The sequence below is a fragment of the Nyctereutes procyonoides genome, unplaced genomic scaffold (assembly GCF_905146905.1).
Source record: "Nyctereutes procyonoides isolate TBG_1078 unplaced genomic scaffold, NYPRO_anot_genome, whole genome shotgun sequence".
Taxonomy (NCBI): domain Eukaryota; kingdom Metazoa; phylum Chordata; class Mammalia; order Carnivora; family Canidae; genus Nyctereutes; species Nyctereutes procyonoides.
This window is the reverse complement of record NW_026575046.1, coordinates 27,371,512-27,483,168: the sequence shown is the minus strand read 5'-3', so window position 1 is coordinate 27,483,168 and position 111,657 is coordinate 27,371,512. Positions and strand designations below refer to the sequence as shown.

The following is a 111,657-nucleotide window of genomic DNA, read 5'->3' as shown; positions in this document are numbered from 1 at the left end:
GCCTTGGGAACCACAGCCTGCACACCTGGTACCGGATGGAACAGAATAAAGCCTGAGCTCTTTCAAAGCCTCTTTCCCAAAGAACTGCTACTGTTTGATTTGTCTGGTGGTGCCCCCGGATACCCCAACCACAATACTTCCTTTATTTGACCTGACTTGAGAGCCCCCCTAAGACTAGAAACTTTTCCCCGGGATCATTTTTTGACAACATTTGAGGCTAAGTACAGCTATTTCACAGCTGCCCTGAGATGATGCGTGACAGTTCAGACAAATCATAAACAAAAGCTTAAAAGGACATGTTGAAGAACAAAGTATCCATAGGTGCACTGAAATGCCCCAATGTATTCCTGGAAACCTAGATGACCATGTGCATATGTGGGGCTGTGTGCATGCTCATGAGTGACACTTGGAGGCCCCAAGCTCTCACCTCTGGTTGACTCAGGCTCTTCCTACATAGGAAGTGAAGTAACCTTCAAGGCAGGGTTGTAAACTCAATGTCCATTGCATAGCCCAACATGCACACAGGGCTCCACGGCAAAGACTGCAAGATTTTATTAGTTTCCTGCATTTAAGAAAATCTCTGTCCGATCATTAGCCAATTATAAAGCTGAGTAGAGACTTCAGTGATAACACATAACAAAGAACATATATTTTACAGAATTAGGAAGAGTCACCGAATAAACAAGAACTATAATAGGCAGCAACAGATGGGGGGGGGGTGGATCTGATGTCCAGAGTAGTCACATTACATTATTTGAAACATCCAGGTTTCGGCAAAATTTCTAAGACATGCAGAGACAAGAAAGCCTGACCCATACACAGAAAAAGGAAAGAAAGAAAGAAAGAAAGAAAGAAAGAAAGAAAGAAAGAAAGATCAATTACAACTCTCCTTTTGAAAGAGGAAGAAAAGCTTGTTGCTCCCCAATTTCAATCTTTTGAGTGTCAACCAATTATCTCAGGAAGAGAAAGGGGAAGGTCTCTTCCCTGGAATGCAAGCAAGTGTTTGGCTCCTGGGGAGGCTCCCTATGAGTGAGAGCCTATGCCTTTAGATCTAATACCCTTTAATTTCCAAAATGTGTCTTTTAACTCAGGTTTTAGTTTCTTTTGCTTGGAAAGTCCTAAGAGTGCAGAAAAGGAAAATATTCCCTCTACCATATCACACTCAGGCCAAGATGAGGGTCACCAAAAGAATGCCTTACGGGACATAATAATTGGATGATCTTACTTCTTGGCTTGCCTCAACAATAACCGGTTATGCCCCTTTTAGCTCAATTAATTCTTGTCAATGATTTGTTAGTGCCTACTTTCACCAGCAAAATCGTCCCAGGGTGATGATTAGTTATGCCATCACCTGACCTAAAACCTCACTGGCGCCCTTTACACATGGAAGGATGAAGGAAGGCCAGAGGGAAGGGGATGGAGCCTGTGGGTCCTGACTAATTCGTCAGCTGAGTGAGTCACACATTCACAGACCCTGATGTTTCACTTTACACAGCCAGTATTTCAAACTTGACCCTGTACTTCCATGTCAATTAATAAAATGAGCTGCTCGTGAAATAACTGTGCCATTTTGAATGGAATAAGTCACAAAGTAGGGGAAGTCTAAAGTTCAGGAAATTATAGAAGGTAGATAAGCTTCAGCCAAAGACAATAACAAAGGAAATAGCACAAAATAGCATAGAAATGAACCCGCCCTGAATCACAGGTAAGAAGAAAAAAATAGCCCTTGGTCCATTTCAGAGATGTGAGACAGAGGGGAAAAAATGGTCCCAGAAGAGTTTGGCTTTTAGGGAATCCCAAGAGTCAGTGAGTTTTGACTCTGACCTGTATTTTTCCTCAGGAAACACTTTGATATTAATGATGCAGTGGAGGGATATTAGATTCTTTATATTATCTGAGCTAAGCTCCGGTGTTGTTGAATCCTGAGGGGCAAGCCTTCTGTTCGTCAGGAGTGGAATGATCTAAAGTTGAGGAGCTTATCCCAAAGCTTTCTTGTCCATGGATTTCCTTCATAGATGCCTAAAGGCTTATTGGGGCAACATCTCTGTGAGGCTCTTATTAATCTTCTTTGCCTCCTGGTTTCTCAAGCATTTTACCCAGACATCTACTGTAGATCGGTCATATTTAATCGTTTATATAGCATCTACCTCATGCACTTACAGAAACAGGGGCTGGATATTATTCACCATGGTAATATCTCAACATTTGGCCTCAAAATATGTCAAATACAGCTTGTTAAAATGAAACAAAAGTAGTAAAATGATCTTATGCCTCTGTTTCCAGACATTTGTGTGCCTTTGTGCCAGAATGGTGCATCTAAGCCTTTAATGTAGCAATGCCTGCCTCACACCTGCTTCCATTAGCAGTCCACCGCTAGGAGATAGTGGCTTAAATTTGCAAGCAAAGAAAGCCTGGAGACGAGACATAAAGAAAAGGAAGACCCAGCTGTTAACTCCTCTCTGTTTGACCTTAGACATTTCTTTAGACATCTGTTTTGGGATAACAAGATAGTGGAGAACTCTGAATCTAGCTATTAGATTCTTTACCCACACATACTCCTTTATCTTTTTATTCAATCACGCATGTGAAAAAAGTCCAGAAGTACTAGATGACATGCTGCCACAGAAAGCCATCCAATTTTGTCAATACCAAAAAGATGGAAAATGAGTCACAGAGTTGTTGCTTGGAGGTGAGCCACTCACTCAAGATGACTGGTGTTGGACTGTTGGGATAGCCCAAAATAAATTTACTTGGATTGTTTGTCACAATGAGGAGCCTTCCTGGCCAATGTATCCTGCATGAGATCTCCATTCTGTAGACAGCTTTTTCTGTATGTCAGTGAAAATAGTTGTCACTGCCTCTGGGATGACCTGATTCCAGCAGAAAGAGAGTTTCCTACTCTCTGTGTCCACATATCAATGCCAAAACAGCTCTAATTATCTCTGATCAATGGCCCTATTCCTTGACCAATTATGGTTTCTAAGGTGATGAAATGATGTGGTTTAGTGGTTACAAGTATGGATTCTCAAGCCAGACTGTCTGGATTCAAATTTAGGCTGTATCATTTTCTACCTGAAATACTTTAGACTGGTTACTTAACCTCCTTATGTCTCCATTTATTTGTATGTAAAATGGGAATAATCAACAATATATTCTGCATTACTGCGAGGAGCAAATGAGTTAATATGTAGAGTTAGAACAGTCCCTAGGAGAGCAAGCACTTACACATTAGTCCAACTGGGTCATCTATTACTGTGGCTAAAATGTGTCTATGCTAAGAGATGTTGTAATTGAAAGAAACACCAAAAGCAGAAATGTATTTGCAGTTTTCAAATTACTTTTAATGTCTATTTTCTCATCTGATTCTTGCCTCAGTCTTGCAAAGAGGTCATAGAGGACACAGACCACACAATTAGTAAACAGCAGTGATGAATCATGAACCCAGAATTTAGGAGCTTTCTAAGATACCCTAAGTGATATGGATACCACCAGAGAGGTGGTGAGTACAGGCGCAGGCTGGCCTGAGCAGCTTGATAATGCACTGGATAGTACAACACTTTGCAATCTGTGATTTGAAGTAGTTCTCAGGAAATTATTTACTGGATGCTGCAATGCAAGTAGCATTCTCTCTACTTCAGGGAGCTGACATGTAGAGGCACTCAGCACCATACTTCCTATCTGCTATGGTGCTCATTGGTTTGATGTTTGGGTGGCTATGGTGTTTGATCTTTGGGGATATTACTCAGTGTTTGTAAGTCTACATAAAGAGTCTCATTAACTCAGTAGCACAAACAGGTTGCAAATACAAAATTATCTGGGTTTACAATATAATCCCTAATTCAAATGAAACTGCCATCTCTTTTTTTATGAATCTGAATGTGCTGATTAATATCATTTCATTTACACATAGTATCAGGAGTCTTTTAGCAAGCCAATATAACCACAAGTTAGAGTCAAGAAGTTGGGCACCTGACACAAATTTGATTCTTTGTTTTTGTTTTGAGTATCAGATTGATTGTCCTTTAGGATACATGAAAACAAATAAACTTAAAATACCAAAAAAGGTTAATATGCTCAGAGAGGGCATTTATTTTGGGCATGAGGAATGGGGAAAGTTGCTTGTAGACAAGGTCTTAAAGCTGTATGACAACAGGAAGTGTGGCAGTCACTTCCTTCCCTGCTCACACGTGCTGCTCCATCCACCAAGAGATGGGGTCCATTTCCCCTCCATTTGAGTATGAGCCAATCTTGTGACTTATGTTGACCAGTAGAATGGGCTAAAGAATACTTAGTTGATTCTAGGCCTACCTTTAAAGATCTCAGCAACTTTCCTTTCCCTCAGGAAGCCAGAAGCCATGCTGTAAAGAAGTGGACTAGATTACCAAAGGAGGAGTGATTGTGGGGAAAGAAGCCACATGAAGGATCATGAAGGTATCATACATGGTCACATTGGTCACATGTCTTGCATGTGTAAGTAAAGTCTTATTGGGCTGTGTAGCCCAGTCTGGCTGCCACCTGGAGGCAGCTGAGTCAGTGACACCAGCCAATGCTTGTGGAGCAGCCAAACAAGTCCTAACTCAATATCTGACTCACAGAATTGTGAGAAAGAGTAAATAATTGTTTTAGCCAGTGTGTACTGAGATGGTTTCTTACAAGTCATGAGATCTTTCAGAAACGTGGAGTATCCCTCAGTAGCCCCTGAAGGGAACTCAACCTGGTCTATACTCTTGACATAAATTCCAGAATGATGATGAAAGGAAAGTTAATCAACACACAAAAATGTTTCAGGAGGATAGTAGTACTTTCAAAGATGAAGCCTTAGGAGTTACAGCCTCTGCCCATGTTTCTCTTCTGAAACAGTATCTTCTGATCACTGGATAATGGCATTTGCTGAGTCCACTGAAGTGAATCCAAAAAATCTTCATTCAATTCTATTTAAAAAGTACAGACTAGGTCTCTTCTTTGTACCAAATTCTCTCCTAGGAACTGGAGGCACAGTACTGGACATAGGGACAAGGCCTCTGCTCCAATGGAGCACAGATTCCAATAGAGGAGCCTGAGAAGAAATTACAAATATGGTGTTCTAGAAGGCACAAGGAGCAAAAAGTGGGAAGGTTTCTGTGAGGAAGTCCATTATAGGTTGGTACTGGATGAGGAGTAGAATCTGGCAAGGTGCAGGGGTGAAGGGAGGGAGGCGAAGGGGCAGGCGAGGGCCAGGCAGGGGCAGCAAGAGCAACAGAGACTGTCACCCAGCTGAGGAAGAGTGACACCCAGCTCTCCAGAGCAGAGGCTGTTGTCACACAGTCTTGCACAGGTTTGCTGCACCGTGTGGCCATTCCATGTCCTCCATGTTCTCATTCTCCTTCCAGAATCAAAGCCTATTCAGGAGCTGGAAATGATTGTGTGGGGATATCCTTTCTTTCTAGTTCAGTCCTTTTTCCCTTCCAGATGTAGGTCCTGTCCCAATTCTCTCAGCACCTCAGGTGACTTGGTTTGCCCATTTAGGCGGATCCGTGGGCTCTGTCCACAGTGACCCTATGAGCAGCTGGCTGTTTGGCCTGGTACTTACACTCCCATTGTTTCCCTCAGCTCAGTCTCCTCCTTGAATCAGCACAAGTGGATTCATTCTCATTCTCTCTCTTTCTCTCTGTCTCTCTCATTCCCTTTACACACACACACAAACACACACACACTGGCGACAGCAATATCTTTTCAAGAGAAGAGTTTGTGCTCTTCTTTTTCTTCATAAACCATTATGGTTCTCCTCTGGAAAGGTCATAGCTCTCTGGAATTTCTTTTCTCCCAGAGTCATCAAACATGAACTCGACCACTTACCCAAGATTATGAATCAACAGGTCACCTTTCTTATCTGAGATTCAGTTTCATCACTTATAAACCGGTAAAGAAAAAAAAAACCTGCCCCTCAGAGTTATGGTGAGGAATAAATGGATTCATACTCATGAAAATACTATTCAGATGTTATCTCATCACTCTTTCTGGGCAGGGAATCCAAAGTAGCCTGTGTCTGATGACAGCATGAATCATGTTGGAAAGGTTAAAATAACAACTATGAGGTAACACATCAGGCAGATGGAAGCTGATCTCTGTGAAAAGCAGCTTCAGCCTTAGGCAACAATTCTAGATTAGTTAGTGAACATCTAAATGCTAGGGGCACTGGACAGTATGCTTGCTGGGTGGTCAGAATAGCACTGTACAGACAGTGGGAATTTAATGAATATATTCTGCTTCTGTGGCTGTTGATGATGGTGGCAATGATGATGATCCTATCACAGATCATCACATGTATGGAGACTGTTGCACAGAATTGCTGCTGACAATTGCAAAGATTTCGCCATTTTCGTAACGATGCTCCCTGAGGTCTTCTCATGTCTAGATTCAATGATGAGTGGGCAATTGTTTTTCACTGGTCTGGCTCTACTCTTTCGCTTTCCAATCTATTGCCTGGCTGCAGAGCTAATCAGCAGATATTTGTAGTGGAGTCTTGCTGCTTGGCTGAACACTCGGCCTGACAGCTGGGTCTGGAGGACCACGGGCAATTAGTCACACAGCTTTCTTTCAATGAACCAATTTTCCAGGGACTCATGATGGGCTGATGTCTTCTGAAATAACCTTGTGGGTTTGGACAGAGGACAATGGGCCCACATTTTATGATTCAAGACACACGACCACCTTGATGGTAAAAAGTTCCAGGCAAATAACCAGAAGATTTTTAGGAAAAAGCTAGAGGAAACAGGATATCACTGCATCATCAAGTGATACAAACCTGTTGTCTTTTAAGTATCTCTGGTGACATTTAAAGCTCCTGGAGAAAGTACATTGAGTTTTCTCTGCTGCCAGGGCACCAGTTAGTAAGCTACTGCTATATTTCAATAAATTAACTCACGCTCTGGTGACAGTTCACATCTAGAGGTCAGTTTGATTTCTGCCTTATTTTAAAGTACCTCTTGTTTCTCTAGGGGGTACAGTAGGGCAGCAGTGATAATAAAATAATAATCCCTGGATCAGCCTCCACAAGCAAAGTCACCAGATCCTTAGTTGTGTCTGCTGCCACAGACCGAAAAATAATTCTCCTTTTTTTCCCCCTGGGCATCGATGATCTGACACATCATCAGTAATGGTTAATACCTCTCCCTCCTAACTCTTTCACCCTTATTGGGCTTTCCAGTCTCTGGGAGATGAAGCTGCTTTGTACCTTGCCAACAGGTGGTCTAGGAGTCAGTGGATAGGCTTATGTTCCAGCTCAGTGACGTGGCCTTGGGTGTGACCACGCACCCAGCCCCCTGTGCCAAGGTTGGTTCAAAGTCCCCTTCTTCTCTGTTTACATTCTTGCCCTTGGCTGTCTCACAGCTAAAGCTATTAGTCTGCATCAATAATTCAATAGGCATTCAACTAATATTTAGTGACTGCTCACCACATGCCGAGCATCATTCTTAGTGTTTGCCGAAACACACACACACACACACACACACACACACACACACAGCTTCTAGTGTCAGGAGAGGGATAAAAAACAATTAACAGTAATTTAGTAAGCAAAGAAAATATGCAGGATGTCAGAGGGTGATAAGCCCTGGGGAGAAAAAAAAAAACAGGGCAAGGAGAGTCAGTTTGGGGTAGGGTTACTGTCACTTGGAAGTGAAGGGTTGCAGGAGGCCTTACCCAGAAAATGACATTTGAGCAAAGTCCCCCAGCAGGCAGGGGAGTGAACCATCGGGATGAGGGATGAGCGGTATGAGCGGAAGGAGAGGCTCTCAGCAGGAGAAGCAGCCCGGACAGAGGCCCAGGCTGTGGGTGGGCCTGGCTGATTTATAGTGTAGGCCGGAGGCTGGTGCTGCTGGAGCTGGGTCAGAGGGAAGGGGGTGCTGGAAGACGAGGTCTGAGGGTGATGACAGGGCTTCTGCCCATCAGGTGGGGTGCCTCGGACTTTTACTCGGAGTGTGGAGGGAGGCCATGGCCAGGCTCTAGGCACAAACTGAATGACATTTTAGAAGGATGGTGCTGCCTACGGGTCGGGGGTGAGCTGGGGGTACAAAACCTGAAACAGCCAAACCAGTTCAGAAGCATCTCTCATAATCAGGACCAAAAGCACTGGTGGCCCAGACCAGTTAGTGTGGTATGAGAGGAAATGAAACGAAGTGAAATTCAGGATAGTTTTTAAGCAGCAGGATGGGCAAACACACATCTCCAGTTGGTTAGTCTCACCACCACCAGCCCCATGATTTTAACTCCATCTGGAATGTCATTGTAATGCTCCAAGTATGTCAGGCCCCAACCCCCTCCCACTCTAGCCACCTCTCCTCTGAATATTTTTTTTTCTGGACCTATATAGAATCACATGTAAGTCTTTCTTGCTTTCACATATACTAGTCGATAATTCTAGATTTTTTTCGGCATCACCATTCGAATCCACACTTCCTTTCCAGCCCTACTGCCATAATTATAGTTAGATTTCTCTATTTCCCTCTAGAAGATGGAGTGCCAGTGATGGGCAAGGCCCTGCTGGAAATGCAAGGAGGAGTTGGCTGCAATCCCAGCTCTCCAGGTGGCTGGCTAATAATGAGACGAGACCACAGTGAGATGGGAAGCCTCCAACTGGTCCCACAGCAGCACCCACAAGGCTTAGAGCCCAGCCCCCTGATCGGACCAGGGAGGGGAGGGCGCTTGCACCACCCACGAAGGCCGAGCTCTGGAGGAGGGCTGGAGCCACATCTCATCACTATTCCTCCCCAGCTCTGGCTCAGTGCTTGCTTGGGCTGCAGCTTCAAATCCCACAGCCATTTTCCCAGAAAGACAAGCCTCAATGTAGTGAAAGGATCATAATCTTTGAATCATATACTCACAACTTGCATCTCGGTGCTACCACCCATTCACTCCAGGCCTAAAGGAGTTGCTTAATTCACTCTAAGCAAGATTCCTGGAGTTTAAAGATAATAAATATATGGGGCAGCCCCGGTGGCTCAGCGGTTTAGCGCCACCTTCAGCCCAGGGAGTGAGCCTGGAGTCCAGGGATCGAGTCCAATGTCCGGCTCCCTGCATGGAGCCTGCTTCTCCCTCTGCCTGTGTCTCTGCCTCATTCTCTTTCTGTGTCTCTCATGAATGAATAAATAAAAATCTTTAAAAATAAATAAATAAACAAACAAACAAATAAATACATAATAAAGATAATAAATATGAAGTGGCCATGTTCATGGAGGCAGCATTTGATAAACAATAATGAATATTGGACGCCAGGTTTTCCCTTCTCCTGATTAACCTTTACAATACTATTAGATTCATTTTCCTAAAACACAACTCTTGGATTGTTATATTACTTGCAGGATAATTTACCTTCAAAGAAAAAGCCTCGAGGGTAGAGAATTTAATATGTGTGTGTTTTAATACTCATTATTGAGGTATAGTTGGTACACAAGGTTCTATTAGTCTCAAGTGTACAACATGGTGATTTGACAATTCTATTCAGTACCCAGTGTTCCCCAGGATAAGTACAGTCATCATCCATTACCATAGAACATTATTACAATATTATTGACTATATTCCCTATGCTTTGTGACTTATTTATGGTATGTGTGTGTGTGTATATATATATATACATATATATATATAATATATATATGACAGTGGAATTTTACTTAGCCATAAAAAAGGATGAGATTTTGCCATTTACAACAACACAGAGGCACCTAGAGGGCATCAGCTAAAGGAAATAAGTCAGCTGGAGAAAGACAAACACCACACAATTCACTTATATATGGAATCTAAAAAACGAAAATAGACTCATAAATACTGAGTGTGGGGGACTGGGCGAACTAGGTGGAGGAGATAAAGAAGAACTATGGTCCAGTATGTGTGTGCTTTTAAACTTGAATCCATATCTCTTCAAGTCTTTACCACCCTCAAGCCTTTTCACTAATAGAGCTCAACTTCTTTTCCTTTAAAGACAAGCAAATGGAAGGAAACCTTTTTTTATCTTCTTATTTCTCTTTAGATAATTCAGTAAATTTGAAAACATTAATTATGTGTCTGATATGTTCCTGGGCTGGGCAATAAGAATTATAAAGATAGGGTATTTGTTCCTTGTTTTGGGGGGTCTTATAGTCCAGCAGGGAAAGCTGGATTCATATATGAAATGATTAGAGCAACATAATGGCAGAAGAAAATTTAAGAAATGAAATGATCATTTGGAAAAACAAAGAAAGCACCATGGAAGGCACGGACGTTGCACTGAGTACCAAGGATTGACTAGATTGGGTAAGGTGGGAAGGCAGGGAAAGGAAATTCCAATTGGGATCGATGCTGCCCTATTCCTTTCTCTTTAACAGATATCTCTGTTCTGGTCTACTTCCCTATGGAGTGTCTCATTCTGAAGATTCTGCATGAACACTGATACACTTTCTTGAATTTGAAAATGCATTCTAGAGGCTTCATACACTCTCTCCCGCGGGAGCCCTCTACAGCAGCTAGTCTGGGAATCTTGGCCTTCTATCTAATTTTCCACTAGTCCCTGCTGAAATAGGACCTGCGACAGGCAGACAGTACCTGATAAGGAAGCCGAGGTCACATAGCAGCTTTTCTTCTTTCTGGGAGTCTTCAAACCCCCAAGTAAAGCAGTTTTCCCCCATGGAACCCAAACGGTTTCAGTTTCCACTTTAAAATCAGAAGGCTCCTATTATGCAATTTGTTCCCACTATTTTTCTCACTTGCCATTGGAATGTTGATCTTAGGCAACTGTCTCTTCTACAAAAATACACAGAGCATCTTTTAACACAGTATCCCTTTTTATTTCATTTGGCTGGGTAAAGGCAGCTTTGTAAAAGGGAATTTAGAACTTGTCAACTGGATCTTGGTTAATCCCACTTGAGTCTAAAGAGACTAGATTACTGTTTCCCTTCCGTTTCCTAGAAGTGAGACCTAAATTCAGTCTTATTTCATAGAACTCTTTGGATATAGATTGCATCCAAAGACAGCACTTTAAAGTAGCAGAAAGTTCTTTTCTTAAAACCTGATGGCGCCCTCAAGTGGCACATCCCATTTCAAGATCCCAAATCTAATGACAGCCCTTTCAGAAGCTTTGTTCCTTAGCAATCGGAGAGATTATTTTTCTATCAAAATTACTGGATAGGTCTATTAACTTTTAAGATGACTGCCCAAATGCTCCCTTATTAGTCGTTGATCCCTGGAGCACTTGAGATATTCCTTGCTACCTGCTGCCACGAGGACAAAACTTTCAGAGGCATACACAGATGCTGCAGAGCATGGTGAACAGTCTCCTGGGAAGGATGAATTTGCTCCTATAACTAAGAAATTCGTGCTCAGCTGATGTTTGAATAACATATTTTACCTTGAAAAAAATTAAGTGCTTTGAAACTAAGCATAGTGCAGAACTCTTCCTCCTACACATACAGTCTTAAGAAGCCACAGTGATTTATACTTTACAGGGTGGCAAATCATGCTTCATTCTTTGGTTTCCGCTGAAGTGTCAGTGGTCAAGTTACTGGTAGGATGAAAGAACCACTCTAGTCATTATTTTTGACGGCTAACTTTGAACATAAAATCTTTGAAGCATTCTAAGTAGACACTTTCAGAGCTTCCCACAGGTTGGCCAATCATCCACCAGACCTCTTCACAACCCCCAGCACAGTAGGAATGAGGCAGCTGATATGAGATACAGGAAGCCAGGGGCCATGGCTGGACAGTTCAATTTCTGTTGCCTGGGTGTTTTATCAGTCACTCGAATAAAAAAAATAGCCCTCTAGAGGCTGGGAAGTACTGTACCGCACCCCCCTCCATCCAACAGGCTGGGTGGTTTGATCAGAAGTCAGCAGAAACCTAGCTTGGCAAATGTGGACATGATCTATGGACTGGGAGAACAAACAGCTCCACTCAACATCAGCCAGAGAAGAACCTAGAATGAGTCTCAGGCTTACACTTGCCCAATAATTTTGGTGTTTTATACACTTCACGTAAGGACCAAAGCAATTATCCAGGGGCTTAAAAACTACAGAAATAAGAAAGAAAAGCTCTAATAAAGCCCCTTCATTGTTTTGAGAATGGATGATCAACTTCAATAAGGTGTCATAGAGATTTATGCTCAAGTAGGATGTTGTCCGTTGGTTTCATAGACACCAGAAGGAGATTGCTATTGTTGCTAAGCTCATTAATATTCCTAGGAGAGTAATGAAGATATCACTCTGCTGGTTTGGGGAGTACAAGCCCCCACACTGATTTGGTGTGTTTAGTTGGCACAAAAGAGAAAGAGGTCACTGGTTTTCATGCTCCTTTTTTTTTTTTGTAAAGATTTTATTTATTTATTCATGAGAGACACACACAGAAAGAAGCAAATACGTAGGCAGAGAGAGAAGCAGGCTCACTGTAAGGAGCCCAGGATCATACCCTGAGCCAAAGGCAGATACTCAACCACTGAGCCACCCAGGTATCCCTTCATGCTCCCTCTTCAGGAAAAGGAACTTTGTACCTTTCTCTTGCCCCACAAAACTATTTCCATAAATTTAACAGACTGGGGAATTGGAGGAGTTTCATCATGAGGAGAGAAGCCTCACGCTCCATGCTTTTACATAAATTCATGCGCATGGAGGAGACGACAGTACCTGTCAAGGATAGGACTCCCTTCCAGCTCTTCCACTGGCATTGAGCAGACAGTGGGGGAAAGATTGAGACCTGGAGACACCCATTGGATTTAGGCTCCTGAGATTCGCAATAGCCACTGGAGGGTGCTCATGGGACTTAGACTCACCATTAATCACTTCCCTGCAGCACCAGGACTGCAGGACTTCTAGCCATACAGGTGCAGCTCCAGATATAATAGGGTTTCTCAACATCTGCAGGCATCACCCAGTTAAACCCTAGATCCAGGGCTTCCAGACTATGATATAGGTGTTTATCCCACTTTCTGCCTCTGCACCTGCCTATGCTCTCTCTTCAGAGCCTTCTCCTCCAGCTCTGCCAAAAAGTACAGACTTGTAGGAGGTGAGGCATTTTGTCCATTAATTTACACTAAGATTTGTCCTTCATCTTGGAATGCTTCATTACATTGTTATACTGAGGAGTATGTGCATTTGAATTGAGAGAATTGCCTGAAAGAGGGAGCGGTTTAAATGAATCTCTAACAGTAGAATTCCAGGTACCATGGAATCTATAAAACGGGGATATTAATAGTACTTATCTTATAAAGTTATAGTGTGGATTAAATGAGTAAAGCACTTATAACAGCATCTGGCAAAAAGCAAACACTCTCAAAATACTAATTTTTGTTGTTATTATTACTAATTTTTTTTATCACTCCAAGAGACATGTTAGAAAGTGGTAGACTAGCTTACAGCCTGAACCAACTTCCCATTAAACTATTTTTGTCTCCACAATCTGACCTGCATGCCTTTTCTAGATACCCGGAATAGACTCACCCAGGAGCAGATCTCCATGTGAAAAATTAAGCCACCTTAAAATTGTCCCTCTGGAGTCACTTTTGAATATTCTAACTGGGAATCCAAAAATCATTGAATGAGTGAATAAATAAACTATAGAGAAAAGGGAAACAAAATTTTGAGAAGCACCTACCCTCTGCAAGTTGCCATGAGGCTATCTGAAATATTAGACCTATCTGTGTGCTTTATAGTAAAGATGTGGGCACTCAAATCATCAGGAAGCAGCAGAGCGAATGACAGTGGAGGAGCGGTTAAGGCGGACTGTGTGGCATGACAGGAGGAGGAGGTGACCCCCACACAGCAGTTTGCTGCAGAAGTCATGTGACTGGTTGGGGAAAGAATGCACTGAGCCTTTATTTTCGGGCCTTGGGGTGTGATTGTGTAACCAGGAAGCCGCGGCCCCTCAATCACAGAATCCCATACCCACCGCAGTGGGAGTTATGCATGTACCATTTGCGCAGCAGCATTTTTAGGATGTGAAACCCCAAACTCACACAAAGACCAAACAGCCTTTTCTGAACCTTCCAGTCATGCATAGAGCATTCATGTTCTCTATGGTTTCTGAGAACTGCTCCATGGAGGGTAAATGAACTAAATCACAAGTTTTGCTGAGCCAGAGAAATAGGAGCCTCATGAAAGTGCACGCTGTTGCCTAATGTTCTCTGTTCCTTCCTATTCAAGCAGAGAAGTGTGTTGAAGATCTGTGCGCCTGTGTGCATGTGAGAGAGTGAAAGAGAGAGAAAGAGACAAACAGACAAAGAGAGGAGGGGGAAAGGAGGGAGTTACAAGAGAGAGAAATAGAGAAACAGAAATTGACAGCTAGTTGCTGTCAAGGAAGGTGAGAGCTACCCATGAGTGAAGGCCTTAAGTGGCAGCACTAGAGTCAATGTCATATTGTCCTTAGATTAATTTACTTTAGAATAATTTGAACTATAACTTTTTTGTACAAGTTCACTATGAGCTTCATACGAGAGGTTATTAGTAGTTTTTGAAAATCACAGAGTTATTAATTATGCAGAATACTAAACAGAAATCTAAACCCCAGAAGTCGATTTCAGGGCACTTAAAGTATTCTTATTGAAATAAAACCTTTTTAAAAGAGCATGCTAATTAGCATAAGGGATGTCAGATAATTATGTGTTAAGTTTCATGGTGTGAGATAGAGTTTGATTTGGATTCTCTGTAAGACTCGCTGTCCTTGAGGGCAACTGGGGAGCTCAGTGGTTGAGTGTCTGCCTTTGGCTCAGATCATGATCCCGGGGTCCTGGGATTGAGGACCCTGGGCTCCCTGCAGGGAGTCTGCTTCTCCCTCTGCCTGTGTCTCTGCCTCTCTTTCTCTCTGTGTCTTTCATGAATAAATAAACTAAATCTTTTAAAAATTTTTTTAAAAAGATTCACTGTCCTTGAATGAACAGTGTTTAAAATTCTGCAAAGCCCAGGATTTTAATAATTGGTTTCCAGATCTAAATGAGTTTGCAGAGGGAGAAGAAAAGAGGAGGCAGGGCTGACCTCTGGGGCTTATATTCCTCCTCTCTCAGCCCAAGGAACCAGCAAAGGAGGCCATGAAGATGTAACTACGGAAGCAGCAGCCCAACCAGGAGCCTGTGCTGTACAGAAGCCAAGAAAGGTCAATGATTCAAGGAGGGAATCATCAACTTGAATGCCTCCAGAGGTAGGATATTATGAGAACAGAGACATGCCATTGTGTAATCACTGGTGACCATAATGTAAATAGATGTTGGGGAGCAGGGATGAGGAGGCCAGGTAAGAGTTGGCCAAAGAGTTTCCTTATACTGTTATAGGAAGGGAGGCATGTTCAGCTATAGAAACAGGATGAAATTTGGAGTCAGAAGACCAAATCCTAGGATCAAGGATCAATACTCATCGGCTGGATGCTTTTGAGCAAATACTGTTCCACATCTCAGCATCAATCTGCAACAATGATGCCTGCTCCACAGGGTTCTGGTTTTTGTTTTTAAATATTAATATCCTTTCTTTACAGCCTTGATCTCAGAAACTGAGCATAGCTTTCCTGCCCAACAAGGATTTTCCTATGTGGGAAAGAGGCAACTCCTCTACTTATAACAAGATTTAGTTACTCTCTTAGAATATCTCCCCAATTTGATCATGAGGACTTATCAAAATTCTGTGAAGACAGACATTGTGTTAATATTCTTAGTAACCTACTCATTCATTTATTTATTCACTCATTCAACACATAGTCATTAAAAACTCATTATGGCCCAAGAATGGTTATAGACACTGGAGTTGTTGCAATGCCCAAACCAAGTCCCTGCCGCATGGAGTTCACATTATAGCGTGGGAAGACAGACAATAAACAAAGACACATGTATATCAGGTGCAGAGATAGGTGTTATGGAGAAAAATAAAGCAGGTTAAGTGGGGTGAGGAGTTATTTTCCAAAGGTGACCAATTAAAGGATGTTTCAGCAGAGACCTGCAGGCAGTGAGGGACTAGCCATGAAGACACAGGAGTATCACAAGCAGAGGAAACGGGGAGTGTCAAGCCCCTGAGGAGGAGATGTACTTAGGGTAATTGTCTAGTGCAGAGTTGACTTTTCCTTATCACTCCACTCCAGACATATCTGGTGTCTTGTTCTTTAGAGCTTCAGGTTTCACAAACTGCTACTTAGGGAAAAGAAACAGAGCTTAGTAAAATGATAGGTTGCTAGAGTTTGACTAGGAAGCATTGTAATCTCTTTAAGAAGCCCACAATTGCCACTCCTTCCATGTGGCCTTTTGATGTTTGCTAATTTAGGGCTACCATATTTCCCATCCTCTGGCGATCCCTAGATTTCCCCTCCCTTGCCAATCTCAAGGTCCCTCTACCTCTGTCCGTGTTTCACAGAAATCCCACATTCCTCCTTTTGCATAAGGGCCACTCTCAGGTAGCGGTAGTTGGGGTCCGTCTTAGTTGTAAAACAAAGTTTTAACTTTGATGTGTTAAGGACCTGGGCTGCCGTATTTGCTGAACTTCTAGGCACTTCCCTCCTTCCTCCTTTCAGCAGTGAAATCTTCATGTAAATTCTAAGGCCATCTTCTTTTCCATAGAGGAGTAAACAAGAGGGAAGGGTGGAAGGTTGGAGGTGAACACAGGTTATATGGGCCCTGCAGGCCTTTGTAAATCCCTAAAATCATAAACTTTTCTGGTCTCCTTACTTGTATGTAGGTCACAGAAGCAGCATTGATGGATGTCATTGTCCTCATGCTACTCACTTGTTAGAACTTTAAGATCTAATGAATACCTAGCCTTCTACTTCAACTTTTCTACCTAGGAAAGTGCCAACATTGGGTCAATATTACACTTCACCTCCTCTGTATCTGATGCAGGAGTTTGCACTAAGGAGAAAAGAATACAGGCTGATGAAAGATCAGTCTTTCACTCTCTCTCTCTTAAATATATAGGCACCATATAGTTTACTGATCCAACTGGGACTCTATATTGATAAAATGGTTACTATAAATAATTAAACTGTGAAAATAGACATATACCAGGACTGTCTTGGACATACCAGGAGTAACATCAATGTACAGACAAGCAATTTTATATTACCAAAGTGATATAGGAAAGTTGAAGGGCATCCATTGTAGAAAGGCTCCACCTTTGCTGTTTTCCTGTTGGGCCCTGTTTACTCATTTTCTATATTTTACCTTGCATCTAGACAAAAACCACTATGTTTCCACTCAAGGGAGGAAGCAAGAAAGTTAATCATTCTCTGAGTTTCTCCTAAACCCCAAACATCTGATAACATCCAAGAAGAGTTAAGTTCCAAATATATTTCAGGACATTAGCTTCAAATAAACTCCAGTTAACATTGGCATCAGTGACCCCCACCTTCGAAGATTTATAAAATAACACCTATTGTTCACCTGTCACTCTGATACCCGACCCTCCATTCCTGAAGGAACACGTACCCTGGACCCCCTTCCAGTATAAACCTCTAGCCCCAAGTGATGAAGAGACTCATTCTGCTCTCCTTTCTCAGTCTCCCAGGTACTCCATCTGCTATTCTCTGTCACTCAAGTGATGCAGTATACTCTGTTTTCACTTTTTCTGGCTCGAGTTTGATTTCTATCCCGCATGAACCCAGGGAGCTTCTTAGCTGGTCCTGTGGGAGCCCTCTCTGGGTCCTTAGCCAATGCCTGCCTGCATTGAAAGAAAAGGGAATGAGGATCAAACCAAGGATAATTCTAAGCCCTTCTAGCCCATACTTAGCAGACACCTTTCATCCTATCTCATAGAAAAAATTGAGGCTACCAAGATCAATTCTCCTGCTCTGACCTAGACACTTGCCATATGCCTAAATTCATCTTCCCTTCCTCTCTTTTTGTTCAGGACCAATCTGTACTTGTACTCATTTCCTCCTGCCTCTTCCAGGGCTCACCTCTAGTGTCCTCTCTCCTGGGATCTTCCATCTTTTCTTTTCGATTTCTCCCCACCTAAGAGCAAGCTCAAGTTCTAAAAAGGCCTTTCCTGATATTATGTTCCCCTCATTCCTACTCTTCGGTCGGAACACTTAGAGCGTGATCCATACATGATGTCCCTTCTTTGTGTTCCATCCACTCAGGGCACTATAATTTCTGTCTCCCACTGAGTTATTAGAACTACGCTCATCAAAATTAGCTTTATCCAAGTGGCCAAAACCACTGAATGGTTTTCATCTTTATCTTACTTGAATTTTTTAATTTTTTGATGTCTTTAGCACAGTTGAGCATTTGTAATAAACATTCTTTGCTTCTTCAATCCCCTATGCAACTAGAACCTCACCCCACCCCCTTGGCATCTTTCTCAAACTATTCCTATGTGGTGTCCTCCAGAGTCACTGTCACCAGTACTTATGAACTAATATCAGAGGAAGATATAAAATACTTGGCCATTTCTACTTCCTGCAGGTGGCACCAGAGACATAGGATCACAGGCAGGTGGGAGGAGAAGGGGCTGTGCAAAAGTTGGTATCACTCTTCTTCATTGCTGCCTTGAAAATAGTGCTCTGGATCTGGAGTGGAGGAGCCACGTGGCCGAGGGGTCTCCTTAGGGCAAGTTTATCTTTCAAGGCTCACCAGTTGTGGGTGGAGGTAGGATTGAGTCACATGTATAGCTTGCATAAGGGGGAGGCCAAATGTAGCAGTAAATAGCCTTTGGAAAGCAGAGTTCAACAATTTAAAAATCTATTTTCTTCTTCTAAGATAGCCAAAAATGGTTACTCGTGGTTTCTTATGTTTCTTTAACTAGGGTTACCAGAACACCGCTTTGCATTAGAAATGCAAGTTCGGCAGAAATGTGTCTTCCCTAATGAGGCCTGGTGCCTATTGGTATTGTGTCTGAGTCCCTGGGGCTGTTCAGTGGGGGGTGGTGGCACTCTCTGATTTTCCAGTCGCTGAGAAGTCCACAGGCCTCCTGTGGACATATAAAGTGGCCATAAACTACCCTGGAGCTTTGGGACTCAGCAACAGGGCTTCCACATGGGGCCTGACTCTACACAGGCCCTGTGGGTGGGTTTGTGGGGAGAGCTTCCCACTTAGAGCTGGCTGTGTGGACCCATTGTCACTTGGTGGGTAACTTTACATCAAAGCCTGTGGCCTGATGGAGCCTTGATTCTGAATGAAGCTAAGCAGAAAATGGTGTAGTTGGAAGCAGAGGATTTACCACTTGTGGGAATGTTACAAGAATTCCATTGTGGCTACAGACAAGAGTCAGCTTTGTGTGTTCTGAAAGGCCTCTGTAAAAGTCCATTTGTTCAAGGCAACATGGGATGTCAGAGCTGGCAGGGACCTCAGAGACCAGCTAACCCAACCTTCTTGTTCTTTTTAATATAGGTTTCAAAATGCAGACTGTGGCAGGACCCTCATAATTGCATCCAGTCGCGTGACTTCAAAAATTTTTTACATCCCTTCGATGTTAAGCTATTTGTTACTGACAGTCAAACAAACAATGCCAGCCAGGTAAAACATGGAGATTTCTGAAGCTAAATTCTTTATACTGACTGCTTCCAGGACATCTCTCATTTCTTTATTAACCCATGGCCAGCTGACTTCTGTCCTCACTCTCTATAAAAACAGTTTTCAAGGCCTTTGGGTGCCCCTTCCTCTTGGGTTCTTATGCCATCTCCACTGACCCAAGCTTCAGAGTCTACCTCAATAACTAAAAAGGGCCTCTGCTCACCTCATGTTCATCATCTATGGCCTTCTGTTCTAGTTAAAATCCCTTTAGAGGGGTTCTGTTCCTTGCAAGCAAACTAATATGGGGAAGTATTATTTTTTTAATGAAACAAATCCCTGCATCCCTCCACACCCATCTATTTCTTTTTTCCCTTGGTCTCTGTATGTCTTTGAACTGAATCTTTCAAGGAGAGGATAGCTCACTTTGCTTAAAGGTAGGAATAGTTAGCAATCTAAAATGCTGCCTCCCATCATATACAAAGCACATTATGTAGATGGTCTCATTTAACCTAGAAATATCCATATGGAAGTAGATACTACACCACGTTCATATTTTTCATATGATAAAACAGAGGCATATAGGTTAAATAGCTTGCCTTGCTGAGCGCTGGAGCTGGGATTTGAACCTCTCACTACTCACCAGCAAAGGTTATAGAACTTACATGAAAAGCTGCCTTCACATGTTATCAAATTGCTGCTCAGATGTGTTATCCTTCTTCTCCCCTCCTTACAGTTACTATTTAAACTTGGGCTGGGGATTCTTTGACCTCCTGGGCTAAAAAGGGCTGAATGAGCATAGGTCCTGATAGTCAGACTGGCCCAGTTCCAGTCTCAAGGTTTCCAAGCCTCCCCTGCTAACTACCGGCAAACATGCCTCAGCTTCCACATTATGAACTGTGGGTTCACTTCTGATGTAGAATCTCCCATAAAGTGTTTATCTTCCTACAACCAAGGAAGAGCAAAAAACATTTGCCCTTTCCCACTTGGAGGAATGTCCCTTCTTCTACTCAGAACAGCTATCCTGAAACAGTCACCTTGGGCTTGGCAGAGCTGTCCTCTGGCCTGGAAGGAAGGGAGACTTTGAGTGCGCCCCAGGCTACTATGGTATGTGGTGTGGCATTAGTTTTGTGGGTTTTGCAAGGTAGGAAGGGACCTCTTGGTTGCTGGAGGTCTTTGGTTTGGCTGGAATCTCTCTGTCCCCCTTATGCAGTTCTGCTCTTTGAGACATTCAGAATCCTTGACAGAGGTCCTTACTTTCCTCAGGCAGCTTTCTAGAACTCGGAGAATTTAATCTCTGCAGCAAACTAACAAGGTTGCATTTGCCCTTTCTTTCTGTTGACTTCCCAGGAGATTTCAAACATCCTGAGATGTTCTTTTAAAGACTGGTGTTCCTGAAGTTAGCAGTGACTTCTCAGAGTCCGCCTCATTTCTGAATATCAACCCTGCTGGGGTCACAGTCATTGCCTCAAAGAAATTGGTGCAAATTAGTCACCTTTAAACTAATCTGGGAGTAGGTTCCATGAGAGTTCTTAGGCCTCCTGCATAGGCTCCTTAATATGGCAAATACAAATTCCAGTCTACATCTCAGATTTGCAAGAATGATAACTTTATTTTTCAATAATCAAACTCATACTTTTATATCCTATTCTGCTGAGTGACTAGCCTCCATCTTGATCTATGCAGTGTTTCTTCTCAACACCCAGCAGGCTGAGAGGAATAGTTTCCTGCCCTGGGAGAGCAGGATAATCAGAGAGAAGCAGTCAGAATGGTGGCATTGATGGATCTAAAGAAAGACAGGGCCCCACGGAAGTAGTACAATCCCTATATGTAGATTTATGAGCCTCAGGAAGATAGTAAAACACCAGGAGAGAATATGTCTGTGGTGAGTCTTGGCAGCCAAGGCCTTACTCAGCCTTACAATGTGTTCTACACCAGCCTGGCTGAGAACATTCAGAGTGGCTGGGGAGAAACAGAAGTTTCTGACAAAGCCATTCATGTTGGAGTGAGACTCTCTCTATGGAGCCTCTATGGACTCACATCCAAAGACCACACGGGGTGATGAATGTCTCAGAAGTCACACCCACAAGGGCACTGAACTGCAGATAACCCCCACACCTCTTCCTTCAGCTCTCCCTGATGCCTTGGCATGACATATGTCCCACAAGACTTCAGTACAACTTGGGGAGGGAGATGCAGGAGCAAAAATCTCAATTGACTGAGGCACAATTTTGCATCCACCACAAATTGGGAGGTCAAAAGAGAAAGCTAGTTGAGTTTGGGAAAAATATAGAAAAATGATCACTCTATATACATGCACACCTGAATTTGTGAAGCTAGAGTTGTATACAAGCTCTAGTAGAGTGTGGATTTATCAAAAGAACTCAGAAGAATCTCATGGAAACAAAATTCTGGAGGTATATCTGGGCTTCACAGGAATGAGAAAGCCACTAGCAGCTACTGCGGGTGGCTCTGACTATCCTTCATAATCAGCTTTTCTCTGCGACATGGTACCAATGTCCCCTCTGCAAAGGCTGAGACAGAGGCAGGTGGCTTTCTCTCTGGACTCCTAGTCCCTATTCCCCATAACATTGGTGGACATGGGTCTTTGGTTGGTGCTCACTAAGGAGCCATCTCCGAGCCACGTATTGGCCCTGTGACTGCCATGAAATCATTGCATCCTTAGTGCCTCCCAGTTGAAAGTTTTGAGAGGGTATGACCCTTGACATTCTTGCCAGTTTTCCAGTGTAATGCCCTTTAGGTCAGGAACCCACCCTGCTTCAAGTCCATGGGGTCGGAAGGTGAGGAATCAGTAAATCGGACATCAAACCAGTCATCAGAAGTAGATGGGTTGGAAAGTTTCAGAGAAGAGGGTCTTAGGCCCAGAGGCCTGGCCCAATCTCCAATTTCCCTTTGTTAAAATTATTGCTGCATGTGTCTTATATCCCTCTCTACCTTATAACATCTTTGAAAGTAGAAGTTCTGATTCATTTGTGTATGCACCATGACATCTTTGTGTGCCTTTGGCATTTGGGAGAATTCAATGAATATTTGGTGAATGCGTATACATCTCTCTCCTCTTAGCCCTCCATTTCTCTATATTCATTCTCTATTCTTTATACCTTTTTTTCCTAGTGGACAGTGTCCAGGTTAAAACCCAAATAGAATAATTCTCATTGCTGAGGAGTAATAGGGGAGTGCCAGCCAAAATGACTAGATTTGAGTGTGACCCTTATGCAGATGGATTTCCTGACCAGACACTATAAAGAAACATCCTTTGCATCACCATATCTGTAATCGGGCTTTCCCTGACAACTGAACATCTTAATTTCTCATTATTTTAGAGTTGTCTTAACTGCTATGGAAATTGGCTGGAGACCACTTTCAATGTTTGAAGCATTTAAGTGATAGATTACAGCTAATTTAAAGAAGAGGAAGAAGTGGCACTCTGCAGATCACTCCTAGTCTCTTTCTGACACTTGAAATGATTTTTCTAAATTAAAAGCTTCAAGTTTATTAACAATCATAGCCTTTGGTTTGAGTAAAGAAATTCAAATATTTCAAGTTTCTCTGTGAGCTAAGTAAAAGAGCTCTATTTAAATGGCAGGGCTGTACTGATGCCAATGATGACAAATGAGAATCATAAAATTTTGGGCCTGGAGTTTACATTTAATCCAATCCTTTCATTTTATAGGGGAGGACACTGAAATTGTTAATAAGGTTTGTGATTGTCACCCTGCTAGAACCAGAGCTAGAATTCCCACCCACTGGGTCCAGGGTTCTTCAACCTCAAAAAAATCAGAACTGCTATGGGCAGTGGGATAATGCTAGAAATTAATAACATGTTGTGATTTGTGATTTATAGTAAGAAATAAATATATTGTCTTTATTTTTTACTTGTCCTAAAAGCCTTGAAAGTTCCTAGGTGATGAGAATGATAAAATGTATCCCTTTTGATATGTTAATGAGGTGACTTTTGGAAAGCCCCAGGTAACCCTAAAGCTAGTGGCTGGTTGCCAGGGGAACTGATCATGTGATTAGATGGTAGGACCTTTCAGTCTCAGCCCCAGACCTCCAAAGAGGGGAGGGGAGGCCAGAAATTGAGTTCAATCACTAATGGCCAATGATTTCAGCAATCATGCTTATGTAATGAAGCCTCCACCGAAAACCAAAAGGAAGGGTTTGGAGAGTTTCCAGGTTGGTGAACTGGAACGTTTCCACGTGCCACTGGGCAGGGCCCCAAACTCCACCAGGACAGAAACTCCTTTGTGACCTTGCCTTACATAGCTCTTCACCTGCATCTTCATTTCTATAACAAGTTGCAAGTTCAAGTTGATTCCTACAAGTTGATTCTTTCAAGTTCTGTGTAGCTGGGGTACCGGAGTACAAGAGTCCATGGCCCCAGGGGTCCCAGAAAGACCAGGTTCAGCCACTCACCACTGACAAAATCTGAAGGCAGAGAAATGAGTGGTGGTGAAATCAGAAAGGAATGTATTTCAGTGAGGCCAATGCCGAGAAGACAGTGGATTAGTGTTCCAAAGACAATCTCCAACGGCTGAAAATACTTTCCAGTGTATTTAAGGAAAAATGTGGGACAAAGATCGGGTGGGTTTGCACAGGTGGACAGTAAAAGTCTGGTTAATCATTGTCTTGGAGTCCATCACAAGGAGTCTTGCTGGCTCAGGGCAGTCCTCACTGTTTGAGGGGGTAGTGTCGGTTGCCATCAGGGAATACTTTGCCCACAGGGTCTTTGGAAGGAGACTCAAATCAATTAGAAAGTTTGAGGTCAAAATGGAGGTAGTTGGAGTCCTCTTTCATGTGCACTAAGTAAAACAGTTCCTTCATATCCTTTAACATCTTTTGTAATTGAACAGGTTCAGGATAGGCCCTCCTCCCCAACCCTCCCTCCACCCCATGTGCCATTTTGACGTGTAGATTATTTTGAGCTGAAGGCATTCGAGATCCTGCAGGTTCAAGAGATACTTCTGCTTCTCCCTTAACCGCATAAAAGAATCTAAATTGGGCTTTTTTTTTCCAGAGTAAGAGTTACAAACAGAGGTGAATTTTATCTGAGTCACCCATCTGTACAGTAGGGCAAACATGTAATTACCAAATATCTGCTTTTCTTATCAGGAATCATGAAATGCATTCCTTTCCTCCGAAATCCCAGACCCCCTACCCCTTTGTCCTTAGTTCAGAATGACATACACTTCACTTTGCCTGTCTTTGGAATTTCCGTCTCTATGTGGACTCCCCATATATAAGCCTATTAATTTGAATTTCTCCTGTTAATCTGTCTCATGTCAATTTGATTCTTAGTCCAGTTAGAAGGGCCTTTGAGGGAGCAGGAATTCTTGCTTCCCAACATAATAAACCAGAATTTAGTGAGTAAACCCATTTCCTGAGTCCTGTGAGCCACTCTAGCAAATTAATTGATCCCGAGTAGGGGGTCATGGGAGTCTCTGATTTATAACCAGTCAGTCAGAAGGTCACGTAGCAATCTGGACCTGTGATTGGCATCTTTAGTGAATGGCAGTCTTGTGTGACTGAGCCTTTAACCTGTGGAATCTCATGTAGCTAGTGCCAGAATTGAGTCCAGTTGAACCCAGCTGGTGTCAGAGTATGCCTGATGGTGGGGAAAAAAAAAAACACCACACGTTGACATCGGTATCAGAATTGTTACATGGATAGCATGAACAGTCTTATCAGTATATATGGCTAAGCTCATGGAAGGAAAATAAGACAGTCCACCATCCTGAAGGAAAGATAAAAATGACTCATTTTCAGGACTGTGTATCTCTCCAGGGATGCTCAGAAATTAGCCAGAGAAGCCCAACGGACCTGCCTGGGCCCCAAGGTGGAATGAACCAGTCACCACGCTCAACAATCAATCCTCACGAGCTAGGTAAACCACACAACCACTAACTAGTACCCAAGCTGGGATCTTCACTCAGATCTCTTAAAGTACCAAGCCTGGGCTCTTAAGCAGAGGTGACATTTGAGTAGAGCCTCCTTGGTGCATACCAGGGCCTCTCTGGGGAATCTTGCTCTGCACCACCCATATTTTAAGTGTCTGTGAATACCTGAGCCTGCCAGGAGAAATTTTGCATGCCTGGACCAGTCTGAGCTGAACTGGCCTTTCAGCCCCAGGCCGACTTATAAGATCAACTTCATCTCCAGCTCTTTGGCAGGATAGTGCCAGCCAGGTGGTGATGGTGGTGGTGGTGGGGGGGGACAGGGCAGGAGAGAGGCAAAAAGTAGGGTGCAGTTCCCCTAGAGAAGTAGGATAAAGCTGCTAGGAGAATGGGGGGGGGGACTGTTGAGCAGGTGAAATGTGTCTGCTCAAGATTAAACAAATTACAGATTGCTGACAAAAAAGTCAAAGTTGGATTCTACGCTTAAAAAAAAAACTATTACAGAACTAAAAAACGGAAAGGAAGGGGATATGAAGTCATCCTTAATTTTATTAGGAACAAAGTATCACTAGCATTGATTGCCCATGTAGCACACTCCTTGGCATTTTATTTTGTCAAACACCAGTGTTGCAGAGAACACAGCCAGGGAAACTCACCCGGCAGGGAAGTCGATCTAGAAGGCCCTTGGCTCTTATTGATCAAACCCTGTTGTTGCCGGATCCTGCTCAAGTCCATGTTACCAGAAACCTCATTACCCGAGTGGAGCTGTCTAGGAGCATGCGTGCGCCCCAAATCAGAAGGTGCGTATCTGCACACGACCTCTGGGCCTCGATTCATTCCTCTGATAGAACCTCCAAAAAATTCAGTGAAGAAACTTGAGGGATCGTCCTTTAAATACAAATGAGGTTCACATTTGATAAGGAATGATGGTGCCATCTTATCACCTCCCACTCTTGGTCATTCATCCACCCCGCATTTGCTGGTGCCAACGCGCCAGGTGTACATTGAAGATACAGCAATAAACCCAACAACCTCCCCCCCGCCCCCGCCCCCGCCTCCTGGATGGAGCTCAGTCGGGGCCGGGAACCCGCTGCCTCAAGGCCCAGTTAGGGTCCCAGCCCCTCCAGCAATCCTTCCCGGCCTTCCTGGGTCACCGTCTCCGGCCAGCACATCTCACCCTACCGGCTGGGCGGGGACCACCCAACCCCGCCCTGGGCGCCGAGCCCCGCGCCCCGCTCCCGCCCGGTTTGGTAGGCGGACCCGGAGGAAGCCCGGTCCCGGCTGGCGCTGGCGGCCGCGGGTCGCCGACGGCTCTCCCCGCCTCTGCCCAGCCCCAGCGCCGGCCTCGGGCTGTGGGCGGGGCCTCGGGGGGGGGGTCCGGGGCCGTGGGCGGGGCCTCGGGGCGGGGCTGTGGGCGGGGCCGCGGGCGCAGACGGCTCTCCCAGCCCCGGCCCAGCCCCCGCGCGGGCGTCGGGGCTGTGGGCGGGGCCTCGGGGCCGGGGCTGTGGGCGGGGCCTCGGGGCCGGGGCTGTGGGCGGGGCTCCGGGCGGGGCCGCGGGGCGGAGGCGGGCGGGCGCAGGTGGCTGGGCGGCCGCCGGGGAGTGAGCGCGGGCGCCGGGCCGCCGCGGCGGGATGGGGCGGCTCGGGGCCCGCCGCCTCGTCCTGCTCGCCGCCTGCCTGGGGCTCTGCGGGGCGCGCGGGGCGCTCGGAGGTACGCGCCTGCCTTCCCCGTCCCGGGCCCCTCCCCGGCCGCGCGGCGCCCGCTAGCGGAGGGTGGGCGAGCCGGGAGCCGGGGGCTCGGGGAAGCCGCGCGGCGACCGGGAGGGACCCCAGGCCGGGCGTTCCTGGGCTGGGCGGCGGGAGGAGACGGCTCTGCCCTGCGCGGGGGGGTGGGCGCCGCCTCGGAAGCTTCCAGCCCCCGGCCCCCCTCCCCGCGCGGCGCGGCCCGCCAGGTCCGGGGCCGAGCCCGGAGCCGGGGTGGGGACTGCTCCCGAAGGCCGCGCGGCCCTCGCCGCCCATCGGGGTTTCAGAGTTGGGCTCTTGGTCGCGCTCCGGCGAGCGGAGGAACGCGTGCCGCCGGCCTCCTGCCGAGCCGTGCAGCCCTGCGCCTCCCCTGGGCCTGCGCCCCGGGGAGAGGTACTCGGCTGCGCCCGACCCGCCGGCCTTCGGGGCCTTAAACTCGTCCCGGGTCTTCTCGGGCCCCAGGCCTGGCCTGTGTTCTCTAAGTACCTCCACAAGCCCACCCACATTTTCTGATTTACTGGGAATGCTTTGCATTTCCATGGCGCTTTCCAAAAGTCGAGGATTACTAATAAAAGCATACTTAATTGTGTACGACTCTACAGAGTCCTGCACGTGGGCCTTCTCGTCCTCTGTGCTCCTTGAAATTTAATTTAGTTCAATTAAAGACTTCCTTTGATGCTTTTTTTTTTAAGATAAAACATTCTTAATCAACAGCCTTATATCTCTTTGTAGGATTTGGATTAAATTCTGAACACTTACTTACTTCATTTTAGGCCTAGAGTAGACAGTGCCATTGCGGCCTACACCGCCTGATTTCACCAGGAGCCTGAGTAATGTTGCAGCCACGATGGCATCTGTAGTATGGACACTTGACTCTTAGCCCAACTGCTCAGGGTCTTACTGCAGTTCCCCCAGCTCTGCTGCCACCCTGCTGTATGTGGGCCCTTCCTAGCTCTTTCTCCTGATTCCTTCCTGGCCGGAAGGGTCGATTAGGCCGGGAACTGCAGGTCTGGGGCTTTGATGTGGCTTTGAGAGAGAAGATTCCAGCTGCAGAACAGGGAGATCTGGGAGCACAATGAATGGTACTGATTGGGTGGTGATCCATGATGGACCAGCGATCTAGTAGTGCTCAGTATAGGGTGATGGCAAGTCCATAACCTTGGAGTCAGAAGGACTAGGGCTTCAACCTGGGTGCCGTCATCTGTTCTCAGAGTGACTTTCCCTATCTAGTCTTAAATTTGCATCTGTAGAATTGAAATAATAACTTCTGCAGAGAGGCTTGAATACAATACTGTGTAAGACTTCCTTACAGCCAGACAACTACGCAGTAGTGCTCATTTCCCTCCTTTTCTACTCATTAGCCTCTCTCCTCGTCATCTGTGCAATTACCTTGGGTATGAGGCTAAGAAGCCAATGGATTAGATACTTCTCATTGAGGGGCCCAGGATGTGGATAGGGAAGGTTTCTTGGATAAAGAATTCCATGGCATAGACAGCAGTTCCCCCCTATCCACGAGAGATATGCTCCAAGACCCCCAGTGGATGCCTGAAATCACAGATAGTACCAAACCCTATATGTACTATGTTTTTTCCTATACTACGTACTATAATAAAGTCTATTTTGTAAACTAGGCATAATAAGAGATCAACAACAATAACTAATAAAATAGGACAATTATAAAAATATACTATATTAAAAGTTATATGAATGTGGTCTCACTCAAGATACCTCATACTGCATTCATCCTTCTCATTGTGCTGTGAGATGGAAAAGGGTCTATGTGATGAGATGAACCAGGCGAATGGCGTAGGCATTGTGACGTAGCTTTGGGCCGCTATTACTCTTCTGAAGATAGGTCAGAAGGAGGATCATCTGTTTCTGGACAATGATTGACCATAGGTAACTGAAATCATAGATAAGGAAAAACTACAGTACTTCTAACATATACACTGTTCCTCACCCATGGCTCTTTTTTTTTTTTTAAGATTTATTCATTTATTCATGACAGACACACAGAGAGAGAGAGAGAGGCAAAGACAAAGGCAGAGGGAGAAAGCAGGCTTCCCTCAGGGAGCCCGATGCGGGACTCAATCCCGGATCCTGGGATCACGACCTGAGCCAAAGGCAGGCTCCCAACCGCTGAGCCACCCAGGCATCCCACCCATGGCTCTAATTGCAACACAAATATTGGATGCTGAGGTCTTATCAAAAGCTACTTTGGGACGCTTTGAAGAATATCTTCTTGACGAGCTAGATGTGTGATCTGATTTTAGTTTTCTTTCTTACTTCCTTGGATGATTCAGGCTGTTGCTTTGAATAAATCTAATTGTCAAACATAGGTGAACTCTGTTCTCGGTCTTTGAGGGACATCGGGTGATGTGTCCTCAGCTCGGATAGTCTCACCAAACAGGGAGCCACTTTGCCTGGTAAACAGATCCTGTCTCAGTAAGAATATCCTTAGCTTACACCCTCCGCACATTCCTATTTGCAAATCAAATATCAATACTACTGTCACTAACCACTTTCTCAAGGTACAACATGTACTTAGCATTAGACCCATGTTGTCCATAGTTCAATGTCTCATTTTTGGCTCCCTTCTTATCAGATCCCATTAGAATATTATTGCTTTGACCTTGCACCAAGCGCTGATGAAAAGCCTGAACAGGAAGAGAAGTGCCAGCACTTCCAGTTCCTTTTGCATTTACTGGTCCTCGCATTAGTTCATGTATTTTTAAGCTATGATTGATTTGCAGGAATTTGAAAAAGCAATGGATCCTGTAAGAGAGGATTTGTTTAGTTAAGGTGAGATGACACAAGTGTAAACCCCGTTGGCCAGGCAGATCCATGTGTGGTGTGTCACTGAATGGGAAAGAGAGTTCTACAACCTTCTGGGTTGTAGAATTCCCACTGCTCCCTCAGGGACACTTGTGTACCTAGCAGGTGAGACACATGGCTGGGCTCACATAGGCAACTAAGGCAGGATGCCCATCAATCTGTAAATTAGAGAAGAATAAAGAATTCTTATTTTTTTAGATGAAGGTAACCTGTGAATTCGTAATATTTTCTCCTGACTCCACAGTGAATGTCTTGGCACCTCACTTTGCCATTTCTGTTTTTTTTTTTTTTCCACTTTGCCATTTCTACCTGAAACTGTGATGCCCAAACCCAAATGCTCACCATGGCCAGTGTGTCATGGTGAGCCAAGCAACAGCTAGTGTGGCAGGAGCTGCCACTGAGTGATGGACCCCGGAGCTGAGACATCCAAACCCACTCATGGCTGCTGTGCTGTGGGGATCAATAGGTCCCAGGATGGCCCGATCAGCTGACTCATGAGGGGAAGCCCAGAAGTTCAGGTGTTTGATTAAAATCTCCTTTCTTTAAAATATCTTAATTTAATATTTTTATTAAATTAGAAATAGAGCTGCACCTGCCTTACAAACTCAACCAAACTCATAACCTCTGCTTTTGGGGACTTTCCCAGTGCTACGGCTTTATTCGGCTCCATCTTCCCAGCACTTAGTACAGTACCTACAAATGACAGGTGCTCAATCAGTCCGAGCACCTGAAGGACAGAACACAGCTGGGGACCAGAGAAGACAGAATGACAGCTCCCCAGGGAAGTTCACATTGTGATTCCCAGAATAGAGACTATGTTGCTTTACATGGCAAAAGGGACTTGGCAGCTGTGATCCAATTAAGGATTTTGAAATGAGGGATTACATGGGATCATCTGTGTGGGCCCTAAGCAAACACAAAGTGTTAAAAAAGGGAGAAAATCTGCTGGAAGCAGAGGTTGGAGTGACATGATTGCTGGCGGGGGCCACAAGCCAAGAAATGTGGCAGTCTCTTACAAGTTACAAAAGGCCAGGAAACAGATTCTCCCCTCCAGCTGCCAGGAAAAAAACACAGCCCTGCAGACACCTTGATTTTAGCTCAGCAAGACCTGTTTTTGGACTACTAGCCTCCAGAATTGTAAAGCAATAAATCTGTGTCATATGAAGCCATTACATTTGCAGTAATTTGGTGCAGCAGCAATAGGGGTTAAGAGTGGGAGATAAACATAGATTTGCACAAGGGCCACATGTGTCCAAGATAGGACATAGGTACTATGTCATGAAGAGGGAGTTTTCAGCTCAGTCAGTACCCAGCTAGGGACTAGGGCTGATTCCCCGCTTCATTCCAGGGGTGCTATGGGAAGCTACAGAGTCCACAGGAATAGCTCCCCCCGGAGTGATGCGGGACACAGTCTACTTGACCCCATGCAGCAGGCATGAGGTAGAGAATGCCCCACGAGGAGAAGCTTGGTAAGTGCTGCTTTGCCCTTTGCCACCTGAGCAGTTGGCATGGCATGTTTGGAGGATGAATGAATGAAAAGTGAGAAGGTGTTGGGTCCTGTTCTACAAGAAGAATAGAAGAGTTGCAGGGCCACAGATCCCTTGGGCCCCACCTAGAAACCCAAGACAGGCATCTTCATGGTGGCCCTGGGCCCACTACCAGTCCTTTCCCGCCCTCCTACAGTGCCAGCAACACATTTAACAGAGATGTGGTGCCAGAGGCCCCTGTGGTCCCCCAGCCCACTAAACCACAGCCCATCCCTGCAGCCATGGAGCAGACACCTCCTCACTCGTTGACTTTCTGTCCCAACTTCTATGTTAGTGGACCTGAGTTTTGTGGGAGAGACTCTTAGAGTTTCCCTCGTTGGGGTTTGCTTCTAATGGACAAAGGAGGTTGGGCCTCTCGGGCAGGTTAGGTGTTTGTGCTGAGTTATTCCATACCTGGAAGTTTTCTTTCTCAGAGTGTTCTGGATGGTTAGCTATCTCTTGAATAAATATTTGATTTGGTTTGGTTTGATAAAGCATGCAACGTCAGGGCCACAGTTAAATACTATAGATATTCCTCAGAGCAGATTTGTGAAGTAAAAATGTGGCTTTCCTTTCCAAGTGCTGTGACTCCCCTCACATGGTCAGCATGAGGAAGAGCTGCTTTATAATGCTGGCCCTCCTCCTAGCACCTCATCTTAGACCTTTATATGATGCCAATGCGGTAGCAGAGAAGTTCGTTTTTGTGGTTTTACATTTTAACTTTTAAAATAAGCTTCTACGCTTATGATATATCATCTGTAGAATACATTTCAAAGAAACGCAATGCATAAAAGGTACAGTGTAAAATTGTTGATAATGGGGCAGCCCGGGTGGCTCAGTGGTTTAACACCGCCTTTGGCCCAGGGGCTGATTCTGGAGACCCAGGATCGAGTCCCATGTCAGGCTCCCTGCATGGAGCCTGCTTCTCTCTCTGGCTCTCTCTCTCTCTGTCTCTCATGAATAAATGAATAAAATCTTTAAAAAAAATTGCCGACAATGTTATATTATGAAAAGGCAGCTGTAGTTTCCCAGGAAAGCAAATACTTCCGAAATCTCTTTCTTGGGAATACTTTCCTAATTACTTTCTATCTCACTCTTGCTTTGCCCTCACACAGTCACCAGGCCAATCTTTCTAAAATCCAGAACTGATGTGTCTTCTCCCAACTAAAAACCGTACCTTCCCCATTGTGTGAAGAAGGAGGTGCAACCTTTTTGAAGTGGTTTGTAAGACTCCCCTGCCCCTGTCAGTGGGTCCCTGACCATGAGGATCCAGTTGGCCAGTCAGCCATTTTCTCCCCAAACGTTCATTGAAAATCTCTCGTCAATATGTGCCAACAGAACAAAGCAAAACAAAACCAAGCTTCCCTCCTAGGAACCCTCTCTCCATAAGTGGATACCTAGTCAGAAACCTGGAAATTCATCTAGACTGCCCCCGTGTCCTCCCCTTCTCCCTCCTAGACAGTCCAGCTTTTAAAATCTGTTGAACCCACCCACCTACTTCTTTCCCTGCCTGCCTCCCTCATTGGGTGCCTCCTATGTGCCAGACACTCTTGTAAGTGCCAAGGATTGAGCAGAGACCAAGACTAGTAAAGCCTCCTGCCCTCAAAACCTCACATTCTCTTTGGGATAGTATGGGAGTGGAGCTGGATAATAATCCAGGAAACAAAGAAGGAAGGTAACTGGAGCTGACAATAAGGCCCTTGAAAGTTTAAACTGAAAGTTCAGGGAAGGCCTTTCAGCCCTCTGACCATTTGTCCCCTGCCCCCTCATACCTCTGCAGCTGCCACCCTCGCTGCTCCCCACTCACACTGTGCTTGGCCAGACTGGACCTTTGGTTTCTTTGCCTCCTATCTCCCCTCATTTTTCTCCTCTTGCTCTTTCCTGTTCCTCACTAGGTCTTTCTGGAAGCCCCTCAGTCCATCCCCCTAGACCTGGCTGAGTCCCTCTATAGTGCTCTCTGTTTCCCAGGTACTAAGCCACTGTAATTACTTGATTGGCTGTCTATGTCATTCACCTTTGAATCCCTATATCTGTGGTATATTTGGTATATTTGTGGACAGCATAAGTACATGTAGGGTGGGCCACTGAAATCTGCTAGAGAGAGACACTTGATAGGCACAGTGCTCCTTCTTTGATACCCCGGCAGGGACCCAAACAAGCTACTGTTGCAATGACTTTCTAACAGTGCCTGGATCAGATATACTCTTCTTTTTGAGCAGCTTTCTCTTCTGATAGACTGGAAGGCCCCTTAGTCTCAGTAATTTCTTACCTCCAACTCCTGATAGTACCTGGCACATAGTAGGTGCTCAGTAAGTCATAAACCAAAATACCCCCAAACAAAGAAAACCAAAATCAAACAAAATAAAATCCAAGAAGATGTGGTTTGGAAAAAGAAATGGGAACCATTTCTAAGGTAGATAAAATGAGTCCACTAATCACCCCCGTGGGAGAAATTATAGAGGAATAGAAATGCTTACTTTCCCTGAAAAGTCTTTTACCTACCTTATTGCCAAACTTGGCTTCCATTCAGTCATTTCACCTTTTTACATGAGCACATAAAACCAGGACGTTGCTCTGATTTCTGTTCACCTTGGCTTGCCCTACCCATGTAATACTGAAATTACACCTTTTCCTTTGCTGCAGGTGGAGATCACCTTTCTTTTTCTAGGACCCAGTTTTTCTTGTGCTTCGATTTGCTTCTTACTGTTATTTTGAGGTGCTTCACTAAGAGCCATAAAGTTGAGGTCAGTTTGGAGATGTGTGAGGACATAACTGGTTGTAGGCTGTCACATTGGAACCTGCTTCCTTGTTTGTTCCCTGAGGCAATGGAAATTTCTAGCCACCAGCTGATCCTGGAATTGATTTAGTGCCAGGGAGGTGAACTGTGGGAAAATATAATATTACTTAGTCATTCTCAGCAGTAGATTTAATGATTTAGAAAACATTTCCTGGTTTTGAGAGCTTAACAATACAGCCTCTACGTCTGTCAAAAATCAGAGTGGGGGGTATTCAGTAACCGGAAGGCCAGGAGAATACATACACTACATAGGGTTTGTAAAGACTTGTTTCGTCTTTCTGACCTTATGGCTACATTCTCGTTTTACCGAATTATTAATGGTAGTTTTTAACTAGAGAAGCATGCTTATACCTACGTGAGAAAGTTTGTAGAGATCATATTCATCTCTGTATCAGCTTCTTGTCTTGGTGAAAACACAGGATCAGAGGTGGGGAATGCTTGGTTTTTGTCTTAGCTCTGTTTTGAACTGTTGATGGTTCATGAGTCCCTAAGCCTCTCTAGGCCTGAGTTTACTCAACTATAAAGTGAGGGCCTCCTAGGTTCATATAGTTTGGTTCAAAAAATGCTTGCTTGCTACTCATCTTAGATTGGGTTCCCTAAGGAGAGCGGCATAGGCAAGGATTCTTGTGCAAATAAATTGCTGAGTGAGGTGACCAGGAGAGACCTGGAAGGAAGGAGAGAAGCATGATAGGTCAGGAGAAGATACCAAGCAAAGATCTAGTTTTAGCTGATCTATTCTCAGTCTGATCCTAGAGAAAACTCTAGAATATGAATGGCAACACAGAGCTCTACACATTTTAAATGTCTGTCTCAATCAGTCATTGGCTATAGGTTCCCCTCTAGGGCAGGGGGTGTAACTTCACTGAAATTCCTGGATAACACAGTGAAACAGCTGAAGGATGGGTATACCAGCTTGTTAAAAGGGATCTCAATGGGCTACCAACAGAACCTATTAGGCACCTGTGGCCTAGGTATTGGAGAGGGAAAGATTAAAAAAAGAGAGAGAGATGGTTCCTTATCATAGGAAACTCATGGAATAGTCCAGGAGATAGATGAATAAGCAAGTAAGTTCAGTACAACATGGTGAATGCTGGAATAAAAGAATATTCAGAGTGTTGTAGGAATTCAGGAAGGATTCAGGAAGCAGAATCTAAGATGGAGATAATCATGCTGGAGCCTTATTGAGGACTGTTCTTAGGATCAACATTTGCTCTCAGATGCAGATATTATATCTCCTGGAGACCCAGCAGGAGGTGTTTAAAGATCTATAATTTAAAGACCTTTAGAAGTAAAAATCTTTCTTTTGAAGTCTTGGAGGATAGAACCTCACTCCAGAAAAGTATTGCTTCTGAGCTAGTGATTCAATTGTACCTCCGTAAGGTTGTCCCAACACTCTGTCAGGTCCTATCATATATAATAGGTGTAATATATGTTAGGACATTGGATCCTATGATCTTAGGTCCATTACTACACCTTCCTTGGAGTAAAGGGCATGTCTTTGGTTGGTGTGATGTTATTTGGCCTCCTTTATTAGTGGATTAAACACTCCATGAGCTCTTCATATAGGGGTGCTATCTGAGGCAACAAAGTCAAATATATACCCAGAATATGTGTTTATTTTATTTTTTGAAATGAATACTGGCCATTCTGAGGAAGGGCTTCACTGAAGTCAGCTCAACATGAAGTGGACAGTTGGCCTCTCTTCAAGGGATAGTAACATCTTGGGGATTGGTATTGGACTCTGTTGGAGGCATGTTGGGCATTCAGCAGTAGCAGTAGCTAGGAAAGCCTTGCCAACAGGGAGCCCAGACTATTGGTTGCATACATAGTTTCAACACTGCCATCATGGCTATCTCTTTGTACCAACATATGGGGTGTAGATGACAGAGGCTGGTTGATGTAAACAGACCAAGTCACTCTGTCTGCCTGGTTGTTTGACACATATTCTGTGGTAGATCTTTTCTGGTGGCCATTAACATGCAGTATAAAGATCTTCCCTCTTCATGTGTCAATCCCAGACCTCCTTATTCCTACTCTTTCAATCTTTTGCCTCCTAGGTTCTTGACCATCTGGCCAGGCCATTTGCCACTCTCTATCAGCCTTCATTTATTTGAACCTCAGTCCACTTCTCTCTGTGTGCAAAGTGGATGGTTAGGTGTTCTACCCAAGTTCTTCTATCTGCTGGGAGGACTTTTTCTTACTAGTGTTTTCCATGACCACCACTAAGAGGAGCTATGGTGCAGCTGGAGTCTATTTTCATCATGAAGCCATATGATGAAGCTGACTCATCTATGAGCCGTGCTCAGGTGTTTTGTTTCTCCATCAGCTGGTACCACAGGATTCGCCCATGCAGCCATATGCATGAGCTGAGGAAAGGTGCTGGCATAAAAATGGTAATGGCATGGGGCTCGGGGCTACCATCTTGCGCACTTGCTTGTGCCTTCTGGTCCTATTTATGTTCAATCCTGAAGTACCACTTTCATCTTTTTCATCCATCTGTCATGGTAATCTGTTGTGTCTGTCTCACAGTGGGTTGTTGCAATTTCTGTGCATCCAGGAGCCACTTTAGCAGAGAGTTCACACCATTTCTGGTAGTCTTTGCCAGAGTGTTATATTCTATATCCTTGGAGAGTGATCCCAAACCTATAGACTCTTTCTTATCCAACGTCATGCTTTGCCCCTTGATCAGCTGTCCTGAGTCATATGTGTACTCTGGCAGCTACAGGTAGTAGAACACACATGGAGAGGTCCTATGGCTACAGTAGGCTCTAGTCCTTTACCACCCATATCAAGCCCCACATGTCCCCACACAGGTTGTGACTTAACTTTTGGTTTTGGTCTAGCGGCCAGGAGGCCAGGTGAAGAGATGGGGATGTATCTTCAGAGGTCAAATGCTGCTTGTGGGGAGAATCCTCTGCCACCTCTTAACCAAGGGGCATGCCAGCCTTCGTAAGGGAATAGGCCACTTCTGTAGGCTAAGAGGGTTCAGAGGGATCTAGGGACCCAAGGTATTTGAACACATCAACCTAGATGTCTCTAATTCCTTATGTCAAGGATCCATTCTTTCCCAACCAAGGCCTTAGCTTTGTCAGAGCAAGCCTAACAAAGATGGGACTTTAACTCTATTTGTAGTTGACTAGTCTAATGATTAATTCCTGGGTAGGAGTCTTATCTTCCACTGACTTCCGGCTGTAGGAAAGGAAGACTATATGCTACCAGGCAAGCCCTCTTGCTTTTATACTTAGCTAGTAATTGTTAACTAATCTCGCCTAGCTTTTCCTTATCTTTTTTCAAAGCTTCATTCAAATTTAGCAATACACACCCAATTCCATAGTCCTCATAGCTGCTATTTGCCCTGTATTTTTTATAGCTTGATCTTTGTTGGCTGGCTAATGTGTTCCCTTCTGCTTTTATACCAGTTCACCATCAGTGGTTTGGAATTATCCCTGTGACAGGGAAAGAAGCGGGATTGGGTACATGGAAAAGTAGACTTCCAATTCAGTTTCAACAGAAGCCTCGACCACTTTTTGAGAGTTCTGAGGAGAAACTGGCCCATCAAAGCTGTTTTGAGTTGGGGCAAGAGAACACTGAGCTTTTGTTCCCCGACATTGAATCTGTGGGCTACCCCAGGAACCAGCTGTGGCCTTGGGCAAGGCAGTTTTCCTCAGCAGGATCAATCCCCGAAGGGAGATGACACTCTAAAGTGGGATTGTCATTGTGTCATAAATTTACTAATTTATACTCCTTTTGAAAATTTTTCCCTAGCATCTTTTTATGGTGAAAGCTATGTGGAGCTCAACATCATAGAAGTTTCGTCTGAGTTCTCTCTTCAATTAAAATTTCAAACCAGCAAACCACAGGGATTACTTTTTCTTGCAGCTGGAAAGAATGACTACTGTATAATAGAACTGCTATCAGGAAACTTACGGGTAAGATTTTCTTAAATCTTTAAAAATGTGTAAGTATTCAATTACTAGAGGAAAAACCATGAGAGAGAAAGAGAACAAAATCGCTATCCATTTGATTAGTGTTATTTTATTAGAATAAAATCACAAGCCATGTGAAAAGTTGGGATCTCCTCCGATTTTACCAGCATGCCTGAAATATTCTGACTCCGAATTTTTAAACCTCATTGATGTAGTCCATACATTATGTGGAAAGTGGTTTCAAGTCCAAGTTTCTCTCTCTCTCTCTCTCTCTCCCTCTCTCTCTCTCTCTTTCTCTCTCTGTGGGTGGCCCTGTTTTCACAATAAAATGCTATGAGATGAGATTGATTAATTGTGATTCTTTCTCTTTCAGGTGAGGGTGAATTTGGGTGCAGGCGAACAAGTACTCCTTTCTGAGCAAAGACTTCGTATGGATGACCTGGTTTGGCACTTAGTGGAACTGTACTGTTTTAAAAACAGTATCTCTCTGGTTATCGACAAACATTATGAGACAACTGGCCAGATCGCTGGTGGGATGCACAATTTGCACTTTCAACATGGAATCTATATAGCAGGCCATGGTGGACTTGATGTCACTTACCTAGATGGAGAGCGCCCCAATTTCCGCGGGTGTATGGAGGATGTGGTATTTAACCAGAGGGAGATCCTTGCATCCCTTAGATCTTACCCTAGTTTTAAGAAGGTTTATGAGGTGTCACTAGGATGCAGTGATGAATTTTTTGCCGGGGAGGATGAAGCCATCAATTTCTTTAGCTCCAGATCCTATGTCACCTTCCCAGAATGGAGGGTGCAAGGGGAAGGGCTGTTGGAATTTGCTTTGCAGACTGCAACTCAACAAGCTTTGCTTTTATTTCAGTCAGGAAGAGAAGGAAGTTTTGTTGCTTTGGAAATAGTTAATGGTCTGTTGAAGGCTCATGTAGGAAGGAGCAAAAGTAATACCCAGCTCTCTTCTTTTAGCTTAGTTAGTGACAACAAGTGGCATGTTATTCAACTCAAATTCAATGGAGGGTATCTGGACCTGATGGTGGATGAGCAAGCGGTAAGAACACCGCTGCCTTTGCAAAGCAAGTCATTTGTCTCAGAAGGCCCCCTCTTTGTGGGAGGTCTTGATAACCATAAAGGAGAAGAAGTTAAGAAGTTGGAACTGGCCTCCGTGCCCAGGAAATCTGCTCAAGGAATCTCTTTCAAAGGGTGCTTAAGAGGCTTGGAGGTCAACTCAGAAAAGAAAGCATTGAAGAATGCCCTTGTGTCCAAAGATATAGCTGTTGGGTGTAAAGTGCAGAGTAGTGATAATGAAAACCCTTTCATTATGACAACAGAATACCTGCATCCATCAGAAGTTCCCCTTTCCACTGTAGTCCCTGAGGCAGGAAAGCCTTTTATTCACCATGCGAGTAGCTATTTCTTGAGTCTGAATAACTTGGAGGTCCAAGAAGGTGGGCGAGCCTTTCTGGAACAAAGGCATATGAAAGTGGATGTGGCATCCGAAGATTTGGGTATCCATCATTCTCAAATACTATTTAAAATAGAGGAAATGCCCCTGCATGGGTTCCTTCAAATCGATGTTTCTCCTGCGCAGGGAATGGAGAAGGCTTTTACTATGTTAGATTTGGGGCAAGGAAAAATTTGGTATGTCCATGATGGTTCAGAAGAACCTAGGGATTTTTTCACATTTTCAGTCTCTTCCAACAGCAAGGAAATGCCATTACGTCTGCAAGGACATGTGCCATATGTGTTTAACATTACTGTCCTTCCAGTGAATGATCCCCCGTACCTGAAGCTCCCTGAAGGAAACATGCTTCTCCTGTTTGAGAATTCTAAGAAACGACTGACTCCGAATATCATACATGTGTCAGACCCTGACACAGATCCTTTCAGTCTTAGCTTCTCTGTTCTTGGCAACTTCAATTTAGATGCTGGGTTTTTGGAAAACACCAATCATCCTGGGAAAGCCATCAATAGTTTTACGCATGGGGATTTAAGAGATGGGAACATTTTCTATGTGCACAGAGGTCATCGGAACTCCCGGATCCTTCTGCGAGCAAGCGATGGAGAGCTGGTTAGCAATACGGTAGTGTTACGGGTCATGGCTGTTCCTTGGGACTTTGAAGTGGTCATTAGAACCAGTGCAGTCGTCCAGCAGGGTGGCGCGGTTCTGATTACACAGAGTGACTTGTCGGTGGAGGTTAATGGTGAACCCCATGAGATGGAGACCCGCTATGCTATCACTCATCCACCCCAATTTGGCCAGATTCAGCGGCAGGGATCAAGTGGTGAATGGAAACAAGTTAGTACCTTTTCTCAGCGTTCCATCAATCGGGGTCGGGTCCGGTACCATAGTACATTTCGAGGATTACAGCTAGATAATATTACAGATCACTTTAAATTTAAAGTTAACGTAGAAGGAAAAATCAGTGAAGAGCTGATGTTTCCTATTACTGTCCACTGGCTTAAGTTTATACTTCTGAAAAATGTTCCTCTCAAGGTCAATAAAATAAGCAGACAAATACTGAACTCTGATCATTTGCAGGCTGTGACAGAGGGTGTGGACGTAACTCAAAGAGAACTGCATTTTAAGTTACTGACCCCACCTAAGAAAGGAAAATTGCTAGTTGGCAATAAAATTCTAAAAACAAACTCCATCTTCAGCCAACAAAACATTTCAGACTCTAAGATAAGTTATGAGCTACAGGAGAGGCTCAGGGAAGACACACAAGATACCTTTAGGTTCTTGATTGTTGCAAAGCACATAGAATCAAAAGATTATACTTTCAGAATAAACTTTGAAGCAGATAAGACACGCATTATTGTAACTAACAAAGGATTATTTGTAAAAGAAGGAGAAGAGAAATTAATTACAAAATCAGAATTATTTGCTCAAACACTGGACAATCGGACCTTCCAATATAAAATCACCAGGAGTCCTCAACATGGAAAGCTGAAACTGGTTAACTTCTCAGATCCTCTGGGAAGTCATGACAGTATCACTGAGTTCACTGATCAAGACTTAGAGGGTGAACGGCTGATGTATGTCCATGATGACTCCGAGACTCAGTGTGATGAATTCCTCCTTGTGGCCTCCACTGCAGGTCCAGGCCAGGAGGGAGTGGTCAGGCATCTTGACACAGAACATTTATCTATAGAAATCAAAGTTGCCATTTCTGTAGAGTTAAGGAATGATGAGAAACCAGTGCGTGTGGTAGATAAGGTCTTTCATGTCGTGAGGAATGGCCAGCGCCTACTGACCCTGGCAGATCTCTGTTACCATGACCCAGACTCAGATTTTGATGATGGGCAGTTGCTCTACACCCGGCGGGGCATCCCAAATGGAGACTTGGTGAGAGCCAGTGATCCCACTCAGAAACTCTACCAGTTCAGGCAAGATGACCTGCGCGAAGGGCGAGTGCTCTTCAGGCATAAGGGTGCCGACTCCGCCCGCTTTGTGCTGTTTGTGACAGATGGTGTCCATTACACATCATCCCTTCTTGAGGTCACTGTGTCAGACCCTTACATCCAGATAGCCAACAACACGGGCCTGGTTGTACAAAGAGGAGAGGGCAGCAGCCTCACAGCATCTAACCTCAGTGTTACCACAAACCAAGATGTTAGAACAGACCATGAGATTGAATTCCACATGCTGCAGCCCCCAAAGCATGGCAGAGTGCTGGTCAACCACTCAGTGTCCCACACATTTTCCCAGCATGACCTGAAGCAAGGACATGTGATTTATAGGCATGATGGCAGTGGCAACTCCGATATGTTCAACCTGAGAGTGAAAGTTAAAGAGATCTATGTAGAAGTGAGCGTCTACATACAAGTGTACTCAGAAAGCCACCAACATCATGCCCAAATTCTGCTCATCAAGACCCTTGTAGTTGAAGAAGGAAAACCAGTAAAACTGAGTCGAGGAAGACTCCAGGTAGGTAGTTGTCCAAGTATTCTTTCCCTCCCGGAGTAATCTGCATCTAAGAGCTATTTTTGTGTTGATTTTACTTTGGTATTGAGAATTACTTTTTTCTAAATGTAAATGCCATCGAAAAGAAAAGCTGGAAGGTTTCATGATTTCGACACTGCTAATTTCCCTATAGTTGGTAAGGGAATATAAGTAATACTAAGCCTTATGTTAAAGCCGAGTACACCGCAGCACACAAGTATGTATGTTTGTTTAGTGTAGAATGAACTGGGAATGAGGAGATGATGCACATATTATAGCAAATTAAGAGATCTTTACTTTTTTATCATTTTTTATAGAAATACTGTCAATATTTCATTTGATGTAAGTTACATTTGTTGTGATAAAGCAGGGTATAAAAATTTAGAGCAACTTAATCATAATCATAAAAAGGATCCCTAAAACAGCAGAGGATGCTGTCTTACACATTTAATTTCCTTAGCTCTGAATATGGCGTCATTTTGTTTCCTAAAATTGATGGATAAAATTGACCCAGACCAGTGGAATGCCAGGGGGGAGACCTTACACCAGAAGCTACCTGGTTTCCTGAGGCTCCTACTTAGAAACTTCCAGCAGGCAAACCTTTGCTGATCACAGTTAGAAGAGAGTGTTCATTTTAGGGTAATCCTGTACAGGGTATGTAAACTGTGATTTATGACAACTGGCCACAAATATGGGCTATGCTGAATCTACCCTCAGGACTACAAAGGAGTTTACTTGTTTGCTGAATTCAGCCAATAACACTGAGAAGAAATTAACTCAAATCAGGAGCAGTTTACTAAATGAGTTTGTCTAAGGAAATGCGGGGCTTACCAATATTTCTCAATTCTTTTTTAGGATCTTGGAGAGTTTATGTTTCACCACAAGGGGGCATGTGTAGGTCAGTGACTGTAAATCAGTTACAATGACAGTTTTGACATGGATTTTGCTGAATCAATAAATTAAATATATTATCGAAATACTGAGCTAGTTAAAATGGAAGAGGAAAAACTTTCCTCTAAAGTCTTGCAATTTTAGTGATTCAGCTTCTGCTTCTTCAACCATCTTTTATTGTTTCTTCTTATACCATTTTGTTTCTTTCACTTCATCTTGCTGAGTCCTGGGTGTCTTGCTGCTGTGAATAATGCCTTGTTAACACATTAGTAGCTATTCAAGTGTTGTTGACCCTTACTTTTCTTTGCAACCACGGCTAAATGCAAATGTTGACATGGTCACCAGGCTAAATGCAAATATTGACATGGTCACCAGAACAGACCCTGGCTGAAACTCTGAATCAACCCTGATTGTAACTTAAGCCATTTGTAGACATTAATAGAGAACAATTTGGTTCATCAAGGGTCTTGACTCTTGCAAGTGTTGACATGTTCTTCTTTTTGTGTCTGTGTGTTGTGTATATGAACTCAAGGCTGTCCACGAAGATAATATTCCTTCGGAGGCAATGTTCACCATCAGAATTCCGCCAATGCATGGATACCTCCGGAAATCTTTACCAGAAGAAGGCAGCTTGGGTGGAGATGCAAAGTCCTCTCTGACTTTTACACAACAGGATATTGATGATGGGGATATCTTTTATGTTCAGACAGTTCCTGGCCAACAACAGGACCGTTTTTTACTGGATGTGGTGAATGGTTTCCAAGCTGTGAATGGAATTGAAATCTTAGTGGATATTGTCCCTAAGCAGATTCCTCTGGAGGTACAAAATTTCACAGTCCAAGAAGGTGGTTCCAAAACACTTCTGGAAGACTATCTCAAAATTCCAAACAAATATTTTGAGGGAGTTGACTGTGAATTTGTTCTCCTCAAACCACCAAAACATGGTTATGTTGAAAATTCTAATTTTCCAAGAGTAAAGCTAATGAAGTTTACCAGGAAACAGGTAATAATTCTCAGTTAATACTTTTGGGTATGTGGGATAAGAGAAAAAAAAAGTGCGATTTATTATTTACATTAATGGACTGAGGAGTGATGAGACTTGAAAGGGTATCTAGTTTAACCTTTTTATAGATGCTAGAAGCCCCTTTTATGGTAATTCCATAAAGAGATCACCTAGCCATTGCTTAAATATATTCAGTGATAGAGAATTCACTACTTCATGCAATGGGTACTTCCAGTTCTAAAATACTTCAACTGCTAGAAAGTTCTTTCTGTTGACCTGAAGTCTGCCACTTAGACACTTCTCCAAAGTCCTGGTTCACAGAACAAGTCATACCTCCTTTTCTAAAAGCTCTTTAAATATTTGAAAGAAAAAGTTATCAAGTTCCCTTGGATTGTAACTTCTTTAGGTTAAACATCTCTAGGTTCTCCCACTTTTGCTCACGTCATGGATATCTAGGCTCTGCATCATCCTAGCTGTCCATTGCTAGAGGAGCTCCACACTTCACTGTCCCACTCAGAATGTTACACCTAATATTTAACACAGACACGCTTTAGTCATTAGTGGATTTACTCATTTATTCATTCCATTAGTCAATCAACAGATGCCATGCTCCTGGTAAACATAGTGATATCAATGGCTAAATGGTCCAGGCCCTACAATCAAGCACTGGATACAACTTCCAATCTAATGTTCAGTGTAAAATAACCAATCAACTCTAGGCTGCTATCATATTTCTTTGCTTTGGGCTAGGTTGGTATTATTTTGAGACTTAGCTTTCTTATCATGAATAAAAGAATGATTTCCATTACTTTCTAGGTATTGAAAGTAACTTGCTACCATTTACTTTATAAGCTCCTAGGAATATGCGCTCTTCAGGTTGGAAGCCATTACCAACCACCTGGCATCTCTGGGTATCTTTGTTCAGTTAGCTGTAAACCTATGTGGGCTGCTTTATTTTGCTAGTAAGGATTTCATCTTATCAATGGACTTGAATCGATTTGCTAAGCCCTTCGTCTGTTCAAGTTGCTGTGCAAGGTTGCCATGATAAGGAGCCATATTCCTTGCCCTCAGGAGATCTTGGCCTAGGGCAAGGGCCAAATGAGAAGAGCAAGTGAACAGGGTGGGGGGGGGGTGGATTAGGCACACAAGCTTTAATATTAGTTCATCCTTCTGTTGCTTCACAGAGCATTCTCACAGCGGTGCTAAGAAGTGCAGAGTTGGCACATCTGACTCTAATTAAAGAGAATAGGGAAGACCTCACAGAGGGAATAACGTTTTAGCAAGATTTGAGGAAAGAAAGTGCAGGGAGGTAACAAAGAAGAAACAGAAAAGAAAAAAGCAACATGAGCAAAGGAACAGCATGACCAAGGATATAAAGGCATTAAAGTGAATGGGTTTGGGGCCTGGGAAATAGCCCATAAGACTTGCAGGTGGGCTCAGGAGCCATACTAAGAACTAGGGCCAGACTGTGGACAGTCTTGAATTATATGTTGAGAGGGTTAGACTGAACCAGGGGGCATTAGGGAGCTGTTGGGAGAAGCAGGGTATCCTGAGGGCAGGAAACAACCTTGGAAATCAGTGCTTTTCTACTGGGGACTCAGGGAAGGTGATCCTTTAGTGACTTCCTATAGGCATCTCTTCATCATGGCTTCCATCTGAAAGGTGGGACAAACCATCCAAGATGACTACTTGCTCCGGGGCAAGTTGAATTCAATACTGTTTACCTCAGATACGCTAGGTAAGAGACTGAGCACTAAATTTTAGTCCTGTCTTGGTCAATTTATTATTGATTGTGCTTTATGAGAAGTGTGCATTTAGAATGGTTGCTTGAAATCTGTATGTCAAGTATATGTATTCCCTCAAGGATCCATGTTATTGTGTAGCCTTATTCACAGTTAAGGTCATGTGTCCCTGCTCTTCCAGATGACCCCTTCACACTTTCTCTTCCTATATGACTCTAAGGTCTCCAGGTTTTGAGACATCATCGTTTACACGTAAAGTGGCACTAACCCCTAACAACTAGTGGCCTTAGTGCTTAGTGGCTTTAGGAGCCCTTGGCCATGTTTGTCATTCATTCATTCAGCAAATAATTTTTGAGTATCTATTATGTGCCAGGCATGCCAGCTTTATGTACTAGAGATACAGTGGTGAACAAACCCAGCAATAATCCTGCCCTGATGCCCAGGTAGGAGAAAGGAGGCAGAGAGAGGCAACAGATAAAATAAGTGAAATAAATGGCATGTTGAGTGAAGATTTAGTGCCATGGAGAAAAAATAAAGCAAGAAAGGGAGCTGGGAAGCGCTGGGGCCTTCAGTGATGTGTATGTGTGTGTTTAGTTTCAAATCAAGTGGTCGGGGGAGGTCCCATGGAGAAGGCAGCTTCTGAGCAGACACCTGGAGGAAGCAATGGATGGGTGAGCCACGTAGACCTGGAGGGAGAGCATTTAGGCAGAGAGAAGAGCAAGTGAACAGCTGTGTGGGGAGCAACAAGGGGTTTAGTGTGACTGGACTGCATGCTATGGGAGGAGAGCTGTACATGAGGTTTGGGAGGTCCAGCACGGGAGGGACTTCAACTTCACCTTTGACCCTGAGTGAGATGGGGAGCAAGGTGGGAGGGAGAAGGTGGGTAGAGGGATGACACAGTGTGCCCCGAACATGATTGGTGATAGGGGACTGAGTACTTTTCAATCTTTCAAGATTTTCTACAAATCTGTTACATCTTTTCATTTTAAGTCAGCAGACATTTTTCTAGTGTTAGAAGTCTAGGAACAGGCAAATTCCCACCAAATCTTCTCTTTGCCTTGAGATTAATGCATATTAAAAGGCATGTAATTTGGGGGAATGCCACTCCTTTGAAGAAATTATGTATTTCTCCAGGAAAGATATTGAGGAGGCAACTTGTATTAAATACTATGTTCTTAAGGCATTTTAGGCACAAATTCCCTCATTTTTTTTTTATCAATACCATCTTCTGCATTTATTTTCAAGTAGCTTAAAACAGCATGTTTCAGAACTTGTGGTAAGGCCTATGGTCTGGAACTCCTCTGCTCACAGAACTCCAAAGAAATTCTCAGCACCTGTGTACAAATGGCCACAATTTTCCCTTGAGACTCTTCGTGGACTTTTCAACTCTTGTCAGAAACACCTCTGAGAGATCAAAAGTATTTGTTCAAAGGAAGTGCACCATAGGAACCGGCAAAGTTGAACTGTTAAAATTTTTGGCAGTATTTTATCAAAACAAACACAACCCCAGAGGCTTTTTCAGAAGTTCAACTACTCCTGTTGGGCTTTGGAAGTTCTCTGCCATTTTATGTTTGGGTCACAGACTCACTGAAGCCAAGTTCCCTTCTAGCTTTAAAATTCTCTTGGTCTCTAATTATGATCCTGTGCTCTTCAGTATTTTCTATCACAGCCTTAAAGACATGAAAGGCATTCTGATCAAATTTGTGGCTATTACAAATCCAAGAGGAATAATTAATTCACTTGATGACTGTTTCAGAACAAAAATTAGAAAATGAAATCTAACAGGGATAAAAGTAAATGTTTGCATTTGGGTTATTACAGTAAGGGAAATCTGTTTTGATAGAAAATTTGGTTTTGACATATATCATTATGTCTATAGGAGATGTATGGTAGTTATGGATAGCATCTGCCATGAGATGCACCAAAAAATTATTCCATTCTGAAGGAGGAGGAATAGAATTAGGACATAGCATATAGTCTCTCATACAGAGAACAATTCGGGAATAATGCATGCTTAGTTCAGAAAAGATAAGTCTGGAGAAACTTCATAGTTCCCCTGGTCCAGATGTCTCCAAACAACAGAAATTGAGCAAGTGGGTAGAAGCTTCAGAGCTAAACCTAACATTCTGAATTGTCTAACAAAGTAATCCACAACTTCAAAAATTAGTCACTGTAAATAAACAAGGAGAGTCTAACTTTTAGTGGATAATCTTCCATTGGAAGAACAGCTGGGTTGTATCACTTACCTACAGCACATTTTACTATTAGAGTTAGTCTTTGACTCAGGTCTCCTGATTACCAGTGCAGTGGTCTTTTTCCTGCCCTATGTGCTGTGTCACTCCATTTCTCCTTAAACTTATTCCTAGGATGGGCATCACTTCATAAAAACTATCCCGTCCATCACAATTTCCACTCTGATTGTCAGAATCAAACCTCACAGGATAAATACATGCTTCTGTGTTTTCGAGAGACATTAAAATTAGGATTATAACAATTTATTCATGTTTTAAAATCACATTTCAGTAAGTTGGTGATTTTTGTTGCTGGTGGTTATAGGTGGAAAATGAATTGATTTCTTATGTGCATGATGATAGTGAGGAGCTTCTCGACAATTTCACCGTCTTTGCAAACAGCTCAGAGCTTGGAAAACAGAGCTTGCCCCAAACTCTTTTTGTAACGGTGGAATCGGTAAATGATGAGGCTCCAGTAATAACAGTCAACAAAATCCTTCAGGTAAGTGCTCTGTGCTTTTGGATTTATCATAATAACATTAGGGCTACCAATTTGATTTTCTTTTATATTATTTCTAATGTTAAATAATAAGACATATGATTATGTATGTATGGTTAACATATTCCTACTGGTTTTAAATAAACGTTAGTTGTTACCAGGGCATTCTGTTGGATAACTGTTGGGAGATGATGAATCCCAATGAATTACTGTTGTGTTATATTTTGTGAGTGGGTGTCATTCACACTATATTCCCCGAGGCATGGCCTTTTCTAGTTAGGGTGGGAAGGGAGAATCAGCTTCCCAGTATTGAATGTGTGACCTTGGACAAGTTATTTAATCCTTCAGTGTGCTCTCATCAAGAGGATGGGAAATGGAGACAGAGTAGTGAGTAGTAAGAGATAAAATGATCTAAAACTCTCCCACAGTTCCTGAAATGTGGTTGGGATTCAATAAATGGTAGCATGATTACCGAAAAACTCTAAGGCTATGCTAGTAATAGTGTTTTTTTTTTTTTTTAAACCTCACTAAACAATCATGTGACAGTATTTTTGCTGTATCTGGGAACTTCCATCACCCTTCACTCTTTCTGAAAATCCCCTGGGGGTGTGTCTTAGGCACTCATAGATAAATATGTTTTGGCTGTCACATGGTGTCCACCATTTGGCTCCTGTCCTGATCTGGCGCCCTAAAGCAATGTTTGCTGCTTGATGCACAGAAGTTCTTCTGCTTCTGGCTCTTATGGCACCATTTCCTCCTACACCAGCACTACCAATGTCAATGCTAGTGAACTCATTTGTGCCAGTTTACGCTGAAGTATCCCAAAGTTTTCATTCAGCAGGTTTTCTTGTTCTTAAATCACTCCTTACTGTCCCTTCTCTTAAAGAGTTGGACATGAATTTGTTGTTCTGGCCCAGAGAATAAAATTATGGCTATTAAAATAGTAAGTGCTCAAAAATAATTGTTAGCTATCATTGTGTGCCAGTAACACTCTAAGGGCTTATAATTCACTGAGATATGTGCTACCATTTCCCTCATTGGACAGATGAGGAGATTGCATGACAGCTGAATGACAGGCTGAGGACAGACAGAGTGACAGCACAGGAGCCTGATGGCTTGTTCATGCCTCTTTTCATACTATCCAGCAATGACGGACACATAGTAAACAAGAAATATTTGTTGAAGGGATGAGCAAATGAAAAGATAAACTGTCAAGACCCCCAATAGTGGCTCATCTTTCAGAGACCAGGTGTATGCCTTGACTCTTTCTTCCTTTAGTACAGCTGCATTTCCAAAAGGATCCTTGGCCTTTTGCACATTTAAGCCCCTAGGGAACTCATTCATTAGGTATGTCCAGACATGGGCATCTGAAGATGTTCACTTTGAAATTTGGCAGAGACAGATCTTCCCACATAAGTATTTGACAACTTCTGCCTTCTTTATGCCACTTGTGAGAGTAAATAGTTAATAATAGATTCTTTAGAAGTCCAGAGGAAATTAGGTAGTCAGAAGAGATGTGGAAGAGGTGAACATGAATAGAGCTCATCGGGGGCTAATCTAACTAGACAACTTTATGTTGTTAAACATGTAAACATGCTGGGTTTTAAAAAATCTGTTCTTATTTGCTCAAAATAATTGGATTTAGGAATAGCCTTTTTAGTGCTTTGTGTCATTTCGCAGCTTGGTTCATTATTCAGCCTCTGTATTTTAGGTGAAAAACCAGTGGTGTTTATACCTTCAGAACTCATCGCTTTATCTTTACTCTACAGTCACTCTCTGGGAATGGGATGTTCTAACTGGTCACATTTGTAGGCCTACAGGTTCTTGTTGTGTTCATATCCACTGAGCTCATTCTCAGCAAAGCGATCAAAGAACTAGGTTGCTGGCTAGAGTGAAGGATAAGAGGCGTCAATGATTATTCAGCATAGTTATAAAAGTTTATGTTTATTATGTGCTTATGGAGTACTATCCTGAGCATCTTCCAGAAGTGGTATCATTTTCACAACCCTACAAAGCAACTGCTGTTATTAATGTGCTCATTAAATGGGAGCACTGAGGCCCAGAGCAGCACCAAGGGAAGGTGTAGAAAGTCTGTCTCACCACCCACCACACTCTATGTGAGACAGCATCCATCCACACATAGAGTGTGGTGGGTGGTGAGACAGCATCCATCCATGTGACCACTCTGCATCCATGTGATCAGAGGCTGTCTTTATTAGGAAGAAAAAAACCCCAAAGCTGTTGTGCCTCTTGCTCCTGCTAAAGTGGATTTCGTGGAATGGGTCCACAGCAGTTGTATTGACACATATGTATTCACCCAACAACCTCAACAGAGGATTTCGGCATTTTGCTGTATGGTGCAAAACTGCACGATGAGAAAGATTCAGGGGAGGGTCCCAAATTCCAGACAGATACAGGAGAAGATCTGGAGCTGGCTGAGGAAGTGGAAGACCAGAGAATAAAGTAGGGAACTCTTAGGCTTCCTTCTGCAAAGGAATCGAAGCCCTATTGTGGGTTTGGCTTTCATTTCTGAGGTGCCATTAATTATAAGATGCATCATCAGCTTAATAATAGCTTTATTATATTGAAATATTCTTGTCAATTTAAGATATTCAGAACATTGAGTTGTGAGAGGAAAAACATGTATACTGGCGTTTATCTCTGTCTTCCCTTTAAATGAGGGAAATACAGTCTCTGCCAAGAACCTTGAGCTTGCTCAGGTAGTTGATCCACATACTCTCCCCCCTATCCTTAATTCCAGAGGGCTTCTCTCAAGAAAAAAAGGAAGATTTGCTGGGGGGAAGGGCCATTTACTTTGTGCTTGCCTTCTTTCCTGGGGAGCCTGGGTCCAGGCCAGGAGGGTGCAACTTCCCAGTTTCAGTGGATGTGGCCATTTGACTCTGGCTCTTTCTGAGTTTATTCATTTATTTATCTCGTAAGTCTCTCATTCTTTGCCTTAAAAGTTTTAAATTAAAGGTAGAAGACCGGAGTTCAAGGTTTATAAATTGCCCACTAAGCAAAATTTCTCTGAACATCATCTTCAACAGCAAAACCATGCTTGAGTTGTGGATTGTTGTGTGTGTGTGTGTAAAGAGATAGATAGATAGATAGATAGATAGATAGATAGATAGATAGATAGATGATAGATAGATAGATAGATGTATTTATTATGAGGAATTGGTTCATGTGATTATGGAAGTGTGCAAGTTCCAAGATCTATAGGGTTAGTCAGCAGGCTAGAGACCCAGGAGAGCCAATGGTTTAGTTCCCATATGAAGATAAATAAGAAGAGCTGATGTCCCAGTTCAAAGGCAGTCAGACAGAAGAGAATTCTCTTTATTTGCAGGAGGATCAGGGTTTTTTTTTGTTGTTGTTGTTCTACTTAGGCCTTCAACTAATGTATGGGGCTCACCTATGTGAGAGGGAGTAATCTCCTTTACTCAGTCAACTGATTTAAATATTAATCTTATCCAAAAACATTCTCATAAGAATACCCAGGATAATGTTTAACCAAATATCTGGGTACCCATGGCCTAGTCAACTTGACACATAAAATTAACCACCATAATCTTGAGATTCTATGCTGTCTTTGACTTTTCAAACAGAATTTTCTCAAGACCTTCAGATTATCCCTATATGACCACCCACTCTCTTTTCTTGTCATCAGAGCTTCAAGCAAGTGGCAAGAAGATTATCTCAGTCTACTTGGGAAAAAGCAATTGGGAACATAGACGGTAGACCAGCTGATAGCATCTCAGACTCTAGATAGGAGTTCAAAGGCAGATACCTGAATGCTAACCATTCTATGCTAGCATTTCAAATATATTTCTTTCTGCTGAAGTACTTTAAACAACATTTCATTAAGCCAGAGAACTTATGGCTGGCTGGTCTCCAAAGTCATTCAGTGGTACAGGAAACCATTTCCATCATGACAAACTGGGGTTAGATCAACTCTGGTGAATCCTTTGCATTTTACTCTAAAATATATTCTACTGAGTACTTTTGTATTCAAGCATCACCAGAAATTTTCGTGCATACCAGATCAAATGTATTTGTGTCCACAAGGGGGCTTCATTTTCCTGTTTTTTGACTTTGGCTTCCAACACTGTGCATTTTGTTTTGTTGTTGTCTTTTATACCAAAAATAGAATCATTTGTTTATTTCTGATAACCACTTGCCATCACTAAAAAGAGCTTCAAGAGCTAGGGACAGTGGAAGAATTAAAGCAGCAGAGCCTGAGCCTTTGACAGAAGGCCCAGAAGGGACAGATAGTGGGATAGTAACTATAAACATTTCACATCCCTCATATGAGACTCAAAACAAAGGTCTGGGTTTTTAAACATTAGAAGCATAGTTAGGATTCTATTGGATTATAATTAGGTTTCTAAATCCCATTGACCTTCTGTTTAAGTTAAAGGCAAATTTTTAAAAATGTTTTCCAATTAATGGGCTATTTTTTTTTTTTTCTCAGATACCTAATCCTTAAACCCTTATTTCTTGGGCTTTGGCTTACTTTTAATTCTGCACTCAAGTTTGGGACCTTTGTTTTTCTTTTCCCCATCTATCCGAAGTTGCTATTACCAATGACTGGGCACTAAATCAATTCTCCCCCAAAGCAGCAGGGCTGTTCATTGAACTAAATTTGGTTTGAGTGGAAATAAAGACCTGAAGTTACAAGGTCTTGTTTTGAGTGGCAGGTTTTCCACTTGGTTTGAAAGATGGTATATTCCAGAGGCAAGAGGGGGCAAAAGCAGAGTTGCACGGAAGAGTAGCTGCAGTGGAAAACTTGCTTCATCCAGCTTTTGTGTGCACGGTGCTGGAAAAAATGAGTATCTACGAGTCACGAGAAGAGAATGGCGGTACATTTCCAAATCAGCTTGAGTTCTTAAAGAAAGGAAAATGAGATACATGGATAGATTTTAAAATGTAAAAAGTGAAAAAGTAGAATCAAGGCCTTGGAATTGTGTTAAATAGTCCAACTGTATATTTTAGAAACACTGTAGCCTTGCCATGGATTAACTGAAAACCAAAACCTTATAATTTGAACATTAGGTTGATTAGCATTCTGGTACCTATTAAAAAACCGATGTCCTTAGAGTTTAGGGCTGAAAAATCATTAATGGCCATATTCCAAAAGCCAAAATATAGGAGCATCCACCAAGAATACAATCATGAAATTCACTCCAAATTATGGAGAGATGCTGTGAGATGAACATGTTAATTAACAGTACATGTTACAGAATGGCTCCAATAATGGTAATCATGATACTCCAAATGACTTTTAAGTAATATTTAAAAAATCATATTTATCTTCAGAACCAAAACTGATGAAGAAGATGGATAACATAGAGCTAGTATTTATTGAATTCCTACTAATGCCGAGTGAAGCTTGGTTCTAAGTACTTTACATATGTTAAATCACTCATTATACATAATAATTCTATCAGTCCTAGTTTACTAATGAGGAAATTAAGGCTCAGGGAAATTAAGAAATGTGTCCAAGGTTTCATTGCTAATGTGGTGTATCATGCCTCATATGAAAATGTAGGAATCTTAATGTATTTTCCGATATTCCTTTGTCAAATTCTGTTTAGTTATTAGATAATGGGTGAGCATGAATTAAGATATTTCATAAACTCCCTATGTTCCTAAGAAAACAGCCTCTTAGACCGGAGAGATATCTATTAAATCACTGAGGACTGAATTTCTAAACAAGTTGGCAACAAGCATAGATGTTAAGGCTCTAGTCAGAGAGCAAAGAATGACATAAGCTTAAAAATATGCGTGGTGTTTCTATAGGGAAGACATTTATAAATACAGATAGAAATGTGAAAATTTAGGTAGTGATAATGCCACCCATTTTTAGTTAGTGAAATACCATGTGACTGCATGACTATAGAAACTGAAAACAGCCTTATTCCATCAAATGTGATTTGATGTTTAAATAAGCATTTTCAGCTCAACACATTCACAACTGAACTCCTGATCTTCTCAGATCCACCCTCTCTTCAGCTCTCCTCATTTCAGTCGATGGTAACTCTGTCTTTTTAGGTGTTGAGATCCCAACCATGGAGTCATCTTTTTCCTTTCCTTCTTCCACACCTCACCCAGAATTTGAACACTTCTTACCACCTCAACAGTTTCCAGCCACTCTCTTCTTTCATCTCTCTCCAGGATTATTGTAGTCACTTCCTAACTGGTCTTCCTGCTTCTACCTCTGCCTTCCCATGGTTTATTCTTGATACAGAAGCCACAGGGCTTTGTTAAGACCAAGCCTCCTCACCTAAAGCTTTATGATGATTCCCCATTGCACTTAAGTAAAAACCGAAGTTCTTACATTGGCCATGAAGATCCTGCAGGATTTGACTTTTCATTACATTTTTGACTCATCTTCTTGTCCTTCTTATCTTACTTGCTCTGCTCCTGCCATACTGACTTCTTGCTGCTCTTCAAACTCCCACCTTAAGGCTGTTCCCTCTCCCTGGATGTTCTTTCCCCAGATATCCACATGGCTCCTCCTTCACCACCTCCTGATTTTTCTCCAGATGAGCCTCTGATTTACATTCTTCCACTCCTGAGCCCTTTATTTTTTTAGTGCCCATAACCTTCTAACAGACTACATAGTTCATTTCTTTATTATGCCTTTGTTTCTTCCCTGTACTCCTTCATCCCCTCCTGCTGGAATGCAGGCTCCATGAGAATAGGACTCTGTTTTGTTCACTGATGGATTGCAAACACCTAGAACATTGCCTGGAACATAGTAGATGCTCAATAAATGATGAATTGTGGAACTAGGATATTTAGGCAAGGTAAATATATCTTTAAATGTAATTGGAAAATAGAGACTATTACTCAGAAATAATTGCAGATGAGCTATCAGCACAACAGACCTTGCAAGGCCATAGACACCAGATATGTGTTTTCCTGCAAGATTGGTGAAATAAAGGGAAATTTTAAAATGTGCAATGTGTGTTTTCCCTCAAATACTTAAAAGGTGATGAAATCATTCACTTCTTAAAACAATGAATAGAAATCCTTAAATCAACCCCCTGAGGTAGTTTCTACAATGATCTGATATTCCATGTAGAGTCTATTCTTATGCTTCCATGCTTAGCATGGGCCAGGCATACAGAAGGTGGTTAGTTACCATCAGCTTTTATTGTTATTATACTTTATTAAAAATGCACTTTAAATCATTACTTTTGAATAAATAATTATGAGCATTATTTCTTATTGGGACCTCATAAACCTCATAAATTAAACAAACACTACAGCATGCCCTGAATTTCATCTGTTATTTAATAATATGCCTGTTTTGAATTAAGAATCCTCATGTTTTAAACACTCTGGTGAATTGCTTTAGGTTCTAAATCTCTGTGCAAGAGGCCAGAGTAGCATAGCTCTCAGGTTTGCTGATATGATATGGTTGGAATTGGTCTTTGCAAAATCTGTGCTTCTCTCCTTTTTTAAGGTGTGGGCTAATTCTGTCACTGAGATTACCAGAGGTGACCTCTGTGCAGAAGATAAAGACTCCTCCCCACAGGACCTCACCTACTGGGTCACTCCACCCAGCAACGGGCATTTGGCTCTCCAGTCCTTTCCTGGCCAAAGCATCCAGAACTTCACCCAGGCTCAAATCAACAAGGGCCAGCTCATATTTGTACACACTGGTATGTCATGGAGAAAAGTAACACGAAACTAAAATGTGTTTCAGAGGTTAACATGATCATCAAAACTAGTAGTTGCTGACTTGAAAACCACAAACCATCAGAAAGCTTTCTGGGGTCTGTAATTTTTTTTTAAGTGGCATGTTGTAGTCAGGCTAATGATAGCAAACATCTGAGAATACCTATAACTCGCACATGGCTTACTCACATGGCCATGTAAGGTCTATGCTCAAGTGTAACGTTCCCAGAGAGCCTTTTCCTGACCAGTCATTAAAACAGCATCTCTTCTCTCTCCCTCTGCATCCCTTATGGACTTCCCACCACTGTAGTATGGATTGCTTTGTTTATTTGTTGTCTGTCTTCCATACTAGACTGTACAAGAGCAGGATCTTTGTTTTGTTTGCTCTGGTATCCTCAGCACCTCAAAGAGTGACGAGAACAAGTAGGTGCTTAATAAAAATGTGTTGAAAGAAGGAAATAATTCTGAGTACCTTTTATGTGCCAGGTCATGTTCCAGATGCTAGGGGTACTTGAGTGAACAAAACAAGCATATTTATTAAACACATGAATGGATGAATAAACAAATGAATGAATATAGCTGTGATTCTAAGAGACTCTGTCATTAGAAGGCTTTTTTTTTTCTTCCTTCTGTTAATCAGTAAGCCAAAGAGCTACTGTAAACCTGAGGAAGGGGTGATCTAGTCTGGCTTTGTTTCTGGGCTGCCCCTGTCTCTGGACAGAGAAGGGAAGGAACCCATTCCCAGACTGCAGGGGCAGATGGGAGGGTGCGTGTGCCAGGGGGCATGAGGGGAAAGCAAGCAGGCATAGCTGGTCAGCCATTTTTATTAACTTCTTTGAAAATATAGTAAAGAAAATGAAGATTAAAAAATCTTCTCAATTCAAATCTAGTGATTTCCTGATATCTTTGCAGTTGATGCAAAGAATCCCCAAATAATTTGAAAATAATTCACTATGTGAATGCTCTCAGCTACTGATTCCAAACCTGTGGCCTGGGGACTTGCTGGGTTAATTTTATTGCAATGAGATACTAAATCTACCCACATATCTACTGAAGCCTTGTTTCTAGACTAGATGATCTTTTCCACGGATGTATGTCCTCATTTTCTAAATGTGTACACATGTGCTGATTAATAAAACACAATTCATTTAAAGAGGATTTAAAGAGGTACTGAAGTAATAGGAAGTTTCCTCCAATTATGTGTGGTTTTGATTATTAGATATCAACAATCCAAGTATTATAGATGAGGGCCTAGAAGGGTTTTTATTTTTTGAAGGATTATCCTATTTTCAAAATGGAGAGAACTGCTCTGAAGACTCCCCCCAAGGAGAGTTTCAGATTTCTACAGTGATGCAGTTTGCAAGAAAAAGGAATCCTCGCTCAGGCACATGCTGGCACCAGGGGAGGTGCAGTCGCACGACTCAATTTCTGTTACACACATTTACTCTGCAGAAGTCCTCTGAGCCACGTGAAGCAGTGATCCCATTTTAGAGATGAAGAAACTGAGGCTCAAAACGATGTAAGCTGTGCTGACCCTAAAGCTGGGCTTTCTCCATGGGCTGCCCCCCCCCCCACTGAAGGATAAAGCAGGTTACAGAAGCACACTTATTATTTGTGGGACTAAAATGAAAATTAGCTCTCTGGATTTATTTGTCAACTACCAGGTCCATGTTCAGTTTTGGCTGGTAGAGAAAATAATTTCACCTAAAAAAGGCAGGAAAGCGAGTTAAAGACAAGCTCTTTGAGAGTCAATTGATTACATTTTCTAAATGGCTGTGGAGGCAGTAATGGCTCTTAGAGTGTCTGGAGCCCCACCACAGATGAGGCTGTTGCTGAGACCAGCTGGTTCTCCTTGCTGCATCTGTCCATCATCAGCCCCAAACAAAGGCCTACATTTAATTAGTCTCCCTGACCATTTATATTTGCAAAGTGCTCTACCGTTAATCTAATTCATTTTTCACCTAACAACCTAAATAGGTTGATAAGGCCAAGATGTGGGAGTCTGTGTGATTGAAGGCTGCCCTTTGCAAAGTACTGTCAGAAAGATCTGAGGCTGTGCAACAGAAAATCTACAGGTCTCCCCTACTTTCATGTTTCCCTCCTTTCTTCTCTTTGGTCATAGTGTGACAGTGTGGGCATTTCCAGGCTTTTATTCTAGGATGTATTTTGATAGGATTCCTTTTGATTCAGTTTCCCCACTATTTCTGGATTCATGAAATGTTGAAAGTGCCTAGTGGCAGAAAGCATTCTCTCCCTAATTTCATGTTTCATTAAATACAACTTTCAAAGTGCTATTTCTAGTAAAAACAAGCAAGCAGACGAAATTTGATTGTGTGTGGGACCCTGTTCGAAATTAGGCAGACTCAGAATTTACTCTCTCTCTTTTTTAAAAAAAACGATGACTTTTGAGTGCATCGGGAAAATTTTTTAAAGTCTGTAATCTTTTTTTGTGAGGACTCGGAACTCTGGGCGTGTGTAGGTAACAGAAACTGGAGAGGCTGTCAAGCCATCGACCAGTCTTTTTATTAAATTGTGTTATTAAGGGAGTACTTGTACGTAATTGCAAAGTCTGACCCTGCCTTCTTTGTTTCTTGCCACATGTCCCTGAGGGCAACAAAGAGGACATTTCTACCCATTACATGATGCAAAGACCTGTGGGCCTCCAGATTTACTGCTGGCTGAACATTTTCAAAGGGCGATGGGAATGCGAACATCAGGCTCTCTACATTGTGAGGTTGCCTGGTGCTTTGTGAGTCAGACTAGTAAAGTACTCCTGGGAACAGGATCGATAGGGGGCCTGTCTCAATTTCTGTTACACACATAAGTTAATTTATAACTTTATTGATATCACGAATCCTATGACAGAAGCGTGGAAGTACAATTCTCTTCTAGCAGGAATTTAACAAAAGCCGGCCTGGATCTTTCCCTACTCTTTATCACCTCAGCAGAAAACAGCTAGTTGGAGTTCAGTGAATAATTAGAAATTATTTGGAGGCAGGGGCTAAGTGTTATTTACTTCCCTCCTGTTTTTTTTTTTTTTTTTAAGATTTCATTTATTTATTTGAGAGAGAAAAAGAGAACATGAATTGGGGGGTTTGGGGAGAGGGAGAAGCAGACTCCCCATTGAGCAGGGAGCCCAATAGGATGTGGGGCTCAATCCCAGGATTCTGAGATCATGACCTGAGCAGAAGGCAGATGCTTAACTGACTGAGCCACAAGACACCCCAACTTCCCCCAGTTTTGGTTTTTGGTATTATTAAGTAAGCACGATCAATATTTCAGAAATGGTATATGTGTGCATGTTTGTGTTTGTATGTGTGTACACACACAACATGCATGTATTACATTTGCTGGTGTAAATTGATTCCAAAATAATAAAATGCAGGTGATGTATATGTTTAAAAAGATTTTTAAAAAATTTTTGCAGGTAATGTCTTTGCTTTCTTTTATTAGGTCACGAGGAGGGGGAAAGGGGGAGGGAAGAGCATGCATTTTAGACCTTTATTAATGTTCTTTTAGCTTTATATGCTGGCGGTGCTTGGTTTGGTGAGCTCAGTGACTGTTAACACATTCTCCAGTTGATAGGTGTTGCTCTGCAGGGGGATCAGGTAGGTGGGAGAGAGGGCAAAAGTGGGTGGTTTCTGCAGAACACCCCAAGTGACCAGAGTGTAATTCTTCTTTTGAAGGAGCCATGTCAGGAGGCTTTAATTTTCAGGTTACTGATGGTTTGAACTTTGCACCACGACAAATTTTTAGCATCACTGCTCGAGCCCTGACTCTTAGCTTAGAAGTAAACCGAGGATTGAGCATCTTTCCAGGTAAGATTTTAACTTGACTGCATTTGGGGAGAAGTGGTTTTCAATTTATTTAGAAAGTTCTACCTGCATGGTAAAAAGTATCATCGTTTCCTATAGAGTGATCCCAACAACAGTTACAAAGTCCCAGAAAGAGTTCTCTCTGCAGGAATTCAGCAAAAGCAAGGCTGGCTCTGTCCACCCGCCTCTTTTCCCTCCCTTGTTCATCCAGAGAGGGTGTGCTGGTAAAGAGCCATGGGACAGGAGTCCCCAAAGCAGCCATGATCCATGTGCACTTTTCCCCTACTCTCTCCAAGGGTCCTTGATGAAGCAAGGAGAGCCAGGTTCTGCAGTGATCGTCTAGATCTTGGAATTACTTTTTCTGAATATAAAAACCCTGTGCATCAGGGGCTGTGAGGGATTTCACTGAGTGCTGGCCCTTAGAACCCTGAAGCCTCTGGACTGTTGGTTACCAAGAATCTCAGCTTGGCTGAGATGGAAAAATCAAAGTGAGCATTGCTGGCTCAATACCCTCCTTGCAGGGATAGGGAAAAATTTACCCAATGGCAGAGGTAATAAAAAAGAATGACAAACATTTAAGCTTGTTATTTAGAAAAAAAATGTACTGAGGTAGACCAAACAGAAAATAATAAAATTTATGTTACAGTTAAAAAAAAAAAAGGGTCTTTACACAGTGACTTGTTTACTTGATATGCGTTACCAGTAAAACGTAGATGGAGAGAGATAGTAATAATTTAGTGAGTTATGGTTATTCTGTGGTCACTCAGGCCAGTTACTCGCAACCAGGAAGCTTCTAAAAATAGCCATGTCTGAGCCTCACCTTACCGCAGTTGAAGGCGAGCTTCTGCAATAGGGGCTGGCCATCATTATATTTTTTTTAAGTTCCAGGTGGTTCTGAAATACAGCCAGGATTGAGATCCATGGGACTGGGCATGGTACTAGTCTTTTATTAGTTACACGTATGTGAGGGAGGTGCTATATTTACAGGAAGCTGACAGGATTTGTGGTTTAGAAAGATGATGTCATTTGGCTGTATAATCGGTAAATGGTGGATAAAGCTCACATACTTCTAAGGTAGACCTAGAGAAAAGTCACTGTAATTTTAACAGAAATATAGTTGTTTTGCTTTGTTTTGTTTTGTTTTGTTTTAGTTTTTTTTTAGGAGAAATGTTGCCATTCTTAGTTGCCTTAAAGCACTTGAGTTCAAGAAAAGAAATCTTATTAAAATCCAATTAAAGATACATTAACCCAGATTCTTCTACTCCAGAATCTTTTTATATTCCATAATTTGTCTCTGGGAATAACTGTGATGTTTCTATCGATTTCTGTAAGGCAACGAGGGTGCCATTTAGTGTTTAAAAATAAGCAAACTACTACACCCTAGTAATCTGAAAAATGTAGTAATCTACTGGAAAAAAATGTTCTTAAAATCAGAGTAAATCTGGTTGCTGCAAAAGATAAAATACTTTCCATCTATTCTGGCTAAACTTTGGTTTAGTAATTCTTGACAGTTGTGTTAGATTGAAGGGGAGTTATAGCCACTACAGCTTAGAAGTTTTGTGTTTCTGGCATCTCTTTTACTGAATATTAGTTTAGCAAGAAAAATATATGAAAATGGCCCAAATTCTCTTGTCACCTTTGTGGAGCTATGCAAAATATATAGTTTTCATAGCCCTCTGTTTAGTATTTGGACCCAGCCCCAAGTGTGCGGTTCCTTTTCCCTACCAAAATGCACTCCACCCATCCTGACCTGGCCCCACTGGCTCTGAGAATCCTGCACCAGAACTTGCGTGTTATCCTCACACAAAGCGAGGGCTCCTTTTTCCAAGCTTCCCCCTAACTAGCACCTGAGGTCTGTTATTCTTGGTTTCCATGTTGGCCTCCATCCCCAGGCTGTGACTTATTTCCAGCTCCAGTTTCTGGCCAGTAGGAAGGAAGATGGATTTTCTTTCTTTTCTTTTCTTTTTTTAAGATTTTATTTATTTGACAGAGAGAGAGAGAGAGAGAGCATGAGCAGGAGGAGGGGCAGAGGCAGAGGCAGAGGGAGAATGGGAGGCAGAGGCTCCCAATGGGTAGGGAGCCTGATGTGGGGCTCGATCCCAGGACCCTAAGATTATGACCTGAGCTGAAGGCAGACACTAAACTGACAGAGCCACCCAGGTGCCCCGGAAGTTGAATTTTCATGTACATTTCCATTATGTGGCTGTTAGGGCTGATCAAATATCCATTTGGGTGGGTGTGGAAATGACTACTGCAGAATCACAGATTTTAGAGTTGGAATGGACCTTATGGGTCGCTCGGTCCAGTTGTCCTCGGTGTTTTTCTTATCCTAATGTCCCAAGTGGTGGGGGCCCCACTCTGTTTTGCATCAGAAGTCCCCGATGTGGGTGTGATTCTGATGACCACATCTCCTCCTCTCTCCAGGGACACAAGTGAGCCTTGCTCAGCTGGCTTCTACAGTAGCCACTGGAGGATGTTGGTCCCTGCTGCTGTGTGAAGTTGTGGGGGAATGATAACAGATGCCCCACTCTCCATTTTCCCTCAGGACCGCCCCCTCCCCATCATGACAGGTCCTGCGGGGAGTAGGCTCTGAGTGACCTCTGCCTCCCTCATCTAATAGGCGGTACTTTGGCTGAGAGGGAAGGGGGGCACAGAGTCTGACTCCAGGTGTCAGCTGTCAGCTACTGTGGCTCTTGCACACTCCAGTTGATCTATTTGTTCTGAAATGTCAGGGAAACCGTATTGCTTTTTATAGAACAATAGATTTTATAGAACCATAATAGCAGGAAATCTATTCCTGTTATAGAATGGACATCCAGATACTATTAATAACTGTGTTTTTATTGTGTTTTACATTTTCATTTACTGCATTGGATTGTTTTAAGGATTTAAATGAAATAATGTATATTAAAGTAAGTTGCATCATCCCTATTTGGCATGATGCAACGTTGATAGAAAACACGGGCTCAGACAGTTTCAGAGTCATATAACTAACAGGAATCATAAGCCTCAAGACCAAGTGCCAACTCCAACTCCAACCTCAAATCTTGTGCTGGAATCACAGCAGCTTCTCTCCTTTATGGACATGCCTGTGTTCCAGGATTGTCTCAATTTAGAATACCAGTTCTCTGACAATGCAGCCATCATCTTTATTTTGCCTCCTTGATATTATTGATGGATTGATATATACAACCAGGAAAATATGCATAGCAGTTTAATAAACAGCAATGATGGTGTAGAAATTTTGTGTGTTTTTCACTCTCTTGGAGTAGGAAAATATTGCAACCCGGCATCAGTCAACTTTTGTTTTTACTCACACTGATCCCATACCAGTTGGACTTTTTCCACCAGCCCGGCAGACTTTGGCCGGGCTGTTTTGCCTTCCTCGTGGACTTAGTCTTAAAAGGTGGCCCTGACTTGAGACCTGGAAGAATTTGTAGGGTGAGCCAAAATACTTAGAAGAATACTTAACGGGTGGATATTTTAAGGTTAACCAGAGCTTCTGCGCCCTGCCAAACCTGAAAGTCATTTTTTAACTCAAGTTATTTTGAAGTAGGAAGGACTGCAGTTCTAAATGAACTCTTTTTGTGTGTGAACTAGGAAAATAATGTCTACTCAATGTATATTTTCATTTTGTTATTGTGTGTGTATATGTATATATATATGTATCCATAAATGCACATACACACATATGTGCACACAGATACACACACATTCATTCTACTTCTTCCTGCAAAATTTATTCCCCAGGAAATTTTATAACCAGTTTTTCACCTTGAACGCTACCATCAGATGGGTTTATTTATCTTTATTGTGACATGTTAGAACATATTGTGGCCTTAGGACCTAGTTTTCCTGCATATCCAAATGGTACTTGGCTCTTTTACAAAAAATGTTGAGGAGGGGTTTGACCTTGAGAGACAAGCTAGTCTAGAATATAAGCTTACACAGTAGCTGATCAGTGAAGGGTATTCAGAGCCGACTGTGTCACTTCAATCCCCTTGGGGTTCGGGCGTGCTATAGAGGGAATCACATCTCACTGATGGGCCATCTGTCCTTTGTGGTGGGAATTGAGGGAGACAAGAAAGCAGAGGGAAATCACAGTGTGTTGTTAGAGTTTAGAGCAGAGATTTATAAAACCTTTTAGTTGGCTAGTCTTGCAACACTAATTTGAATACTGTTAAGACTTAGTGGGAGATAAAACCTGTGAGAAAAGATTGTTGATGCTTAAGGAAAAACTTAAAGGCTTACTAATTGGGGAAACAAGAGACTTATCCTCAAGAGTACACTAACCTTGCAAAACATATGCTAAGGATCCAGTGAGTGGTATAGACTGGGTGAGCCACACAAGTCCGGGGGGGTGGGGCATAATTTCCCATAGACTGCAACAGTCAGCAAGAGCTTGTTGGCCAGGCAGGTCCTGAGCTGTCCTTGCAGAACCAATAGCAATTCAATAATGGTGACAAAGAGGGGTGAGCATACCAGATAATACAGTATGGCTGCAGTGGTAAAGACCAGGGAAGAGGTTTGGCAGCATGTTCAGCAGGTGGAGAGGAAAATCTATTAGATTGGTTGAATGATTCATCACGTTTCCTAGCTCAGTTATCCTTCCAGCCCTGAGCTTAAAGTAGTATGGTATAGACAATGTAGTGTCAACTTTAAAATAAATATTTAGGAGTCAGGGAGACCTACATTTGACCATTAGGCAAATTGTTTAACATCTCTGAGACTTGCTATCCCTTCTTAGTGAGGAAACAAATCTGCATTTGTTAGGATTATCATGATATCCAAAAGGAATGGCAAGACTGTCTGTGCTGTTTCCTAGTGTATCTCTACTCCTCATTAGGACTTGTCACCGACCAACACTTGATAATGTCCATTGAAGAAATGAGCAAGGCCTCCTATGCTAGTGACCCTGAAACTCTTGCTGTCATGGAGGTGGTTGTTTTTCATGAAACAAACATAGTAGGATATAAGTATGTTTGAGAAATGCTGTATTTAAAAGAAGAATAAAGTAGATTTCCTTACTCCAGGACTTAGAGTCTTTAGCATGCTGATTTGCTTTTCAAATCTCTAAGAGGTGCATATGGAGTGAGGGCTTGCCAAACAGATATGGTTATGAGCCCTTTTATTACCACACTCCTTGTAGGATGGTTATTTTATGGATATACAGTTAGGTGGCACCTTAGAGAAACCCTTCCCAAATTAAGTGCCTGGAGCTTAGTGATGAAACTATAAATGCTTGGATAAAATGAAGTGGGTTTGGGGGGGAAATGATGTTTGGCTTTCTGTGAATTGGCCTAAACGATAAAAGATACTCATCAGGCAGCTACAGCTTGGAGCCAGCTAGTCTTGTTGACTGAGCATGCCCAGATGACTGATGAATAGGAATTAAACCCTAGAAACCCTCCTAGGTTAGATAGCCGGACAAGGGAATGAGGGGTTGGTGTACCCTGACTGAGGAAAAAAAGCACTTTTGGCCTGGAACATCTCTGGTCAGTCCTCTCCCCCAAAAGGCTAGGACCAATTAAATGATATTATTCTATTTTTTTTAAAAAGATGTTATTTATTTATTCATGAAAGACACACAGAGAGAGAGGGAGGCAGAGACACAGTCAGAGGGAGCAGGCTCCATGCAGGGAGCCCAGTGTGGAACTCGATCCCGGGACCCCAGGATCACACCCTGGGCCAAAGGCAGGAGCTAAACCGCTGTGCCACCCAGGGTTCCCTAAATTATATTATTCTAAAGAAAGAGTCCCTCCCATCCCCTACCTGCCAAAGGTAGCCCTGGACCGGGAGGAATAAGTGAGAAGTTAGAGTCCTTTATAAGAAGGAAATAAGAAGGCATAGTGGGGACAAGGTCTAAAAAAAAGCTGAAGATAGAGAAGTTTGGATGTCCAAAGAGTGCATACATAAAAACATGATTCACCTGACAGGATGAGGGAGCCCTACGTTGGCAGGTAACAAAGAATGGGTGTTAGTTTTGACTTTATGTAACACTGGCTGAGGGTACAGAATAATTCCCCTTGGCCTCCCCAGGTGACCTTGGATCCTGGGCACCCAGCTCCAGAAGCTGAAAGAGGGCTGTGACATGTTATTGTATTTTATATTCGCAATCTGCAGGGGACTGGGGGAGGGGAAAACACTGATCCTTCACCACAGAGCAGTTGAGAACCACTGCTCTAACCCACATGTCCCCAACCCTCTCTAGCTTTTTGTTGCCACATTTGGTGGCATTAGCACACAGACTCATGTGTTTCTGGTTCTTCCTTCCTTGGTATTTGCACAACCCCTTCCCTCCCCACAATGTCCTTGTGACCTGCCTATCTGGGGTCCCCTGGAGATGTTTCATGCTTGCTCAAGAGCCACAGTCTCCCCCAGATGCCCACAGATGGGCACTCCATGGAGCACCTGCAGCTACATCAGGTTAGGGTGCGTCCGTCCTCCCAGGGTGGGGCACTGTCCCCTGTTCTTTCAGGGCACACAGCCAGTTCCCCTTCCTGCACTCTGAGCCAAGTCCAGTGCCACACACACTGGCATTGCCTCTTTTCTCTGGGGATCAGTGGGCCATCCAGGACTGGGCAGGGACTGAGGAACCCATCTTATCTGATTTTCCTCCTTCATCTCCAGCTCCAGGAGCAAATCACATCCTTAAATAGATGCCTTGGGGATCACCAGCCCCTCCCAGCACAATTTCGAGTTAGAGCTAGCCAGTCCCCAAATGTAATCATGTGTCCTCCAGAATTTTCAAGGGTCTATAAGAACATTTTGTTAACTGGCAGCCTTCATATGCTTCATACTTAAGTGCGTGTTTTAATCTTCATTTAGGTTCCATGAAACCCCTTTCATCTGGTGACCTGAGAGCTGTGACCAATGACGCAGACAGCAAAGGAAACAGAACTGTAACTTTTACGGTTATAAGTCCCCCTAGACTGGGGAGGTTGGTGCGAGTAAATTCTGATAACAGCACAGAGGATGTTTCCGTGTTCACACAGAATCTGGTGAGTCCTGACATCCGTGGGCAGGGCTGGGTGGCCCTGCAGGGCGGCCCCTCACTTGTCCTCATCCTGCTAAGCCCAGCTGACGTGCCCCTTTGCCCAGGCAATGACTCATTTCAGCTGTGCTGGTTTTCAAACCAGACACTTTGCAGTGAGCACAGGATGACACAATTGTCAGAAAACTCTAAGCAAATTCGAACTCTGGGTCTAATAAGTGAAAAGGAATCCTTTTATCATGAAGACAGATTTAAAAGGAAACCCACATTATAAGGAAAGGAGGGAAACTGAGTGGGGAAAAATTAAAAAAATTAAAGAGGGAGACAAACCATGAGAGAGTCCTAACTCTGGGAAACAAAGGGTTGCAGAAGGGGAGGAGGGTAAGGGATGGGGTAACTGGGTGAACACTTGATGGGATGAGCACTATATATATATATATATAGCATATATACTATATGTTGGTAAGTTGAATTTAAATAAAAATATTAAAAACAAAAAATTAAAAAAAAAATAAAAGGAAACCCGAAGCCAAGGTGCAGGAGTAAATCCTGCAGGATATGTCTGGGTACATTTAGATTTAATATGTAAAGTTATATACATTATTTAGCATAGTATAGTTATGTATATATATATATACATAATTCTGTATGTGTGTATTTAATGTGTATCCAGAACCATCTGTTTTAGACTTCACTAACGTTTTACCACCACCACCACCATCCACATATCTTTTTATTTAAATGGATAAGCCTTCAAGTCTTTTGATATATATATATATTTTTTTTTCTTTTGCATCCTAGGAATGTGACTGGCTGGGTTTGTTTGCTTACATGTGATTTCATTTTTCTAGAAAGTCTGTGTTCCCAAATGATCTTTTTGGGATCATATTCAAAAATTCTTAGTTCTAATTCTAATTAATTCTAATTCTTGCTTGCCATTCAGCCTTCTTTTTCCATTCTTAAACAGTGTGTACATGGATTTGATTGATGATTTGGCTGTGGCTTTACATTTTAAGGAATAAAAAACATTCCAAAGTCAAGTTTAGAAGAAATAGCAAGAGTGAACCACATGTCTGCCTTTGACCTTCGAGCCATTTCTCTCCTATGTGATGTAGCAAAGCTGAATTTGGCTTTTGCCTTGCAATTAATTGCCTTTGTCTGTGATGCCTTTAAGGGACCAGATCATGAGGCTAGCAAAAACTCTGAAAGTAGCACTGAAAAGAGGAAGTATGAATTCTCTAGTTTACAGATGCACTCTGGAAGGAAGAAAAAAATAAATTAGGATGAAAACTATTTTCTGTGAGAAGTTTAGTGTGCCCAAGGGCATCAAAACCTGTCCAGAGTCAGTGTGCATTTTGAATAATGACAAGAATGATATCAGCTCTATAAAGATGCCTTGGCTCTGACCCTAGTTCTTTAAAAAACAAAACAAACAAAACCCCACTTTTTTTAGATGGTGATCATTTCAAGGATTGGTTTCCACTGCAAACATACAATATTTTAGATGAATATGATCTAACTAAGCTTTAGTGAATATGGTAGCCAGGATCTACTAGTTTATGCTGCAGTTACCAACAATTCCCAAACCTCAATGGCTTAAGATAACAAAAGTTGATTTTTCACTTATACTGTATATGGGCTGTGGAGAGGCTATGGGTCTGCTCTATATCTTGCCTTCATTCCAGCACCCAAGGTCAAAGGGCAGCCCCTCTCGTGGGTACTGGCTGTTTTTGCAGCAGAGGAAAAAGAATTGAGGTTAGAACCACATGATGACTCTTAGAGTTTGTGCTCAGATGTGCCATGTATCATTTATGCTCACATCTCATTGACTAAAGAAAGTCACGTGAGCAAGTCTGCTGTCAGTGGAGTGGGGAAGGACACTCATCTCACAGACAGGAGACCCTGAATAATTGGAACCATGGAACAATCTACCACAGTGAGCTAGCCTGGTAATCGGAACACTCTTTGTAATACATTTTCCTCTGAAAACAAACCACTTCTATAATCCACACAATTATAAACAGGAATTAAGACCCCAAAATAGGGTGCTTGGGTGGCTGTTGGTGAAGCATCTGCCTTCAGCTCAGGTCATGATCCCAGAGTCCTGGGATTGAGTCCTGCATCAGGTTCCCTGCTCAGTGGGGAATCTACTCCCCTTCCCTCTCTAATCCTTCCAGCGTTCATGCTTGCTTTTTTTTTCCTCTCTCTCTGTCTCAAATAAATAAATAAATAAAATCTTTAAAACCCCAAACTAGTTATAAGGCTCTAGGGCAGGCAATAAAAGTCTTGAGTGATTAAAATCCAATTATCTTAAGATTTTATTTTTCCTCTCATTATTCCTTCCACCTTAAGAACCAGGAGGCAAGTGTCAAGAAAATGTATTAGCAATGGCAGGTATTGGCTGGGCCAAGTGAGGTGTTAGATTGGAGCTTAGGGCTGGAAGAGACCTGCAAAGGGGTGTCTGGGATCAGGATCCTTGGGCCCAACTGTTGGTCTTTCCTGTGGAGATAGGGGGAGGCTGGTTTGAAAGCGCAGGCTGGGCAGTGCCACAAATCAGGTGTGGTGTGGAAGGAGGTCCATTCTTCTAGAATGGACCAGGTTTGTGGCTCTTCTCAACACACAAGGCCTTTCTCCTCCAAGGCCAACAGTCACCATACCAGCAGCCCAGCCTAGTGCTTTTGTCTCAGAGGACAAAGGCAAGCTTCTTTTATTATCACAAGGCACCAGACAGTATATCAGGCCTTTTATGAAATTACACTCCTGGACGGGACAAGTCCTGTATCTTAAAGCATCATCTAAGATATAGTTAGAGTCTGTAGATATTCAGCTCAGTAGCCCACACTCTCCTCTATGCCTGTGGTGTGAGTGTGAAGCCAACACCTCACTTAGGAATCAGGAGCCCTTTTGTGGCTCCTTGATCTCCTGCTGACTGCTAGTGGCTCAGGACAAGTCCCTTGGCCTCTAAAATCAGACCTGGATTAGCTCTGAGTTAGAACAAGTTACATGTCTTTTAAGCCCCAGTTTTCTCATCTGTAAAATGAGGAAAACAGTAGTAATCATAATTGAAGCCGTTTTGAACATTCACCATGTCCCAAGTGCTGTCCTAAACTTTCTTCTTTACTACTCATCATCTCACAGGCTGGGAACCTAAAGCACAGGGAAGTTAAGCAACCTGCCCACAGCTACACAGTTCAGGGGCAGCAGAAGCTGGATTTGAACCCAGGGCCTCCGATGCCAAGTCATGCTCCTATCTACCAGGCTTTCCTTTCTCCTAGGAGCTTGTGTATGGATTAACATGGATAATGGATGCAAAATGCCTAGCACATTGCTCCCCATGCAGCATGAACTAAATGCTTAGCTAAGGCTGCTGGTACTATCTTTTTGTTCTTAGAAATGTGAGAGGTTCCTTTCCTCTCCCAGTAGCCAAAAGACTGGTTTCACAGGAGAAAGCAATTTTTCTGGAACACCAGAATTGGCTGCCATGTTTATCCTAATGTGCTACAGTGATTTAATGAATGGAAATGAGGTCATTAGAAGGGAATGACATTTGCCTGCCACCCCATAACCCAATTACTGTTTCCCTTTGGGGAAAAGCCCCTGGTGTTCTGGAACATATTTCCCTTAGTGATGATGAGAGCAGGGGGCTGATGAAAAGTCAGGTCCTCATGCCTTGGGTGAAGCATTTCGACCTTGAGCAGAACATAGGCTGGGAGGCAGAATGAGGCCCCAGGGCTAGGGGCAAGGAGGCTCCAAAGATCCCATCCCAGCGGCCAGAGCAAGGAGGACCCACTGAAAAGACTCTTCCCTAGAGCAGCTGCTGTGGTGACCTTTTGCAGGATATATTTTGCAATATGTGTTTGACTAAATGCCTCTGAATAAATGTCATTGAAATACCCTAACTACTCCTCCACTTTAGTAGTCATAAAACACATCCATAATGTGGGGAGAGGAAAGAGTATGCTGAGAAAACTCTGTAAAGCTAGAAACCAAGTGCTAACTCTGTTTCCGTGTGTGTGTGTGTCTCTGAGTATGAAAATAACATGTGCTTCTTGTCAAAATAAAATTAGAAAAGATTAAAGCAGTGCATTTATTTTTTTTGTTTTTTTTTAAGCAGTGCATTTATATTGGAAAAAAAAACAGGGTATCATCAATAAATTCAGTACAACCAACATTAATCTGAAGACATTCCGATTGTGTTTAGCTTGTGTGTTCAAAAACGCAGTTTTATTTGTGACTTGGGAAGAGACAGAAACTTATTATTTATTTTCCTAGCTTTCCCATTTCCAGATCCTCTCTCCTTTTTCATATGCAAATGGAATGTAAATCTTTTCCTAAAATCTGCAATTTTATGGCCTCTTGTCTGAATAGGACCCTGGTTGCCATTTCATTAGGGCTCGGATTTACTACCCAGCAGCTCCAGAACAATTTGGGACATAAAAGAAGTGGTGGAGGCAGACTTTGGAGGTGATGAAGATAATCAAAACCTTTTCTCCGAAATTACTTAATGAAGACATTTATTGAGCATGTACTACGTGCTTTGATCAGCCCTCTTCAGTCTGGTTGGTGAAAAGAGATATGACTCAGGCAGGAATCAAGTTCAATTTTAGAAGGAGTTGGAACTATTCAGCCATGTTCATGTAATCAAATGGCTTTGAATGCTTTTTGGCATTCTACACCAGTTTTCCTAAATTCAGATTTTTCTAATTTCAGTTAGACAATGACCTAAGTGTCCAATTGGGAGAATGTTTTAGGCAGTTGATGGTTGAGTTTGCTTTCACACCTTTACCTTAAAAGATGAAATTGTTTCCAGCCCTCTACCACCCTCAGTGGGGAGGCAAAGCCATTGTATCATTTTGCACATAACCCATACCTTTTCTTACTTTTTTTGATGGATAAAGAAAAATGACCATTTAAGTCATTGACTCTAGATGGTTATAGCTTGTGAGAGAAACCTAGATACTCCATCATGCTTAATATCATACACTGGCAAAATAATTGTAGGAATGCATTTGTTATGTTATAGCTCAAAATATTTTCGTATCCCAGAATAAATTCACTATTTTTTAAACCATCCCACATCGACCTACCAAGATCGTCAAGTAACATTCTTGTTTCTCACCATCATATCCCATCTCCCTAAATGGGAAAAGCTAAATCATGAAATTTGTGCTGAAAATCGTATACCCTAAATAAATAAACACATGCAGACACAGAGAAGGTGAATCATCAAATTTTATGAAATGAGAACTTTTTACAATTTTGAGACTTATCATTCATTTCAGAAGAATGTGTCAACAAAGTATGATTTGAATTCCATAAAGCACTCCAAGTAGAGCACAGGGCTAATTGAGTGATTTCCATTCCAGTGAATGTTTAGATCATTTGGAATCATTAAAAAGCAAAATGTTCTGGTTTTGAGGTTTCTAATATCTGGCCTTTTTGCGTTTCCATAAAGCCAGTAACTGCATTTAAGCCACTGTGCCATTGTGGAGGGAAAACCATCCATCTTCGTTAATGTTACTGCAACCCAACAAACCCAGCTTTCCTGGGCCACACTTAGAAAATAATACAATGCATTCTATGCTGTGAATTTTGTCCAGTTACCTCTTCTCCTGGAGTCTAAGTTTGTTGCTCAAGGTAACACTGACATTTTAAGAAATTGCAAGCACATTTCCCATAGGATAGAAATTAATTTATTACAACTTAATGGAGAGCAAATGGGATCATTAAACTTGGGCCCTTTCATTTTCTAAGCAGAGAAGGATCAGTGTTTTTGTGTGAATGATCACATTTGCCCTCCTTGTCCCCCCCTCAATTTCTTAGGGTCTCTTCAGTAGCAAGCTCTGTGGCAACTAGACTCAGTAGTCATTTTGGACATTTATTACCAGTGTTTCATTTTGGCAATTTTGGTTTTGCAATTGCAGCTCACTGAATTATGTGCATATTTTCCTTGTGTAGAAATATTCAGTTGTCACTTACTCACCTAGTCATTGTTCAGACTGGAATTTGGCTCATGGGTCCTGGCCCAAAGGGTTTGAATAACCAGAATGTTTCTTTTGTCTTAGAACTTTTGACTTTCTTTGAAAAAGCAGGTACAACTAATTCCCATTTCCATGAAAGTGGTTTATCTTTTCTCTTTGTATTAATTTCCTATGGCTGCTGTAATAAATTGCCACAAACTGGTGGCTGAATGCAACAGAAATGTATTTTCTCGTAATTCTAGAGGCCAGAAGTTGGGACTCCATTTTCGCTAGGCTGAAATCTAGGTGTCAGCAGGTTGTTCTCCCTCTGGAGGCTCTAAGGGGGGATTCCTTCCTTGCCTTTTGAAGCTTCTGGTAGCTGCCAGCATTTCTTAGTATGTGCCTTTATCATTCCAATCTCTGTCTCTATAGTTACTTTCCTTTATCCTCTTTCATTTGTGTGGAATATCCCTCTGCCTCCCTCTGGTAGGGATGTCTGTGATCACACTTAGAGCCCCCCCGATAGCCCAGGGTAATTTCCAATATCAGGATCCTTAATCAGATCTGCCAAGGCTTTGACAAAGAAGGTAATATTCACAGGTTCAAGGGATTTGGATCTGATATTGGGGATGGGGGCATTTTAGCCGTCTACAAAACAGCAAGATGCCCTGTACTACCTCCTGCTGTTTCCTAATAAATCACCTTTTCTATGATCTCATTTGGTAGTTTTATTAAAGGTTTCCCTGCTTGTAATGGCATAAAGCCCATGAGAATCAATGTTTACTTCTGTATAAATGTGAACTTGGACTTTTCTGTCGAGTAGGGCTATAGACGGCTATGTTGCTAGGCCCTTTAAAAGCTTTCTGATCTAGCATTTTTATGTGGAGATTGACTCCATCATGGAGGGGCATGGGTAGTATTTGGACCTGGTTTTCAGTTGCCCATTTCTAGGAAGAGATTTCTAAGAAGCACCATTTAGGAACTTAGGTCTTCTAAAATACCTTTTCTATCCATTTCCAGTAAGGAGAATCTTTTCTTAAACTTAACCCAGTTTCACTTTATTTAGCATTATACCTGGGTACCCTTTAAGCTGTCACTCCCTGGGCTGGCTGGCCCAGACTTCTGACCTCTTCTGGGAACCTTGAGCCCTCCAGACCCGACTGCTTTCTGTACTGATGGTACCAGTCCTGGCAAAAGTAAGAAAGGTCATGTAAAAAGGAGTCATTTATCTGAACTTATCTTTCAGGAGTACAGGACCTTATTGTCTTCCAAATCTTAGTTTATAGGACTTTTTGGTTAACCCATATGGAACCTTTGCCTTTCTGAATTTTTTGGCTTTCTTCAGTCTCCTTTCTCCATGAATAATATCTGCCTAAGATAGAGTTTCTGGCCAGCTCTGGTTCCCTTGCTTCTTCTGGACAATAATTGTCCTGTGTAGAGACTGGGACAAAGCCATCATGTTGTGGAGAATCAAGTGACTGGACTGCTTATCTCCCTCTCTCTCCCTTTTTCACCTGACTCCAAGATAATTTGATTACTCTCTTCTCCAGTGGGAATTTCAAAGCTGTGATTGACTTTTAAGCCCCACCATGGGAGAGATCAGTGTAAAAGACTTATGCTCTGATTTGCTTAGCTGAATTTGACAATTTTATTCTCTTAACGCTCAGTCTTGTCCACGTGTACTTTTGTGGATCTACAGTATCTACACGGTTTTAGGGAAAAAAGTATCAGATTCCATGTCATGGCTGACTCCACCAAGCATGGTGTATCAGAGCTCCCACTTCACCCTTGGGTTCATCCAAGGCACTCATAATGACTCTTTGTAATATTTCAATGTTTAAGAATTTTATCTTGACAAAGAGAGAGAGAGAGAGAGAACTGTATCTTGCCCACCCCCACAAAAATATATGAAGAACACTGAGATTTGTGTAAAATCATGCAGTCAAACAATGAGAAACTTTAAAAATGCCTTCAGGGGACACTTGGATGGCTCAGCGGTTGAGCCGTTGGCTCAGAGCGTGATCCTGGAGTCCTGGGATCCAGTCTCACATCGGGCTTCCTGCATGGAGCCTGCTTCTCCCTCTGCCTATGTCTCTGCTTCTCTCTGTGTCTCTCATGAATAAATAAATAAAATATTTTTTAAATGCCTTCAGGTTTAAAAAGCTTAGCTTGAAGAAAATGGACATCTGCCAGTCACCTTGGGGCCAGAAAGGAATTACCTTCAGCCTTGATCCAGGGGGAAGCTCCTTTCCCCCTCAATCTACCTTCTTTTTCCTAAGGTCCTATGAGACATTAGTACCTGATATACAATGACAATAGTATAAAAGAAAATATACAATACATTTTCTCTTTAACTTTCCTTTTGTAATAAATACAGCATATAAAATGACCTCTTTCTTTGAATTCTTACAAGCTCTGGCCAATAGTGATTGTGTCCTAGCCAGGCCAGACCACAAAATGGCATTTGTCTTCCCTAGCTATACCTACCAACTGACTTTTTGCATTACTGAAACTCCTTGAAGTTGGAGCACATAATCTTGTGAATTTCTTAGTTGCCTAGAATCTCATTGAGCTTTCCATAGTGAAGGAGCAGTGCAGTAGGAAAAACATGAATTCTGGAGTTACATGGGACTAGATTAAAAACTGAGCTCTCCCATTCATTGGCTATGAGTAAATTATTTACATTTTCTGAACCTCAGGTTTTGTTTTTTTTTTTTTAATCTGTCAAGTGTATATAATAAGGCCCCTAAAGTAAAATGAGTTACATAAAATGCCTTGCAGAGTGTCTGGCACATATTTAGGGCTCAGCAAAAGGTATTGGTTGTGTTTTTGTTAAATCAATGGGTAAGAAATGTCTTGGATTGCCTTATTCCTACAGCTTCATGATATAAACATGCTTTATAATTAAATTTTGTAAAGCACTTTTTAAGTAGCTTATTCATTAAACAAATATTTATTGAAATGTCAAGTATAGGATGGTGAACTAATACTTATTTACAAAGCAACTGGAAGTAAGCTTCTAGAGTATGTGCCAAAATTCCAGCCTAACTATTTCTTGGTTTTATAAGAAAAGATTTATTTTATTAGGCATATTCTAGAAATTTCTAATTGCTTAATATTTTCATGCCATGATCCTTTTAAAAAATAAGTATAGCCTTCCATCTTACCTGGAATCCTCTGATGTCCTAATAAGGAATTGATTAGTGAGTACTTAGATGCTTTCCTAAAAGACTTAGAAATGCCCAGGGTATGCCGTTTTGAACATTAATATGGCAAAAGACTAATTAGGTTAAATGCATATTTACAAGTGAGATTTATTCTATATTTTAATGCAGAAATGGAGGGTCAGGGAGATTAAATGACTGGCATAAAAGCCACAGAACTGGCTTTTTATAAAACACCTTTTCTCAAATTTCACAAGTTGTTTCAATGAATATCCTCTAGAAGAATATCCTAAAGAAAAAAATCCACAGTATAAAACAGCATTTAGTTTTCAGGTGTCATTGGTCTGCTTTAACCTGAAAGCATCCTGCAGTCACAGTGACTTTTGTGACATGGCCATTTTTTGAGGAGAACAGGCCAGTCATTTATAGAATGTTCCTCAGCTTGGTTTTATTGGACATTTCATCACAGTCTTATTCAGGTTGTGCATTTTGGCAGGTCTGACATGATAGATGCTGAGTTCTCCTCCAGCCTCACGTCAGGAAGCACTGATGCTCACTCCACCCTGTCACTGATGATGTTCTCCATTTAGTCAGGTGCTATCTTTCAGGTTTCTCCTTGGCAAACTTACTATTTTCCTTTTCTCAATTAAGTATTTTATGAGGGAATACTTTGAAACTATTTAACTACTCTGTTTTTTCATCACAACTAAAGTAAGCAATCATTTTAGGATTCTTACCTGTGAAATATTTATTACCAGTGTGATTGACAAATAGTGATTTTTCTCATTCTGTTTTTCCTTCCACATTTACTAGTTGGAATTCTGCAAAATTTAATTTTCTTTTTAAAAAGATTTTATTTATTTATTTAAGAGAGTGATCGAGAAAGAGCACAAGGCAGGGGAGGGGCAGAGTGAGAGGGAGAACAGACTCCCTGCTAAGCAGGGAGCCTAATGTGGCGCTTAATTGATCCCAGGATTCTGAGATCATGACCTGAGCCAAAGGCAGCCACTTAACTGACTGAGTCACCCAGGTGGCCCCAAATTTTAATATATAATGACATTCCAAAAAGACTCCATCTGTAAAAGAGAAAATATCTGGGCTAATCTAAATCCATGGGAAATAAAAACCTCTTCTCTCCTCTCTCCATAATCTCTGAGCCCAGGTATCCAGTAAGTGGCTTATCTATCTATATTTAATACAGTAGAAATATGCAGAGCTGTTGGAAATTGTTCCTAGGGCCACTTTCTATTTGAGGTAACAAAATTCCTAATCCTGTCTGAGATCCTTTTCTTCTAAGGTTTACCTTACACTTTTTCCCTTAAAGTCTTGGTCTTGTTCTCCCTTTATCAGCCCTCTCTCACCACGCATACAAACACACACACACACACACACACACACACACACACACATACACACCTTAGAACCTGGTCTTATTTTATTATTTTTTTTTCAAGTAGGCTCCATGCCCAGTATGGAGCCTCACTTGGGGCTAAAACTCATGACTCTAAGACCTGAGCTGAAATGTAAAAAAAAAAAAAAAAAAAAAAAGAATGCTCAACTGATGGAGCCACCCAAGTGCCCCTAGAACCTGATTTTTAAAGCTCTCTTTCTTTAAACATTAAAGACTCTATTCACCTCAAAGCTCCTTCAGGGCATGGCTGCCAAGTTGACATTCCACAGACACACTCATTCCCTTTTGCTTCTAGCTCAGCACTTTCAATTATGTACTGTTTAGTCTTGAAGCTCAGACACTCAAGATGAATCTAATTTGATTCTCTCACTCTCCAGCATAAAATGAGTCAATAAGGTATTCACAATTTCTCACTTTTGTAATGACTTCAAAAACAGAACTTATAGCAGACCTCTCTTTCAGGAGTCTTCCAAAGTACACAGCTATGATCAGGGCTCCTTTCCAATTAATTTCCTTCAGATTTCTGACTTTCATCTCAACTGTTCTCATCTTTGAGAAGCGTTCTTTCCCTGAGACAATTACTATTCATCCTGTAGACATCAGAAGATCCTTAGATTATTCCAATAACTTATATTTTTCAGAGAAGTTAATTTTTACTTAACCCAAAGAAGCAAAGGACAAGATTGGCCTCTTTCAAGAAAATTTTTCCTTTTAATCAGTAGACTATGTTACTTTTAATATTAAGAAGCTGGATGTCTCTTGTCTTATAATATTATGCCTCTCTTAAGCAGAATGGGAACCTTTGGAAACCATTCTCCAATCCAAAATCCATGGCACAGTTATTTATTTCTAGGAAGAGGAATACATTTATGATGACTATTTTATCGTAAATCTTTAGCTGAGAATAGAAATAGTATAACTGCTAAATAAAACTGACTTATTTCCCAGAAACTTCTAGAGCATCAAGTTACTAGTCAGTACCAGAAATTATCTTTGGGGAAACCAATTTTTTATGAATGACCTTGCTTCTTTATGAAGAAATGTTGAGAAACGATACTTTCTTCTTCCCATTTAAAATCCCCAAATGACAGCATTTCCTTGCCTTACCCTTGAATAGGAAAGGAACAAAAAACTTGCCAACAGCTTTTGGACACTGTGGAAATAGGAAGCTCATATTTTGTAAAGCTCACTAGATCAGAAGCTTTTCTAGAACTCTGATTCTAGGCTTATCCATTGTACCAGTATTGAGCCAGAGTGATACATCACCAAATTTTGTTAGTTAATACAATATTTCCAAATACTGACTGATGAAATAGACTCAACTGCTCTGTAAATTATATGATAATTTATTCTAGGCACTTTTGACATGGACACAGATACCTTGAAAAAACCTACCTGTAAGTTCAGATACTATAATAGAAGGCAGGTCAGAAAAAGATGTGACCTACAGGAATGAAAAGATTAGATATTTTTTTCTCTAGCCTTCCCTTCTGTGGTTCGAGATTGAGAACTTTCAATCACTGTTGTTAGAGAAAGGACTATTCATATGGTATCTGGACAACAAAAGACTGGGTGAAGCCCATCTCCCTCAGTTGAGCTAGAAAAGACATTCATTGGCAAGAGACATCAGGGACTTAGATTAAATCTTGAAAAATACCCTAAGCAAGATGGGGAAATTTGAACATCAATGAGAATAACAACTGCAATGGAATGAAATACATCATATGCTAAAACTCATAAGTTTATAATGATCCCAAAACAAACAAAACAAAAACCAATGGGTATATTTGGATCATGGAGCCAGGGGACTCATTTTCCCAAAAATTAGTATAAAGAGAAAGAATCAAGTACTTATCCTGTCTTTTCTGCATACACTGTACTTCAGTTTAGCCAAATAGCTGATGAGGGAAAATTCTTCTTTGTAGAAGGATTCCAGAAAAGAATGAAGAAGGAATGATTAAAAATATCAATGCCTTGCCACTGCAAAAAATAAGGAACTTAAGCAGTCATCTCAATGACTCTGTAAAACTATCAGATGATAAGGGTGATGGGGAACTTAAAAATAGATGGATCAACGTGGCAGAACTCGAATTCACCTATTAATCCTAACATTTTCAAAAAAGGAGCAGCCTTGCAATGAGATGCAGAGGAAATATATAATATAACCTGAAAAACATTTTTAACAAAAACCTAAATCTGATTCTTATTACATTTCTAGATTTAACTCCTAGTGTATTGGAAATATAGATGACAGAGGAACATGTTAAACAATACCATTGGGATTCAAGCAGGAAAATCTAGAATATAGGACGCTCTATAAGACAAACGACCCAATCTCTTCAATAAATAAATCACAAGAAAAAAATTAGAGAAAGGGAACCTACAGACTAAGAGACACCTATGAGAAGCATCAAACAAATGTGACATGGGGACTTCCAAAGATCCTGACTCAAAGCAATTACGTAAAAAAAAACAAACAAACAAACAAACAAAAAACCCTCACATATACTAGGTCATCGGAGATACTTAAACACTAATAGGATATTTGATGATATTAAGTAATTATTGATAATATTTATATGTGATAATGATATTGTGATTATATTTTTAAAAGAGCCATCTTTGGAGCACCTAGGTGGCTCAGTGGTTGAGCATCAGTTTAGGTCATAATCCCAGGGTCCTGGGATAGAGTCCCACATCAGGCTCCCCACAGGGGACCTGCTTCTCCTTCTGTTTATTTATTTATTTTTTCTCCCTCTGTTTATGTCTCCACCTTTCTCTCTGTGTCTCTCATAAATAAATAAAAATGAAGTCTTTTTTTAAAAAGAGCCATCTTTGTCAGTATTTACTATAACATTTACAGATAAAATGGTGTTTGGTTGGCTTCAAAATAAGCTATTGAGCAGAATGTGGGTAGGAGTATTATATGAAATAGGATTGGTTATAAGTTGATAGTTTTTAAAATTATCAGACAGGCAAATGAAGGTTCATTATATACTTTCTAAAATATACGTACCATAGCCTTCATCATCTCAAAATCAATGTGCTCTTCTTTCTCTGATAAATAAACTATTTTTGCAATAGAACACTGAAGTTTGACAAACTTAAGTTACCACATTGTTAGTGTTGTTGTGTTTGCATAGATATGTGCACAATTTGGGCATGAGAATAAATCCTGAAAAGACTTGTATCTTCTTCAGTTAGGATACGTGTTGTCCTCATATTATCCCTGAAGCCAGGGGCTGATTTTTCTTCCTGTCTATACAGGTCAGTGAACAGCTCATATTATACCAACATGTGGACCGTGAAAACACTGGCTGGACTGCAGAAGACTCTTTCACGTTTACGACATCCTCTCCACCAGCAGCTCTAAGCCCTGAGGAGTTTCATATTACTATTTCATATGAAGTTACAGAACCAGGTCGGCAGAGTCGTCTGCTTGCAAATACAGGTAAAGCCACCAAAAGACATGGGTCAGTGGCTTATCTATAATTATTAAAGTAGGGACAATTTGGAAGTATTCCTTGATTAATTGGAAATGCCACGATATCATAACAATGCCACGATATCAACCTTTGAAATAAAACTTATTTGGTTATAAAATTTATTTCTTTATATGTGCTCTTTCTCTGGGCCTCTTCGCTTTCCTCTCATAAGCTTTAATAGTAGTAGTTGGGGGAAAGATGAAAAATTAGTTAGCTCTAAAGAATTTCACTTGGAGACTTTACCATGCCTATGACTGAAAACCACCTATAGAAAATGAAAATAACAAATAAGTCAAGTTCCTTCATGAAAAGGGATATTGAAAGCTGCACCTGTTTCCATGGCAAGAGAAAGTCCAGTAGTAGGTAAGTTAAAAAATTAACATTCTATGGATGAATCTCAGGATTTTGAAATGCTCTTGCCTGAAATATTGATTTAATAGTTAGGATATGTATACTTAAAATATAATTTGTTATATGCTGTGGGTGGGTAACAGTGCTAATTCAGGTCCTTGAACAACCAAGACATTTATAGTAATCCATTGGGATATGGAAATTTGAGAGAGAAAGAGCTTTATAGGTGTCATCCCAAAGTTCTAATGAAATGCCACTTTGTTCTTTATATTTACACTTTTACAGGAGCTTTTGTCAAGGAGGGAGGCAAAGTTCTCATTGACCAATCTAATTTAGATGCTTCCAACCTCTTACTGAAGTTGCCCAAATCTCAGCGATCTTCCTATGAAATCTGGTTCCAGGTTATATCTCTTCCCCATCATGGAACCATTATTGTTGGAGAGAGGAATATTACCAAAGGAAAACCCAATTTCTCCCAGTATATAGTTAATAAATTTGGAATCATATACCTTCATGATGACTCTGAATCACTGGCTGATAATTTTACTTTTGCCGTTTGGCCAAAACAAAAGAGCAAGTCCACCACCAAGCCGGAGACTGACTTCCTTGAAGAGATGTTTAACATCACTATCTCTCCTGTTAATGACCAGGCACCAGAAATAAAGACAAAAGGGCTTCGGTTGAAAGTTCTGCAGGGAAATAGGTTGGTTGTAGGACCTGAAAACCTAAGAGTGGAAGATCTAGACAGCCCTCCAGAGGAGATCAGATATATGATCATTCGTAATCCTAATAATGGCTTTTTGGCAATGGCTCACCATCCAGACATACCTATTCACCATTTCACGCAAGCCGACATTGATAACTCTCAGGTATGGTTTGTACAAGATGGAAGCCCATCCTCGGGTGTGTTTTACTTTAGTGTGACCGATGGCCAACACCGCCCACTCTATAAGCTCTTCCACCTGGATGTCATCCCCATCTCCATCACCCTTGTGAACCTCACTGACCTACTTCTCCCACAAGGCCAGACAACTGTCCCCATCACCAATATTCACTTGTCAGCAACGACCAATGGGAGAAGCCCCCAAATCACTTACAAGATGACATGGCCCCTCCAACACGGGCATCTGCTCATTGAAAACCAGATGGTCATCAGCTTTGGACAGGAAGATCTGTATTCAGGGAGACTCTTTTACCATATGACAAATCTCACTGCCTCAGAGGACCAGCTATATTTCTCACTATTTACATCAGAAAGCAACTTGACTGGACAAATGCTGAACATCAGAGTGCAGCCTTTACTGTGCGTTATGTCAAACCTGACAGTTACCAACAGAGAGATTTATCATCTGAAAAGACAGGACCTTGATGCTACTGAGCTTGCTAATAGGACTAACAGTGATCCCAAATTTGAAGTAATAGCACCCCCTGCTCATGGAAGACTTGTACGAAGAGTAGGCCAAGGCATGGCAATAGAAAATACTACTCTTTTCACTCAGAGTGACATTGACCAAGGGTTGTTGATGCTTCATCCATATGCCAACCTAACAGGCATCGATATGCTAAATGACTCCTTCACCTTCTTGCTCAAGGCAGACCATGTACAGCCAGCAATAGGTTATCTTCCCTTCACTATAGTGCCACCTGATCCCCTCTGTCTGCAAACCTTTACCCCTGATGTTTCTTTATTGGCTACTGCAGATAATCTTGTGACTTCAGATCATTCTCAAGAGAAGCCCGTGGTTTACTCAGGACCCACAGCAAAGACAGAAACTCTGGGGAAGCTGACCCAGACCATGCAGCAGGAAGCAGATCCACGGGGACAACACCACGGTGAAGAGCCTACTCTGGATGGCAAGACTTCTCTAACCAGGGTCATTTGGCCACCAGACACCACCAGTGCCAGTCCTGGGGCACCCACCAAGCCCAGGGAGAATAGTTATCCTCTAATGGTCATTGTACCCTTGGCTATGGTGGTCTTCCTGCTGATAGTAACTGCAGTGGCCTTGTGTGTCTGGCTGCTGGGCCAGAAGGTAGAAAAGACAAAACCTCTTATCAAGCCCCAGACCAGTCTGGAACCTACAACCCCAAGTCCTAGGCCAGAAAGGAGCATAACTGTACCCACTGTCACAGTGACACCCCTTCTAAAAAGCTCCAGCAGTCCCCCAGTCAGTCTTTTCAGGGACCCACAAAGTGAGCAAATGGCTTCTCCAGCTACTGAGCCAGTGGAGAAATGTGCTCCTTGGGAGACATGGATGAATCTGGATCCTGATATGGTCAACCTCTGCCGACAAACCAACCCAACACTGAAGCACAACCAGTATTGGGTGTAGACTAAGTGCTCTTGTCCTTGATTGACCACTTACTGTACTGGGATAGGCACAGAAATGTTGGGATGTGATACAAAGGCAAAGATGTTTGTTGGATCAACTGAGAAAAGTCTGGCCCTGCCAGTCACTCAGTGCTCAGTTATGGCCCCATGGCTAGAGGTGGACGAGTGTTTATTGTAACTCATACAACACTCATCTGATGGGCTCTCCACAATGAACTTTGCCTCCTTCTGAACCTGACTCTGAGTATAAGATTTTGTCAATTTTTGAACCCTTTATCAAGGTGCTACCAAACATGCTGGTCCAACTAGGAGCAGCAGTATTAACTTGGGTGCTAGAATTAATGGAGGAAGGTTTTGAATATTTTTCAGTAAGGATTCACTCTCTCTAAGTGAGTCAGCAAGAAAATATAGGAATTGTATCAGCAAGCAGAAAAGGTAACTTATCAAATCAGCAAGTTTGCTTCTTGTGTATTTCTGTAATGTCTTTTCCTCCGTGGAGTCTCTAGACTTGACTTCCCATGGCAGGAAATGCCTTGGTGCTCTAGATAGTAGGACAATCTGACTCCCTTTGAAAGCATTCACTGAGCATATTGTGTTTCCTCAAGAGGCTTTGTCTATTCTGATTTGCAAAAACACATGTGTAGTACAAATATGATTTGAAACCTTAATGAATAGAAAAGTCTGTTAAATGTTTTGTGATGCCTCAATTTGGCTTAACTTTACAATGAATTGAAAAGAATGGCAAATTTGTATTTGACTTCTCTGGTTGAGCCTACTATTGGCAGATTCAAGCTTCAGTTTCTATAGTTGTAAAATGAGGATACCAGAACTTATATTAGTTAAGAGTGCTTTGGGTTGAAAATCACAAGACGTTCACTATGAATGGTTTAGATTGGGGATTGGCAAACTTTATCCAGACAGGGCCACATAGTAAATATTTTAGACTTTGAGGGTCCCATATGTCTGTTTATTTTTAACAACCTTTGTTTCTTAACAACCTTTTAAAAATATAAAAAAACAATTCCTAGTTCCTGCATTTGACCTGTAAATCATAGTTTGCCAACTATTGATTTGGCTAAACAATAAAAGTGTTGAATTATTTCAGCTAATAAGCAGCCTGAGGTGGACATTCCAAGGCTGATTCAGTGGTTCGAAGATGTCATCAAGGACTGAAGCCCTTTTGTTCCTTCTGCCCTACCTTCCTCAAGCTGTTGTGCATTTCATTTCTTTTTTTTTTTTTTTTGCTTAGTTCCTTGGGATTATGAGGGGCTGCTAATGTTCCTAGCAGTACCATCACATTCAAAGACAGACACTCTAGTGGGGAAAAAAACAGATATGGCAAAAAGACTTTTTTTTAGAGAGGATCTTATTTATTATTATTATTTTTTAATCTTATAAGGGGAGGCCTTCTCAAACATTCCCCCTTTATGTCTCAATCTAGAATGGGGAAATGGGCAAAAGGGAATGGAATTCTCATGACTAATGATCTCTCCAGGGGCTGGGAGAAGATTCTGCTATGTCAGAGATCAGTGGATGAGCCCACCATATAGTTACAATAGGATTTGCTAAAGTAGTCTTCAAATATGAAATACTTGGGAAATAAGAATTTTGATCTTTCAAATGGATGTCTACTTTAATGTCTCCTTTTCATATTTTAAAGATTTTCTAAAAGCCAGTGGCTAGTGTTTCTAGGGTGGAAGGAAGAATTGCCCCTGGAAGGGGGCCATTTGGCAGGGTCTGAAGACATTTTTGGTTTTCACAACAGGTGCAGTTGGCATCCAACAAACAAAACTGGAGGGAAGACTCATTTCTTTATATTCCTTGATAAAGGAAAAGATTTTACCTTGTACTAACAGGTGGAATACATCAGGAGACAATAAAAGAAGGGAGGCAGGATATTTACAAAGGTAAAGATGAGGTTGAGGTCAAAGGGTCCCCAGAAGTCGAATGCCTCTGATATGTTCCATGTGGACAAGAATTTTTTCTCATCCTTTCCCTTTTCTGCTCCACTAGGTTGCTTTTCTGTCCCAACCCAGTTTTAACTGCTCTTTGTGGAAACAGACTTCATAATCTACAGAATATATGAAAGCATAGCATACTTGGGCCTAGAAATAACTACCCATGTATTAGATCCCTGGCTCTAACGCTATGGACAGCTGGTACTAAAGAAAACTTCTCTTCTCCCTAAAGTGATTTTTTCCTGTCTTTCTGTATTCCTGAGTTATATGTAGCCTCTTTTAAGTGTTTTCGTACTTGACCCTTTTAGAAAGGAGGAGGACTGAAAATCTTAACCCAAGGTTGATTTGATCACTATGCAACTCAAAATTATTCTTAAGCTTGTTCTAAGCAGCAGAGTATTCTGAAGGTACAGAAAGCAGTGTGTACTTGAGTCTGCACGCAGAAAGGTAAGGTTAAGGAACATCTTTGCATCCAGTAAGCGGATTTTGTTTTTTCTTAGCTGAGCAAGGAGAATGCCTGTTCTTTGTGGAAGAGCCAGATATAGTTGGCTCTATGACCATGTTGGCCTCTTCCTTGCTTTGACTATAAGATCTGTGAAGTTCAGATTACCAGCCTGGCCAAACAAAAAAGTCCAATTTCCCCTTCTCTTTTCCTTTTAATTCTGCAACTTTATACAAATAAAATTAGTGTCCGTGTTGGAATGAAACAGACACTGATGCTTTGAAATGATAATGCACATTGTGAGTGTGCGTGCTAGAGCAGGAACATCATCAGCATGAGATCCAGATGTCAAAACTCAGTAATTAGTTGAGTAATTAATATAGAACTTGGAAAGTTTTCTTCCAGAACATCTAGAATATTCTTCTGATTTACAGATGGATTCAATTAAAAAAAATGCCTACCATTTGGTGCTGGCTCAAATATAAAACTAAACAACAAGCTTTGGCAAATCCTTGTTTAGTGTTGAAAATTAAAGTTTTGGGAATTGAAAATCAGTTTGAAATGCTTTCTCCCATACACAGAGCTACAACTGCATAGTCTCTGTCATAATGAATTCAGTACCACTTAACAGGTGGCCAGACCATTAATAAGTGGATACCAAAGGTTAATGTCAGAAGAATGGCTGATTTTTGCTTAAAAGAAAGTATACCTTGGGATACTTTCTTGGGACACCTGGGAGTGAAGGCTCTAACACTTTTCCATATCTCTAGGCATTGACAAATTCTAATCTTTCAGGGACCCTGGTCAAACACCTGGTGCGCTTCCTTAGAGTCCTTCATTAATTAGGTGGTGTGGGACAGGTGCTATCCCTACTCTCTGGTTTTTCAGATTTCCAGGACTGTAGTAGACACATTTGGAGGTTGGATGTAGGTAATGGAAGGTGATGGAACAAATCAGATGATATCCCCCAAGTTTGACAATGGGACTGTGCTACGCACCTCTTGTATCTTTCAGTAGCATTGTTATCAATAATGAGTTCGATGTTGGCCATGTATAGGGACAGATGTCGGGCTGAAAGTGGGCATGGAGTCTACTGTGAGGCATACTCAGTGATGGAACCTTTGGCTTGGAAGCTGAAGAACACCACTGGCTGCTTGACAGAGGCCTGGAAGAGGCTACATTCTCATAACAATTGGCCAATATTTATTAGGCACCTACTGTATGTGAGCAGTACTAGATACTGCTCCTAGATACTGAAGATGCAAGATGTAATCCTGAAAGAATCTTTCTGGTCTGTTTCCTCTAGTAGGTTCTTCCAGAATCACACAAGGAGTGCCAGGAGAGAGGATGGTATAGGAAAAGATGTACAAAAAGAACTAGAGGTCAAGAAAGGGCTTTGTGCTTTCACTTGAAGCGCTTTTAAGCCAGTACTGCCCATCCAGCAGTATAGTGAGAATGAGGGAGCTTGCTGACCCACTAAGCGCCGCCTGGTACCATCTGTCTCTCTAGGTGCCCCACCAGGCCCAGTGACACTGCTTCTGCTTTGGACCCTGGCTCTCGGCTTCTAAGTGGTGTGGCTTTGAGTAACATATTCAGCATCTCTGAATTTCAGTTTCCTCGGCCAAAAATTGGGGATAATATTAGCACCTACCTACCTGTTTGGGTTTTGTTAGGATTTAGTGATGTTAATATCATCATCATCATCATCATCGCCATTGTCATCATTCATCTTCATCTTTGTACAATATTCTCAGTGCATCAGGCACTATACTAACTGCCACAAAAAAATTGTCTTACCTACAGTTTTAATGCATTTTAAAAGAATTAATGGGTTCTTTAAAGGGTGCCTCAGTGGCAGGTTGAGGCCTCAAACTCTTGGTTTTAGCTTCACGTCATGATCCTAAGGGTTGTGAGATTGAGCTCTACATCAGGCTCCAAGCTCAGAATGGAGTCTGCTTGTCCCTCTCTCTCTGCCTCTCCCACTCATGCTTTTTCTCTCTCTAAAATAAATAAATCTAAAAAAAATTAAAAAAATAAAATAAGTAAATCTTTTAATTAATTAATTAATTAATTAATTAAAGAACTAGTACATTAAATCACTTAAGTAAACCGAGGCTATTCATTTTCTACCCAAAGCAGCAGGTTACTGGTAGTAGAATTTCAGTGGGTGATTTAAGGATAGATGACGTATTCTTTAGAGGAGCTTCCCAAATGCTCACGTTCCACTGGGCAGGGAGTCTTTCCCCTTCATCCTTGGATGGAGCTTTGGCAAGAAAATGGATGAAAGAAAGAGCATGCCAGGAACACTTGCAAGGGCCAGCCCGGAGCTCAGGGGTTTTGATGGTTCTCTATCTTATATGGGGTGCTGAACTTATGACGAAAAACCCTGCTTTGTTCCCTTCCTGTCCCAACAGGTTCAAAACCCTACATCAATCAGGCCTTTGATTTTAAACCTATATCCCTTCTCCCACCTCCCATCCCATTATTCTCAGTCATTCATAGACCAGTGATTTTCTTTTTAAGTCCAGGACAAGGATTGCCACTTAAAAATATTTTTTTTAATTTTTATTTATTTATGATAGTCATAGAGAGAGAGAGAGAGAGAGAGAGAGAGAGAGGCAGAGACACAGGCAGAGGGAGAAGCAGGCTCCATGCACCAGGAGCCCGACGTGGGATTCGATCCCGGGTCTCCAGGATCGCGCCCTGGGCCAAAGGCAGGCGCCAAACCGCTGCGCCACCCAGGGATCCCACCACTTAAAAATATTAATATCATACCTTACCAAAATAAAAAGTGCTATTTACCATCACTATAATTTCATTTCTTAAGGACAAGGTCTTATAATAAAGAACTTTATGGGGAAAAAAATAAACAGCTTTATGAAAAATTTTCTCCTTTGCCCAGATTTGACCATGGCTTGGAAAGACTCAGCACACACCAGCAGAGTCACGAACCCCCATTGAGGCTTCACTTATAGTTACGTGGCCAGAGCTGACGGAGAGACAGGGAAGAGAGCTCCTCGATGTTGGTGTTTCTTCAGAAGATGTGGTCAGCTGTCCCTGGGATGTGTGTGTCTGTGTGTCTGTGTGTCTGTGTGTCTGTGTGTGTGAGGGGAGATGAGGTGAGGCATGGGGATGAGGAGTAACTTGCTATTTAAGAGTCCAGACAAGGCCAGCTCCTGGGCATATGCAACCAGTGCAGCCACACAGGGCTCAGGAGGACTCTGGGCTTGGCTTAAGGCTCTGCTGTAACCATCTTGAAATTCCAATAATTTTTTAACAAAGCGCTCACATTTTTATGCCTCACCGGGCCCTGCTAATTCTGTAGCTGATCCTGAGATGTCACAGAACCTAGTGGATGATTGCACCAGACATCTCTTAAGCATTGCTTCAAATTCTCTCAACGTGGCTTCTTCCTCCAGCTACGACTGTGGCTACCAGTTCTGAGCATATGTACAGCTGCCAATGAATGTACAGTGTTCTCCAAGTCCCTCTGTCCCCATGCCTGTGGGAACCAGAAGTGGGAGAGTTACTTCCCCACTTACTGCCCTTACCCAGCAGCAAAGAGAAGCTGAGGAATAAATACTTCTTTTTTTCAACCCAGGGGTAAACAGTTCTAAGATGCATTCTGTGAGGCTTCTCAGAATGTCCTAAAGATTAAAGACAAATCAAGACAAATCACATGGGTGTGTGGACATTCTTCCTCCCTATGTATTAACCCTCGCTCTTGTTCCCACTCACAGATGAGCCTTTGCTGTTAAGGAAACCCAGGCTAGGACAATAGGCTAAAATCTAATTCTCCTTGTATCATGTGCCCTGGGACTATGAGCCCTGCTGCTAGGGGTCCACTGCCTCATGGTTCTTGCAGGACCCTTAGGAATAGTTAATTCTGGGTTACTTACCTTGAGGCCTGCACCCAGTGGGATCCCTTTGGTCACACAGCCCAGGTCTACTGGGACACTGCTGTCTGCTGGGAGCCAGGAGGCCTTGTAGTAGTGGCAGACCCTAACCCGAGGCTGTTTTGGGATCAACCAAAGAGGAGCCAGGGCTTTACCAAACCACCGTCTAGTTAAAAATCTCATGCTTCATTGTAGGTTCTCTGCTGGTTGTGCTGGGTTTAAAAAACAATAACTCATTAACCACAACTTTTAGCAAGACCAAATTTACTGCATTTTGTAATATTTGAGAAATGGTCTTCTGCATTTCATTTCAGCACTGCTCATGGCTCCTCAAAGTAAAGACTACCTCAGCGCTTGTTTTGGTAAGGCTTTATTGAAATACTATTTACATACCAAATAATCCACTCAGGATGTACAATTCAATAGTTTTTAGTATTTTCATGGAGCTGTGCAATCATGTACATGGCCATTTGTACATCTTCTTTAAAGAAATGTCTATTTTTTAAATTTAAATTCAATTTGCCAACATATAGTATAACATTCAGTTATACTGAATGTCATCTGAAGGTCATCACATCACCTGCTCTGCTTAATGCCTGTCACCCAGTTACCCCATCCCCCCACCCACCTCCGTTTCTACAACCCTTTGTTTGTTTCCCAGAGTCAGAGGTCTCTCATGGTTTGTCTTGCTCTCTAATTTTTCCTCACTCAGTTCCCCCTTTCCTTTATGGTCCCTTTCACTATTTCTTACATTATTCATATGAGTGAAAGGAAACATCTATTGAGATCCTTTGTCCATCTTAAAAATTGAGTTATTTGCTGTAAGAGTTATTTACATGTCATGGATAGTAATCCTTGTCAGATATGATACTCAAAATTTTTCTCCCATTTTGTGGGTTGTCCTTTCACTTTTTTGTTGATGTCCTATAAAACACAGACCATTTTAATTGTGATGTCTATCTATTTTTTTCTCTTGTTACTTGTATTTTTGGTCTTGTATCTAAGAAACCAACTCCTAATCCAAAGTCATAAAAATGTAGGTCTCCACTTTCTTTTAAGACTTTATAGCTTTAGGTCTTAAAATTCTCTCTTTGATTCATTTTAAGTTAATTTTAATATATGGTGTCTATGGTATGAAGTAGGAGCCCAAGATCATTCTATTGTGTGTGGCTCATTAGTTGTCCCAAGACTGTTTGTTCAAAAGACTGTTCTTTCTCCCATTTAATTGTCTTTACTCCTGTATCAAAAATGAGTTGACCATAAATGTGAGAAATTATTTCTGTGCTGTCAATTCTATTCCATTGATTATCTATATATGTATCATATATCACATATATGTTATATATATATTACATATAATATATATGTGTGTGTGTGTATATATATATATATATATACACACACTCACACACACAGTCAAACCAGTACCACTTTATTTTGATTACTGTAACTTTGCAGTAACTTTTGAAATTGGGAAATGAGTTCTCCAGCCTTGTTCTTCTTTCTCAAGATGGCTTTGACTGTTCTGGGCTCCTTTAATTTCCATACAAACTTTAAAATCAGCTTATCAATTTCTGCAAGGAAGGCAGCAAAGATTTTGAAAGAGATTGCATTGAATCTGTAGATAAATTTGAGGACTACTGTATCTTTTCTAAAAAATTATTCATTCATTTATTTATTTTCAGTATGTTAACATACAGTGTTATATTAGTTTCAGGTGTATGATACTGTGATTCAACAATTCTATACATTACTCAGTGCTCATCATGATATGCTATTCTTTAATTCCCATCAGCTATTTCACCTACCTTCCATCTGGCAACCATCAGTTTGTTCTCTGTATTTTAGAGTCTATTTTTTGGTTTGTCTCTTTTTTCCTTTCTTCATTTGTTTTGTTTCTTAAATTCCACATATGAGGGAAATTACATGGCATTTGTCTTTCTCTGACTGACTTATTTCATTTAGCATTATACCCCCTAGGTCCATCTATGTCATTGCAAATGATGAGATTTTGTTCATTTTATGGCTGAGTAATGGTGAGTCTTCTGGTCCATGAATATGGGATGTCTTTTCATTTATTTAGGTCTTTTTAAAATTTTTCCCCTAATAATGTTTTGTTGTTTTCAGTGTACAAGTCGTGCACTTCTTTTGTTAAATTTATTTCTAAATATTTTGTTCTTGGTGATGCTATTGTAAATTGAATTATTTTCTTAATATTTGTTTTGTTTACTGCTAGCGTACAGAAATACGACTGATCTTTGTATATTGATTTTGTAACCTGCAAGTTTGTAGCAGCATTTTTATTTTGTTTCTTAGTGGATTCTTCAGGATTTTCTATATACAAGATTATTTCAGTTGCAAATACAGATAGTTTTATTTCCTCCTTTCTAAACTAGATCCTTTTTATTTCATTTTCTTTCCTAATTACCCTTGCTAGAATCTCCAGTACAATGTTGAATAGGAGTGGTGAGAATGGACTTCCTTGTCTTGTTCTTGATCTTAGGGAGAAAGCTTCACTGTCTTGTCATTAGGTTATTGCTAATTGTAGGTTTTTTTGTTGATGCCTTTTATCAGGTTAAGGACATCTCCTTCTGTTCTTTGTTTGTTGAGTGTTTTCATCAGGAAAGGAATTGAGTTTTGTCACATTTTTTTCCTGAATCTATTGAGATGATCATGTGGTTCTGTACTTTATTCTACTGGTATGATATATTAATTGATTTTTTTTTTTTTAGATATTTAACCAACCAATCTTGCTTGGTCATAGTATATAATCTTTTATATATATTGCTGGATTCAGTTGGCTAATGTTTTTTCAAGATTTTGCATTCTGTTAGCACTCTTGTTATAAGCTTCTCATTTCAGGGGAATGAGCTCAAACAGAAGAATGTATATTGAATGGAAGTCAAACAAGTTTTATCTGAGAAGGTTTTTTTTTTTTAAGATTTTATTTATTTATTTGAAAGAGAGGGGAGTGAGAGAGAGCACAAGCTGGAGGAGGGGTAAGGGGAGAGGGAAAAGCAGATTCCCCACTGAATAAGGAGCCTGGTACAGGACTCAATCCCAGGACCTTGGGATCATGACCTGACCTGAAGGCAGATGCTTAACCGACTGAACCAACCAGGTACCCTAGGAAGGTTGGCTTTATTGTGGAATGGAAGTAGAATGAGTTGGGGCATTTGAAATGTTTGAACCTGTAAAGAGAAGCAGAAATATTTCATCTTGGTTTTGTGCACAGATCATATTTGGAAAGATAACTGGCATTTGAGTAGGCCTCTGGGACAGGAAAATCCACTAGAACTATACTGGAGAAGTTGACCATGCATTGTTCCACCTTAGGAGGCTATGTCTGCTGCGGGCCCTATCCCAGCTCACCCCAGATGATTGTTGAAGTTTAGGTCGTTCCAGCAAGTGGGAAGAGCCGGAGGGATCATACAAGCTTTGTTTGCTTTGAAGATGGATATCCAAGCATCACAGGATGTTAAAAGGGAAGATTTGACAAAAACACCAAGTCAAGAGATGCCACAGCTGGATGTAAAAGGCTTTGCTATGCTAAAATATTTTCAGAAGAAATGACAGAAAACAGGCCAGATGACTCTTAAACTCCTCCTCTACATTCTCGGTGGAAGAGTCAGGAATTGGAAACAGGTAAAGAAGAATTTTAGAGCTGTTGTTTTGTTTGTTTGTTTTTGTGTGTTGTTTTGTTTTGTTTTTGTCATGAGTCCTACCCCTTTTCTTCCTTTAAGAAAAGGGATGGAAGTGTCTGAACTTTTAACTTAAGCTTAGGGAAAGGGGCTTCAAGAGATCTACATTGAGCTTAATATATGTTCCCTGCACCTGAGGAGCACAGAATAGTCTAAAGTGTGAGTTGTTCCTGGAGATTCAATGAAACAGTTGTTTTGATGATACAATGAAGAGGTACCCATGACAGGAGGGAGGTGAGCCCTTCCAGAGTCTGTCAGGTCAATACATGAGTGACTAGAAGTGGATCCAGAGAGCAAGCTGGCATAAGGTCATCTTAGGGCCAATCAAGAGGGTGGCCTAGAGACTTAAGACTTAAGCAGAGAGAGAAGCTGAGGAACTCCTAGATTTCTAGAAAATGAGGGGGGAAAGGAAGTGACCAGCCAGAGAACACTTGCATTTTGCCCTGCCAAGGAATTGCAGTTAAGAGATCTCCAAAAATCGGGATCCCTGGGTGGCGCAGTGGTTTAGCACCTACCTTTGGCCCAGAGCGCGATCCTGGAGACCCGGGCTCAAATCCCACGTCGGGCTCCCGGTGCATGGAGCCTGCTTATCCCTCTGCCTGTGTCTCTGCCTCTCTCTCTCTCTCTCTCTCTCTCTCTCTCTGTGTGTGTGTGTGTGTGTGTGACTATCATAAATAAATAAAAATTTAAAAAAAAAGAGAGATCTCCAAAAATCTTTGAAGAGCCATGTCAAAGCTCATGAGAAAAGTCACTTTAAGCTTGTGCAAAAACAGAGATTACAAATTCTAACTTTACAGGTAAGTAGGAACGTTTCCTGGAGAGGCTGAAACATGATTAGTCAGAAGAAGAGATGTGAGAGAAGAGCTACCCTTTTCTTCCTTGACTTGAGGCCCAAATCAGAGGAGGGGAAGAAGGCTCAACTTAGAAGCAAATTTGAAATTTTGACTAATATATAAGGCTGACATTTTAATGCTAAACTGAAATTGTAATTTGTGACTTGAAATGACCCTAGAATTGTGTGTATGACCCAACAGTGACTAGAAAATTCTTGAGAACTTCCCCTACCTGACTGAAAACATAGTAGGCACGGACCCGCATAGTTAATTGAAAGGGTCAGTGGAAGACAAAAATAAAGTTGTTTTCTTCTTATACTTCATGTACTGTTTGTTCAACATAACTTTTTTGTGAGAATGATGAATTTCTGTTTATCAGAATCTCACCTCCACTACAGGGCTGAGTGCTGAATGCGTTTAATTTTATTCCAAATCTGATTTCACTACAATACTGCCTGTCTACCTTCTTCTTCATCCAAAAGGCCTTGTCTGATCACTCCAGTTAGAAGATCTCAGTCCCTTAATGGACATTTATCCTTCTTTCTGGCTGCTAAGCATACTTATGACTGGGAAATCTCCTATTTTTTGAGGTAGAGCTCTCTCTTCCAGATACAGAAGCTGAAATGTCAGATACTCAAGTCCCAACCTTCCTGCAGCTAGTGTGCAAACATAGCCACCACTGGGAGGAAGCAGGGGCTGTCCCAAGTTCACCAGCTTTCCTGCTTAACACACTGTGACACATGATGGTAGCAGAAGTGACATCTAGTTTCGAAGGCAGCGATGACAGATAAGGGCCCAGTTTGTGGTGTTGGTGGTGAAGCCTGTAGTGTCTGCGCCCAGCATGGGCTACATAGTCTTTGTTGGTCCAGTTCTTTGGGCCAAACACTGTGGGTCTGGCAACAGTTCCTGGCTCTGTAGCCACCATAACTGGTCCTCTGGTGCTCCTGGAGATTCAGTGAACTTCTCAGTTGTCTTTTTATTTTTCCTTAAATAATTATAAATTTTCAAAAAAAGTTACAGAGATAGTACAGAGAGTCCTCATGTACCCTCATCCCGCTTCTCCTTATGTTAATATCTTATATAACTGTGATACATTTATCAAAATTAAGAAATACCATTGGGTGTGGCATTATTATCTAAGCTACATACTTCATTTGGATTTCACCAGCTTTTCCACTAATGTCTCCTTTCAATTTTTCCAGGATACAAATCAGGATATCACTTTGCCATTGGTTGTCATGTCTTTTCTGTCTCCCCTCATCTGTGACAATGGCTTATAGTCTTTCTTTGTTTTCTAAGAGGACTGATCAGTTATTTATCGAATGTCCCTCTAGTTGGACTTATTGGGTATTTTTTTTTCATTTTTTTGACAGGAGTTAGGAATTTCAAAGCAAAAATACCACAGAAGTGAAGTGTCTTTTCCCTTCAAGGGGTCACTATCAGAGGGTGCATTAAATCTACGTGACTTGTCACTGGAGATATTCACCTTGATCAGTGGTTATAGTGTCATCTGCCAGGTTTCTCCACTCTAGAGTCATTATTTTTCCTCCTTTTTTTTAAGATTTTATTTATTTATTTATTCATATGAGAGACACAGAGAGAGAGGCAGAGACACAGGCAGAGGGAGAAGCAGGCTCCATGCAGGGAGCCCAACGTGGGACTCGATCCGGGGACTGTGGGATCATGCTCTGGGCCGAAGGCAGATGCTCAACCACTGAGCCACCCAGGTATCCCTATTTTTCCTCTTTTTATTCTATTTGTTAGAAGGGAGTCACCAAGTGCAGCCCACACTTAAGAGGAGGGAAGTTAAGTTCTATTGACTGAAGGAGGAAGATCTTCATATATTATGTGGAATTCTTCTGTAAGGAAGATTCATCCTTTCTCCTCCATCTATGTATTTATTCATTTCTCAATCAAGCACAACAATAGAGCATTTGTTAGTAAATTTTGGGGAAAATTTCTTAGAGTCCAATGGCAGGGAAGAATAGCCAGCATGACAGAGTTTGCACAGATATTAGAAGCCGAGACAAGAGACCACATGGAGAAAACAAGAAAGATGTTCTCTGCGGTCTGCTCTGTTATATCAGCAATGAACTGGCTTCTGCCGCAAAGCACTTAGTTTTACTTTCCTCATGGCTTCAAATAGCCAAAGCCTCTAGAAAGCCTAAGTCTCTCCCTGCTGCCCGTGCCGCGTGACTGTTGCTGTATGGCATAACATCATTTGATGACAACTGGGGGTTACCTGGCTCCAATTCTCAAGAGGAAGAAACTTGTTTTCTCAGCCTAGCCTATGGATGCATTGCTCCTGGGCCAGGTGTCTGCTGGAATGCAGTTAGCTGTGGCTGTGATGGGGTGGGGTTGCCATCAGCAGCCGCCTCTGCATCAGCGCTCCAAGAACTAGTCCATTCTAAAAGGAGGAATGTGGCAGGCAGGCGATGCAAAATGCTCCCACTGCACTTGCCTTCAGCTCTTCCCAGAACACGGGTTCTTCAGCTAAAATGGCACCAGGCTTACATTCATTTCCAGTCTACACACCAGCTTTTCTGCTTAACACACTGTACTCTCTGGCAATCATCTCCATTCTCTAATACTTTGGAGTTTCTGCTGAAATTTTTTTAAGGTTTTATTTATTTATTTGAGAGAAAGAACACAAGCAGGGGGTGGGATGGGTAAGGCAAAGGGAGGGAGAGAAGCAAACTCCCTGCTGAGCCGAGACCACCCCTCCTCTCCCTTGCAGGGCTTGATCTCAGGACCCCGAGATCATGACTCAAGCTGAAGGCAGACCCTTAATCAACTGAGCCATGTCGGCACCTCAGTAAATTTTCTTAAGTAGATAAAACAGAGCTACTGTCATTGAAGCATGGGGGGTTATCCTGTCACTCTCCCCTTCCTCACCCTCCTTCTGGTGGCTTCCAGAACACAGTTTAAGGCAGGCAGAACCCATAAATGATTTACTTCTCTTGATCTCAGTTTTCAAGTTGAAGAATGAAAAGTCACTGCTTTCATACAACCTTCTCTTCCCTGAGAGAATATGGAGGGACCCTGGGAGATGCAGAGTCCCTATGCCCAAAAGCATCATAAAGCTGAATTGGGTGATAGAGCCTTCAGGGTCCCAGAAGGGACACCAAACTACCATCTATCTCATCATGGACTCTACAGAGACGTGGGCAGGATTCAGAAAAAATAACAAGTATGGCTCCATATCCCCAGAGCTTGCAGCCTTAGGGAACCATCTCTACCCCACAGACAGAAAGGACAAAAGAAAAGAGTGGTTCCAGGAGTTGGAGAACACATGGCAGTCTGGCTGTGGCCTCCAGGGGATAGAAGTGGACAATCTTCTAGAGTAGGGGGAGGAAGCTGGAGAATCAATGCCCAGTCCACCTCCTCCCTCTGATCTCCTTCCAGGGGCTTCCATCCACTGACCCCAACCAGAAGCCAGAGGGCCTGGTTGCTCTTGATTCAGCCCTTGGGGAGCAGCCTCTCAAGACAGCAGGGTGGAGAGGGTGGAAAATGGATCTCATAGAAACACAAGAAAATTCTCGAGCACAAAGTCAGATGGTTTGTGGTTGAGCCTGGCCTCGACCCCCTTTCCTGACTTATATCATCATTCTCCTTCGTCCCTTCATCTTGCCTTCTTCTCATTGTCTCCTAGCTATCAGCACTCAGGGCAGGCAGTTCCAAGCTTTTCATGTCATGGATGAAGAAGCAGCTTAGTTTTGCAGACCTTGTAAGGCCTCGTTTTGGACTGCATTTCACATACTCTCCCACAGTGAAAGACCTGGGCTTTTGCTCCTGCTTTTCTTGGGTTTCTGCCCAGCTCCAGAGGCCACAAGTCGATGTTATGGCCTCTTGATCCTACCCCGATGGACTTACTTCTCCATAGAGTGCTTTGCCGAGAAGCCTCTCCCGATGAGCACAGGAAAGCCCCCAGTGATTTTTGTTGTTCTGCAATGGAAAAAGAAGCCTCAAATTACTTTCTGAGTAAATGAAGTTTGCATTTTTCCTGGAAAGAGTTTTCTTCTCTGAGGCTGCTGTTGCCACGGTCAATTGAAAACTAGGAAGCTGCTTTCAGAAATGCTCGCCCAAGCTGTGGAATGTAATTGAAAACAACTGTTTTATTGAAACACGTAGGGAGGGAGTGGGGACAGCATGGTTCCGAGAGGAGGGGAGGATGGTAGTTGGGTCAGGACAGTGAGAGAGAAAGGGCTTATTGGTTAGAGGAAAGGCAAATAATCTGAGGTTTCCATGTAGAATAAATTTCCATCTGACCTGCCCTGATGACAAAATAGATTGTGGATGAGAAACGCTGGATGGCTTTCTAGAGTGACAACATAGCCTCAGATCCAGGCGTCAGAAGGTGAGTCCAGAGCAAGACTGGAACTCTAGTGTCTTTAGAGCACGTCAATTTGAGACAGGCATTTCCACTTCCCACTGTAAAGAAGAGACAGGGAGGCTAGTTCACAAAGCCACAGGGGATAGTTCCCAGAAGACACAGAGATAGCATCTGAGCTTTCAAAAGGAAAGTTCCCATGAATTTTTCAGGGATTGTCTCATTTTGACAAAGAAGACTAGAATAATCACCCCCAACATATCACCCCCTTTTGTTTCCTATAGGCCCCATATTCTCTAGCTTTATAGGCTTTCTGCATGAATCATAATTTTCTTCCTAAGCAAATGGTCCAGACCAAATGCAGATGCTGGCTGAGTCTCCGCCAGCTAGGTCCACACATGGAATACATCCCTCCCCAAGCAATGTACCTTCCAGCACTGCAGAAACAGGGGCTGAGGCTTTCTCCAGGAGGTCTGACAAACAGTCTTCCAGTGCCTTAAAAAATACAGAGAATTTGGGAGCTCAGTTCAGAAGACAGGACTCTTAAATGTCTTGCCTTATAAGAGATAGAACATTTTCCCCATTCTACTGGAGAGAGATCAGAGCTGATCACATTCAGAAGCATTAACAAAGATGTTTTAAGGTAAAATTACAACAGTTTCTTCTCCGAGCTTTTTATGATTGTAACATTAGAACTGAATGTAAGCTGGTTTGAAGTCCTTCATGCGAGGCATTTTGGCTGGGAACCTGGGCCCCTGAGGAATCAACAGCAGGCCAGTCCATAGGTAGGTTTCTGAGGGAGCATTTTCCTCTTTTCTAGTCTCCCCTAAGACTCCCATTAAGGCTTTCTAGATATGGAATCTTTGGTGAAATGCTGAGAGATGAGCCACATGCTTCCCATAGAACTATATCTTTTTGACCTGGAAAGAACATTGGTCATGCAACCCTTTGTTATCTTCTACAGATGAGGACCCTGAAGTATGGAGGAGGGTTACCTAGTGGCAGAAATACCTCTGGAACCCTGGACTGCCATTCAAGGGCTCTTTCTATTGTTCTGGTCTTCCACTGTGAAATTGCATGAAACATACCCAATATTATGAGTGTGCCACAGATGATTAGTGCATAGTGAGTATTCCATGTATTCCTCTAACAATTCCCAGCTTCCTTTCATTTAGGTTGGACTCACATGACCATCTAGCATAGGACTATGAGTAAAAGTGGAATGCCTGCCTATTCTAGTGAGTTCAGATCAATACTTCTTTTCCATCCTTCACATGCTCTGCAGAGGAGAACTTGGGAGTTCAGATGAAACATATGGCAAAGGTACAAGATGCAGGAAGGCCCCCCAACTCATATGAGATGTTACATGAGCATGAAATAAGCCATCACTCTCTGAAAAAGCTGAGATTTTAGGAGTTTGGCTTTTGAAGCAGCTAGCATACACTACCCCAAGTCAATGGGCTTCTATTTCAGCCATTCTGCCCGAGAAGGACATAATGAGCAAGATTTGACAATGGTGGCCCACTATTTGGAAAAGGTCAACAGGAGTGTGACACTCATCACTTGAACACTCATTGCTCAACTCAGAAGCAGAAGGTCTGAGAGAAGGCAGGAGATCCGAGGCTGAGAGAAAAAAACGAATTGCTAGGTGAGTACCACTCTTCCCACTCTTCAGGAAATCAGGTTTCCACAAATGTAGAGAAAGCTGAGTTAGGCAGCTCTGGTATGTTCTACCTTAGTTCTCTTTCTACATCCACGGATGGGTGGTGGCCACATTGCCGGTTCAGCCTGAGCCCAGCTGCATCCCCTCCCACAAGTGTGTTAGGAACTTACAGGAGGAACTGAGTCAATGCAACTTCTCTGTGAAAGCTCTGCTGCAGACCAGTCTTGTGTCTCCACCTACAGTGGGCCTCTCAGGACATGGTTCTGACTTCCCCTGATAGGCATAGTATGACTCCAACCCAGGCCCTGAAATAAGCCAGAGGAAAGGCAGGGCATCCTTTCTGCTGGGATGTTGGTTTTATAGCTATCATTGGGTGACTTGTGGCTCTGGGATCTCAAATTAAAAAGTAAACTGCTGGCCTGTGTTGAATTCTGGTCAACTGCCATGAAGCCTGGCACACTCACAGTGGTGAGACCATTGAGAGAGGCCTGAGCTGCCTGTGCCATTCTCCCTCTGCAGCTGGCATCTTATTTCAGAGTGACTCCCCACTGGATGGTCGTGAACACACATCCTAGTGCCAGCAGGTCCAAGGCCAGGCTTTCATATTCTCATTTCACATAGCTTCAGATAGGTCATTTGTTTAAAGTCATTGACCTGTTTCATTGATCTCTTTTTTTTATACATCATTCAAATCCAGAGTGTTTTAATTACTGTGGCTTTAAAGTATGTTTTGATATCTGGGAGGTCCAATCACCATTAATTAATCCTCTCACACATTTACTCTTCCAAATGAAAGTTATAATCAATGTTGTTTCCCTATGCCAAAAAAGAAAAAAAAGATCTTAAGACTTTATTAGAATAAAAATTGATCTTAAGAGTTTATTAGAATAAAATTGTGTCACATTTATAGATTAAGTTGGAAAGAATTGAAATTTATATGAGATTGACTCTTCCTAAGCAGAAATGCATTTATGTAAGTCCCTTATGTTTTTCATGGAATCTTAGAAAAATAGAATTCTAAAAAAGATCCCATTTACAATTGCTTAAGACTATTGTTGGAACTTTGTAAAATATTTAGGAATATCCAACACATTTCTTTTATATGCATAGTTGTTTGATAATTAAATAGTTCTCTCTTATCTGAACATCTTAAACTCTCTTAGTTCCGTTTTTGAGGTACAATCAAATAATCACCATGTGTCTCTTCCTTTCTGATATATTAACCTATCTTATTGAATTGGTTAGGACCTTCACAAAAATGTTAGATAAGAAAAAAAGTTAGATAAGAGTATAAAATTGGTCATATTTATACTACTTCTGATGGAATCTACAACACTAGAGTTCTCTCTACGTGGTCCGTGTCCTATCTGTTTGACAAAATCTCTTTGCTAAATAAAGGAAATTTCCTTCCTTATCAGCTTTATAAATTGGTATGGACACATATATGTGTGAAAGGGCAGAATTTTCAGGGTAAGGGAGAGTGTAATGTTATTTTTCTTGAGCCTGGCATTTAATCCCATTTCCTTTCCTCTCTTCGCTAAGAATAATACAGTATTTTAAAAATGTGTTTAATGAGCTGGTAAAAGTCAAGATAGTTCCTACTTCTTCCCTTTTTACTTCCTTGTACCTATCTATTCTACGCGCAAACCACCCCTGTAAGACTGGGCCTCTATAGGTGCTTGCCTTAGCTTATTTGCCTGAAGTGAGTTAAACAGTATCTTTTAAAACTGAGCCAACTGGTTTTTATTTATTAATTTTTAATGGTGCAGAGAAAGTTTACTTTCCTTTTCAAATTCTAAGATCAGCGACATTTACGATTCCTCCATCTTATCCAATTATTTTCTAGTAATTCAGGACTTTCCCTTCTTTGTGTACATGTTGAAGAATTTCTCTGGATTATTCTTCCTATTGTGGAAAAGGCGGTGTTCTATCTTTTTAAATCTCATCCAGCATCTTCTTCGTCACTCTTGTCTCTGTTCCCTATCTTACCAATATTGTTTCCCCACCCACCTTTTAGACCTTTTGAATGCCATATTTGGACCTTAAGCAGGTGGGAATGGAAGGAAAGAAATTTTGTGAAAGAGGGGCTACAAAGAAGAGCTCCAGGGTAAGGAACTGAGATGTAGATGCGATTATCTCATTTTACTAAAATGTCACCAGTCACTTACAAAGGCCTTTTCTAGCTTGGATACCTTGACTGTACAATCCTTGTTTGCTTATTTGTTTTTTGACTCAAAACTATCTCTTCATGTGACATCTGGTAAGTAGAGCAAGTTAAGAAAAATGGGTTGTGGGCAGCCCCGGTTGCCCAGCGGTTTAGTGCCGCCTTCAGTCCAGGGTGTGATCCTAGAGACCAGGGATCGAGTCTCATGTCAGTCTCCCTTCATGGAGCCTGCTCCTACCTCTGCCCGTGTCTCTGCCTCTCTGTCTGTGTGTCTCTCATGAATAAATAAATTTAAATCTTTAAAAAAAAATGAGGTGTTTTTTCTGTTTTGTTTCGTTTGTTTCTTGAAAACCAACATAGGGTCCAGATCCTCACATACTGGGGCTCTCCTGACCCCCAAGCCCCCACTCCATTACACTGCAACCTCTGGGAGGTCGTACACTGTACAACTCCTGACAATCTGCAGAATATAGTTAAAAAGCTATTGGACTGGATGGGCTCTGAGCTCCCTCCCTGCTCTGAAGCCCTGTATACCTGCCTTTACCTGTCCTTCCCACCTATCCAAGCCATGCCACCTTTCGAAGCCTGCCTTCTCCAGCCCACACCCCTGATTTCATACAAATATTTTATCTTTCCCTTCTGTGCTCTTTTGCCAACTTCCCCTCCCACCTTTCTTTGGTCCTGAAAAGGGTAGAATTTTCAAGTAATAGGTTGAATTCCAGTTTGCCTGGGGCACAGGACTTCTGAGGGAAGATGATAAGGAAATTGTGTCCAGATCATAGAAAGTTAATATGCACCTATGGTAGCCACTTTGTCTGGAGTAAGAGATTAGCCTCATACACAAATGTCAACCAGCTTGTGGAAAAATGATTCCCCAATTCCTTTCCAGTCTAGCAGCCCTGACTTAATGGTCAGGGAAGTCAGTACGTCTGAGAGCAGGGGACGGAATGAACCAAAGCAGGCAGGACTAGGACCAGGGGGGCCAGGGCCAGAGCATTCTATTCCTTGGCCTGTAAGCTGCATAGACTAAAAGCCATAAAGAAGGCAGTATCCACTTAAGAATCTTTCCTCTGTCTTTTTGCAGTGTGTCTAAGTGGGTCTCCCATCTCTCCACAAGTTTGGGGAATCTGAAATCACCTGAAGGAAGCACTGAGGTGACAGATGGTGCTTTCAGACTCTTTGCCTCTCTGTTTCTCTACCCGTGCACATGTTTAAACATTCACCTAGCATTTGTTACTTCTTGAAAGCTCTTCCGCATCCACGGTATCATTTTATCTTTATCACAACTTAGTAATGGGAGAAATTATCTTCACTTTACAAAGGAGGAAAATGTTACACAACTCAGGAAGATCAGATGCAATAACTGATGTTAGTGCAGAACTGCAATGGAAAGGCCCGGGGACAGGGAGCCACGTGCACACTCCTATTGCCCAGACGACTCTGCGGGGACGGCCCCCTCCCTGCCACTGTGCCCACGGCCACGCTGGAGCTGCTCTACCCCCGGAGAGTCACCGTCCACTCTGTGTGAAGATCTCCACCTGAAAGAAAATGTTTTCGGATAATAATCTTTGCTTTCCAAGACGTGGATTTGGGGGAAAATTGGACATTTTGAATGGCTTAGGAGCTGGCACAATCAGGACAGAGCAGGCTTTCAAAATCGATTGGAGGCAAATAGGCCAGGAGAATATGGGGAGCAGATTTTGCACATCTAAAATACATTCCTATTTAGGAGAGACTTTTCTAAATCAGCTCAAAGCAGCACAAGATGGAAAGGAAGGTCTGGTGCCAACACGCCAGCCACCACACAGTCAGCTGGGTCCCCGGGCAGTCGCCCCCCGGGGACGGGCTGTCTCTCATCCCGGCCCAAGCCTGCACCCCGCCCAGCCAGGCCGTGGGCCCTCTCTCCTGGGCGGGCCACTTTTGGAAAAGGAAGGCCGGGGTGTGGCGGGGGGCCCCGGGAGTCCTGGGAGAGGGTGTGGGACCCGGGCTGCGTGCTCCGAGGCCCCGCTGACGTCAGCCCTCGCCTCCCCCCAGCTCACTCTGGAGCGAGCACACAAAAACCTCCCTTTTGCAGCTGTGTAAACGGTTCCTGCCGCACTGAGACATGCCCACTGCTCCCCCCAGCGCTTCCAAATCCCCAGTTTCGTTGGCCACCTTCACAGGGAAACAAAAAGCCTATTTCCCAGTTGGCCCTTTTTCAGCCAGACGAAATTAAAATAAAGCTTGAAGCTTAAATGAAATGTTCTTCCCGTTTATTGCCCTGGAGTTTCCATGCTCCTTCCACCTCAGCCTGGTTAGGGCAGAGCAGGCCGGCTGAGGGCTTTTCTTCCAGTGTTTGCTAAGGAACATCCTGGAAAGTTGGCTCTAAGGCTGCATTTCTATCCACTCTGCCTCTGCTTCAGGCTCCAGGCGTGCCTCCTTCCCGCCTTGGGGAATGTGGAACAGTAGGAACCTATTCTACAGGCAGGACCTGTAGACGGAAGGGGAGAAGAGGACGTTCATCAGATGCCCTCTGTGTGTCTTGTGAGGACCTGTTGCCCCCAACAGTCAAGCATTACATAAACTGCCCCCGGGGTTCCATCTCCCTCTCTAAGGGACCCCACCTCCGAAGGAAGGCCATTGTCCTTGGTGGGAATGAGTGTTGGGATCTGTACCTTTCATTGGAAGCTCAGGTGAGAAGGGATGAAACATTTCTTCGAAGCCCCTCGAATTGTGCTTCTAGAGTTTAATTAATATCAGGAATGGTATGAGGGATGCCTGGGTGGTTCAGTCAGTTAAGGTCTGCCTTCAGCTCAGGTCATGACCCCAGGGTCCTGAGATCGAGCCCCATGTGGAGCTCCATGTTGAGCACCCTGCTCAGCAGGGAGTCTGCTTCTTTCTCTCCCTCTGACCCTCCCCCTCTGCTTGTTTTCTCACTCATTGTCTCTGTATTATATCTCTCAAATAAAAATTTTTTTAAAAAATTTAAGATTCTATTTATTGATTCATGAGAGACGCACACAGAGAGGCAGAGACACAAGCAGAGGGAGAAGCAGGCTCTCCAAGGGGAGCCCGGTGTGGGACTTAATCCCAGGACCCCAGGACAATGACCTGAACCAAAGGCAGACACTCAACCACTGAGCCACCCAGGTGCCCCCAAAATAAAAAGTCTTTTTATAAAAGGTGATATTAGAAGTTTGGGAGCAGGTGAAATGTGGAGCTCTCTTGGGTTCTTTCTATTTTCAAGTACCCTGTAAATTCCAGTAGTTTGGGGCATGTATTGGAAGCATCTATGGAGTTTTCTAGAAATAGAATTACTATGCTTAAAACCCAGATATTCTTTTTTCTTTTTTTTTAAGATTTACTTATTTATTTGAGAGAGAGAAAAAGAGAGAGCACAAGCAGGAAAGGCAGAGGGAGAGGAAGAAAGAATCTCAAGAAGACTCCACACTGAGGATGGAGCTCAATGTGGGGCTCAAACTCACAACCCTGAGATGAAGGCCTGAGCTGAAACTAAGAGTCAGATGCTTAACCAACTGTGCCATCCGAGTGCCTCACAGAGATATTCTAACTCAGTAGGAAGGAACACTGCCGGGCTTTAGCAATTGTGTAGTTTGGAAAAAGTCTACAGTAATTCTCCTGCAGGTGGTTTCATATATTTGCCAATATCTTCAGCTGGGATGTAGATCCAAATCACCCCTAGGGGTAGAATTCTAAAATCACTGGGAAAAAAAAATCTTTTAAGTGGAGATCTGCAGAACACAGGTAAGAGATAGCCAGTTTTAAAAGACTGAAGGATATAGGGATGCCTGGGTGGCTCAGCAGTTGAGCATCTGACTTTGGCTCAAGGTGTGATCCCGAGGTCCAGGATCTAGTCCCGCATCAGGCTCCCTGCATGGTGCCTGTTTCTCCCTCTGCCTGTGTCTCTGCCTCTCTCATGTGTCTCTCATGAATAAATAAATAAGTAAATCTTTAATAAAAAAATAAGACTGAAGGATATAAAACCAGGAAGAGTTACAGTACTTAGGAATAAATGTCTCCTGTAGACAAATGGAGTAAGTCTGTTCCCCCACAGCAATAGCCAATGGATAAAATCAATTGCACTCTAGCTGCAGAGATAGAACTCAGGTCAACTCAGAAACAGTCATAACAAGAAATGGCATCCCTGGAGGTCAGATAGACAGGTAATATTGAACCCAGCCCTGGACTCAAGGGGCAGGGTTATGTGTGGCCAAACACTACATAGCTCTGGAAAGGAACATGAATAAATAGGCCAATATTTTGAGCTCTCATTTTCATTGATATTAGACACCTTGGATATATTCCGACTGTCATGATTTTCATTTATTCCATCACTAAATATTATTGACCACTTGCTAGTTTACAATCATCAGTGCTAGATTCTGGAGGGACAGTGATATTGCCACTAGAACTCTTTTTTGGATCGTTTCTCTTCTTGCTTTATTTTTACTGGGCCTTAGTTTTTCATTTAGAAAAACTTTCTACATAGGAGACAGTTTGCTTTCCATGGCCACTGATTTACACCCTTCAACTTAAAGAAACTCCAAGTAAAAGGGTAGCTCATTTTTCTCAGCAGTTATTGTAGGGGCCAAGGGGCCACAAAATGGGCCACTTTGGCCTGAACATTATTTTCAGTTAAAGGTAAACAAAACCCCGCAGATGCTGAAAAAGCTCTCTTCTTAGTCTAGGATTACCTAAATGTACAGTGGAAAAGAGAGCCTGTATCAGGAAGAGAGCTATTAACAGAGACTAGCCTTTACTTGAAAGAATTATCTGAATAATAGAGCAGCTTTGTTTTCCAAAACATCACCCTGGGGCACCTGGGTCGCTCAGTGGTTGAGCATCTGCCTTTGGCTCTGGTCTCTGGTTGTGATTCCTGAGTCCCAGGATTGAGTCCCACATCAGTTCCCTGCAGGGAACCTACATCTCCCTCCCCTCTGTCTCTCGTGAATAAATAAGTCTTAAACAAAACAAAACAAAACAAAAAGTAAATCCATCTTCTTTAACCTTCCTGCTAATGGCCTATCTTGGCCCTACCCCTCTTTTTAGCTCAGACAAGCTTCCTGTTGCCTCATTGTCTTTGCAGATTCCCCATATGTTATTTTATCTGTCTGATTTTCTCCTGTTAATCTGTTTTATGTCAGTTTGATTCTAAATCCAGCTAGAAAGACCTTGAAGGGCAGAGGAAGTTCTCCCTCCCCAATACTATCAATCATTCTAAAGCAATTTGTGGTTTAGCTCTGCTTAGAGACCCAACCATCAGCCCAACCATGGCAGGTGGCATTTCCCATGTATGGCATCTCCTTAAAGACCGCCCCCGCCAAGACTCTCCTTGTTACACCAGCTTTCAAGCTCAGCCTCCTGAGTCGCATAACCGAAATTCAACTTGTGCCCAAACTTTCCTCATAACACTTTCAAAATTTCATTTCTTAGACCTCGCTGAACTGAAAATTGGTGCCTAAGCAATAAATCTGAAAAAAATAGACATATATTACATAGGTCATACTAGACTACTCATGAAGTGGCAAACAGAATTAGGGAAATCCGGATCTTTTTTCATCTACTATTGGTTATAATGACTCTGGCGTCAACTGTTGACTTATATATTCATATATGTAATATATATGATAAAATGTTATGTTATAAATATAATATTTTATGTTATCAATATAAAAGTGCACCTCTTCCCTTAGCAACAGTCATGGGAAATCATCCTGGGATGATTGCTGTGGGCTGTGGGATCTCTCTAGCTTGTCTGCCTAGCTACCTTTCACATCTCTCTTCAGTAACACATTTGCAGCTATGTACCTGCTGTAGAGCAAGGGGAATTTGCATAATTGCAGGTTGCACCTTAATCCCTTATTAGCAAGAGAAAATATGTCCTCAGTATGTTAAAACATGGGTTTGTTGTTGTTTTAGTTTTGCTTTTTTTTAAAAAAAAAAAAAGTCAATCAAAATAGGGGTGCCTGGGTGGCTCAGTCATTTAAGCAACTACTTTCCATTCAGGTCATGATCCTGGGGTCCTGGAATCTAGCCCCAAATCAGGCTCCCTACTAAGTAGGGAGCCTGCTTTTCCCTCTTCCTCTTCCTGCCACTCCTCCTGCTTGTACTCTCTCTCTGTCAAATAAATAAAATCTTTAACAAAAAACAAAAAGATTCAAACAAAATATATTCTCAAACTTTTTATGTGTAATTATTTTCTGACAAAAATTCCTATATCCCATTTTGAAAAGACCCATTTTGAAAGCCATTAAAGAGGCCGGCAACTGGGCTTTAGGATTAGGGGCTGAGATATGAAATAATAACACTGCATCAAGGCTCATCTATAAAGTAGCAACCAAAACCAAGCAGACATTCCATTCTTGTGTCTGTGAGAAAGGCAAGCTTTGGGAAAGAGGGAAAAGGTGAAGGTCACTGACCGCAGCTCTCTGGTGGGACGGTGGTCACAGAATAGAATGTATCCTCTGGCCCATTTTCCTTTCAAACACAGAGATTGCCAGGAAATGTAAGAGAATACATTTTGCCTCTCCCCCTACGTTAAATTCCTCATCTAAATCTGCATGGAGACGGGAGAGATGCAGCCCACTTCATAACTGAGAAGGATTGGATCCTGTTTTCTGAACGTGTAGTGGGAGTGCTCAGTTATGTGAATCTTGGCCAGGTTTTTAAGTATTCAGTTCTTTAAAAAAAATTGTAACATTTACATAGCAAAACATGTATCATTTTAACCACTTTTACATTTCAGTAACTTAACACTGAACACTCAATGGTTGTGCAACCATCACCACTGTCCACCTCCAGAACCTTTTCATCTTCCCAAATTGAAGCAGTACTAGTTACACAATAACTGCCCAGACCACACCCTCAACCCCTGGCAACCACCACTGACCTTCTGCCTCTAGGAAGTGGCTTACTCTAAGGACCTCATATAAGTGAAGTGGCACCTATTTCTCACTTTGTGGCTGCTTATTTCACTCAGCATTTCCATATTAAAGCATAGGTCAGAATTTCTTCTTCTTAAAGGCCAAATAAGATTCCACGGCATGTAGGCTCCACATTTAGCGAGTTTTAAAGAGGGTGGGTTTTCTCCAGTAATAATCCTCAGGACAGCCTTTGTGGTTTCTATTATCTTCTCAACCTTAAACATTTGTTTAAAGATGACTTGCTTCTTCTACAATTTATCATTATATCTGGGTTTTTTTTTTTCTCCCTTCCTATCCTACCTCTTTCCTTCCTCCCTTTCTATGTCTCGTTCTTCCTTCGGTCTCTCTCTCTCTACTTTGTAATAGCAGGTGAAATGTTCTGCTTGTATCATAACGATGTAAGTTCTTATCTCTCCTACCAGATTGTCAGTTTCCTGAGCGCAGGAAGCAAATCCTACCTCATGGGAGGCCCTGAGCAAAGCTGAGTAACTGCTCAGCAGACAAAATTTGAGTTTGACTTTCATACTCAGGAGACAGTTAATGATCCCATCCACAGATTTCTTAAAATCACCTAAGCAAAATGCAGATCCATATGTGTCTATCCATGTATTCATTTTCTAGGGCTGCCATAACAAATTTTCACTAATTCAGTGACTGAAAAACAATATAGATCTGTTATCTCACAATTCTGGAGGTGAGAGGTTCAGTATGAATCTCCCTGGACTGAAATCAAGGTGTCAGTGAGCTACATTTCTTTCTGGAGGCTCTAGGGGACTGGATCTTTCCTTCTTTATTCAGCTTTTGGGAGGATTCAGTTCCATGTGGATAGTATGGAAGGCTCTGTCTCTGCTGGCTGTCAGCTGGGGGCTGACCTCAGCTCCAAGAGGCTTCCTCCAGTCTTTGTATATAGCTCCTTATGCTCAGAACCAGCAACAGGGCATCAAATCCTTCTCAGGCTGCCATCTCTCCAACCCTTCCTGTAATATTATATCTCTCCCACTGAAGCCTGGGAAGATTCTGTGCTTTTTTTTTTAAGATTTTATTTATTTATTCATAAGAGACAGAGAGAGAGAGAGGCAGAGACACAGGCAGAGGGAGAAGCAGACACCATGCAGGGAGCCCGATGTGGGACTCGATCCCCGGACTCCAGGATCACGCCCTAAGCCAATGTCAGGCACTAAACTGCTGAGCCACCCAGAGACCCCAATTCTGTGCTTTTAAGGACTCCTGTGATTAGATTGGGCCCACCTAAAAAATCAGTCTCAAGGACCATAATCACATCTGCCAAGTCCCTTTTGTGGTGTAATGTAACATATCCACAGCTTGGAGGGATTAGGGCATAGATATCTTTGGGAGCCGTTATTCTGCTTACCACAAATCTGCAAGCATCTACTCCAGACCTCCTTGTTCCTGATCTTCTCATCTTTCTCTCCTTAGGGTCCTGCTTTGCTGGCCAAGTCATTTGCCACTTTCCATGGGTCCATGTATATTCCAACCTCAAGTTGCTTCTTCTATACAAAATGGATGACCAGTTGCACCATCCAAATCTGTGCCCCTGGGATAATTTCCCCTTCCCACTCTCTTTTAAAGCAGTCCTGAATGGGGCTGTAGTGCAGCCACAATTCATTTCCATTGTGTACACACATACTGACCTGACCCTTTGAGAACCAAGCTCAGGCTTTTTTTTTTTTTTTTTTTTCCATTAGCAGGACTTCAAGGAGCCCATATGTGGCCACAGGTGTGAGCTGAAGGATAGGTACTAGAGTAGAGTGATGGATGACATGGTGATCTGGGCTACCTACTCATATAGCTGGCTTGTGTCCTATTGCTACCTGTGGACTCTCCTGGATGTAGCACTTTCACAGTGTGATGATGGATTGCTGTAGCCCCCACCTGACTGTAAGATTTTATGACCAAGCACTGTAGCCTGGACCTACTACAAAGCCTTTTCCTTCTGGACCTAACTCAGAGCTGGCAGCCTTTCATGTCACCCATTCTACCAGTGACAGCAATATTTCCAGGTGAGGACTATTCTGCCTCCAGAATCTGAAGTGTTGTTATACTAACA

The 111,657-nt window shown here is 42.2% G+C and overlaps 1 protein-coding gene across 2 annotated transcripts; it reads left to right on the top strand.

Annotated features, from left to right (window-relative positions):
* Nucleotides 1-26,936: 26,936 nt before the first annotated feature.
* On the top strand, nt 26,937-95,453 carry LOC129509626 (chondroitin sulfate proteoglycan 4-like). 2 transcript variants are annotated; one of them, XR_008664379.1, is made up of 11 exons: nt 26,937-27,044; nt 38,000-38,163; nt 38,534-42,100; nt 43,539-44,009; nt 48,308-48,484; nt 55,953-56,151; nt 59,854-59,985; nt 66,811-66,983; nt 80,779-80,962; nt 81,633-90,337; nt 93,312-95,453. XR_008664379.1 is itself a non-coding variant. In XM_055325407.1 (10 exons), exons 1-10 carry the CDS (start codon nt 26,966-26,968, stop codon nt 83,678-83,680), a joined length of 7,194 nt encoding a protein of 2,397 aa, XP_055181382.1. In that variant the 5' UTR covers nt 26,937-26,965; the 3' UTR covers nt 83,681-91,253. The 2 variants fall into 2 exon arrangements, 1 of the variants encoding a protein (XP_055181382.1); XM_055325407.1 differs by lacking the exon at nt 93,312-95,453 and having other exon boundaries at nt 81,633-91,253.
* The last annotated feature ends 16,204 nt before the right edge of the window (nt 95,454-111,657 follow it).

Bases quoted from the DNA above. Each gene is read 5' to 3' on its own strand.
- LOC129509626 (XM_055325407.1), top strand. From the start codon at position 26,966: ATGGGGCGGCTCGGGGCCCGCCGCCTCGTCCTGCTCGCCGCCTGCCTG. The intron at 42,101-43,538 runs GTAGGTAGTTGT...TATGAACTCAAG, and splicing joins TGAGTCGAGGAAGACTCCAG to GCTGTCCACGAAGATAATAT. The intron at 44,010-48,307 runs GTAATAATTCTC...TGGTGGTTATAG, and splicing joins TGAAGTTTACCAGGAAACAG to GTGGAAAATGAATTGATTTC.